This window comes from Enhydra lutris, unplaced genomic scaffold (genome assembly GCF_002288905.1).
Source record: "Enhydra lutris kenyoni isolate GAN:26980312 unplaced genomic scaffold, ASM228890v2 scaffoldscaffold91, whole genome shotgun sequence".
Classification (NCBI taxonomy): domain Eukaryota; kingdom Metazoa; phylum Chordata; class Mammalia; order Carnivora; family Mustelidae; genus Enhydra; species Enhydra lutris.
Genome location: NW_019154175.1, coordinates 1,579,622 through 1,722,295, shown reverse-complemented (window position 1 = coordinate 1,722,295; position 142,674 = coordinate 1,579,622). Strand labels below are relative to the sequence as shown.

The window sequence follows — 142,674 nt, the reverse complement described above, 5'->3', positions numbered from 1 at the left end:
TCTATCAGATCAATTGAAAATAAGAAAAATAAAAGATTTTATTTTACCTTCATGTGTTCCTTCTCTGATACTCATTCTTTCTTGTTATAGATTCAGTTTCTGACCTATCATTTTCCTTCTCTCTGAGAATATCTTTTAACATCTCTTTCAGAGCAAGTCACCAGCAATGATTACCCTCAGCTTTTGTCTAAGAAAGCCTTCGCTTCTCCTTCACTTGTGAAGGAGAATTTCACTGGATGTAGACTTCTAGCTTGGTGGGGTTCTTTTCTTTCAACATTTTAATTATTTCGCTGCTCATTTCTTCTTTGTGTGATTTCTGACATCTCCCTATTAATTCTTATCTTTGTTCTTCTACAAGAAGGTACTTCCACTCTTCTGGCATCTTTCAAGATTTTCTCTTTAGATTTTATTTTCTGAAGATTGAATGTAATATACACAGGTATACATTTTTTGATATTTATCCTACTTATGAGCTTCCTGGGTCTGTGGTTTGGTACCTGTCATTAATTTTAGAGAAAATTCCTTGTCGTTACTACTTTAAATATTTTTACTTTAAATATTTAAATATTTCTCTCTTTCTTCTTCTGACATTCAATCGTGCATGTTCCACTTTTTGTTCCACTGGATCAGTGTTTCTCAAAGTATATTCCCTAGACCAAGAGGTGTCAACCTCACTTGGAAATTTGTTAGAAATGCAATAATCAAGCCCCTCTCCAGCCCCGGCCCGCTGACTCAGAAACTCGGGGGTGGGGGGCCAGGAATGAAAGTTTAATCAAGGCCTCTGCATACTAAAGTTTGAGAATCACTATACCAAAGCAGGAAAATGAGTGCTAGGACATTCAAAAAGGCGTGATACAGAGAAAAGGAAAGTATAACAACTGGAAATATTTAGTGTGTCTCAGAATTGTGCCCTTAATATTCTGCTTTATCTGTCAGTGGTATTCCTACTGAAGTCTTTCATGGCTTAACTGAGGCCTAAAGGAAAACATGGGACTAACTCCAAATGAACTGCCAGCCACTTTGCCTCCTTTAACTCTGTTCCCAGCCAGTGGCTCCCAAATCAAGCTGCATAGCTCCCTGAGAGCTCAGTTAAAATGAACTCTAGGCTGACAGATCCAGAATGTCCAAGGTTTGAAGCCCATAGACTCTATTTTAACATGAGTCCCTGGGTATCCCGACTCAGCTAGTCCATGACCTGGCAGTAGGGGACCACTGCCAGAGCCCTGGAACTAGACCTATTGGCTGCTCTTCGTGAAAGCCCGGTGAGGCCCCCCTCTCCCAGCCAATCCTGATATACTGCGGCCATATTTAAACAGCCTGTGCTTCACCCTCTCTCCCTTCCTCTACACCTCCTTTCTTCAGGTTGACCTGGAGTCTTTCACAACCTCAGAGATGGGCTCCAGAGCCAAGAGCTGAGTGCTAGGTTTCATGTGACACACCCACTCTCCTTTGATACCATCTGATACAGGGTGTAGCACTCCCAGTGACATGGACTAAGTCACTGATCCCATTCCCACCAGGATGTAGCCCTTTCTTTTCCTTACACACACCCTCAACCACACTGAGGTCAGCCCATGGAAATGTGGCCCCACTCGTAAGTTCTAACTAGTTACCATACTACCACAAGTTCCATAAAACCTGATCTTGCCCTAGACCCCAGTCAACAGCTAGGTGCTCTGCTTTTACGAGCTCTATATCTTAAGGCTGTTATCTGGCTCCATGCTCCAGCCCACACACTGTTACCTTGTTCTTTTCAAGAGACTGTGTATGAGGGCTGTGCTTCTGCCTGTTTACAAAGTATTCCAAACATTGGTCTTTCCAGATCCTAAGACCCTCTCATCTGTTGGGACCCTGCCACTTTGCTGGTGCCAGTGGGCTCTGGGATTGTTCTGGGGGCCCTTGGGCATGGGCTGGGCTTGCTTGTCCAGATAGTTCCACATGTCAGTATGAGAGGAGAAACTGGACCTTGTGGACCCTGGCCTGTCCCTCCTGATGGACTCATTCTAAATCCCAAGACTCCAATCTTTCCTTCCTGCCAGGGCTGATGGTAAGGCAAGTGAGGCATCTAGGAGGTACTAACTCCCAGGGTCAAGCACAAGGTCAGCAACTGAGAGCAACTCACCTCACCCTGGTTCCAGCCCTGCTTCCTGCTCCAGCTTGCTGTGAATGAATGCTCCAGGTACCAATGCAAGACTAAGAGTGGGACACAATCCCAAAGCTTCCATAAAGTTATTCAGCCAAAATTCATTATATAGCCCTAGCTTATAGGCACAAAGAAGGCAGAATCCCTGCCTGTAAGGAACTCAGCATAATAGGGAAAGAAAACATGTCAATGAGAAACGGTAACACAAGGCTGGTCAGGACAAGTGCTAAACAGAGGTATAGATGGAAGAGCAGAGGAGGTGGGATTAATTACAATGAGAGACAGAAGAGAAGGCTTCAGGAAGGAAGTATTTTTCCAGGGCCCTGGAAAATGTGTAGACTACATCTAGGGAGAGAAAGTGGGAAGGTAAAAGCAGGTAGAAAACTGCACGAATCAAGGTGTGGTGTGCTCTGCACCTAGCAGGTGGCTGGCATCATCAGAGAGTTAGAGATTTGGAAAGAGCAATGGGAGACAAGGTCTGAAGGAAAGAGGACCAGGTGGTAGAGAGCCTTGAATAGCGTGTGAAAGAGTGCTGGCTTCCATCTCTGGGACATCCTGGAAGATTTTGGAGGCAGGGACAAAGTAATTAGAATCAGCATCACAAATCAAGAATCAGAAGTTGGGAGCAATGAACCAGATCCGCAGTGGGAGGGACACCTGGGTGGCTCAGTCAGTTAAGCATGGATGGAGCCCCACATCAGGTTCCTTGCTCAGTGGGGCGTCTGCTTCCTCCTCTCCATCTGCCTCTCTCCCCACTCATCTTGCTCTTTCTCTCTCTCAAATAAGTAAATAAAATCTTAAAAAAAAAAAAAAGATCAGCATGGGAGAAGCAGTTGGGAAACTGTTAAGGACAGCTGCCAAGCAGTGTCTAATTTTCTAAGTCAAGTGCATCAAATGCCAGAGGCTGGAAAAGTGGGCCGCACACGGGAGCCAGTCTTGACAGGCACCCATCAATTCCCAAGCATCAGCCAAACCACATAGCTCTGCAGAAAGGGAACCTAAAGCCACCAGCCCAGATATTCTGCAGCACAGAAACATCCAGAGCTTCCTTTAGGACGTGGCACACAAGATGGGCCCACTAGTCTTTCTGGCCTGCTTCCTGGGGTGCACTCAAGCTGCTGCTTTTTTAACTTGCTCCTGTAGGGAAGAAAATCTCCTCTTTCGGGTCAAGGAAGCAAAGCACCTACCTCATCTGGTTTGGGGGTTTGGGGATTAAGTGGCCCCATCTATCAGAACCCCTAAAGAAGAATGCCCAGGTAACCTGTAAGCTCCCTTCCTGCCCTGTCTGTCTGTGGTTTGGGGATTCCATGACTGTCAGAGGCAAACACTGCAGACTGGTTTTTGTAGGATTCCTTGCTGGAACAATTCCTGTGTGTCTACTACAAATGGACCCCTGTTGAAGGTTCACGTCTCTCAAACCCCCCCAGCACTCCCAAGCCCAGCCACTGTCTTCTCTCATCTGGACCACTGTTAGAATCTTCTGCCTGGTCTTCCTGGTCTTAGTTTTGCCTTCATTTCTCATTCCACATTCCACAAGGAAGCCAGAGGAGAATTTCTAATGCACATCAATCTGCTCAAACCACGTCCCTGCTTAAAATCCTTCCTGTGGCATCAGTGATGCTCTCCAAGGGCTCAGTGGGCCTTTCCTGCCGCTGCACCGCGACCTCTCCAGCTCCGGCTCTCGCCAGCCCTCCCTCAAACCCTAAGCTCAGCAATTCCCGTCCCCAAACACCCAAACTCGCGCCCACCTCTGGGCCTCTGCACAGACAGCTCTCAGCTGTCCTTGCCTCGGACAGCACCGGCCACTAGGAAATGGGCAGGAGAGTACAAGCCCACTTATGCCATCTCACGTTTTCTGGCAGCACACTGGAAAAAGTGGAAAGAAATGGGTAATCTTATCATTAACAATGTGTTTTATTTAACACGTTCTATCCAAAATGTTATCACTTCAGCACCTAATTAACAATTAAAATATTGAGATCGTTTACATTCTTTTTTCAGACAAAGTCTTCAAAATCTCGTGTGTATTTTAAACTTACAGCGTTGATCCATCTGGACTTGCCATCTCTTCAAGTGCTCAACAGCCACATACGGCGAGTGGCTGCCATATTGGATGGCACCGGCTAAGCACATTCTGCTTCAGCTCCACGCAGGACTCCATGCCCATTGTTCAGGCCCCAGTGGACAGAAAGGGCTCTACCTCTTGTCACCAGGTGCTCTCCTCAGTGCTCCCAGCCTCTGTTGTAACTCTCATCTCAGTTGCTAAAGCCTGTATTCCAATCTGAATCCAGACCGTAGGCTCCATGTGGGCAAGGACCATGTTGGTCTTGCCTGCCATTAAACTCCAACACTGATCCCAGTAGCAAACACAGGCAATGTATACCACACCAGTGTCTGCTGAAGGAAGAAGCATGATCTCATGTGTCCTCTCCCATCACTGGGAGATACTGAGATGCTTTCAACATTCCTTTGAAGATTCCTTCTTGCCTCACCCTCCCTTTCTCCACCATCCACATGTACACACATGTGCACACACAACACATGCTCAAACACCTTCACACTGAAAAACACTCTTGTTCTCTAACACATATACACTCAAACCCTCCCATGTGTGCGCTCACCGTACACTGGAACTCTCTCACACAGACTCACACTCACAACTGAGACATGCTCGTGCCTACATGCGTGCACACACTCACACGCATGTACACCTGCACACACTCAAGCATACACACGCACGCTCACACATAACTTGCATTCACACACATTGCAGAGGTTGATGGGAGGACCAGAGAGGTCTTTTATTTGCTTGAGGTCACACAGCACAACTGAGGAAGACCTGGAACTAATTCCCAAGGTGACCGTTCCCAGCAGGCAACCGTGCTGCCTTTCCCTGGGCAGACAGGACCACACAAGGAAAAAATGTGTCTGGGCACATGAGTAACGACTCCTGTCTGCTACCAGCCAGCAGCTGATGGCAGAACCAACAGTGAATTAAGTGTATTCCTGGGCTCGCATGCTGTTAGGACAGGTCTCCTCCGGCTGCCTTAGAGAGAGTCACTGCTAATTCCCAGGGCAGGCAGAGCTTTGCTGACACAGCAGCAGGGGAATTCGTGGGCACTAGCGAGGTCCCGGCACCTCATCGTCCCAGAAGAGCAGTGGGTGGGACATCTCCACAAGAAATCAGTTCACCCCTCGTCTCCTCTAAAAGAAGCAAGACACGCAGGCTGAGTGCGGGAAGCTATAGCTACTGCCCTAAAGCAGTGGTCTTAAAACTAAACACACACAGTTGTACTGTGTGACCCAAGCAAATAGAAATCATCTCTGAGCCTTCCACCAACCTCTGCAATGTGTGTGACTTAGTGACTGTAGGTGCGTACAGACGTGAGTACACGAGTGTGGGAGTGAGCATGGGGCTGTGTGGATGCCATGTACATTTCCGCAGGGAGATTTGCTGAGTGTATGTAAGGGTGAGGGGTGTGTGAAGGCGCATGCTGTGGGAGTCTCTGAGTGCATATATGCGTGTGAGTGCAAGAATACAAGTGTGAAGGTGTATGAGAGTGGGAGTACCTGGTGAGTGTGAGCTTGTGAGTGTGTGTGAGTGCGTGGGTGTGGGTGTGGGGTATAGATGGTGGACAGAGATGTTCCATACAGTAGAACTTTCCAAGGGGATTGCGGACGGGGCTAATTTAAGAAGTTCAGGCTCTCAAATCCCACCCAGGCTACTTCCTGGTGTCATATGGGTTTCCTTTTCTCCCTCTGCCCCCTCTTAACTGCCCTTGTCCCATGTTACAAGAGAAATATGTTTCCCTTCCTCTTTCCAACCTTACTATGGTGTACTCTCGTAGGATGTAAAACCCTTCAGGGCGCCAAACAAAAAGGACAATTAAAAATACTGTTTGGGGGCACTTAGGTGGCTCAGTCACTTAGGTGTCTGCCTTGGTTCAGGTCATGATCTCAGGGTCATGGGATTGAGCCCCATGTAGAGCTCCCTGCTCAGCGGAGGACCTGTTTTCCCCTCTCCCTCTGCCCCTTCTCCCCAACTCATGCAGGCTCTCTTTCTCCCTCTGTCTCTCAAATTAATAAATAAAACCACTATAAAAATTTTTTAAAATTATTTTGGGGTGAGTCTCCCTATTGATGACTTAGGGTGCAATTAGCCCACTTCGGGACTTCCACTCCTTTCCTGTTTTACCCCTTCTTTAGTTAGGAGAAAGCCACAACCTTAGTTAATTGGCTTTCATAGAATTGGTCTTTAATACATTACAGAGTACGGGCAGTGGGCCTGGTGGTAATTTTCTGGTAAGGATGTCATGTCTGCATTCCTCAAGTCCTGTCAAAGAATTCATTGCTTCTGACAGGGTCTGGGGAGAAGAGAGAAAAGAAAACACTGTAAGGAATAATAAAGACTAAAAACGCCTCCCCATGTTAAACATAAGCAATCCTTTTCAGCTCTTCTCAATATGCAACCCTAGAAGGAACAAAAAAAAAGAAAAAAAGAAAAAGAAAAATTTCAACAGTCAAACGAAGATGGGTTTGCTAATTCTTTTAAACACAACTGAAATGTTTTTAGGGGCTACTAAATTTGACAAGTTGTACCGAATAAAACCCATGGATAAAAATTTTATGTGATTACTTTTGAATGCAATATGCATTATTCAATAGGTAGTTAAAATCTATTTTATCAAATAATGAGGTATGTATTCCAATTACAATCAATCCTGCAACTATTTTATCTCAAGAAATGATTAAATTTTTTTCCTCCTACACCTCCTATTAATCAAAAAAGCAAACTAAATATTAGCTGCTAGACACATTTATTGTCAGCAGTATATACCTTTCTCTTTCATGAATATGTGGGAAAGCTTATCTCGATGTCTAATGAAATTAAAGGAGTTAGTTCTGTGTTTTCATACAAGGTTCTTATTTGATTATTCCCAAAAGTCAACTCCAAGATTTAGTACACACATGTGTGCACATTCGCCTAAAAATGACATATCTTTTATCATGTTTTTTGTTCCATAAACAGCTTACAATTCGGGCTATATGTAACATTGAATTATGGAAACTAAGTGATGAGAAACATAGATTTATTCTTGCTTTTGTAACTTGTCATAAAATAGATTAATTATATCTTTCATGATTTTAATCTTGACTGCTTCTAGTAATCTTTTTTATAAGATTAGAAGTAATCCTTCTTATGGTGGTTTTCATAATATTCCTCAAAATACACTGTCATGTTGATCTAAATTAAAAATTTAAGTCGGACTTTTTCGTCGAGAAGGCAGTCTGATTTGCAAACTGGTTCAACAAGGAAGACTGGCTTTGCTAAATGGATTATGCACAGACATTTTCCATAAATTGAATGAGCTAAATTTGAGTTCTAAGATTTGACAAAAAGATACTTAAGCATGTAATAAAATAAAAGCATTTTTTTAATGCCTTGGGAAAGTGGATTGAAATTAACACTATTTTAATTTTCCAACCCTTTTTTCATAAATTGGATTAGACAAGGTGAAAACATAAAAAATGCAATTAATGGTCTCCGAATACATTTTACAAAAGGCTTTTTGGATATTCCAGAAATTGAGAAAGTGGATGGTTCTAATGATGGATAACAGATCCTTTAGGAGATATTTTTCTCTTTCAACAAAATTGAAGGAAAAAAATCATTTTTGATGATGGGCCACTGTGTGATCTGGGGCACTGAACCCAAAGATAGTTCAAATAATTAGTAAAGTTATCACAATAGAACATTCTGTGTTCCTATCAATTTGTTCAGGTAAGATTGGTCACTGTTCACATCTATAAAAACAAAACAGGTAAGTTTTCCAAAAAGAATAGATGTGATGTTGGACCCTTCCTTATTCTATAGTAAGTGATATTTATTATCTAATTGGGAGGATCATCTTAATTTCTTGAGAAATATAGTCCCAATACATTTTTTCTATTTAATTTAGTATTTTAAAATGTTATATTTGTTATTTTGATTATTTATATACTTATAATAATTATAATAATCAACCATTCAAGAAGTAATTTTAACATCTGAACCATATGGAAATGTTTTAATATTAACATTTCTCATTATATACAACATTGTGTGTGTACATACACTACTGAATTACACACTTAGAAATAGTTAAGATGGAAGGGCATCTGAATGGCTATCAGTAGAACATGCAACTCTTGATCTCAGGGTGGTGAGTTCAAGCCCGACATTGGATATGGAGCCAAATGAAAAAAAAAATTGTTAGAATGATAAATTTTGTTATGTGTTTTTTTTACCATAGTTAAAAATATTTTTAAAAAATTTTCTGATATACAGACATTTAAGAAGAGTTAACACCTATTCTTTTTAAACTGTTTCATAAAATAGAAATGGCAGGAGGCTTCCAAACTCATTCTACGAAACCAGCATTACTTTGATTCCAAAACCAGACAATGATCTCACTAAAAAGGAGAATTACAGGCTAATATCCCAGATGAATACAGATGCAAAAATTCTCAATAAAATACCAGCAAACTGAATTCAATAGCACATTAAAGAATCATTCACCATGATCAAGTGAGATTCATTTCTGGGCTGCAGGGGTGGTTCAATATTCACAAATCATTCAATGTGATACACCACATTAATAAAAGAAAGGATAAGAACCATATGATCCTATCCATAGATGCAGAAAAAGCATTTGACAAAATACAGCATCCTTTCTTGATATAAACCCTCAACACAGTAGGGACAGATGAAACATACCTCAAGAGCATAAAGGCCATACATAAAAGCCTGACAGCTAATGTCATCCTCAGCAGGGAAACCTGAGACTCTTTTCCTTACAGTTAGGAATAAGACAAGGATATCCACTCTCACCATTACTATTCAATGTAGTACTGGAAGTCTTAGCCTCAGCAATCAGACAACAAAAAGAAATAAAAGGCATCCAAAACAGCAAGGAAGAAGTCAAACTTTCACTATTTGCAGACAACATGATACTCTGTGTAGAAAACCCAAAAGACTTCATCAAAATATGGTGAGAACTAATAGATGAATTCAGCAAAGTTGCAGGATATAAAATCAATGTGCAGAAATCTGTTGCATTTCTATACACCAATAATGAAGCAGCAGAATGAGAAAACAAGGAATCAATCCCATTTACAACTGAGTCAGAAACAGTAAGATATTTAGGAATTAAACTAAACAAAGGGGTAAAAGATCTATACTCTGAAAACTATTGAACACTTATGAAAGAAATTGAAAAGGACACAAAGAAATGGAAAAGCATTCAATGCTCGTGGATTAGAAGAACAATTATTGTTAAAATGTCTATATTACCCAAAGCAATCTACACATTTAATGTAATCCCTGTCACAAAATCACCAGCATTTTTCACAGAACTAGAACAAACAATCCTAAAATTTGTGTGGAACCACAAGATCCTAAATAGCCAAAGCAATTCTGAAAAAGAAAAACAAAACTGGAAGCATCACAATTCCAGACTTCAAGCTCTATTACAAAGCTGTAATCATCAAGACAGTATGGAACTGGCATAAAAACACACAGATCAATGGAACAGAATAAAGACTCAGAAATGGACCCTCAACTCTATGGTCAACTAATCTTCAACAAAGCAGGAAAAAATATCTAACAGAAAAAAGACTCTTGGGGCGCCTGGGTGGCTCAGTGGGTTAAGCCGCTGCCTTCGGCTCGGGTCATGATCTCAGGGTCCTGGGATCGAGCCCCGCGTCGGGCTCTCTGCTCAGCAGGGAGCCTGCTTCCTCCTCTCTCTCTACCTGCCTCTCTGCCTGCTTGTGATCTCTCTCTGTCAAATAAATAAATAAAATCTTTTTAAAAAAAAAAAAGAAAGAAAAAGAAAAAAGACTCTTCAACAAATGGTCCTGGGAAAATTGGACAGTGACATGCAAAAGAATGGAACTGGACCATGAATAAACACTTTCTAAAAGAAGACATCCAGACAAATTATAGACACATGAAATATGTTCAATATCACTCGGCATCAGGGAAATACCAATCAAAACTGTGATAAGACCACCTCACACCTGTCAGAATGGCTAAAATTAACATAAGAAATACCAGTTGTTGGCGAGGATATGGAGAAAGGGGAACCCTCTTGCACTGTTAGTGGGAATGCAAACTGGTGCAGCCACTCTGGAAAACATCTTGAAGTTTCCTCAAAAAATTAAAAATAGAACTATCCTACAATCCAGCAATTGTACTACTAGGTATTTACCCAAAGGATACAGAAATACAGATCTGAAGGGGTACACACACCCTGGAGCTTACAGCAGCATCATCAATGACAACCAAACTATGGACAGAGCCAAGTGTCCGCTGACTGATGAGCGGATGAAGATGTGGGGTGTGGGGTGTGTGTGTGTGTGTGTGTGTGTGTGTGTGTGTGTGTGTGTGTAATGGAATATTACTCAGCCATCAAAAGAACGAAATCTTGCCATTTGCAACAGTATGGATGAAGCTAAGTGTATTGTGCTAAGTGAAATAAGTCAGAGAAAGACAAATACCATAAGATTTCACTCATATGTGGAATTTAAGAAAGAAAACAGATGAACGTATGGGAAGGGGGGAAAGAAAAAAAAGGGAAGAGGGAAACAAGCCATAAGAGACTCTTAACCATAGAGAATAAACTGAGGGTTGATGGGGGAGCAGGCTAGATGGGTGATGGGTATGAAGGAGGGTGCTTACTGTGATGAGCACTGGGTGTTGTTTGTAAGTGATGAATCACTGAATTCTACTCTAGAAACCAATATTGCACTGTATGTTATCTAAAATTTAAATTAAAAAAAACTTCTGAGGGGCACCTGGGTGGCTCAGTGGTTTAAGCCGCTGCCTTCGGCTCAGGTCATGATCTCAGGGTCCTGGGATCGAGTCCCACATCGGGCTCTCTGCTCAAGCAGGGAGCCTGCTTCCCTCTCTCTCTCTGCCTGCCGCTCTGTCTACTTGTGATCTCTGTCTGTCAAATAAATAAAATCTTTAAAAAAAAAAAACTTCTGGGTATTTACATAATATTATATATTGCATACATAATATAATTTCATGCGTAATATTTAGAAAATGCATATTTGGTGACTTTCAAGAACTATCAAACATAAAAACATACAATATGAAAATAATGTAGTAGCATCTCTCTGTGAGAGATAGAAGAGAAAGATGAGTTTAAAAAAGAGAATGAAATAAAATCTCCTGATGTTAAAGAAAGAGTTTGCTCATACACTTTTTAACTGGATGATGATGGATATCAAATCACGGTGGTTTCTGGATTCCACCGAATACATTTAACAAAGGATAATGGTTTCACTTTAGAGAGTCAATATTTATAACACCCTGAAATTACATCTTGAAATGATTTCAACTTAGGGAGAAAACTGTAGATGTTAACTTAAGGGTGCTTGAGGGGCTGCCTAGATTTTAGGATATGGTGGGAGGCAAGTAAACACATCTGCAGAGCACTCACTGCCTTTGCCAAGGGTGGGGCGGGGGTGGGGGGAATGCCTTTGCCATGTGTTGGGCGAGGGGGCATCCTGACCTCAGCAGCCAACCTGGGGCTACCTGGGGCTTGTGTTCTTCTATGCTTGTTCTCCCCAGCTTGTTCCTGAAAGGGATTTCTTTCTCCTGGAGAAATCCGTGACCTTGTTGGCCAAAGTTTTCAAAGGCATGGGACCTTGTTTAGCTCTATCCACTCACTCTACGTTATAACAGCCTTTCTATTAAACAGGAAACACAGTTGGGTCAGTTTGGTTTTTTTTTTTAATGCATGGATTGGATTGTTCCATTAGGAAAGACAGGAGATGGGGCCTGTTTATATATTGGACATCTGCTATGTGCCAGACACTGTGCAGAGTGCTTTACAGACATCATCTCATTTTTTAATGAGAATAATTAAAGTTATCCTACATGGTGGTGATGGTTGTTGTGTTGTTCTCGTTGTTATTACTATTATTACTATTATACTGACCTCTAAGTAGCAGACACTGACCTGTAATCTTCACATTAGTGATGTTAATGAATTTTTACAATAACCCTATAAAGGCAGGAATTATGCTCATTCCCATCGTACAGATGAGAAAAATGAAATGCAAATAAATCTTGCAAAGTTAAACAGCCAGTAAGTAAGGTCTAATCATGATGCCAAAGTCCATACTTTTGACCTCAAGCCACACCCACTTAAAATGAAGCTCTCAGAGTTTAAACAACTGGGCGAGATCATAACTGGTACGTACCAGAGGAGTCTGATTCATTCATTCTCTATTTTGTTCCAGAAAGGAATCAAAGGACTGCCAGCTATCTACAAATATTCACATTTATCTAGAACTCTCCAAGTCCATTATTAGCCTTGCTTCTTTGCCAATCTTATAAAGTGGACAGAATTGATTTTTTATTATAATTATTTATTATAATTGATTTTATTATTATAATTACATAATTACTATCCCTCCCCCCTGTTTTTGTAAATGAGGAAACTAAAATGCTCAGAATCTCTTCTGACTTGCCCAGCCCCGTCAACGTTTTCCAAAGTCCTGATCCTCTAGAGTACTTATGACAGCTATGGGAAGGAAGCCAAGGCAGCTGGTGTGACACAAGGCCCCACAAAGCACACAGGGCTTCCACACCTGGGTCAGGGTAGGAAGCTCCTAACACTCTTTCTTTCACGCTCTTGGAAATCCCTGAAGGCAAGGGCTCATAACTGACATGCCCCATCAGGTGGGGACCTCTTTGGCCACAGTCTCATTCAGGGTTCTAAGCAGAAATCCTTTGGGCCTGGCCCCCAGCAGAGAGAAGGTGATGCCTGCAGGTCTTGAGGAAAAAGTGTACGGGGCTCACTCCTCACTGCCATTCCCTGAATAAGGCTACTTGTTGCTTCACAAAAGAAAGGTCTTCATCGCACTTAGCAAAAGGGGCTTTTCTTTTTTTACTGATTTTGCCCTGGGCAATGGTTGGGGGGGCACATTTGAACCTAATATAACACTTGTAAAAACTCAAACAGTGCTTTGACTCTGAAAGAAGCAGAGCTCTGAGGGATCCTGCTAACACTGAGAGAAAGGGGACAAGAGACAGGCCAGCTGGAGCTGGGCCTCCATCCACAGGGACCCTCCTCTCCAGTTTCCTGCTGGGACTCCCACAATTCCCCTGCTACTTCATTCCCCTGTCCCCTAAAATGGTATACTGCAGTGAGAAATAAATGGTCTCCTAGTGGTGGGGTTTGATATTTTTTAAAGGATTAGAGGGGAAGAAATAGCTTTTGTTTTCTTCTTTCCCAGTTGGCTAAACATGACATCCGACCCACAGGCTCAGGAAACAACCTGACTTGCTGTGTGAGCCGTTAGACAAGACAACAGCCTGGGGTATTCTCTCATGGAATGGGGGAAGCCCAGGCTGTCTTTTCTCCTAAAATCCGTGGCAATCATCAGAAAACAGCAGCTGTCAAAATCTCCTCCTGCCCCCAATGGGGTTGCGGAGCCGCTGCAATCTTTATTTAATTGGTTTATGACCCTTACAACACAATACCAGCCTCTGTCTCATTGTGCCTCACTAGCTAACCAGGCCTGGGTTTTGTAAATATGTTTAATTAAGCTCCAAAAGCCATGAGCATTCTGTCTTCTTGGTTACACTCTTCCACCAGGCCAGACACGAGCCAGAACTGAAATAAATACATGGCGGTGCTTCCCTGTCCATCTGCTCCCACTAGGGGGTGATGATGCTAGAGCAGGATGGTTCTGAGGGAAGAAACGTCCTCCAACTCATCAGAGGTTTTGTGCTCCCATGACTAGAGGGTGGCTTTCCTGTGAAGAAATGTGAATTAAGAGCTCTAGAGGGAGAAGAAATAAAAGGATATCATTCAAATTTTTATATACAAATCGTTCCTTCTTCCAGCCACCCACCTTGTCTGGAATGAGACCTGCCTAGCAAAAGGAGCAGCCCTTCTCTATGATTCTTTGAACTCCTAGACATAATGCCCCCAACCTTGGGGAGGAGGGAAACCTAAAGCCTGGAGAAGGTGGAAATGTCCAGGGGTAGCTCTAGGAAAGAAATGCACTCCTGTCTATTCTACAACATCATTCTAACAGCTGTGTGCACATCTGTCTCACCCAATAAACTCAGTGATAGCAGGCTGTGACTAGTATCTAGCTCAGTGCAGGGCAAATACTAGGCAATAAGTTTTTAAAGGTGCAAAGTAAGGTAGGCAGGCAGGAAGGAGAAAGGGAAGGAGAGAGGAAAGAAAGAAAAGAAGGATAGGAGGGAAGGAGGGGGCAAAACAGGGAGGAGAAGCAGGGGAGTAAATGAGGAACTGGGTGAGCAGATGGGTGGATGAATGGGTGGAGGGATGGACAGATGGATGGATGGATGGGTAGGTGGATGGGTAAATGGATGGATGGATGGATGATGGATGGATAATGTAATAGGGACTCCACTCACTATTACACAGACCCTATGGCTCCAGAAAACCAAGCCCTGGTTTTCTTTCTCAGGTTGTTCTTTCACTGAAAGAGTGTCTTTCCTGGGAGGGTCCCCAGAAAGCATGGTCAGGGACAGGTTCTGTGAAGTCTGCACAACACACCACCCAAACAATGTCAGCAGGAAGAAAAAAACTCCTAGTCTGTCTACCAGTTGTTTTGAAGACAAGATGCTAAACAACTCACTGCTTAGACTATAGAGGTCATCTTTATTTATTCAACTATTTTGTTTTTGTTGAATTGTGTCCACAGGGCACTAAGCACTCAGAGTAAACAAAACTGCAAAATTAAATCTACCATCTGGACATTTCTAAACATCTGGATATTTGGCATCATGGTGACCCCAACTCATTGTCTTATAACCATGTACTTATAGCCCAGAGCAGCAGTAGGGTGAAGGAAGAAGCATAAAGAAGGGTGTTTTGAATGATCATACATTCTAGAATGTGTAAGCATCCAGATTTCAGATACTCTGACCCACTGTCAGGCTGTATTCCAACTTTTAATTTGAAAAAATATGGTCATGCTAGATACAGGGGTAAAGGAGAGGGTACAAGGGGAAAGGAGGAGAAAGAGGAAGAAAAGACAGGGAAGGAAAGAGAGCAAGGGAGGAAGGGAGATGCTTGGGGACACGTCTCTGAACAGTGAGACAGGGGCAGCTAGAGACACGCAAGGTGCCACATGGCATTTCTGAGTGCCATGACCTCTAAGACCAGCTGGGGCTGTCCTCCTCACCCCAACCCAAGACCCAGATAGAAACAGCCCGAGCAACAGCTTCTCTGGCGGTTTATGTTACATCAGTTTTAGCAACGTCCTGCTTTTCCTCACTCCAGCGATGTGAACAGGAAAGGGAGAGTGAATCTCCCCATTCTACAGAGAAGGGAACTAAGACCTGGGAGGGAAGAGAAGCTATTCAGGGATGAATTTGAAGAGAGAAAGCCCTTGAAAGAGGAAGCTCCATGCTGCTGGGGACCCTTTCCCGAGGGAGAAGTGCAGAGAAGTCTTAATGAAAGTCATCATTTCCCGGGCGCCACATACACATCAAAGAATGAGGCGGGAGGACGGGGCAGGCTGGAGCTGCTTGGGAACCGGAGATTGGCACCACTGCAGACATGACCCCCAGCATACAGCCGCACAGCCACGCATATGCACACACATGCTATATGTCTTTAAGATTCGTTTTAAACCGTAAGGAGAAACCCATCCTCTCCGCAGGCCCTCCCCCACTGGCCTGCCAGCCTCGCAGCCCCTTTCCGCTGTTGCAGGCTTGCTGCTGTGTGTTTCTGTTTGCTGTACTGGGTGATTGATTATAGGAGAGCAAATTAGCTCCCACTGCTTTTAAGATGCATTTTCTCTCTTAAAGAGAAGATGGTGTAAGCAATACTTCTCTCTCCCCACTGCCTGCCCTGGCCCTGGGCTGCTGTCACTGCTGCTTTAGAAGGGCCCCCGCGGACGGGAGGAGGAGCACAGGCTCCCAGAGGCCTCGGCTGCTCCAGTGTGACTCAGTCCTGTACCCACTCTGCCCCAGCCCCCAGTCGCCTCTTCCTAGCCCCAGGTATCTCTCTGGTTACTCCAGGCTATTTTTACCTCTCTCTGTACCAATACATATGAATGCGGCTGCCTAGCACTGCTGGATGAATGAACATACCAATGATGAAGTATAAAGACTAAGGTCTCAACTTAATCAAATAAATTCTCTCTCTGTCTCTCTCTTCCCTCTCCTCCCCACCCCCAACCTCTAGCTATGGCTCTTGTCACTCAGTGTGTAGTCCCCAAATCAGGAGCATCAGCAATCACCTGGGAACAAGGTTCCCAGGTGAACTATACCCAGAATAAGCTTGGAGAGGCGCTGCTGTGGTCCCACGCAGAGGCAGGAAGGTAGACAAGATGACCCCATAAGGCCCCTCGCTGCTTTATATATGTTTTTCAAATCAAAGAGGTATCAGATTCATATGGTTATGGAAGGCTTAACTCAGGATCATTACAGACCCAGAGTGCTGGCCTGGGACAAGGAAGGTAGAATTCAACTCTTCCTTCCTCTCTGTCTGTCTCTTCCTGCTGTTCTGCTTCTCTCCAGAGGTCCCAGCTGACAGATCCAGAGCACAGCATGGCTTTGCTCTAACTAATTGCCAACAGTTGGCTGTAGCTACATTCGTTATTCAAAAAGCCTCATTAATCTCCTAATGCCAGTGTAGCCATGTCTGCTGATGGTGCCTCTCACCTCCCAGCACCTAGGTCCCAGCGGGGCACCCTGGGTCCCTCTGGCAGCACAGCAGTAGGAAACAGCTTCCTTCTCAGAAGGCTAAGCCAGTGTCTAGGAACACGGAGCCAGGCTGATTTAGAATCTGGTTAAGCCCTGCCCCTGGCTAGAGTGGTCGTAAGGAGCCTGACCCAATGATTCAGGTGAGTGCAAGAATGGGTTCTAGTTACCTGGGGGAGGGTTACCTGGGACCTCTTAGATGTGCAGAGCTGCCTTCTCTCAGCCAGATTCAGGAATCGGTCCCCTTTTTCTCTTGGGTATAGGAATGGGCTCTTGGAAAACCCTGCAGTGTGTTTGCAGCCATGGAAGAGATACATTCTAGAAAGCTCATGAGGAAGACATCCTGAAAAACTTTGGAACCTCTTGCTAAGGTCTGAGTTAGAGGCTCAAATGTGCACTTTTTCTATGGTTTGGAGAACATGATTTAAATGTTTTCCTGCCTTTCTCCTCTAAGTTCTGCTCCTGTGGACTTGTCCTTCCAAGACTATACATTCTTACGGGAAGGGATATATTGTGTCTTTCACACCTACCCCGTTTCCTAGTACCCGGCCCTGCGAAGCCATCAGCTACCCACTTAGACCCATGCCTTGATACAGGTAAAGAGAGAGTGAAGGAAGAGGGCGAGAAGGAAGAAAAATAGGGAAGGAAAGAGGGCACGTGAGAAGGGGAGCTGGTCGGGCACACATCTCCGAACAGCAACAGTATGATGAATAAGACCATTAATGAAGGCTGACGCCACTGCACACCCCTAGCTGCTCAGGGACTGGTCAGACAGGTGAGCGCCCCACTAGCCGGAGGGCAGAGGTGGCAGAGCTTCTAATAACCTTTTAATAAGGAATTTTCAGACAGAAAATCTCAAAGAATTATAGAGGAAACGCTAGTTGTCTAACACAGGTGGTGGGCATGTAGGCATCCATCTTTTTGCTGTTTTTGTTCTTCAAATGAACCGACCCTCTGGCCTTCTGTCATTTCCAACAGTATTGTCAAAGCCCATGTGAGCAGTCTTTTTCCAAAAGGAATCAGAGCGGTTGTTAAAGCAATACTGCCCTCTGCTGGCCACAGGCTACCACTTCTCTGGGACAGCTCTGCCTGGCAAAAGAGGAAGGCAGGATCAGACTTCGGGCCGGCCTTTGCTGTGTCCCTCCTGTGTCTACCCTTGGCCTAGGCGCCCAGGGATGGTGGTGGGACCCACCCCGACACAGCAGTGGGCACCAGGACTGACATCCAGCTAAGCTCAGACAACTAAACCTTGTATCAGGGCAAACAATGCCTTTGCGTCTTCATTTTTCTCTACGACCACTTCCTGAGTATGTGCTTATGTGAAGCCCTGAGCCAGGGCTGTGCGTGGGGCAAAGCTACCGAGCCCCAGGCTGTGGATACCTAACGTGGCTGTTCGGAGCCTCCTGTTCCTCCTTGGTGAAATAGGGATCATCAGTCTCTTTGTTTCCTGGGGGAAGGAAGGGCTCTAAAGCAGAGTGAGAAGGAGTGCAATAAACCCAGTGCTTTCAGACACACCTGAAAAGAACCAGAAGGCACTCACCTTCTTAAAGCAACAGGGAACCCATTTCCAGGTGATTTGTTGACCTCAAGCAGATACCCTAGGCCTTGACATGTTCGATGCTCACCATTCTGAGGTAGCTGGGGCTTAAGTATCTCGACCAATGGAAAGGCATAAAGCAGAACGGATCATCCCAAGCAGTGGCCGCCCATGGGGGCAAAGTCCCCGTGTGCCTGGGGGGGAAAAAGCATTCGGGATAGGTTAGAGCATGGCTCTCAAACTTGACCTGTGTCAGAATCTCCTGGGGAGCTGTTAAAACCCAGATTGCTAGCCCCACCCTCAGTCTCTGTCTCGCTGTGTGTGGTGCGGAGCCTGAGAATCTGCATTTCTAATAGTCCCCGAGCAAGGGGACCAGACCGAGAACGACTGGACTCAGCTGTGCTGTGGTGACAACTCCTGGATTTCGGGGGCTTCACACCACAAAAGTTCATTTCTTGTTCATGCCACGTATGGAGAGAGAGTCAGTGTGGTCGTGCTCCACACAGTCCCTGCAGGGCCCAGGCTAACCGGAGTCCCCGCCATCTTGTAGCTGCATCTTCGATAGCCTCCGACCTGCACAGCCATTGTGATAAAGGAAGAGAAAGTGAAGAATCATATTTGGGCTTTTAACTGCTCAGCCCCGAAGTGACAACAGAAATCATGTCCATTCACATTTTATCGACCATAACGCCTCACGAGGCCCTGTGCATGTTCCGGGTAGAAGGCCTCTGTGTCCCTATGAGGGCAGGTGAACTGGGTGTTGTTGACCCTTCGTGCTGACAGACGCACCACCCAAGCATCTCCCCTTCCACTCCTGAGAACACAGGCAGTCAAGTACAAAGACGGTGCTGGTTCCTGGGACATACTCTCCATCTGTTCCATGCAGTCGCAGAGTGATGATGGCGGTGGTGGGAGACAACTGCGGGGCCCTCCCAGGCACCAGGAACTCTTCTCAGTGCTTTTGTGTCTTAACTCACTTGTCCCTCAGGAGAATCCTCTACGGTGAACACCACTGATATTCCCACTCTACAAATAAGGAAACTGAGGCAAAGGGTGGTTATGAAGCTTTCCCAGATCATACAGGTAGTAAGAGACACCCCAGGTAGTAAGAGTCACCCGGCCAGCCCAACGAGAGTCCGTGCTTCTAATGACTGTCTGATCCATCACTGTGCAGTTCGCTTTATTTCTGAAGAGACAGTAGGGGAGGCTGCAGTGAGAAGACCTGGCTTCTGGATAAGTCTAGACCTAACTATTCTAATCTAAACAGCTCTGCAGAGACCATCCCCGCCCAAGCAGCTCTCCTGATACACGAAGGAGTTGGCTCGAGCCAATTATGTGGAAATGGGGTCCAGTTCCAACAGGGGGTGTTCAAAGGCCCTCGCTGGTGCCCCACAGCGGCTAGAAGACCAAGCAGGTTGTGGCTGGTCCCCTAAAGGAACACAATCTTCTCAGTAGTTGGCCAGAGAGCAGGAGGATGGAACAAGATGTTTTTCCACTTTTCTCTTAGAATTGCCTCCCAGATCATACACGTCCTCCTTAAACGGGACCCCGGGCCCTCCTTACCCTGCTTTCCTTTCCTCCCCCAACCCGCCGGCCGCTCCCCCTTGGCCCCGCTCTGTAGGGAGAGACACTTCAAGCTGCAGTGTCCCCACCCCAAGATCTGGGCATCTCTTCTCACTATACTCCGGTCGGCGAGGGCAGGTTCTCACTTGACAATCCTACGAGGAGGCTTTAAGTCTTAGCGTAACTGAGACACAGTGGCAATGAGTAATGACTGAATCCCTCCAGTTAGAGCATCTACATGGAAAGTAAGCCTTTCTACCACGGACAGTGAGGTGCTCAAATTGTTTGTGGGTTAATGCAAATAAAAACTATTTATTCTATCGTATCAAAGCTTCCCCCTCCCACCACTCCACAACAAACTGGGAAAGGAGGAGTTAGAAAAAAATATACTTGGAAGGGGGAAGAGAAAAGTCCTACCCGGAAACCTTGGATTCAATGAGTTTGGTTTTTAACTCATCGATGGAATTGGTAGGACTTAACTGCAGAAACGGCCCCTGGTTGAGCCAAGAGAGGCCAGCAGAGGGCGCTGGTCCAGGGTCTCAAAGAGTTTCAGATCCGTAGCTCCGGCTTGGCCCCTCTTGGTCACTCCATATTTCTGGGGGAATGTTAGGTCACCAAGAGGGATTGTTTAAACCAAAACACAGGATACGTAATGGTCCTTGTCAGTGCATCAAAGGGAGTTGGTCTTTGGCCTCAAAATGTCAAGATTTCTTCCCTGGGGTTTACAATCCTCTCATTTCCTGTTTTTCTGAATAGAAGGTCAAAATCTCTTTGGCAATGATTTTGAAACACAACAGTGTTCGAGGCAATCTGAAAAGTACTGGCTGTGTTGTTTACACAGCTATCAAAGATCAGCGGTCTGCTACTTCCATCCATCTCTGTCTCTGTCTCTCACACACACACTCCCATTCACTCAACCTTCACGTTTTCTCCTGAGAGCTCAAACCCGTGCCTGTAGCCAGGGATCTGACCCAGGAGGTGGACGGTTGGTACTTACTAACGGGGTGCTCAGATTAGATATTCTGCATTGAAGATCTGCACGGGGAAGGGTCTCCAACCTGCGCAGGGGTGTGCCTCCCACTCCCAAGGCGTAGTTCTGCCAAGTGGCAACTGCAGCAATTCTTTCTGACCAGTCACCAGGTGGGTAAAGGCACGGAAACGTATCTTTCCTTTCTCGCCAGACTCCCTGTCAGATGGACCAGCAATGGGAACTGTGCTTTGAAAAACAGGCGATAAATACTCACCTCTCAGCTAATTCTGACATGGAAAGTGTGTTGCATACACAGCTCCTGGTGGGCATCCCCTGGGCTCTGCCTCCAGATTGGAAGAGCAGAAACGGGATTGAGGGTCTCGCACTGTCAGCAAATGCATATCCTGAGGGGGCAGCAAAGGCTGACTTGGGGTCTTCTGTGGCTCTCATCCCAGCCTGCATGCAGGGGAGGCAGACTAACCCAGATGCTTCCTCACTGCTGCCCTGTCCCGGCGCACAAGGTTCCCACCCCTGGCCTTCACTCCTCACCATCCCTGTGGAGGTGTGTGAGTTTGCTAGAGCTGCTGTGACAAAAGTACCCAAGCTGATGACTTAAATCCCAAAGGGTACTGTGTCCCAGATCTGGAAGCTGGAAGTCCAAGATTGTGTTGGTCGAGTTGGTTCCTCCTGGGGGCTCTGAGGTTCTCGCCTCTTCTGCTGGTTTACCAGCAAGCTTCAGTATTCCTTGGCTTGTAGAAAGAAGCACCACCCCAATTTCTACCTTCATCCTACCATGGTATACTTCCCATGTGTAGGTCAGTATCCAAATTTCACTTTTCAGTAAGGGCACCAGTCATACTGGATTAATGCCCATCCTAGTGAATTCATCTGCACTAATTACAACTACAAGGACCCGACTTCCAAATAAGATCACACTCTGAGGTGCTTGGGTGTTAGGACTCCAACATATGAATTCAATGGGGACACAGTGCAACTCATAACAGCAAGGCATGCGCCCATCCAACCACCATCCCATCTGTCAGGCCAATGGGGGTGCTAATGCCCAGGGAACAAAGAGAAGAAGAAATCACTCATTAATTAGATTTTAGACCTAATTTCTTCAGCTTCCTCTCTTGTCGGCACAGCTTAGAAACCTCACCGAGTAATAATCCAAATGGCCCTATCTCTTCCACTCCACCCTTCCCATTCCACCATTCCTAAAGCCTTCTCCGAACTTGCCCCAAGGACTTCTGCAGGTCCTCAGTGGCTATTTCACATCTGCCCTTGAACAAGTTCAGCCTGTTGGTGGCCCCCACAGCTGTGCTGGGCTGGTAAGCCGTGCCAGGCTCTCGGACAGAGTCCCCAACCATTCATGCTACCAAGGCTCCTCCCTGAACCCCATTTCTAAACTGGATGCTTGGGCTGGGATCCCCGCATTACAGCTCTGCCCAGTGCTCAACTCCTCTGGGACAAGGACACTTTCCTGCTTTTGTTTCCACCCCCAACCCAGGTTTGGAGTCTCACCCTTGTATCTCCCACAAATCTCACCCCCATGCTGTCTTTCAGCCTACTTTCCTGAATCCTAATCCATACTTGTTGAATGAATGAATAAATTACTAGCTTCTATATGCATAAAAAGTACTGAAAGACAGTACTTACTCTAAGGGCCCCAAATTTAGTGAAATAAATTAATGTCATAATTATAAATGTTGAATATAGTAGAAGAAACAATAAGGTACTGCCAAATACCGTGGAAAGAGTGAGTTATTCTGGCATAGAGGATTTCACAGAGGAGTCCAATGTGAGCTGTTCTGGAAGGTTGGCTAGTAAGCTTCTCAGTAGAAAATGAGAGGACTCCCTAGGACGAGGAGGGAGCCCACGCAAGCCCCCGTGTGTAACAATCTCAGAACACTGGCTTCTCCTAGACCCTCCACCACGGGGGTCTCCACTCACTGGTGATGCCCCATGACCTCTCATGGGTACTCTGGGATGTGACAATTTGCTGCCATCCTAGCCATTGCTATTGCCAACCCTCTCCAGATACTGAGCCCCACCCAGCCCCTAATCCTTCCATTCTCATCTGGGTTCCAGGTTTCATGATAAGGCCAACCTCAGATTATAGAGAAATGTCCAAAATGACTGGCTTGGCTTGGTTTCAGAGGCTAATACTTCCAAAGCTTCTTAGGACAGTAAAAGGAATGCTGTCTCCCTTTAATGCTGATCTCTTCTTCAGTCCCTGGAATCTACAATGCTCTAGTCCAGATGAATGGAAGAAATGTCTTCCCCTTCTTTCTTTCACACCCCATCTTGCAAGCCTGGCCCCCAAACACGACCCTTTTAGTAGGCTAATGCAGGTCCTCTAGAGCCCCAGATCAATCAGTACTTTTCTAGTGCTACAGAGCCCACTGGCCTTGCCACCATGGCAAAAAGATAAGCCCTTGTCCTCTTTGAAATCCTTCAGTGTGGTTGCTTTCTCCAAGGTTTTGGCAGACCACTTTCTCTTGGCAGACCGCTTTCTCTCTGCCTCCTCCCACCAGCTGGGGGGAGATCACACCGATCCCTTATGCCGAGTGTCAGTAGCAGCCTGCTCCCATCCGCATGCTGCCGCCTCGCCTCCCGCAGAAGTGCAGGACGCAGCCTTGGCTCGGGAGCATATCGTGTCTGTTCCCAATGCACTGCGCGGAGCTGGAGCCAGCCATTGTTCTCAGCCCACGGACCTTGCCCTGGAGACACTGTGCCTGCATCTCTCCCTCCACCAGGTTCTGCCAATCCATTCTGAAGGTCAAATTTGGACCACAGAGCTGAGAAGAGTCAAACAAGAGATCTAGTGTCTAAATCAAGCAATTTTTCTTTCCTCAGAAGCAAATCATTTCTGCTAAATTTTGCTTATCATCAGTTCCATTATTTAAATGTTCCATCTCAGGAACAACAGTGGATGAGGACATCTGAGTAGTGATGTTGCTGGCAGCCTCGGGAGCCTTCCTCCCCCTGAAAGCCTGGACTGGGGCGGAGGCTGAGAGGAGGGAGGAAAGGGGTTCACAGGCCTTTGGTAGGTGTCCAGGGAGAGGAGGAAAAAGGATTTTCTTGCAGCTACTTTCCCCAGGAACACTGGGGGTAAATATGACCCCAGAATGCTGTCTAGCTCCCAGGTCCTAGCATCCCAGTTGTCCAAGAGTCCCAGTGACAACCCTCCCATTATTAAGGAAAGGTTTTGTCTTTTGCTGCCTCCCCACTTATGACTAAATCCATAACTAGCACACATTTTGGACTTCCCTGGGTGCTAGAGTGCTCAGGACCACTCCTCTTCCTGGAAAAGACAGTTACACCAAGAGGGGAGAGGACCTGTCACCTCTACACCCTAAGCTCTTAAGCCAAGACCTCACTGTACATGGAAACCTTCTGTCTCAGACACCTGGCTTACAGGGGTGCACTCGCAGGGACACACACCTGCCCATCGCTGCAGACACTGCCTCTCCCTTGGCTCAGTGTGCCACCTCTACTCTAGACTCCCGTATGGGTCCCTGCAGTGTCTCAAACTGAGTCATGCACCCAAAAGGGCCTCTCCCCGAGTGCTTATTGCTTTCCAAACACTCCACGTGCGTTCTGTCATTTAAGTCTCATGACCCTCTTGTTGAGGAAAGTATTCCTTTATGCCCATCTGACTCATGACAGACAGGCTCAGAAATCCTAAGAAACTTGTCTGGGATCACCCTACCAGTGATAAAGCACCCTAAACTCAACCCCAAGTCTGCTCTCCTGTCTGATTCTTAGCCTCTTCACTGTAGCTCTCAAAGATGTTTACAAATTGTAGAATTTTGGGATCCAACCAGGAGTCAGTTCTGAAGGTCAACTATTCATTCCGCAGACAAATTCTTCAATAGGTAAATCCTTCCAGAATGGCTGCTCTGCACTAGGCACCATGAGGACAGAGGAGATTAGTAGGTAGTGTCCTTAGTCCATTGGGTCCTTCCCATTGGAAGAAGGGGGAGGAGGCTCAGTCATCATCTCTGGAATGTTTCCAGAAGGCTGACGTCCTGGGCATGACTGGTCTGAGACATCCCCCTCCTAAGGGAGACTGGGTGGCAAAGGGAGGTGGGAGGAGGGGAACGATGTCACCTCAGTGCTGGCATACTGCCCATCCCCCATAGCAGACACGTGAAAAATACCTGTTAGTTCTTAGAATAATATAGAAAAGGGCAGAAATCACCAACCAAAAAAAAAAAAATGGAGAAGTCTGAGGGCGGGCTTTTTTTTTTTTTTTTTTTTTTGGGAAAAGGTTGGTCAGAAAGGTTCCTGCCAATCTGTTTTCCACCATTAGCCATCAGGGTGGCCACAGGGACCAGGTCTGGGCAGATGCTGTCACTAGAGGTCAGTAGCAGCTTGCTCTTGGGAGTGAAGGAGCCCGGATCCCCATCTCCCTGGAGGCCAAGAGCAATCGGGCAGCATTCGAACTCTGTCCAACGTGGGGGCCAGACCTAGAGGTAGACGTATGATTTTCAAAGGGGAATAAATGCAACCTTATTTCTCATGGTTCATACAAATCCTTTCCTTACATGTGACCCCCACAGTTGGGGAAGGCTGACATCATTAGCCCAATTTGACAGATCAGAGAAGGAAAATCACGAGGTTTAGACTTAGCCCCAGGTTGCCTGGCTAATAAAGATTGTGCGGGAACAAATGCTAGATTCCCCAGACCCCAATTCGGGGCCAATTCCAAGGCCTCACTACTAGAACAGAATAATGTGGGCTAAGTTCTTTATTGAAATTCTTACCATAATTTTTCCTTTGTATGCCCATTTCTTTTGTTATTTGTTCATTCCCTGGAGGCTTAGGAAGAAACAGAAAAAGGAAATTAAAATCAAATTGGACAATCAGGCACTTTGTAAGTAGCCTTGATAAAAGTTTGGATGAAGCAAATGATACTCATGACCACCCACTCACTGCACTTGACCCCTTCCCACCCCTACTGTCTTTCAAGATCACATGCTGGTGACCAAGGAGAGTCAGGACTGATTCTTCCAGCTGTGGATAGAGAAATACATACAAATAATGATGGACACAGAAGGGAAAGGTTCTCCAGTCTCTGCCGGGGACCAGAACCAGGTTCTCACAAGGGAACAGACGAGGTCATCAGCCTAAAATCTGAAGCCCAGGGTGGTGGGCTTTGTCCTGTCCCCTACTTATTTCTGGAATACGCCACACACTAAGGCTGGGCTTATTTGGGAAAGTGACTCAGGGCAATGGAGGTGATAGATTCTTTTAGCACAGAGACACACAGCAAACCCATGACAAGAGGAGCTGGTAAAAAATCTATTCACCTTGTAGACATCTCACCTGCATGATCCAATGCCAACACCCACCCCCTACCCCCCACCCAAGCCCAAGGCAGAAATAGATATAGCTGAATGTTTACTGAACATTGGCAGGGGCTAAGAGAAGGATAAAAAGAGCTAAGGGCAGGGTATATACAACAAAGAAGCTATGGAAAAAGAGGAGAAGATAGAGAAAGTCCAGATGGAATGAGCTGATCCCTCCCTCCCTAGATAGAGGGGTCATGTGGAATTAGCCAGAGGTCCTCACTGACCAGCCAGCCAATGCCCGATGCTCAGCACCCTCTAAAGAAATTGGAGGCTACAGCATGAACCCAAAGAAATGGCTGTTTTAATCTTTTCTTTTGGATTCTGCATGTGTCAGGGCAGCCCATGGTAAACCCGTTACTAATGCACTGATCTCCTCCCTTGGCTATGAAAAGTGTCATACTTCAGACACACCAGAAAACTCTTCTTTTAGGGTTTTTTCTGTTCCTTCAATTTCTCAGAACTTTGTGGAACATGCTTTCTGTCAGGTGATATGATAGCATAGGGGTCACGGAAGCATGGTTTCTATGCTTAGAGCGCTCGTCACTAACGGGCACCCTGCACATGCGGCAGACCAATTTCCAGCCAGCAGAGCAGGGTCCCATTTCGCCTGTGGACCCGGCTGAGAAGTGGACAGGGTTTGAGGAGAGACTCAAACAGCTCAAACAAAAAGATGAGCACATCGCAGCCTACAGGAACAATGCAGACCAAGACATAGTGGTGTCTCTTCCTGGAAGTACTAGAAATCTGGTGTCTTATTTTTAAAACAAATAAACACTAAAGTAGCAAGTATTACACAGATTCATGCCTACATGCCTGCCTGTCTCTACTGTCCTATAATTTCCATTTCCTCCTTCTCGCCCTCACTTTCGGTGCCCGTTCATTCTCTCTTACCCAACTCCAGACTGGAAATGAAATAAGAGGTGTTTGTTCTTTGGTGGCCCCTCCCCCCACACAAGACACTGACTGTGACACTTGCAAGGCCTTGAACAATGTTCCTTCGCCTGCTTCACCAGCTGCATTCAGGACTTCTCTCCCTCTTGCTCTTAACTGCCCAGGGACTATGCACTTCTCTCTGTCTTTCCAAGCGGTATGGCTCCTTTCTACTGCAGGGCCTTTACACATTCTGTTCTTTTGTTTCTCTAACTTTTCACATAGCTAGTTCTTCTTGTCTCTGATTCCAGTTTGAAAATCACTTTCTCAGGGCTGCCTAAGGTCCCCTAACACATATTTTCACAGTGCCCTAAACCATTCATAGTACTTATCACAACTGTAATTATCCGTATTTGTTTAAAATCTGACTTCCCTGCTAGAATGCAAGACCTATTCGGGAAGAAACTGTGCTTATCTTATTTTTTACTGTATGTTCAGAGCCTAACATACTGCCCCTAACAGAGTAGTGCTTTGTTAATACTTGTTATATGGATGGATGGATGGATGTGTGGGTGCACAGAGATCATTCTCCCTTCCCTTTTCCACCCTGGCACCTCATTAGGTCTTGCTGTCAGGTAGTTCTCCAAAAAGCTCAATCTGGAAGCTAATCAAATATAAAAGACAATGCTCTTTGAAAGAGAAAGACTGTTTTGCTCTCATGAGCACACCTCCCTTGTCTCCTCCTTTCCTCAAACCATAAGAGAGAGGCCCCCTTATCTTGTTCAGTTGAGGGGTAGGCAGGACCACATGGGAGCCATGGAGCTGAGCACCCGGTGAGTACACCTTCTCCCTGGGCCAACATCACCTGTGAAGGGCTCAGATGCACAGGTGGTTTTAAGTGAGAGAAGGATGCTCTCTGATGGGCAGGGATGGGCTCTCTCCTGTCCTGTACCCCCTTAGTTCACACTTTCATCCCCTCGGGTCTCGGTGACAGCAGAGCCTCCCTGCCGCCATTCTAGCCTCTAATTTCTCCCCGCTTCAGGCACTCTGCCACTGCTTTCCCACAAACACCCGTGCTGGGGAACCTGCCGTGCCTCTACTTCCTTCACAGCCCAGTCCGAAGCCCTGCCCGGCCAGACCTGTCCCCCACCGCACCGCAGGGCCGCCTCCTCACGTCCAACACGCATCTTAGCTATTCCCACCTCTGTGTTTCCCTAATCCCACCTCACCTACCACATAAATCTGGTCCTAGATCACCCGTAAGGCCAAGGCTGACTTCCACGAGCCTTCCATGTTCCACTCCTGATGCTTCCAACCCACAGTTTCCTGCTAGGGCCCCGTCTCTGGTGACAATGTGGGTTAACAGTACCTGATTTCATTATTGATTCATCTCCACTTGCTTTCCGTGTTTTGCCTCCACTACTGGGCACATAGTTGATGTTGAATAAATATTCAGTTGATTATTGATTGGGGAAATCATAGCAATAAAGCCATTAAAAGAACCCGAACCAGGAAAAACGCACACACATGTGTAAATGTGCGCATGCATGCGTCTAGGCTCAAGTGCACATGTGTGTCTCTATGTACAAGTGCGCATGTGTGGTCATACTAAAAGCTCTCTTCCAGCTCCCTGGGGCATGTTCTAGAACGCCTGCCCAGTTCTCTAAACACCCATGCTACTACTCCAACGATGGACGCTCTGTCCCTACTCCGGCCCCTGACGTCCAGCATATGGCCTCGTTAGTACCTGTGAGGGCATCTGCCTTTGGAACTCAGCAGAAAGAGGTAACATTTTCTCCCATGGCACCCAACATGGAACTTATTCTGTTTCCACAGCTGAGAAGTCATCCCTGGCTCAGCGACTCAACCAAGGCCAACAGCGTATAGGTGGATGGAAGGAAAGGGGGAGGGGCGGGAGAGGGTTCCAGTGGGCTGGTGCTGACCGACAGTTCATTGTCCAGTTCAAACTTGTATTAGGGCACATTACAGAGAAGAATCTTGGCTGATTTATGGACGTGGACAGCAGTTCTATGAATGTAGAATCTGGGTCTGGTTTTGTGTCCCCACTACCTTGATAAATATTTAAGGAACGAGTGCGTGTACGTGTGTGTGCTGGCGGCATTCAGCTCCCTATGGAAATAAACTTTCTGACATACCTTTTGCCTGTGGGCACCACTTGACTGTCTCAGGCCGTGATAAACTCCCCAGTTCCAGTGTTCAAACAGGAAGAGGACAGCGGCTAGTCGGGGATGCTGTACCAGGGAATCTAAGCACTGGCAACACAGGCTGAAATTCAAGAAAGAAAAACATAAAGAACCTAGGAGAGCTGTAGACAAAGCGTTTGGGGAACACCACAGAGGAAAGAGTGACTAGTAATAAAGAAGTCGGGAAATCATGAAGGTTTCATGGATGAGATAGTATTTGATGAGGATTTTTCCAATCTGTAGCATTTCCATAGGCAGAGAATGAAAAAACGGCATTCTGTATTGGTAGACCAGCACAAGCAAAGGTCAGGAGCTCTGAGAAAAGTGGCGTGTTAGAAATCCTTGTCTCAGATGGTATGGCTGGAGTGTCAGCTCCCATGGAGTCCCAATGGAGGGACTCAGGGGAGAGGGGATAGTTTTGTGCCAGGTGCTGGAATGCTTCCAGTGATGGGCTAAGGTGTTTGGCCTTTATTCTGTAAGTAACAGATCCTTTTTTGAGGTGGGAGCAATCAATATGTTTTATTGAGATCATTCTAACAAGAACTAAAGCTGGATTGGAGAAAAAAAAAAACAGTAATATTGACTGCCTACCAGATACTAGTCGCTGTTCTAAACAACTAGCATTCTGTCTCATTCCTCCCTTTTAGTTATGACATATGTTCAGGAATTATCCTATTTCACAGATAGGAAAATGAGGCGCAGAGACATTAAGTCACTTGTCCAAGGCCACAGCTCCAGTCATCCAGGAGTCTAACCTAGAAAACTTCTCCAGAGCCACTTTTAGCTATCCCAATGGACCACCTCCCCTGGGGACCAATTAGAGCCTAGTCATCACAATAGTACCAGAGAGAGGAGGAGGAGGGCCTGAATTAAAATTGTAGAGATGAAAATATAAAAGAGGCAGCATTTACTTACTGCCTTTTGTGTAAAAAAAGGATGGCAGGGAATATCTATATATATCTATCGATAGCTATCTGTATCTGTGTATCTGTATCTATTCTTCCCCTCGCTTCCATGTAAACTACTAGAGGGTTACACAAGAAACTAATAAGAATGGCCACCTATAGGGGCAGGGCAGGGAGGGTAAGGGGTGGATGGGAAGTGGAGTGGGGTGAGACACCTCAGTGTATGTCTTTCAATATAGTTCTGATTTCTGGCCCATGTGAACATGCTATTTATTCAAAAAACACAAATGATTTTTTAAAAATTGAAAAGGCACAATTTAAAAGCCAATTCAAAGAAACAACTGAAAGTGCACAACAGCTGATTGGATTTGGAAGGCAGTGAAAGAGACAACACAGTTAAAGAAAGTGCCTGGTTCTCTAACTTGAGTGTTTGGGAAGATGGTAGCTCGGCAGCCTAGCTGAGAAAACAGGAGAAGAGTGGTTTGAAGGAAGCTATTACATGTTCAGGATTATTTGTGGATGGAAGCAGACATTTGGATGTTAAGGTTAAGGTCAACAACCCAGATGGGAGTTTGATTTGGGGCATTCACATGATGACAGTAACAGACCCTGTGTGTGGATGTTGAGATTAAGGAAAGAGTAACAAAAGTGAAAGCAAGGGGACATAAAACAGAAGTTCAAGGAACCTATACCGAAGGAACAGCCAAGAGGAGGCTGAGATGATCAAGGGTGGGATAGAGAGGTGAGTACAGGGGAGCAGAGTCAGCAAGAGCTTCCAGAAGAAGGGGAGTGATCTCCTAAGGTCTAATGGGTTAGGACTGACAAGAGGATGGTAAATTTTGGGATCAGGATGCTATGCTTCTAGACACAGGGGAGAGGAGACATATTAGAGATGTAGGGAGGAACCACCCAACAGAGAGTCCCCCTGCTTCTCTTCCCATTGTATAAGAGACAACTGGACACAGAAGGGTCTTCAATCCCTTCATTTCAACCAATGTAGATAGCCTCTTGCCCCAGAAGGTGTTTTTACACAATACACTCCAACAACTGAGTGGTTAAAAGAGAAACTGAGGCAGGGAGTCCTAGAAAGCTTCTCTGATTTTCTGTTATCACCCCATTCAGGCCAATGGAATCTTGTAATATGAGACTTTATTTTTGTTTTTTATTCTTCCTCCCTCTCTTTTCCATTACACACATCAGTGCAAACACAATCACACACACACACACACACACACATACACACGGCATAAAAGGGACCTTTGCAAAAGCAGTTTTCTGGACCAGACTTAATGCTGCTTGGAGGGAGGGAAAGCAAAGCAGAGGAAAAGGCAGGAGATGCAATTCCTCCCCTTTAAGACTGCCTGGTTACGGTCCTGGGAAAGAAAACCCCTGCATTCCTCCCCTTTAATTCGGTTTATTGTTAAGGCACTGGAGCAGCTAGTCCTCACAGACCTGTGGGAGCTGGAGTAGGAGCACCAGGAGCACCATCCCTTCTGAGTGTCCGGGTAAGATGAGTCTCCTTCTTTTCTTGCTTTGGGGAGGTTTCCTGGCTCAGTGGGAGGCACGCGGCACCTAGAGACGTGTGTGAAGAAACACTTTTGCAAGGAACTTGGGTATTTTGTTCATTTCAACCCCATTTCCAGTCTTGCCTGACTCTTGTGGTATCAAGGGTAAGTTGTAGCCGCCTTGGAAAATAAGTCTGAATGGGGGCCCGGTGGCACCTCTACCTAAGAGCCATCTGCCGTCACTTCAAGGCTGGCGTGAGTGGGGACCGTTTGCACTTCTGAGCAGGGAGAGGGGAGCGAAATACCGGTAGCTGTCCCTCCTGCGATGCCTGCCTGAAGGCTGAATTCTAGGGGGCAATCCTCAGGACTCCGAGGCTGGGAGGGGCTGTCCATCTCCAGAGCGGCAGGACCTCCCTCGTGCCTGCACCCCTAACTCCCTCTCATCCTTCATCTCTTAACCTCTCTGACCCATTCTGGCAAGGATCAATGCCCTTCTGCCTACCTGTCTGGGTTATTGGGAGGATTAAGAGAGCCAGTGGGCAAAAAGGGCAGTTTGTAAACAGCCTGTGGCTCTGTAACCCCCAGGAGAACGGACCAGTCTCGGTCCCTCCCGGCAAGGGTCCCTGGACAGGCTCCAGCTCCAGGGCCCCGCCTGGGCTGCGTGAGGATGCAGGACTCTTGCCGTCAGTCACAAGACCGCTCCTTCACCTTCCCCGGGCGCGTCCAGCTCCCTCCTGTCTTTAAACTTCCCCAGTTCTGCTGGCCGGTAAAGATGGCAAAGGAGGTCTGGATTCTGCACCACCCCCATCAGCGCTGTGGCCCCTTCTCTCCACGTAACTTTGACGCACAAGCATTAACCCCGAGGCTCCCAGAGGCAGCTGCCAGGGCTTGCGATGGTCTGGCAGTAGTGCACGGCTGGCCAGCTGCTCGCTCTGGAGCCGGATAAATTGATCATGAGGAAAGTCTCTGAGAAGGGTCAAAGAGTCAGGCAGGTTTCTCCTGGGGAAAGAGATGATCTTTCCCAGAGCAGAAGCCGGAAACAGCCCCGCTCCTGGTAGTCCTTTTGACCCAGGCTTAACCAGGGCCGAAGATGAGATCCAATAGGTCCATAACACAAAGTGCTTAGTAATACCTGATATGGGGACCGCAGTTACAGTTTTTAATGTGCCTTCAACTGGTTAAAGTATTTCTCCCCTCGTATAGATGAGACCACAGTTACTCAAAGAGTCTCCCCGAGGGTTGCAGACCTGGATATGCTGGTCTCTATGAGCATTTGAACGGTTGCAGACCTGGATATGCTGGTCTCTATGAGCATTTGAACGGTTGCAGACCTGGATATGCTGGTCTCTATGAGCATTTGAACCCAGACTTCTGACATCTGGCATCATCAGTGATGACACTACAGAGAGCTAGAGGGTGTCGGGAGGGATGAGTTGGATGCGGGTGTGTAGGAACAGCTCTGTGGAGAAAATCAGGGCAAAACTTTGGGAAAGAAGCCTGAGGTCGGAGCCAGGAGAAGCAGTGGTTGGCCGGGTCTCAGGGCCTTTCTCTGAGCATCCAAGTCACGTGTTCCAGGGGGACTCGGGCAGGTGCTGGGGTTGCAGGAAAGCCTCCTAAAGATGAAGCAAGGTAAGTGAAATCAAATAATCACCTCCAGGAAGGAGGCAACAGGTTTTGTGGTAGCGCTGGTAGACTGGGGTTTCCCAGTCCGGCTCTGCGATTAACTCCCTGATTTGGGGCATTTTTCTTACTGCTTCTGCCCATCAGTACCGCAGCCATGAAACGGTCCCCTGAAGGCGGCAGTCAGGCACGAGGGAGGATGATGCAGGTGAAGCGCCCGCAGGATGCCCTGCCCAGCGCTCAGCCCGAACCGCTCTCCCCCCACCCCCCAGCAAGGCCTGGGAGCCCTGGGGCCCTGAGAGGAGAGATCCCCGCGGGCAGCGGAGAGCGGTGCCCCGGCACCCTCTCCTCGCTCACAAGCGCGCGCACGGCCAGAATTAACTGCCCCGCACAGCGCGTGCTGTGCGGGACCGCCCGGTGAATGAGCTGCGGCATGAATGAGACGGGAGCGGCAGCGCGCGCCACTACAACCTCGGGCGCGTCCCCCTGGTCACCGCCTGCGGGGCTGGGGCCGGGTGCCGCTGTCCACGCGGGTCAGGCCAGCGTCCGGGGAGGCAGGGCTGGTTACGCAGGGCTTCGTGCGCGCTGCCCGCCTTCTGCGCCCCTGCCCGGATGAGCGTGCCTGGCGGGGCCCTCCAGTCAGGAGCCCTGCATCTGCACAAAGGAGGCACCTCTTGCAGGGTCTGGCTTAAGGGCAGCCTGTGGCAGGCACACAGTCAACAGTTTTACCCTTGAAAACTCCTTAGAAGGGTGCCCCAGGGAGACCAGCATGACGCCGATGAAGAAATGCTGGCAGGCGGTGTTTCCCAGGCTGGCGGCGGTGGAGCTCGCTCTCTTGGTTCAGTACCAGATGAAGTAGTTGGTTTGCATTTCAAGACCGTGATGCATGAAAAAGTAGATATTTTTAAACATTTTAAAATCACAGTGAGATGCGATGCCCACACTGTGAGGCGTACTTGGGAGCTGTGACCGGTTAGGGAGCAGTGGTTTCACGTCCCCTGTTGCGTGTTGAGGTCTATTTAAAGTCTTATTTGTTTCCCTCTCTTTCTCCCCAGCACATGGGGTTTAATTCGTGTGCCTGTGATGTGGATGCACTACATAGCATCATAGCAGTTGATTCTGTGCCCCCTGATGCCCCAGGAATGTGGGGGGGGGGTGGGAATAGAGCAGGGATCCCATTCAGCAAAGGAGGAAACTGAGGTCCCCTGGGGTTAGGAGCACAGCAGGAATCAGCAGCACACCCTGCTCTCTCCAGGGACTCCTGTGTGTTGACCTCCCTGCCACTAAATGAAGCCCTAGAGGATGTTCATTTCTTTTATAACAGGCACACAATAAATCTTAAGCAACATGTGAATTCTGGCTTGTCACTGTAGCAGGAGGGATTTGCTTAAACTTAAATGTGGGTTTGAACCTGAAATAAACTGCAGGAGTCCATTGTAAAACCTCCTTCCTCAGTGATTTTGTGAACTGAAACGGGCATGCAGTGCTGGCCTTTGAGACACAGGCCTGGTGGGGGTGCTGGAGTTGGAGGCCCTATTCTGGGGAGGTTCTGTCCATCCAGAAGTCTCCAGGAGGCTTTAAGATCCAAGGCCTCGGCTTGAGCTACAGCTGGTGAGATGGGAATGGGTTGTAACGGCTCACACAGGCCCAGCTACGTGCCTCTGACACCATGAGGAGAGCAGTGCTGTGACGGAGGGCAGCACACTGCTGGAAATTTCATGGGTTGCTCAAACCCATGGAGAATCACTAAGTATCAGTGATGGCCAGTCTCTCTGTTTTCCACAGTAGGCTCTGGGCTACCCTAGATCCCCTGGATGCTGGTGGGTGTTACCCAAGGAAAGAGCTCCACAGTCCAGTAAGTTGGGGGGATGCCAGGTTAAACAGCACTAACCAAGTGTCTTTAAGAGTTGTCGTGGGCCATGAATCTCTAAGAAGGAGTAGCAAATCCGCTTTGCACACGGACAGTCTTCTGGGACTAAGATTTTGAAAAACAAACTTCAAGGAACCTTAATCTATTCCAATCTCCTCTTTTCACTAAGGAGAAATGTGGCAGACCAGAGATGGACAGTGATCTGCCTGGGGCTGCACAGCTCCTCAGTACCAAGTCAAAACCGGGACAAGAACTTGAGCTCTTTCTAATGTCCCTGTCAATCCAAAGGATGACACCAAGTCCAATATAGGCCGGAGTCCAGGAAACTGGAGCTCAGGGCAAGAAAACATCCCAGCATTAGCCTTTTACCCCCTTATAACCAAGTGATTTATATATTGCCGTGACTCCGTGCGCTCCAGCCTGGAGGCACAGAGCACATTCTTATGAAAGAAGATCCAACTGATAACCTCCCTCCCAAGACCCACAAGCCTCTCTGAGTCATGCTCCCAAGAAATGGAGAAGCCTGGAAGCAGACCACAAAGCAGTCTTAGGGTGGGCTGATTCTACTAAGATCAGTCAGAGAGCCAGACATGGTCCCTCAAGAAGGCTCGGAGGCCTGATTACCATGCCCTGAGTGATTTATACCTGCTTGCCCAGAAGCCCCAAGGGACGGCATAAACCAAGGCACAGTGGCTCTTCCCATAGGTAGAATTGAGAGCCATTATCTGTGGGCTGAAAGTGCTCCTCCAAGTTTTCCCCTTCTCTCCATCTCCTCTGGGTTGTTCCTGTCCAGTTTAGGAACCTGCTGCGGATTTGGGAAACACACATTGAATGGAATGGAATGGAATGGAATGGAATGGAATGGAATGGAATGGAACAGAATTCCTGGATTAAAACATGGTGCACCCAAGGCTCTCAGATATATTATCAGGAAGGGTGACTTTGAAGCTGCTAGTCCAGCTGATTCTTCTAATTAGCACTTCAGAGCAGCTGGGACTCCACAAAGGAAACTTTCGGTGAAGAGGCCGTGTGGAGCATGGTGGGCAGGAGTGAGGGGCCGGAATGAGGCTCCAGGGCAGTGTGGGGTCCCGAGGTGACCTGGCATGTTTGGGGCATGGTGATGACAGTGAGGAGGACACTGAAGGTAGGCGTCATCTGCCTGAGAGTTCTGTGTGTTACTAGTGCTGTTCCTGTAACCAAATGGAGCCCGGCAAGGAGAGAAGGACAGGGATCCGCCATGGAAGAAGCATGAGAAGGGCACCTGCCTCCTGGGCTCGGGGCCTAAGCATCTGTCAGCAACACCTCATAAACAGCCAGACTGGATGCCACCGCACACCACACAGCCTGTCCCCAGAAGCACAGAGAGGGTGGCGCTCAGAGACTGTGTCCCCCTCAGGGCTACCTGGCCTGCCCTTTAGGAATAACTTTCCCTCCACAGTCTCCTCCCCAGCTGTGGAACTGTCCCCCAACAGAGCAGGAAGACCACCCCGAAAACTATGACTGAGCACCGCCTGGGAGTCAGGTGCTGCACTAGGCCCCAGGGAGACAAGAAGACAGGCAAGGTTTGGTCCGCTTGGTGTTACTTTCTCCTGAGGACGTGACCTCAAACAAATAAACAGGAGCATCTCAGATTGTCACTGGCTTTACAGAAGCAAGGGGCAGGCTCACGTGGTAGAGTGACTTGGGTGGGTAGAGGGGCTGACTCCAGATAGAATGGTCAGGGAAGGCCTCTTCGAGTGTCCCTGGGAAGTGCTGTTGACCAAGAACCAGGCCCAGGCCCTGAGTGGTGATGTTGGCAATGGAGCCAAGGTGGTTTGGCTCTCTGTGGCCATTCTGCCCTGTCCTGCTGCAGTGGTCTAAACAGAGTCTGACCTTGAGAACTTGAGAGAGGAGGCCCCAAGGCCTGCTCTTCCTAGGCTAGGGGTCTTCTTGCTAGAGGTCTCTCTCTAGAGCAAAGTAAAGAGTCCATCCTTCACCATGTCCCTATTTTAAGTCCAACTCTCTGATCAACCCACCCTCATCCCTGGCCTCTCCTCCTCACTGAATCATTTAACACAGGCAGGCTGAACTCTCTGGGCTCAATACTAGGCACTAGGGATTCCGGGTGAGTAGCACAGGGTGCCTGCAACAATCCACAAGGAAGGGAAACTCAGACATCCGCCGACAACCTACCACTGACCTCTGCACGGCTTTGGCCCCAGGCAGAGAGCCGCGTGCACGTTCTGTTGGGAAATGTCCGCGTTTTGTCCAGTGGGGAACAAAGGAGTGTTATCTCCACACCTCAAAGATGGCCCCATGAATAAAGTCGTCTCCTTGGCTGAGAGTCATTTCTGCAGAATGTCCTCGAGGGCCTTGCCCTGTTGAGGAGTGGAGGTCACAGGTGCCAACGCCCACGGCGTCTCCTGAGCTACACCTGTGAAATCAGCGGTAACTCGGCTCTTCCTGAGCCTTGAAGCCCAGTGGAAGTGGAGGCCGGAAGGAGAGAGGTGGGAGTACTTTGGGAACAATGACAGCAATCTTGGGGCTGCAAGCTGCTCAGAATGTGTTTTCTTTTCCTCTGAAAGAACCTAGATTACAGGAGTCATGGGAGCAGGGGGAGGACTTTGACAGAAAGAAACAGGATGCAGAAACACTGTGGGCTGCCCCTCTGAGAGCTCATGGTTAGAGCTCCACCATGCTGGGCTGGGGCCTGGGGACCTCTCTGAGGTCAGGGAGGGGCGGGAGTGACTGGGGGTTTCAGATCCGGGCCCCTGAGTTCTCCACGTTGTTCTGAAGATAGAGCTAAATTGTTGGTACTGAGTGTATGGGAGGAGGGGTGGGCGGGAAAGATGTTTTCTTATAGCCTAGCTTAGCTAAGAATACTATGTTTTTAAGCTATTTAAGAGAGATGGGAGAGAAGGAACAGTGAGTACAGAGCTGCTAATGAGGTGGTCGTGCCTTCAGGAGAGCAGCCCATCATTCCATGGGGCTCCAGCAGGGGGAGTAATGAACACCCAGCTGACGGTCCCCAAGCTGGAAAGAAGAGACTTGGTTGGGTCCTTACCTGGAAAAGCGTCATCTGCAGCCCTGCCAGTCTGTGGGGGGGTGGAGAGAGACAGAGTGGAAGAAACAGTGGGACACAGACTGACCCTGTTGATTTGACTTCTTTTAATGTCCACCCCTATGCCCCCATCCCCTACATTCTTCAAGACTTCCAGCTGCAGTGTGTACGCTAACAAGCACTTGGTCCAAGCGCAGATGCCAGCCGCACTGATAAGTGGAAGTTGCCAGATTTGGGGCTAAGAATCTGCAGAATGGTATCTGGCTAAAGATAGCCCTTGATTCTAGTATTTCGTCTTCCCCAAAGCAGTCTGCCAGTCATGGTTCATTTATCTGTGCCTTGTGGACTACGCCCTCCAAATCAGGGCTCAGGTTGCTGTGGCCTTGCTGGCAGGTCCTCCTCTGGCTAGTGCCTGGCACTGTCCCTCTGGGCCGCCACCATCCCAGGGGAGCAAATTCCACAAACGGGCCTGAAAAGACAAGCACACAATGCCGGGGCTGCACTGGAACATACCAAATGCTAAGGAATTTGTAACTTTTCTCACGTTTTTCATAATATCCACCACCAGTTAGTATACAGTGAGGTTGCGAGTTTACACGCAATACGGAAGTGAACAAAGAGAATAGAGCATCTTCATGTCCTATAAAATCTTTCTCATTAAGTCCTACCCTCACCAGGCAGCAGAAAAGGGAAATGGAGAACTTTAAATTTGAACTTGATCATTATAGCACCTCAGGTTCCACAGAGTCTCATTGAGCTACTTCAGTTTCTTCCAGGAAAACACACAGCCTTGAGATGGCTTCTCCTCTTCTTATTCTACTTCAAGGGGGCATTTTATGTTATAAGATGCTTACTCGACTTGGTTGTAGATAGAGGAGAAGGGGGCCTCAGACCCCTCAGGGACCTCAGATCCCTATTGTCTGGGAGCTCATCCAAGGATGACTGCTGGCCTCAGGTGGGCTGCGGTACATCCTGCTGACACCCTCCACTGAAAGCCCAGCTCCCAGCCACTTACTTTCTCCTGAGAAGCCCTGATCAATGCTGTCTTCTTCTGGACCCCAGGGAATAGACCCTCTAGCAGCTCTGTGTCCCCTCACCAGGGCCCTGGGCAGAAGTGAGATGATAAATGTTTAAGGACAGAGTTTAAGGATGAGTGGGACAGAAGCCTGATTGTGGCATTTACTCCCACTGTAGCCAATTTCAAGCTGACAGCATGAGACCACTCAGCACAGAGCTGGGGGGACCCACACACTGAGCTACCGTGTTCTGGAACCAGCAGGCTCCAGCTCTCCACAGGCCCTGGGGAACTTCCAGAATCTTGCAGGTCAAGCCACCCCCTCTCACTCACCTCCTCCCTCTAGGCCTGCCCCATGATTACGTCCTGCCCGTTCAGTGTGGTTGCAATCCGAGTTGCTTATGGCTTCTCCCTAGCAGGGTCCTGAGAAGCCACCCATCTGTGTCACCAACCTCCCCCATTCCTGGATGGGTGCAACCAAAGATGTGTGCACCCATCTCCCCCATCTCCTTCCCAGGATCCACTCAGACCAAAACTGTCAGTCTGTCGCCACCTGTTCCTGCCCAGCAAGGCCCTCCCTCAAGTCATGTTCCTTTTATGCACAGGGGCTTACGCCTCACACTTGTGTCTGAATGCAGAAGCGGTTTCCCTCTATCCCTTAGAACCTACTTATGCCATGAGTCCTCCAGACGGGGGTTACATAGACTCTGTATCCCCCATATATTATCTCTATCACAACTGTACAGTACACGGGAGGCAATGTGCTGAGTCTCTATGTCCACTATTTCATTTACCCTGCACCATGACCATAGAGGGCTCTGTCCCCATTTTACAGATGAGTTAATAGACTCGAAAAGGTCAATAACTCGCCTACGGCCATTCAAGTGGCAACTAGCCACAGCAGAGTTTGAACTCCGGTTGAATCTGCTCTTTACCCAATGCTAAATTGTGGAGGCACAAACCTCTTTGTGTTGAGGCTATCAGAAGACCATGGATTCTACAAGTGTTTTTTTGTTCGTTTTTTGTTTGTTTGTTTGTTTGTTTGTTTGATGGGGAAGGAAGGGCATTGCCTAAGAGATGCATCCGTTGGACATATTTTCCTACTTCTTAGGTCCAAGGAGAATGGGGAAAAGGGTGTTGGCAGAAATGTTCCCCCACCCCTACCAGACACTCAGTGTCAGCCTGTAGTAGAGACTATTAGGGCAGAGAGGGCCCAAAGGGACAGAGATTCCCCCCAACCTACCCAACCACCCCCAAGAACATGTTTCTGTTGAGTATTCACTGACTCACTAAGGGCAACACCCCCCCATCCTCCTACCAGAAACAGGACAGCTAGCCTAGACCTCTCTCACCCTCTGTGGGCACATCGCCTGACCTCGTATAATCAGAACCCCAGAACGTAACCTGAGCCCCCTTCTCTCCCTCACTGCCAGCATGATCTAAGCCACCCCCATTTCTCTCCTGCACATCTGTCCCCCACCCATTTTCCATGTACCAAGTCTTACCCCCGCCCCATTCTCCTCAGAGCAGCTGGAGTGAGCTCTGAAACGTCAGGGGTGTACCTGCTCTGCTAAAAATCCTTCCGTGTTTTGTGGTCTCCTTAGAAGAAAATCCAGTATCTTTAGCAGAGCCGATAAGGCCTTCTGTGGTTGGTCCCCTACCTCCTTTCCTTGCCCACTCACTGCCCCGAGTCTTGCAGAGCACACCTGGCTCCAGCCACACTGTTCCTCCCATCCCCTCAGGCTCTGTTCCTGCCCCGCCTCCACGTTGACCTCCTGTATTTCACTCCGTCTGCCAAAATGCTCCCTCACACACACTCCGTCCTTGGCAGGCTCCTGCACACACTTCCGATCCCAGATTAAACATGACCAACTATAGGCCCTTCCGTGACTTTCTCTAAAGGTGACCATCCCCATTTTTCCCTCTTACAAACCTAGCTTTTATTCTTCCACGGTTTTCCCACACTCCGTCACTGCACGTGGGGTACTTCCCTTGCTCATTGCATGCCTTCTGGAGCCTGCCGGTCCCAAGACAGAACCATCATTGGTACGCGGCCGGCACCAGGCACATCACAGCTGCTGACTCGGGTGAATGAATATGGCGATTCTGGAACCCCGATACAAAGAGGACAAGATTCAGTTCAGACTTGAATGAGTAACTGTTTCTTCAGCCCTGTACGAATGTTGTGGGAGTTTGGGAGGAAACGATGCTCGTTCATCGAATGATGCCTTTCATTTAGCCCAGAACAGATAGGAGAGAGGTAGCAGTAAGCATCACTGGGGAGGTGGGAGAATGGATACAACAGGTGGTAACCGACAGGACGTCGGGCTGATTCCGGGGTTTGAATCAACACTCTGGCCATCTCCTGCAAACAAAGGAAACAGCTCAGCTCAGATCCCCCCAGGGTGGATGTTCGTGTACTAATCCATACATGTGTGCGTTACTGCCCTTAAATACATACGTACAAAGTGGACTTTGCACCACTAGACTCTCAACTCCTTGAGTGTTCAGCAAGTACAGTGGGTAGGTAATAGACGTGCAACACATTTGTTTTGGTAATTTTAGATTTTTTTTTTTTTTAAGAGAGCGCACCCAGTGTGGGGTTGGGGGCAACTTGGGGCTCAATCCCAGGACCCTGAGATCATGACCCGAGCCAAAGGCAGACATGTAACCCACTGAGCCACCCAGGCGCCCCTGTTGTAGTAATTTTAAAAAGCAACTGGAGAGAAAGTGTTATTTTTGCCCATTATCCAGGTTTTGCTCCTAATCCTTCGTTCTAGTTATTACGTAAAAGATGTGTTTTCTATTCTTTTTGCCATGTTCTCATCCTGTCTGAGACATTAGTTGATCAGACCTTTTCTCCCCTTCCTCAAAGCTTCCCCCAAAGCTTCAACTCTGGAGGCGATGGGTCGAAAGGAAGACGATGACTGCAGCTCCTGGAAGAAACAGACCACGAACATCCGGAAAACCTTCATCTTCATGGAAGTGCTGGGATCGTGAGTCCCGGGGTTGAGAGATGGGGCAGTGGGGCTGTGTGCTGGGTGGGGGTGGGGGGAGCCTGGAAAGAATTGTTCTGGGCCAGCAGCAGCTGACAAGTTGGGACTGAGGCTTCTGGGACATCATCTCAGCAGCTCGAAGGGACTAGGTAGGTAGAGTAGAGGAAGCTACCATGGTTTCATACGCTGGGGCCTGCAGGGATACCAGCTCTTTCCCTAGGCTCTCCACCCTGGCCCACCTCCAGGGACCCTGCTTCTAGGTCTGGGACAACCTGTGGCTTCTTGCCCTAGTGGCAGGAAAGAGGCATTCTGGAGCCCTTCCAGAGATTCAGTGGCCCTAGAACTTTCATGGGCCTCCTCCTCCAGCTTCTTTATTTCCCCTGGCAGCGAGCAGGTCAGCCAACTCCATTATCTGCTGTAGACAGAGGAGAAGGGGCTTCTGGAGCCCAGAGAGCTGACGGGACACACGCCGGAGTCCGCTCCCCACCACCATCCTCTCTGCTCTGTATTTAAGTGCCATGTTGGAAAAATAAAGTCACGCCGTAGTCCAAACTCCTACCAGCCTCTGGAGTGTCTGCGCCTGCCCCTTGACAACGATTACACGGCTGGAGGAACAGAGACAGCCTGTCTGGAGCTGACTGTCCGCTCAGTCCTGCCTCTCCTCTGGGGGGGCGCAGGCTCTGACGCAGGCTGCCAACGGCTCCAAGGCCCCCGGCTCCGTAGCCTCAGGACCCCAGCTGGCCAGCTAATTAGTCTGGGCTAATTGGGCCCCAGGAAGTGAGGGGCAGTGAGTAGGCTGTCCATTCAAGCAAGCTTACCCTTGAGCCAATTCGGGCTAAGTTTAGCTCCCTCTGCCTTGGCCAGGAGTCAGTGACCTCGGACAGTGACAGCTGCCCACACTCTCACTGTAGACGCAGAGGAGCCAGGCCCGGCCCCAAGACAAGACCCCCCCCCCCAGAGCTCTCCCTGCTCAGGCAAGTGTCGGGGTCTGAGCCCCCCAGGAGGAGCTCGGCACTGGTGCTGGTCATCACAGTGTTGGCCCTCCATCAAGGACCCCTGCCAAAACGGGGGTGGCTAGAGGGGATTTTTGGCAGGAGAGAGGGATAAGACTCATGCGTGTATCAGAAATGATTTGCTAAGAATCCCAAAAACCAAGAGAAGGAAGGGAGGACGCCCAGGTTGACAGGCGCTTATTCATGGTCTGCTCAGACGCGGGCTGTGGGACTGGCAAAAGCCAGACACTTGCTGCTCTCGTGGAGCTCGGCCCAGAGGTCCTAAATCTGGAGGGACATCAGAGTCACCGGGGGAGCTTAGCTCTCTAACTTGCAACTGTGAAAATATCTAAGTTTAAAAAAAGAATAAGTGAAATAATAGTACCTGAACCACCAATATACTCGCCACCTCGATTCAACAATCGTTGACATTTCACTGTATTTGTTTTACATACACACGTCACACACACACACACACACATGCGCGCGTGCGACTTCCCTGAACAACTTGTAAACAGTTGCAAACATCATGACATGTCACCTTGGAATCCTTCTGTCTGCATCTCCTAAAAATAAAGGCATTTTCTTCTATATGCACTCAAGAGACATTGGCATTGCCACACTCAAGAGAGTTAATAATAATTCCCTAATAGCATTTTAGCCTATGTAGGTCCTCCCAACCCACAAAAAAATATAGATTCCCAGTCCCAGACCTGCCGCCCTGGAATTTGAGGAAGGGGACAGGGTCAGGACTGGGCAGCCAGGAATCTCTATTTTACATGCTTTCAGTTTCTCTAACCTACCCAGCCCCGCCCTGATATGGGGAACTGAGGAGACAAGACAGGGGGGCAGGTGACAGCTGTTGCAACAGCTGAACAAAAGCTAAAGAGTAGGCACCCCTGCAGTGCCCAGGAGTGGGCCAGGCCACCCCAGGCTGCAGACCCCATGTCGTTACTAAGGGGAGGTGCTGAATGGAAGGGAGCAGTGGGCAGAGCAGACTCCCCTGAGCACGATGCCCCAGAATCTCAGGACAAAGCCTCCTTCTCTGTAGCCCTCAGCTCTTCTGGAACAACCCACCAGGGAGAGAAGGCTTTTACTGACTCTGCCTGGAGGTCACCCACAGTTCCAGGGCCCTAAGGGAGGGAGACTGGGCAGAGCTAGTTTATAGCAGGGAGAATGTCACCAGCTGCCAGCCCTCCTCCTTCCACTGGCAGGAAGAGGATTTTCTCCTCGAACCTCCGTCACCTCTCCCAGCAAGAGGGGAGAGCTCCTCAGAGCAGGAAAGGCAGACCAAGTTCTATGGCAGTAAAGCACTCCTGGCTCTAGAGGTTCTACCTGTCTTGCCTTCTGACCCCAGCAACCTTAACTGCTCAAAACTAGCTCTCCGCTCCCTCTGCTCCCCAGTCTGACCAACAGCACAAGTAAGTCTTATAATTGCTCTCCCTTACCCCACCACATGTGCCACATGCAACACACACACTCGCACACACTCGCACTTGATACAAAGCAGCCTGAGGCAGAAGGGCAATAGCACCATTTTGAATTGCCACAACATTGCACAACTCCAGGCGGCGCCGTTCACACACACTGCAATATAAATGACACCCCCAGGAAGGCCTCAATTTGATCTCATTCCACAAGAGGACCCAGGGTGGGTGTCAGCTTTGAAATGGGGGGGCCACCTGTGTGTAGAAAGTGGGGACTCTGAAAGTGGGTCCCGGAAAGTCACAGCCGGCAGGAACCTTGAAGGCTGTGTGGTTCACCTCTCTCCTTTCACACTAGGGAAAGTGGGATCTGCAGATGAATAGAACACACAGCTAATCCCAGGCCAGACTTCTCTCACATCCAGCCTTCCAGGCTTCCATCCAGCCATCCACCACACATCTCTTTAGCATTTTTCGTAGGTGATCAGGCAGAGGACCCGGTTCTCCTGCACATTCATGACTCTCCCCCTTGTTCCCTGTCTCATAGTTCACAAATGGTGCTGGGCCCCAGTAGCCCCATCCCGCCCTGCTCTCCTGTGCCTCCGTGCTAGTCCCTCTCACCCCCACCTGGGACAGCCGTTCCAGCTCTTCACTGGGCTGACTCCCATTCACCCCTTAAAACTGGGTTCAGGGTGCTCTGAAGCCCGAAGGCCGGGAATTAATTACGTGCTTCTTAGCTACTCCAAGCGACCACATTGTACACACTAGGAAAAAAGCGCCCTTGTTTCCAGCTTGCTATCTGCTGGGGAGAAGTGTTGTGATAATTATTGGATGAAGATGTGCGGTGGCTCCAAGGTGACGGGCATCTGCTGATAGCAGAGCCAAGCAGAGACCCTGTCTGCAGCATTCATTGTCTGTGGTCTCCCAACACCCCCTGCTTCTCCGTCTGTGTCCATCTCACACACAGACTCTGCGCTAGACTGATACTCAGCCGAGGGCTAGCGCAGAGGGTCTGTCAGCTGAACAAGCATTCACTGAGTGCTTAATAACAACTTTCACATCAAATGTTAATGGCTCATTTGTCTGTGTTGCTCACTTGTCTACAGGCCTCTTAAGACCAGAAACACTTACCTTTTTATCTCCAGTGTCTGACTCAGTAGGTGCTCAATAAATCTTGATTGAAGGGATGAGTGAAGGAATGAATGACTGGATAGAGGAAGCTCTGAAGGCTCTGATTAACTCAGTTGAGTGCAGCTGGGGGAAACAGGAAGCTCAGACCCAGGAAACACCAAGTATTTTCTAATGCAGATTCTCAAAGTCCTTGCACAAGCTTCACTGCTATTGGGCCTCCATTCTAGAATCCCCAGATGGCCTGGGAGAGGATGGTTCAGCTGTTTCCTCCCTTACACGCTATGGCCTCTTGTCACTACCAGGTGTCCTCCCTAATGGTATTCAAATAATAATAGTAATAACAATAACAGTGTCTGACACGTGCAGTATAACAGATGTCAGCAATGCTTTTAAGCACTTGACATATGTTAATTCATTTAGTCTTCTAAATAAACAACCCTGTGAATCAGCTACTACTGACACTCCCCCTTTTCAGATCAAGAAACTGGGTTTATAGAAGTTCAGTGACTTGTCACCCGCAAAGCTGAGGTCCTCACTTACAGGCACTTGGGCTCCAGCAACCACTGCTAGCTAACTACGGCTCCAGCTCCAGCCTGGTCTCAGAGGTCCCTTTAAAAAACAAAACAAAACAAAACAAAACAAAAACGCTGTTCTTTGGAATCCTACCCTATGTTTCCATTGGATTCCAGCTTCCCCATCTTCAGGAAACCTTCCCAGAGCTGCTGGGGTCCTGTCTTTCTTTCTCACAGATCCTACTGAATGAGAGGGTGCTCAGCTCCCCTTAGGATCTGATAATGAGTTCAGGGTAATTATCACCATCGAAAACAGAGATTGGAGTTTTTTTCCATCCCTGCCTAAGCCCTGTCCCCAGTGCTACCTCCAGCTGCCTTTCCAGTGTGCCACACTCCACCGTGCTGGAACAAGCAAAGTAAATTGGCTCTGCAGTGGCCCCTCTTTAATGGTTCGGCCAGATGGAAATTTCTCCATAACCAAAGCCAAGTCCCTGGGAGTCCTTCGCAAATTATAGGATCAGGAAATAGCACCTGGCTAGTCTCTGTGTCTGTATAGAAACTTTTCCTTCTAGAAAGAAAGGACCCAGGGCTTGTCAGATAGGCTCTGCCCTCGATACAGCTCCTCAGGTCCCCACAGTAACAACGGAAACTAATTACCAGCCACGCCATCCTTCATCTACCCCTTGGTTTTGCTTCCGACAGTGTTCCCGAGCCAGCCAGTACTAATTGTTATTTCTTGGTGTCTTCTACTTAGAGGAGCTTTTTCAGAAGTTTTCCTGGTGAAGCAAAGGCTGACGGGGAAGCTCTTTGCCCTGAAGTGCATCAAGAAGTCACCTGCCTTCCGGGACAGCAGTCTGGAGAACGAGATTGCCGTGTTGAAAAAGTGAGTGGGTCCTAGTATTGGCCAGGTACAACTGTGGGATCACAACATTTCCTTCACAAATTACATTTGAGAAGGACTTAAGCTGATTTCCACACCTAAAGGCGTTGCTTTCTTTCATCGCTTTGATGGGTCCGTTTGATCAGTCGGCTAAGTTTAGCCAGACAGGTGTCTTGGCTGATTTTGGTGGGGAGGGGTGGGCACGGTGGGAAAGGCATACAGCAAATTGATTAGCAAACCAGCTGGCGCCAGACCTGGTTTGTGCATGTACACCAGAGAGTAATTAGCCAGAAGGCACAAAAATCAACTGAGGGCCAATACCAGGAAGAATCAGTAATTAAGGAAGCAGAATAAGATTTGGAAATTAGCCTGGATTGTACCAAAGCAAATGTAGGTTCAGCACCCGACCATCATGACAGAGGCTAACAAACCATCAAATGGTAACAGCAGGACCCATATAATAAAGCCTTGTGGTACCCCAGGGTATGCCAAAAGTGTCTTGGGCATCAGGAGCACAAGAATGAGGCTGCTAAAATCCCTTACCTTCAGAAGCTCACATTTTCTGGGCATGAACAGAAGTGCCCATAACAAACTCTAATCCCACTGAGCATGAGCCAGCGGTAGCAGAAGGCAAAGTCTAGAGAAGACAGAGATTTATTTTGCCTACATTTTTTCTTAATGAGTATGGGGTATTAGGTACATTTTCAAAGAAAAGAAACCTTGATAGATGAGTAGAATTTGATGGACACAGAAGAGGCAATGCAGAAAGGGAATTCAGGCTGAGGGTAACATAAACTTTAACATAGAACTGTGAAAGTACAGAGGATGTTAGGGAAGAGTCAGTGTTGGGACCCCCTGAGCTTAGAGTGAGGACCATCAAGGGGCAGGAGATGGAATCAAATGAGACCTGATGATGAAGGGTCTTGGATACCATGATAAAGAGTGCTGACTCTATTCTGTGGGCAAAAAAAAAGTCATCAAAGGATTTTAAGGAAAGGCTCACATGATCAGATTTCTATTTTAGAGCCATTCCTCTTAAGGATGGTGGAACATGGATTTGATGAGCGCCTAGAGGATGGGAGACCAATTCTAACACTTCCTCAATAAGCTCAGCAAAGGATGAGGATACAAGCGAAGGTAATAGCAAGATCATGTGGTAGCAGGAAGACTGGATTCAAGAAAGAGAAGCGACTGGGTTCAGGTAGACCAGTAAGAGTATAAAAGAGAAAAGTATTAAATTCTTTACTGGGTTGGGGGGTTACTCTGTGTGCATTTTAAGATGTTTACCAGCATTCCCACCTCTACCCACGAGATGCTAGTTAGCGCCTCCCTCCTCCCCAGTCACAACCACAAAAATGTCTCTAGATATTGCCAAATGTCTCCCAGGGGATAAAAGAGGCCCTGGTTGAGAATTACTGATCCACAACATCCCACAGAACTGACCCCAGAAATCAGCACCTTCCTTGCTCCTCACAATATTCTGGAATAATAATTTTGCAGAACTCCTTCCATGGTCACCCATGAGGAGGCTTAGCTAACCTGATTCTCTTCTGTTGCAGTCCGCTTTCTTCAAGGATGTTTCTGAAGGAGATCCAATACCCATTTTGTAAAATAATTTCGTTTGGGGTGTGTTCGTAGCCTTCTTCGGTTCTTTTAACTTTCTCTTGTGGTAAAGTCTAAAGAGTTTTCTGGGGAAGTGACAAAATGTTGGTTCCCTGAAGGCAGGATGATCAATTATCCATTCAAAAATATGGATTGAATACAACCCTGGGATCTTTTCTCTAGGATTTCTTTGTGACTGCTTTTTTATTGAGAAGGCTTCACAAGGATCTGCTCTTCCTAAACGTTGTCATCAGAAGTCTCCAACAGAAATAAAAGTCTGGTGGGCTGGGTGTCCATTCCTTGTCTGACCCACCTACACCACATACTACTCACCATGAGCCTTACATGTCCCCCCAGGATCAAGCATGAAAACATCGTGACCCTAGAGGACATCTACGAGAGCACCACTCACTACTACCTGGTCATGCAGCTGTAAGTGAAAGGTGACCCACTTCCTCCACAGGTGTCTTGGGGGCCTGGGAGGCCTAGAGGTGGTGAGGGGAGTATGGGGATTCAAAAGATAAGATCAAAAATTAGCTAAAGAAGCTCTCAAATGCCAAAAGTTCCCTCAGGCTAAGTATGCTTCTGGTCACAAACATGTTCTGTGTGGACTGAGGGGTAAATCTAGGACTGATGATTGAAATGGTCTGTACCAGTACAGCCTTACCAGTTGTTAAAAAATATTTTCTACAAGTCAGTGAGTAGCTGTGACTCCAACTCATTCATTTACCCCTGCTGTCCCAGCCGCCCCCTTCAGACTTTCTGGACCTTCCCACAATCCCACAGCTAAAGGGATAATGCCTGGCATGGCAAGGCACCTCCAGAACCCTTCTCTGGCACCATGGCCCGAGTCCTTTTTGACCAGTCTGTGTCCATCACACTGAATATTAAGTGTCTTAATGCCGGGGCACCTGGGTGGCTCAGTCGGCTAAGTGGGCGACTCTTAATTTCTGCTCAGGTCATGTTCTCGGGGTCCTGGGATCAGGCCCCTCACTGGGTTTCATGCTCAGCAGAGAGTTTGAGGATTCTCTCTCTACCTCTCCCTCTGCTACTCCCCCTGCTTGCTCATGCTCTCTCTCTCTCTCCCTAATAAATAAATCTTTAAAAAAGAAAGAAAAATAAATGTCTTAATGCCACTCCAGGGTAAAATTACTGTGGGATTAGAAACCATAGGTACCTAGATTTCAATTTGATATTTAAAGAAAAGACCTTCTCGAAAGAGATCCATCCAATGTTAAAACAAGCTGTGACCGTGTGTGTGCCCATCTGTGGGACAGAGATGGCACTTCACTAGAAAAGTCTGCACATCCCCGTCACGTATAAATAGGAGTTCTGCCTGGGAGTGAATGCTGTAGGCATTGGTTGGTGCTTCTGAGGGCTCAGCCTTGGACTCAGAGAAACTTCTATTTATAAAGTACACACACACACACACACACACACACACACACACACACCCCACTCTGCAATCTCTGTAGCTAGATGCAGTATTTTTGACCAACAGGCTGATTCCTCAGATACTCAGATGAGCTAACTCAGGTCTAAGCAGCCTTTTAACTCCTCAGCTCACCTGAGGCGCAGTGACTAGAGGGAGCAGGTGGTCAAGGGAGTGATGTGGTGGGGGGAGGAGCGCGGGGAGGCAGAACAGCACTAACAAGTGAGCAGGGATCATGTGGCACCTTAATGAGGCCAGTTCAACAGGATTAGCCCACATTGAGACAGTAGGGGAGGCAGGGAAGCAGGCAGATTGAGCTGTCCCCAAAGAGTGGCAAAGCCGATGAGAGTACCAGCGCTAGGACCCAAGATGCTCCAAGTCAGGAATTCCTCCTTGTGCATAAGGACTATCTTTCCCCTGGGCCTCTAGCTCCTGTGGCAGGGCCCAGAGCTTTCAACAGAAACAAAGGAGTAGGGTGGTATGCATTTTGATTAGAGAAATTCTCCTTCCTCTTAACCACATGGTCCTATCACACACGCATGTCCGTAGCCAGTGTCCTGGGACAGTGAGAAGGGGTCCAGGCCTGTGACAGAACTGGAAGCCCTGGTTCATGGTTGACATAGGCTGAAATGTTTGCCTGGAGAGGGCCTCAGCTGAGCCTTTCGCTGCCTTCACATACTGGAAACGATTCACGTGAAAGGATGGTATTCTTGTTCTGTGTGGCCCCATGGGTGGATGTGGTGTCCTCAGGCAGAACTGCAAGGAGTAGGTTCCATCATAATATAGAGAAATACTGAGAAGGTGGTGAAAGATAAAGCAGTCTTTCTTAGGAGGTAGTGAGTGGTCTCCCTCTGTGGTGTTCCACTATGGACTATAGAACTTTTTGGCAAAAGTAGTGTAGATGGCATTCAAGAGACAGGGGCAGACTGGATCTTAAAGCCCCTGAGTCCTAAGATGCTATACCACTAGAGTCTCCAAATACGGCTATAGCTCCGTCCATGATTCCAGCTTTAGGTAGCCCAGCTTTCCACGATGAGGAAAGAAATGCCAACACAAGCACAGTTGGTCTCCTTTGTACACCATCTCTGTCCTGCGTTGGCCTGATTTCAGTCTCATCTTTCCTTTTCATTATGATTCCCTGGGTCCTAGGGCCAGGAATGTAGGCAGCTAAGAATGTGTTCACAAAGGGATTATGGGCTACTTGCTTGACTCTAACCAGGAGCATTTTGCATTTTAAGGGAGGGTCCAGGGAGAGGGCAATGGTTGGCTCAAAGAAATGACTCCCTCCTGATATTACTCCAGCACCCAAAGGAGTTATTCTCAGACTAAAGTAGACCTCCCTGCCCAGGCCATGGGCACCTGCCTCTTCCACCACAGCTGTGTCTTCATGGCTACAGAGCAACACACTTATGTCCCTTTGACCTGAAATAAGACCTGGATTCCTGCGCTTGCCCCTATGCCCACAGTGTTTCTGGCGGGGAACTCTTTGACCGGATCCTGGAGCGGGGTGTCTACACAGAGAAGGATGCCAGCCTGGTGATCCAGCAGGTCTTGTCAGCAGTGAAATACCTCCACGAGAATGGCATCGTCCACAGAGACTTAAAGGTGCCAAAGTGGGAGCCCTCAGTGGGACACAGAGAATGACCCTTTAGGAAGCTTGCCTAGGTCATGGGCAGCCTAAGCCTTGTAAAATGAGAGGGTAGGAGCAGTAGAATCCTAAGGTCCCCTCTGCCCTCGGATTCCTTAAACAAAACTTAAATGACTGAACAATCATTGCTAATTTTCATCTCAGCCTTTTCCTGAACTTTCCATGGGGCCTCACCCTAGTAGGATACCAAGATAATCCACATGTTTCTCGAACCAAACCACAGTCAAATCAAATGTAAGAAATACTTAATGGGGGGGTGTCAATGTTGCACCAAGCATGTACTAGACTTTAGAGAATTCAGAGACAATTAACCATGGTTTGATCCCCTCAAGTAACAGTCTTAGGGTAGTTGGGGATGTGGGGAGGGTGGGTGTAGTACCTTAATGGCTATAAAGCTGACCAACATGAGGGCCATGAGCAAAATACGGAGCGATTGGATATGGAGTAGGGGGCTGTAGGTAGGAGGAAGGAAGAAAGAACTGGGGGAGATGAGCCTGACCTTGAAGTCAGGAGCCCAGAGCACAGCTTCCTAAGAAATTATATATCAGGAGAGGAAAAAAAATCTGTATTTCAGATGATTATATCCTACATTACATGATATCGCTCTTCTCCCACAGCCTGAAAACTTGCTGTACCTAACCCCTGAAGAGAACTCTAAGATCATGATCACAGACTTTGGTCTGTCCAAGATGGAACAGAGTGGAGTCATGTCCACTGCTTGTGGGACCCCAGGCTATGTGGGTGAGTCTGGGAGGAGGAGGAAGGTTGACCAGTTGGCTGTGTTCAACCTCATGGATATTATTTCATGGGGAGGGGTGGTTATCGGGATAGAGGGTTCAACTTCAAAGGCAACCCAAGTAGAGCATTAACTATGAGGTTTAGGGTAGATCATGTATCTCTGGAACTACCCCTCCTGCTCCCAAACCCTGCATCTTTAGACACAGCCTACCCCTGAGCCATCCCACAGCCCCTGCCTATACTTAGCTATCATTTTTGCAGACAGACATCCTGCTTTGTCTTTCTGGCTAGCTGAGGGGCAGAGACAAGAGCATAAAACCAGAGATGGTTAGATTGCTAAGAGGTTGACACTAGGCACCCCTTTTCCTTTCTCCCATGCCCAGAAGAGACCTCAGTGCCCCAGTTGTTAGTATCCTGGAGGAATAGTGTTGAGTTTGAAGCTGAGGAACCCAGGTGTTCTCCCCCAAATATATTCCCTAAGAAACTGGTAGAGATGGAGCCTCCTCCCTAAACAGGAGGCTTTGAAGGTCCCCCAAAAAGTAAAAGCCAGCAAGTTACCAGGTGAAAACATTCCTGAGATCCATGGAGAGAAAACTAATACTCAGAGCATCTCCTCCTGCCCACTTCCCTCTTAGCCACTCATCACCTGGTTGAGGATGGCACACAGAAAGGTGACCTCTAGCATAATAGAGGAAATACCTACTCTCACCCTCAAAAAGAGGTCAGTCAGTAGGTGTTGAGTCCTACCGAGTACAAAGCCCTGGTATCTGGGATGAATTCAGAAGATAACTCTCTACTCTCCCAGTCAGGGGAAGACATGGCTTGTTTTCTCATGGAGCTCTTGATCTGATACAGCAGAAGTTACCTGAGATGGATAGGACAGTTATCACTTCCCTCTAAGAGCTCCTCATTTGATGTGGAAGACTCTGTCTCTTCCCTTAGGGAGATCCCAGTCTAGCGGGAGAGACTGCCTCTACTTCACATATGTCCCTGTCTGAACAGAGACACACAGCCCCAGCCCTGGGACACACTATCTGCATGGGGAGACAAAGACCTGCCTTCAGAGAGTACTCAGTCTGATGGGAGAGATGTAGCCCTGGTCTGATGTAAGAGTCATAGGCTCTGTCATGGGAACCTTCCAGGCTGACGGAGGAAGATTCAGGATTATGGGAGAGCCCCAGTCCCTGCCCTGGGAAAGTTTTCATTCTTACAGAAACACTACCATCCCAGGAGCTTCCTAGTCTGCTTCTCTAATCCTCTTCCTGACCTTTGACCCCCCACCTCTCAGCCTTCTCTTCTTGTTCCATCCCTGACTCTACCTTTCATTTGCTGCAGCTCCGGAAGTGTTGGCCCAGAAACCCTACAGCAAGGCTGTGGATTGCTGGTCCATTGGCGTCATCACTTACATATTGTGAGTAGAAGCCTGCATTGGCTCAATTTCTGGGAAATCTCAGAACAGCTCATCCTTTTTCTCCCCTCCCTTATCTTAGCTCCTCAAGCAACAACCACCTTCAAAGCATGTGCGTGTACACATGTGCATCCACATACACACACACACACACACACACTCATACTTACCAGGCACACAGCTCCAAAGGTTTCCGTCCTGGTCTCCACCAGGTTATTACAATAGAGCTCAGTGTGAACCCACTGTTCAGCCATATGGTTCTGTCTCTTCCTGCACCCCACCCCCATTTAGTCTCTATAACTGTGTTGAGTCCTGCTCTATGGAACGAGCAGTGAAGAAAGGAAAGGCCAAGCCAAGCTTAGAAGCCAAGTGGGCACAATGTTCCCATCTCAGATTGGGCAAGTCTGCCCAAGGCAAAGTGATGGCCTGAATGAACCAGGTCATAGTTCCTGTTCACATCGTCTTGGCCTCTCCTTTCCAGACCTATTCATCACCCTCCCCCACCATCCCTCCTCACCTCCAGATGACTCTGCTCTTAGGAAAATACCATATCTATCCCTTAGCAGGGACTCAACTTTTTATTTACTAACCTTATGTTGAATAACTACTCTCATTTATTCGTGTACTCAACAAAAATTCATTGACCGTCTCTTCTGCGCTAATCACTGGTGTAGGTACTAAAGAATAAAGAACAAAATAACCTTAAAAATCCCTCACGAAACGTATTCAAGCAGATGTTCTGTTATCTCTCTTAAAGGTATTTTATACATCCTCTAAGTGTCGGGGAGGTATAGCAGGGGCAGTGTGGCTTTGGGGGGAATAACGCACAAAGGGGCCCTCCAGAGTTGCTTGATGGGGCCTGCATCATTCCAGAATGAGGCAGATCCTGTTCCTACTGCTGGTTGGGGTTCCTGTTTCCTGCCTGTGATCTGCAGTGGAGGCCGGGCAGAGGGGAGAGACTGGGGTTGTTAGCAGCATAACTCCTTCCTGTTTCACTGCAGGTTGTGTGGGTATCCCCCCTTCTATGAAGAAACGGAGTCAAAGCTCTTCGAGAAGATCAAGGAGGGCTACTATGAATTTGAGTCTCCATTCTGGGATGACATTTCTGAGTCAGGTAAGGCTAGCAGGTGTGAAGGACAAGACAACAGGCTCAAGGCAAAGGCTTCCAAGAGAAAAAGAGCTTAACAGCGGATGACAGTCCTGGCTCTTGAAAGTCCCCTGGGAATCTTCTAGAACAGGCTGCCAAGGAGAGTGGAGAAATCTTCATCTGGCTCAAAGGCCAAATAAATTATTCGCATCTCAGGTTCATGCTTTTGTTTTCCTGGAGACAGAACCACAGGATGCAAGAAGAGGGGGGCGGAGTGCAGGGGAGTTTAGATGAGGAGCCAGGAGGGCAGAGCCTGCCCAAGGGAGTGTTCCAGGCACGAGTGGCAAAACCAAGGCCAAGTTTTGCCTTTATTATATAACCAGACTGAGAGCCTGCAACGTCTGCGTGTGTGAGAGGAGGCAGTCGTTACAAGTCATTGGGTCCATTAAGTGGAGATCCATGGAGAGCTGAGGCTGCACTCACGTGTGCCCACTCGTGGCTGCCGGCGCCTGGGTGGTGCAAAGGCAGACCCCCGAGACCTGCAGGCACGGCGGGGCCTCGTGAGAAGAGCTGTATCTGCAGTGCTGTGTGGGGGAGGCCATGGAGAGTCTCTCTTTGGTGGTTTATGGTGGGCTGCTGTTAGGTGGTTTGGATTTTTTTTTTTTTTCTCTTTTAAGAGTCTTAAAATTGCCTCTTTGGAAGATTAGCTAAGGATGCATTCGCTGCCACCCACCAGCCCGGAAGTGAGTTTCCATCAGTCATGAAACCTGGTCCCTATTGTGTCTTTGATTGCTCCCCTTAGCTAAGGATTTTATTTGCCACCTGCTGGAGAAGGACCCGAATGAACGGTATACCTGCGAGAAGGCCTTGAGGCACCCGTGGTGAGTGAGGGGGGGCTGAGCTCCGGCCCCTAGCCTGGTGGTTCCCCAGAGACCATGACGACTCATTCAAGCGGTGTTTCCCAAGAGTCGGCTTCCCTGAGCTCTCTGCCCTTCAGCACGCAAGGAGCGCGGACGCCTGTGTCCGGTCCAGCTAGAGGTGCAGACAGCATTTAAGGAAGTGGGTTCCGACTCCAGAGTGGCTACTGTGTCACTAGTCAAGGCCAGGAGACAGACGCGGCCGGGCACTGTTACCAGTACTAGGACGCAGTACTCAGTACTAGCTACTCAAGAGGCCCCGGGAGTAGGCAGCTCTGCCCTGTCCTGAAGAGCATCGTTTCACTGTGGGGTCAAAACCTGCTCTAAGTGAGGCGATTGGCAAAGAATCACAAAGGAACCGGTCAGTAAAGTGAACATGCTCTACCCCTTGTTCATGCTTCACCCCTGCTCAGGATTCGTAATAGTGCCCCACCTGCTACCACAGCAGGCCTAGGTTCCTCTGCCTCTTCACGTGTTCCCTAATCTGGCCTGACCCTTTACCTCCACCTGCATTTCCCCAAAGTCCCAACATACCTTCTCTGTTCCAGAAAGGCCTCAAAGCTCTCTTTCTCTTCCTGCCCTCTCCTACTCCCTATCCCAAACTCTTTCCAACCTACACCTTGGGTCACACCATTTTCACCACCTAGAATGTCCTGCCTCTTGCCTTCTATGCAGCATCCATCAGGATCCAGAGCAGTTTCTGCCCTGCCTGAAGCCCTGGGTCCTGCAGGCCAGGCTCACCTCCTTACCTCCCTCTAGCAATTACACAGCTTACCATGAATTACTCAAGTTCATGGCATGGAACAAGGTTCCACAGCTCCACTGGAAGACCTCAGAGATGAGGGTCCCATCTGTTACTACTCTGTGTCCCTAGTACCTAGAAAGTCCTGGGCCATGTAATGGCAAGTATCTGAGGAGCACGTAGAGATGGATGACCAGGAAGAAGGCGGCCTGTATCGGGAGGCCTCACTGAGGAAGTCTTCCTGGAGGAGGTGTGTTCTGAGGAAAGTTTTGAGCTAAAGGATAGTGATAACCCAAGCACCCTCTGACACAGGGCCCAGAAAGCCTATTCTCTAAGAAGCCAGAAAATAAGTATTTTAGGCTTAGCTGGCCATACGGTCTATAAGGCAACGACTCAGTCTGCCCTTGTCACATGGAAGCAGCCACAGCTCCTACTTGAATGAACGGGCGTGTCTGGGTCCCAGGGAGACCTCGTTACAGGCCATGGGTAGATCTGCCCCACAGGTCATAGTTTGCCCACCTACTATAAAATAAGACTTCGGTTTTGCCAAAGCATGGAACCCATAATGAGCTGCCCAAGGGGACAGAGGAGCCCTGGTTCCAGCCCATTCCTGCCATGGGCCACCCTTCCTCTGAGGCACGGCACTCAGCTTAACCTGGTCCTGCACGCACGGCCCCCAGTGAGCCAGGCTTCTCTTCTACACCCACAGGATTGATGGGAACACAGCCCTCCACCGGGACATCTACCCATCAGTCAGTCTCCAGATCCAGAAGAACTTTGCCAAGAGCAAGTGGAGGGTAAGTGGCCCTTTGCAGGAGGCAGGCGGGCTGCTCTGGGCCCCTGGAGGCTGAGCTGGGGCGAGGCTGGCCAGGGGCTTTCCCTGGGGCTTCCTGGCAGCCACTGGGCCTCCCTGGACCCTCTCTGAAGTGAGATGTGAGCACATCAGTTTCAAGAGGCGAAAGCCACCAGACGGAGGGAAAGCCTGAGCCCCGTGGCCCTGCGAGAATGCAGAGGGTCAGAGGCGGGTCTCATGTCTCCTCAGCAAGCCTTCAACGCGGCCGCTGTGGTCCACCACATGAGGAAGCTGCACATGAACCTGCACAGCCCAGGCCTCCGCCCGGAGGTGGAAAACAGGCCACCCAGCACCCCAGTCTCAGAAGCCTCGAGATCCGGCTCCTCCGAGATCACCGTCCCCGAGGCCCCGGCCCTGGATCAGAGTGCGGCCCTTCCCGCCCTGACACGGCTGCCCTGCCAGCTCGGCGCCCGGCCGGCGGCCCCCGGGGGCCGGTCCCTCAACTGCCTGGTCAACGGCTCGCTCCGCATCAGCAGCAGCCTGGTGCCCATGCAGCAGGGGCCCCTGGCCGCCGGGCCCTGCGGCTGCTGCTCCAGCTGCCTGAGCATCGGGGGCAAAGGGAAGTCCTCCTACAGCTCCGAGCCCGCGCTGCTCAAAAAAGCCAACAAGAAACAGTACGTATCCTCTGCCAGAGACAGAGGCCTCGCCCTGCTCGGGTGCTGGGGCTGAAGGGAGCTGGCTCCGCAGGGCAGGAAGAGCTCTGGGCCGGGGGTGAGGTCAGTGCCCGCAGTCCTGTCCCTGCCCCTAGCTGAGTGGCTGCTGTCGGATCAGTGGATGTCCCCGTCTCTGGTTTGCTCATCTGTGAGAGCACGCTCGCCTGCTCAGCCCACCTCACAGAGCTACCTAAAAGCTTAGTGAAGCAACAGGAATTACAAAATGTCTGCAGAAAACTGTGTACGTGTCCGTGGTGGGCAGTCGATTTCTCAAGTTTCTAGAACCATTGTGTTTTGGGTGGCGGGGGGAAGTGGGGCTCCATTGTCATCTCCATCCTCTCTGCAAGGGCTTGTACTTTGTGAACCTGAGGGAGGGAGGGCCAAGTGGAGGCCACAGGCGCGGAGAGCTCCCGCAGCTCTTGTCCCTTCCCCGAACACGTCACAGCCCCCACCGCGCTTGCTTTCCAGGAACTACAAATCAGAGGTCATGGTGCCAGTTAAAGCGGGTGGCGGTTCCCACTGCCGGGCGGGGCAGACTGGAGTCTGTCTCATTATGTGATCCCTGGAGCCCGCGTCTGGGTCGATTTTCAGGTGAGGCAACACAGGTGGGAGGGCCAAGGCAGGGGGCTCAGGGAGAGCTGCTGTCCCAGAAGGCCAGCCCCATCACCGGCTGAATGAATGGGTCTGAGGGCCCCTGGGAGCCGCAGGCCCACAGCCACCCTGAACCCCTTTCCTCGGCAGGAGAGGCACGCGACTCTTCTCTGCCTTCCCAGCCCGGCGTCCACCCTGCAACGGGAGGAAGGCGAGGCGGGCAGAGCAGGGCCTGGCGGGAGTGGGTGACGGTGTGGAGCAGCAGGTGGCTGCCGCCTGGGCAGACCCTTCCAGAAGGCCCAGGAGCGAGCCCCCAAGGCGCGGAGGCCTCGTTGAAGCTGTGGGCAGGAGGAGCCGGCGGCCACCCACCCCCGGGGTCTCCCTGGCCTGCCTGCTCTGTGCCCCCAACACCCTACGTGCCGTGGCTCTGTGCAGTGAACTAGGTAGCTCTCGCCCGGGTCTGTGTCGTTTGTGATGAAAAGCTTCCTGGGCTGGCCAGGCTGTGTCACCTTCTCTGAGCAAAGCCATATGGAGCCTCAACCCCCGACTCCTGCTCAGCACATGCTCCTGCCTCGAGGCCTTGATGCCCGTGGCCAGCACGGGCTCATTAATGTAGCCGCCTGCCCATCTGCATGAATGGCCGGGGGCTCCTGCTCTGCCTGTGAGCTCTCAAGTTCCAGTCCTTGACTCCATGATCAGCTCCAACTGGCCCAGCACACCTCCCTCCCTGCCCCAGGCCAAAAGCAGTACCACAGCCTTCCAGATGGAAAAGAAAGAAATCAGTGATTAGGGGCTGTAAGGAATTCTCATCCTGGCGGGATGCCTCACCCACACACGATTAAGTAAGAGTTGGAAGTTGACTGTTCCCATTTCAGCTGGTAATTCTCATCCTGCTTCTGCTCTTCTCTCCCAGAAAATCAGAAACATTCTTGTCCCTCCCTCGTTTTCCTGTACCCCCGTCCCCTCCAGCTTCACGTTCGGTGTTGTGCTCAATAAAATGGACATATTTTTCTCTATGAGACTTCATTTGGTTATTCATAAAGTCAGATGTGGCTCTGGGACTTCGGCGCCTGTGCGGAGTGGAGAGTGTGCTGGGCCCTTGGGGTCTGGAGGAACCTGGCAGTGTAGAGGCAGACACAGACTGAGTGCATAGTGTGTGCCTGCTAGTAGCTGACATGAGATACCGCTGGTGACTCATTCCCTCCTCACCGCCGCTCCTGGGGTAGCTCTGTCAGAGCTCACACAGTCCAGTCTCCTAACAACGATATTAGATGCTCTAGATGATGGTGATTTGAAGCCCTGCCCTGCCTTGGCCCTGCCACATCTGTGACCTTCGGGGAGTGACACAACCATCTGTGCCTTGGCTTCCTCACTTGTCAAATGGAACCAGCATCATGAGATAATGCAGACAGTGCTTGCACAGTGCTCAGTAAATAATCAACATGGTTAATAATGTCAAGAAAGTGTAGGTGAAATGCCTAGCATGGGGTTCCTGGGGGTCTCCGTTGGTTAAGCGCCTGCCTTCCGCTCAGGTCATGATCCCAGGGTCCTGGGATCGAGTTCCACAATAGGCTCCCGGCTCAGCAGGGAGTCTGCTTCTTCCTCTCTGTCTCTCCACCTGTTTTTGTTTTGTTTCTCTGTCTCTGTCCCTCTCTCTCTCAAATAAATAAGTAAAACCTTTAAGACAAATTTTTTTTTTAATTTTGAAAACGCCTAGCACATGGCACAGGCCGTGGTTAGCACACACACCCGTGCTGTTTCCCTACCTGCTGCACACACAAACGCACATCCATCTGCAGCTTCTCTTTGAGATCCCAAGAGACACAGATTCTGCCTCTGGAGCTGTGGGAATGTGGACACAAGCCCTCCTTTCTCTGGATTTCTATTTCCTCATCTGTGAAGGAACAACTGGGTCACTGCTCAAAGATGAAAATCATCGGGTCTCTCAAGGATGGGTTACATTAGGTCCTGGGACAAAGGGGTCCAGTCCCTCTAAGTTTGGGTGACAAGCAAGCTGTACTGAGCCACGTGGGGCAGCCTGTGCTCCCTACACCACTGGGCTTTGGGCTTGAGCAGAGGAGCGCCCCGGAACCCTAGGTGGGAGACAGGAACAAGTGACAAAGGTTTACTTATGGGACACAGACCAATTTCTCTCTTTCAACCTCCAGACTTCTTGCCAAAGGTTTTTATTGGGCTTTTCATTTGCATGTCATTTTTTGGTTCAGTTTTTGTGTTCATCCAGGCTTCAGCCTCCATGAAAGCTGAAGGGCAAGGACGCTGGCCAGCCAAGTGCACCTCCACTTAGAGCTCCTTGTCCCAAGGCCACGGCCCGCCTCCACCCTCTCTGTCTCTCGAATACAGTTTCCCATCAGCTCAGGCTCAGCAGCAGCCCAGAAAGATCTTACTAGCTGCACACAGGGGGGTTCGGGCTGTGCTTCAAGGCTGTAGAAAAGTCTCCTGGAGCCGGGATGGAATCCAGCCCAAGTAAAGAGGGCAGATGAGCGGGGGCCAGGGGCTGGAGGCTGGCACGTCACTTACAGGTGGCATAGTAGAGCACACGCCCATTGATGTAGTCTCGGATCTGCTCCACATGCTTCTCCAGCCCCGTCAGGTCTGACGAGCGGAGCTTGATGGTCTGGCTCCCCCGAAGCAGCTCGGACTCCATGTCTGAGGGCAGATGGAGGGCAAGGCGGGTGGGTGGAGGAGCTGGTGAGACACCCAGAGCCTCCCCACCCTTCCTTCTTCTCCCACCCACCCAGAGGCAGCACCTGCAGGAGAAATCACCTGCTTGGGGGGGAGAGGGGGCAGCTGGACACTGAGGCAGCTCTTGGCTCTCCACCCCTATGCCACTCTTACAGAAACCAGACCCAGGAAGCCCCTACCCTTCCCTCTGCTCTATGCTCTCTCAGTTGTCCTAGACTGACGAAGCAAACCACTAGCATCAAGATTAGCAACCTATGACTGCTAGACTCAGCTGCCGTCCCACCAGGGATCCTCCAGCAGGCACCACGACCACAGAGCCAGCTGGAGCACCAGAATTCCCCTGCACTTTCCCTTCCCTAATTACCCCTCCAGATAAATCTAGTCCCCCCCGCCCCCACTCTGGTCCATTCCGTATGCCACCACTAGATTATGCACGGGGGATGTGGGGGACTCCAAAGTGACTGAGTGCAGCCGGACCCTCCTGTCAGCCTAGGCGAGAGGCCTCTCTGCCACACTCACGGGGACTGGTACCAGCCTCAGCCCGAACTCCCCCAGGAATAGGGAGGGAGTGTGCGGCCTCACAAGGCTCCAACTTTAGGCAGCTCTAGCTGCTCAGAGTCTCATGAAGCCAGAATCTGACCACTTCCGCTTCCACTCAGTTGTCTCAGGTCCGTCTCCTAGGAGTAAATGGGGAATATAGCTCTTCTGTCTCCCACGTGGAAGTCTTAGAGATGTCTGAGGCCACACCTTCTCAGATGAAATCTCCCTAGTTCCTTCACCCATTCTTCACCTGATGTCACTACGAAGTCTCTCGACCTCCCAGCCCTGGTGGCGCTCCCCCGATAGGCACAGACTTATCAGTGCCCCCGCTAAACACCACCCGCCAGGTGAGATCCCACAGGCACTGGGAACAGTGGTGCTGCTGGCCAGACATTCAGCCCCTGGCCATCAGTCCGGGCCTGCAGGCTGATCAAATATTGAAATTTTCACAGCTACTGTTGTGTTCCCTGGTCCCCATCCCCAGGACCCCCAACCCCCACACATGGTCTTCCCCAAAATCCTACAATGAAAGGTAAACTCCTGCCAACAGGTAAATGCCTGTTCCATTGCTAGAATCTGAGCCTTTTCTGATTCATAAGCCTGTGACACACCAGTTACTAAAGATTTCACAAGCTTTGTATGTGTCTGCCCTTTGGGCGGTAGCAAGACACCCCCAACTTCCATGGAGCTTAAAATCACTCGGAACCCCTGGGTTTTTTCCAGGTGACTAACAATTCATATTTCCTTCTCACTCACCAATTTTGAAACGTTTTATCATTTGAGCGCTTATAAAATGTTTTCAGGTACGTGAGCCACTAAGAAGCCATGCCTCACCCGAGCTGTACTTGTGAGCCTGGGCCCAAATAAGGCCAGAGTGGAAGGTAACACTTCTCTTTCATGTTACCCTGCTCAGTTCAGTGCATCCTCTCAGCCTTCTGAGATAGCCTTAGAATGACTGGTTCTCTTACCTAAAGGATTAACGACCTGTTGTCCACAGGTTTGATAAACAAATTCTTTATCTTCGCATAAAACACTGATGGACGAGGGCAGGGCGGGCACTGATGCAAGCCTCGGCAACCCCGTCAGGCTCAGCAGCTCACCCTTCTGGGACGGCTGGCCACAGCCTCCAGCCTACCTCGTCAACTCACCCACCCAACCTTCCCCAGGGTGTCCACCTGCCGGCCAAACAGATTCTTGTCTGTTTTCTCTGAAATTCAGAGAAATTCTGTTTGTGGCATTCGCTGGGCACACCAGGGCAGTGACCTGTCATCACATCTTAGAGACTGAGCCCAGTTCCTGGAAATCCCTGCTCTCACATTGGAAGAACCTCAGAACGCTTTTGACAACAATTTTTTATTGTCTCTGCTGTATTCAAAACCTTTGGATGGTTCTCTGCTCTCTCCCCTCTCGTGCTGGCCCTGAGGCCAGCCCTGTGGAGCCGGCCACACTGACCCCATGCTGCTTCTCTCCCAACCATTCTGACCCTCTTCACCCCTCCTCTCCTGCTGGGTGCTCCTGCCCCTCAGCCCTACAACATGTCTTGTTGCGTCCCCCTCACCCTGTCTTAAAGTCCCTACTTTTCCTCACAGCCTCCCCCAGGCCTACGTCAAGTCTTATTTCTTCTGAATATTACTTTCACCGAGCATTTCTCTTGGACAGAAACGTCCGTCCACAGAATGCTTATCATGCGGGCTCCCGTCACAGACCCCCTTGTGCTGCTGGGTAGTTCCAGGCATCTTGCAGGGGACCAGGAAAATGGCCCCATCTAGACCGCAAGCTCCTGAGGGCAGCACGAATCTTACGAGCATCTCCTCAGTCCCCACAGCCCCATCATCGTGCCTCCTACTCCCTGGGCACTTGGGGAAGCCCCACTGCTCTCGCCCCCTCAGCACGGCCAGCTCTGACAAGGCCGGGCCTCAGAAGCCCTGGGCTGGGACCTGCCTCCCGGGATGCCAGGAGTCCAAGCCCCAGCAGCGTCCCTTCACCTTTCATCCTGTCCATCATCTCCATGGTCTCCCCAAACAGCTCCTCAGCCTCCGTCTTGACGCTCAGGATCCGGCTGCCCTGCGCCCCCAGCGTGGGGCTTCGACCCAACTGGTCCTTCAACTCAGCATATTTTTGCTTTAGTCTGTCAAATCCCTGAAAAACGGAAAACCATCTCAGGGCCATAAACAGCAGCACCCAAAGTCCTAAAGACCTTTGGCTAAAGCACTCTACAGCACTCAAATCTACATGACGGGGTGGCTCTGGCCTGTGAAAACCCCGAGACCCCACGCCGTATCTTACTTCATCTGCACGTCCGTCCCTCCATCTGCTCCTGTCCTTTCCCACCCAGCGCCGGGCACCTAGTGGTCACTCAGCAGTGTACTCGGCAGCCAGGTCGCTACTGGCACTGACCATGAATGCCGAAGTTCCTGGTACACTGGAGACCTAGAGGAGGGCCCTCTGATCGCCTCTCTGACACAATTCTGACAATGGTGGGGCCCAGGTTAGGTTAAGTCATGACTGCCTCTGGGCTGGGAAGCCACGGCAGGGGACAGGCTCTGGACTGGATGTCAAGGGACCTGCTTTGTAGGTGAGTTTGGGGGCAGACAACGTGACCCCTCCCTCTGTAAACAGAGAGGGACTGGACTAGATCATTTGCAACACCACTGAACTGACTCCCCAGAGGTGGCCCGAGGTGGGGTCCAGATGCCAGGCCAGGTCAGGGTGAGTCCTGAAGCCCTTTCTGATGATTCTAGAATAACATGGTCCAATGGCTTTTGAGCCCAGTGTCTCAGATAGCATACTGCTGCTCAGGACCCTCACCCTCGCTGGTTCTGCCCAGGATGACCTCCACCCGCCCTCACCTCCTGGGCGCTCAGTGCCCGCTGCTCAGCACCCTCCGTGAGCTGCTGGGCCCTCGCTGCCTTCTCCCGCTGCTGCCTGGCCCTGCGGCTGAGCTCCTCCATCCGTGCCCGGAAGTCTCCCAGCTGCGACGTCATTCTAGCCACCAGTCCTTCGGCCGGCCCCAGGACCTGCTGAACCTTGGTGGGGAGAGAGACCTGGCTTGTGGCAGATCTCCTAAGCAGGGGTCTTGTCCTTCTCTGGCCCAGCTCATCGGGTGGCAAAAACTCTCTCCAAGCAGGATACCACTATTGTCCCCTTGCTGATCCCCTCTCTCTCTGTCCCCTGGCATCCAGGCAGCCCCCTCCCTCCCAGCTCAGCCAATCCTTACACACACACACACACACACACACACACACACACACACACACCCCGCTGCAGCCCAGAGCCCACCCATGGCCTTTTCCATCAAGCCTCACAACCAGAAAACCAAGGGCTCAAAGCCACACCCATAGGCCCATAGCTCATAGTCTTCCCTCTTTAGGTCCCCTTCCAGGTCACTTTCTGGCATTTTCTGTATCTTGGGCCTGAATCTGTCTGCTCATCCCCAAATCCAGTGGAAGGAAGCCACACCCCCTCACCTCCGCAACCCTCTCCTGAATAAGCCGAAGGGAACGGCTGGTGCCTTGCATGGTGTCCTGAGCTTCCTGGAGTGCCACCGTGCCCTGCCGGAGGTTCCCCACCACATCCTCCACCTGGCCTTCCACCGCGTGGGCTCGGCTCCTGTGGCAGCAGGGGGAGGGGAGCGGAGATGAGGGAATGAGAGACCAGTGAATGAAGAGATGTGCGGCTCCACTCACCAATGAGCTCAAGAGACTATCCTTCCCAGCCAAGACTAAAAAGGGAGCCCTAACACAGTAGATTTTCCATCCCAGGATCTCACCAAGCAGACCTGGGCAGTGGGAGCGTTATGTCAGAGACACCCTTTGGTGTCACCAATATGGAAGACAGGGTGACCCTGGACACCGTTTCTCACTTCACCACCCCCACCATGGTAAGCAACCCTCCTGTCCCCCAGCCCTCCACACCCCTCTGACGTTACAGATTCTTTACCCTCTGCCAGCAACCCAAGGAGTTGGGGAGCAAAACCCCAGTCCAGCCCCGGGCAGGGAGAAACACAGGCCCAGGGCCCCGGGCCATACCTGGCCTGCTCGGCCTTCATCTGGAGCCTCTGGGCCCGAGCAATGTCCTGCTTGGTCTGAGACAGCACCAGGTCCACGTTGGGTAGCCTGGCGGCAATGGCCTGGATCTCATTCATCTTGCGCAGGACCGTGGCCGAGTCTGTGGGTAGCCACAGAGCCAACACGGCCTCGCTGACCTCCTGGATGGTGGCCGCATCAGTGTCCGAGTCTGGAAGACAGCCGTCCATCAGATCCCGGAGCCTCGCCACCTCCCCAAAGATCAGAGGCTTCTCCGAGCTGAGCAGCTCCATGGGAAGCACCTGCGTGCCTCTCTGCCCCCGGCCACCCGAGGAGCCGCTGCACCCTTGCAGGGACACTCAGGGGCCTGTTCTCAGAACTTTCTGGAACGCTGTGGAGGCGGCGGGGGTTGGGGGGGGAGGGTCTGTGGGCACAGCTGTGGCAGCTAAGTGTCTGACGCCACAGGAAACTGCTGGCTGGAGAGAAGGAGGAGCTGCCAGGCAGCTGGGACTGAACAATGCCTACAGCGCAAACAGCAGCAGCCCTACGCTGGGGAGAGCGGCCAGAGCCGAACTGCTTCCTTGGCAAGAAGACTCCTTCCACACACCCCTCCCCAGGCCAGTGTGCTCCTTTTTGCAAAGGCAGAGAAAGAACACCAGGTCTTTGCTCCAGTGTCACCTCTCAGAGAGGCCAAGCCTGGCCACGCGATCTAGAATCACAGCCTTCCCCATGCCGATACCCCTTACTCTCCTGTCTTCTCCCTAGCAGTTGTCGCCTCCCACATGCCGAACCCTTGCTCGCATATCTGTCTGTTACCCCGCCAGAAGCCCTGTGATGGCAGGGACTGGGTGTCCTCCATATCCTCGGCCCCGGCCTCAGTGCCTGACCCTCAGAGGCACTTGGTGTTTGTAGAGCGAATGAATGATTCAAAGACCTCCACACCCAGGCTTCCCCTCTACTCTTCAAGCAAACTGGCTTCAGGTCAAATGGCTCCTCTGAGCTCACTTTTCAGACCTATGAAATGGGTAATGGTCCTCAACCCGAAAGGACAAGATCAAACAACCGGTCAGCAAGGATTTTATAAGCCAAATCTGGCTCAGAGAGCAAGGTCAGAAGTACAGATGTGGCATCTCCTCCCTATCTCTCCCGTTCACTTTTACAGATCAAGGGACTGATGTGGTAGGGGAAGGGGGCACCTGACCAACTGGATGGTTTGTCCTGGGACTTGAGGCCAGCACGCGGGGAACTGAGACTGAAAATCAAAACAGACTCAATCCCTGTCCTCACAGAGCTCAAAACAGACAGGCACATAACCAAAGACGGCCAGCCTGAGTGCCAACGGCGAGCACAGGGGCTCAGAGGACTACTAGAGGGGTGCCCTAACCCAGTCTGATGGGAGGGTTGGGGGGGTTTCTGGAGAATGGGTCATCTAGAAGATTCTTAGAGGGGGAATAGGACTTAGGCAGGTCTGGAGAAGTGAGGCAGGGAAGCAATCCAGAGAGAGGGAAAACTTAAGCAAAAATTGTGTGTGTGTGTGTGTGTGTGTATCCATCTAATAGTATAATCATCTAGAGTGTGGACAGCAGAGTGAGAAGACTCCTACCCGTATTCCCTCCAAGCTGGATGCCCTTCGGCAGGTTCCTTAACCTCCCTGTGCCTGAAGCCCTCCTCTGCAAAGTGGTAGGCAACCAGGACTACGTCATGTAATACCCGTAAAGCACTTAGAGTGGTGCTGGGCACTTAGGGAGAACTCAATGAGCCTGAGTGATGATTCTGTGAACTCCATTTGAGGACCTGGGAAAGACCACGTGTCCTCCTTCCCCCACAGTCCTCCCACATATACCCCCACACTGACCCTGTGCACGGCAGCATCTGGTTAGTACCTGTGCCCCTGAACAGTTCTCTGCACACCAAAACCCACTGCCGTGGAGACTGCCGGAACTGTCCTGGGCCCTTCACAGGCATCAGGCCTCTCTCAGACCCTGCTCCTTCTCCCTGACCCTGGCCCCGTCAAAGGACATGACCTGAGACACACGTATAGTTTAGAGGACAAGAGGGACTCCCCGCCGATCCACGTGAGCCCAGAGACTTCCTAACCTGCCTCCCACCCCCTGATCAACGATGATGCCATTCAGCATCACTAGGCTCTGCATCGGGGAGGATTTCCTTATCTGCGAGTCCAAGCCCCAGACTTGGGCCTGTCCCTTCATCCTTGTTTCTGGAGCACCATCTCCCTGCATCCAGTCTCCCCCATTCTGGGGCTCACCGGGAGGCTGACTCCAGCCTGGCCTTGGACAAGCCACTGCTGCAGACCCTCCCCACCCCTCTCCAACCTGCCCCCCACACCCAGGCAGGAGCTGGGGCTTGCTGGGAGCAAAGGCACCACAATGGTAGCAAGAAGAGCCCTGTTGTCACACCAAGGCCTCGGCTCCTAGGAACTGGGCTCCTGGCCAAGTAAATTCCCGGGCAGGGACCAGAAATCTAATAATATCAGCTCATATTCCTGAGGAAACTTTAATTTTTCAAAACACACTTTACATCAGTTACTAGGTCCCCAGAAGAACCGTGAAATACTACCATCCCAGTTTGCAGAAGCGAAAGATGAGGCCAAGAGGAAAGCAACCCACCCTGAGTCCTGTCCAGGGAGCTTTCCGCTCCTGGGCCAGCAAGAGAGGGGATCTGCTTCATTCATCCCTTCAACAAGATGGGGTGCTTTTCTGTGTCTGGCTTATGCTGGGTGCCAGGGACACAGTGAACCAGGCAGACAGCCATCCCTTTCCCCTTGGACTTTAGAATCTAGTGCAGAGACTAATGATACACTTGTACACAAACCAATTCAACAACCACAGGCTTGGAGCAGCGTGACGAAGGTTAGACCATGCGGGTCAGATGCTGGGAGGGCGGAGGGGAGGAGGAGGACCAGATGGGGTGGTCGGGAAAGGCCTCTCTGGGGAGATGGCCTTCCAATGGAGCCATGAGGGTAAGAAATCAGCATCCTTGGAACGAGGATTCCAGGCCGAGAAAGTACGCGTCCTGTCTCTGAGGCTGGTAAGAGTCAGCTCGGTCAAGAATGGGCCGGAAGACACAAGGCCACACCCAGGAGGGGCACAGAGGCCACAGTAACTCCACGAATGAGGGAAAGGCAAGGAGGGGTTCGGGATGAGGAACGAGAACACCTGAAGGGCTCTGGCAGCCAACCAGGGGAGCGGGCGGTGGCGGGGGGGGCGGTGCTGGCCAGGTGGCCTGGAGGCGACGGGAGGAGGCAGCGAGCTCAATGGAGGGACCGGAGGGTCCAGCACCAGGCAGGAGTCCAGACATCAGGCCAAAGGAGGGTAAGGGCCAGGCTCACCTGACAGGAAGTCCCGGACCTGCTGGATGAGGAGCCGCAGGCGCCTGACGTCCTCCTCCATCTGGGAGCGGCTGGCGCTGACCTGGGTCTCCAGGTGCTGAGCGTCTGACTGCACCTTCGAGGCAGCTATCTCAGTGGCCTTGATCTGCCAGCACACGCCATAGGTCAGCCGCGGTCAAGGCCCCGAAAGCGCCTCCCGGCAGCCCTCAGGGATTCTGTGGACACCCGCTACCCGCGATCTACCTGGGAAACACTGGGCGCTAACCTGGTTTGGCTCTGGAAGCAATGATGTGGAGTCAGGTTCAAAAGCCCAAATCACTGGCCCCCCTCCTCGACCTCTCACTTGCTGTGGGGCCTCAGACAAGTTACTTAACCTCTCTGGACTTCAGTCTCCTGACTTGTGAAATAAAAACTGACTTGCCCTGGGGGCTCTATCGCCTTAACCTTGACCGACGTGTGCCTGCCCTGCCGTGGCTTCACCCACCATGCGCCGGGTCTGCTGGAGCTGGGCGTTGAAACCCTGCAGTTGCTGGGCCACCTGCCCCGCCATCCGGAAGGCCCCACCCGCTCTGGGGAGGGCACCTCTGCAGTGAGGGCCACATGCTGTGCCATTGTCTTGAGGACACAGCTCTCCAGGGCACGCTCCTGGGGTACAGGCCGCCTGCCTGGAGCCCCCGCAGAGCTGTGGAGAGAAGGCGGCGTCAAAGAGGGTACCCAAGGCTCTTCAACAACCACTTCCAGCCCACACCCAGGGAACAAACAGCCAGACGTCTCCATGGCAACCAGGCACCAAAAAACGTGTTTCCTTAGCAACCACTGAGCACACCGTGAGGGGCCAAAGATCAGGATGGGTGGGGGCGTGGGGCAGGTTCACACTGCCCCAGGAAGAGGCACGGCAGCAGCTGACTTGTGACAAGCTGGAGCAGGGAGACCAGGACGTGGGGTTCCACGCTTTGAGTCACCTTGTTGATGGTGGGTGTCAGATCAGGCAAGGAAGCCATCTCCAGCCTCAGGGCCACAAGTTGGGAACCGCTGACTCCGGCTCCTCCTCCCAACTGACCCTCCAGCCTCTCTGCCTCTCTCCAGCTGTCCCTGAGCTGTAAGAGCAGCTGGAAGCTGTCGGAGACCTGCTGGTCAGCCTGGGAGGACCGCTGGTAGGCTGCACTCAGCATCCGGAAGGCCCCTGGAGGAAGACAAGAAGGGAACTGAGCCGCCCTGGCCCCCCAGGCCTGGAGATGGAGAAGCAGCAGGTGCAGGGCTGAGGCGGGGCTCAGCCTCCCGGGCACCTGGGCAGCCCTCCTCACCCAAAGGATTCGCGCCGCTTATCCTCTCAAACTGGTCCTTCTTGCTCTGATAAGTAATAAGGAGACGATTGAAGCTTCTGTCCAGATTCTTCACGTCTTCTGAGAGGGACAAGGCCTCCTCTTCTCGAGATAGATCAGGCTGCAGGCCCTGGAGAGTCTGCCTGTGATAGGAGAAGAGATTTCACGAAAATTTGGGAGAGGGGCTGCTTCCCCAGAACCTGCCAGCCCCTGGAGAAAGCTCTCTGAGTCAGGAAAGAGAGAAGTCTTCAGCAAAGGCCACAGAGCGTAGACTCCACAGGCTGAGGAGGATTCTGCCAGACAAAGGCCAAGAGAGCTGGCCCAGGTTCCCTCCAGCCCTCGGTGGGCAGATCACAAAAACCTCTCCCTCCCTGACTTGTGTGACTCGACCATCCCGAGCCTGCCGCACCTTCCCAGAGCTGGCTTCCATGAGCCCCTCCTCCTTGAGTCGCTGCAGCCTGACATCGGCTTTCCCCCCATACCACCTGCTTGCCAGGCTCCTAGGTCTCTCCTCTGCAGCCCACACCTCCCCATGAGCACCCACAGCTGTTGGGGGGCTCTCCACCCAAACGGGGTCAGGATCCACCAGCCCTGGCCCACAACCATTCAGTTCTCCTCTCTCCCCATCCCCTTTGCTGGTCTACCAACCGCCAACTCCCTCCCACAAGCTTTGCATTCTTTATCCACAGGCTTTGCTCTGGCACAGAATGTCCCTCCATGGACACCCTTCCATGCCTGCTTTTTCAGCCTACCAAACACCAACTCAGTTCTAAGACTTAGGTCAATCCCACACCTGGATGGTTCTGGGCACTGAAAAATCAGCTAATGTGTGGGGAATGCAAACTAATTATAGAAACTTCCAGAACCAAACCTAAGAAGGCGCCTCTGCTGGTAGGAAGGAGGCGTGGGTGGGACCGCTCCCATTCCAAAGGCAAATACAAGTTATTTTTAGAGCCCCTGCCTCTCAGATGCCCTACGCCAGGGTGACTAATCCCAAGCTGACTCTCTCCCACGGGCAGCACCGGGCACTTGAAAGAACACTGGGGCTCCCGCCTGCACTCCGAGTCTCAGCTCTGCCCCTTAGTGACCGAGTGACTGTCCCACACCTGTCTGTGCCTGTTTCCCCACCCGCAAAACGGAAGTAATGACACCCAGCACACCAACCTCACAGGACTGCTGTGATAGTTCAAAGAGAGCGTGCATGTGACAATGTTCTGTAAACCGTAAAGGGCTATGCCAGGGAATGAAGGACCAGTATGCACCACTTATGTGAACCCGCATGACGGAATTCTTCTGGATGCTGGGCAGGGAAGGGGAAATTTACCTGATAGAGAAAATGGTGTTGGCCACCTGGGACACCTCCTGCTCGGTGACCGAGGGACGGGAGAGGATGGCTTGGATCCGCTCCATCTGGCTCTTCGCATCCGTGATCCAGGAGGTGAGGCCAAGATCCTCCAGGCCCTGCCCCGGCCACAGGCCGGCGGTGGCATTGCGGATGCCACTGAGGCGCAGGGCCTGGCCCCGGAGGTTGGCATCGTAGATCTGGAAGCAAGGGTGGCAGACCACGCACACCGGGTAGCGGTCACAGTAGCCTCGCTGGCACTGGTCACAGCGGGGTCCAGTCAAGCCAGGGCGGCAGAGGCAGCGGCCCGAGGCCTTATCACAGCCTGGGCCCTCGGTTCCCCGGAAGTCACAGTCACAGGCTAAAGCGGGTAAAGATGGTGGTCAGGGTGGGGGGGTCAGGAGCCAAAGGCATGTGGTGGGGAGAGCCTGAAGCAAGGTCTGACCTCAGGGCCCATCGACAGGACTTGGAACAGCAGACAGTCAAGGCCAGAGCAAAATCACGGCAAAGGCAGCAATGAAAGCATGCCCTCACTTAGCACCTACTGTGTGCCAGGCACCGCCCTCAGCTAGACACCCGCCCGCTCGCACAGCCGCTCTGTGACAGTCAACCACGCTCCTTCCCCAACACGTGTAGACGGCAACAGGCACAGGGATATTAAGTGCTACGGACCCTCAGGAACCCGAGGCCATGGGGACAGCTGCTGGCCCCAGCCACTTGGCAAGACAGAGGCCACGCTAATACCAGACCGGGTCTGCACGCTCCAGGTCCCACGCTCCTGCGGCTGCTTGTCAAACAGACTCTGGGGAACCACACCTCTCCCCTCAGGACTCACTTTCTCCATCTAGGAGGAAACTCCTCCCCTCTCTGCTGCTGCCCCAGAGATGGCTTCTGGGAAGTGCTCTCTCAGGGAAACAGGGAGTAAAGCCACCCCCCACCCTCCAGTCAGGAGGACAGGGTTTGGCCTGACGCCAGGGGGCCCTAAGGCTGGCTGGAGCAGTGGCGGGGAGCACACGCTCTCAGGGGGCTGCCAGGGCCCACCCCACACACTCCAATACAGGATGTCCTCCCATACCACAGACCCTGCCACACGCGCTCTACGCACTGCCCACCCACGCGCTCGCCCCCCGAGCCCCCGCGTCCCCCCACTCAGTAAGGCACCCACCACGGCACATTGTGCCAGCATCTCCGTACGTCCGGTCGGGACACTGGCGTATGGCTGCAGCGCTGCACGTCAGGCCACCAAACCCTTCTCGACAGGGGCACTGCCCTGTGAACTGTGGGGGAAAGCACCGTGAGGGAGCATCCCTTGCAGGCCCGGCCGTGTCCTGGTATCGGGGCCTGGGTCCCAGATCCCTGGTCAGCACACAGGGTCCAGGACGCGCTGACCGCCCTCAGAGAAGGTGTGCCCCCAAAACAAGGACACCTATTCAGGGATGGGCTGGGATGTCAAAGCCCCGAATGGCTCGAGGAAGGCTCAGACCCACACCAGGAGGGAAATCCAGTGGCCTCCCCAAGGAGAATGGGGCAGAAGCAGCCCAGTCTGACTCTGGGCAGCATGCACGGGAGACAGAGGCAGGTGGGCAGGCCCCCTTTCCCATGGAGGGACCTAGGGGACCACCCCCTCTTGTACCTGGTTGCACTGGGGGCTGAGGGAGTTGTGAGGGTCACAGGCACACGGCTCACAGCCCCGACCGCTGGCCAGCTTCCAGTGGTAGGGAGCACACTGGTCACATTTGGGGCCCACCACGTGGGGCAGACACAGGCACTGCCCACTCTCCTCATCGCATGGCATGTCCCGACGAGACCCCAGGACGCTGCAGTCACAGCCTGCAGGACAGAGGGTTACTCAGCTCACAAGACCACCAAAGCATACCCCTAGGGGACACACATCAGGGAGAGGACCCAGCCTGGAAAGAACCAGGCAGGGTTGTTCTTTCCAGATAACCTGACTGACTCAGGAGGCCTGCCTGGCACCTGACCACCAGCCCTCCCTCCCTCCCTCCAGCTGACTCAGTGCCACCTTCCAAACCGGTCCTGCGCTGCCACCTGCTGGACGTCCAGGACACGGCACCCAGCCCCCAGCATACAGCCTTGTGAGCTAAGACTGGTGGCTGGGGGCCCACCTCACCCTCCCCTTGCTATCGAAGGCTGGGTCCCCCTACTCACGGTGACAGCCCTGCGGGTTGGCATAGGTGAGTCCTGTAAATCCTGGCTTGCACAGGTCACAACGCTCCCCCTGCACATGCTCCTTGCACACGCACTGCCCGGTCCCTGGGTCACAGGGAGCTCCCGGCACCGCCCCATCGGGGTCACACTCACAGGCTGAGAGACAAAAGCAGCCACCACAGTGAACATAAAGAGGAAAAGCAGAATGTGAAGAGCAGACTGTAGAAGCCAAACTACCTGATTCAGATCTTTATTGCACCACTTACAAGCTTACAACCTTGGTCAGGTTACTTAACGCCTCTGGGCCTCAGTTACCACATCTCTAAAATGGGCACAATGATACAACTCTCAGAGATTCCCTCTGAGGAATAAATGAGTAAATGAAAAGCAGGTAGAACAGTGTTTGGCGCATGTTAAATACTATTGAAGTTCTTTCCCAAATGACTGCTGTGTGCCAAGCGCTGAGCTGGGCACGCTTGCCTGTTGCTCTGTGTAACCCTTATGACAGCCCGGAAAGGTGGGGACAAGTCACACAGCAAGTAACTGAGGGAAACAGAAGTCAGCCTGCCTTTCTCACTCTTTCCATACCCCGGCGACGGCAATGGAAGCGAGCCAGCGCTCTTCCTCCCCCACACCCAGACCTCTTGCAGGCCTTTCAAAATGCAGATTCTTCTTCTATCAAAAAAGTCCTTTGTGATTAACCTCGCCTCATTCCGATCAGTTCGGTCTATTCTGCTCTCTGTGTGAACACACCGGCCTTGTGGACATGCTAAGTCACTCCTGGCTGTTCCACGTTCCTTCGGGAAACATTTCTTCAGCATCCGCTATGTGACTGTCATGGTGCTAGAGCCTGAGGATAGAGGACGTAATCCCTGCCTCAGAGGAGTTCTCAATATTGGGGGGAGGTGGGGAGAAAACTACAGAGCAAACCACACTACCGTACGGCAAAAGCAGTCACATAAATGCGGACAAAGGGCTTCGTCTGCCTTTGTCGTATGTGGTTTCCATTGCCAAACAGTGTGTGTGTTTCCTGACAGCAGGAACTATCTCTTCTATTTACTTTTGTCTCTCCTATGTCCAAGATAAGAGCTACCTAATTATCAACGGACTGACTGACTGACGACCCAGAGAGGCTAAGTGATTTGCTTAGAAGTGCGCAGCTAGGTCAAAACAACTGTCCCCAAGTCCTGACAAACAAGCAAGGCTTCTTGCTTCCTGAGGGCTCATGTGTTCCCAGGGAGAGTGTGGATGGACAATACCTGGGTCCCCAGAGCCCCAACTCACGGATGCAGGCCTCCTGAATGGGCGCGCCAGGACGCCGGTTGCGGAAATAGTGCAGCTGACAACGCTCGCAGTTCTTGCCCTCAGTGTGGTCCCGGCAGTTGTCACACACACCTCCATGTGTCCCCTGGCTCGCGGCAAACACAGCTGGGTCGAAGTGACAGGTCTCCGAGTGCCCGTTGCAGTCACACCCTGAAAAAGGAGATTTCCGGGGCTGACGCACAGAGCAGCTCTGCTTCCGTCCACAAAGCACGTTCCGCACTAATTCTGCAAGATGTTCAGGTCTAGAAAATGGGGAAACTGAGGCCTAGGGAGGCTTGTGTAACTCATTTAAGATTATATGCCCAGTAAAAAAGCAGACTAGAGTAAAAACCCAGGCCTCCTAACTCCCAGTGTGGGGACTAACCCAAGAATAACACCCAGGTGGGGCCAAAAAGGGAGCTCTTTGAATGATTCATCCCAACCCCCAACCACAACTGCCACCACGGATCTCCTGCTGGGTCACAGCCTCTCTCTGGGCTAGGGACCCTTATTTCTCCCAATTGAGCAGAGAAAGGCCCTGACTCCAGGAGGCCCTCTGAAGTAAGGAACCAGATATGTCCTACACAGGCCAAGGCAAGTGGAGGGGACAGAAGAGGGAGGATCTGGGGATACCATGAAGGCCGTGTGGCATCGGGAGCACGGACCAGCCGTGGTCCCTCTGGGCCTGGCTGAGAAGAAGGTTTGGGGAGGCAGAGAGTGGCTGCAACCCAAACTCTCCATCCCCACAGAAGAAGGAGAGCTTCCCTACAGGCGTGTGATCAAGGTTAGATTTAAATAGTAAAGAACAGTTTCTCCCAGTGTCCGGGTGAGATCACTGAGGCCCAGAGGGGCCAGCACCCGCCCCCCAGCCACTACAGGGGCAGGGGTGAGTCCGGGACCCTACGCTGGCATTCATGGGGGTCCTGGTCATCTGCGGGTCTCCAGGGCTGATCGTTGTAGAAGGGTGCACAGCGTTCGCAGTTGGGGCCGGCAGTGTTGTGCTGGCAGACACAGACATCATGGACCTGGGAAAGGGGCCACCAGTTAGCAAGAATCATTCTCAAAGGAATGTCCCAGCCATGGGACATGGGAATGTCCCAACCAGCTCCCCTCCCCCTCTACCCCCCACCACTCAGGGTCCAGACTCCCCACCTCCTCCAGTCTTCACTCAGCTCCAAGAACACTCCCAGCTGCCTTCCTGTGTGCTGTTGTGTATGTGTGGCTGTGTGTGTGTGTGCACACATATGTACATGCATGTGCCTGCCCTTGTACTTTAACTAGGCTTTTTTTTTTTTTTAAGATTTTATTTATTTATTTGACAGACAGAGATCACAAGTAGGCAGAGAGGCAGGCAGAGAGAGAGGAGGAAGCAGGCTCCATGCTGAGCAGAGAGCCCGATGCGGCGCTCGATCCCAGGACCCTGGGATCATGACCTGAGCCGAAGGCAGAGGCTCAACCCACTGAGCCACCCAGGTGCCCCTCTAACTAGGCTTTTTAAAGCTCATTCCTGGGGCACCTGGAGAGTGCAGTCAGTTGAGCCTCTGACTCTTGGTTTTGGCTCAGGTCCTGATCTCAAGGTCGTGGGATCAGCTCCACATTGGGCTCCGCACTCCGGGCGGAGTCTGCCTGGGAATCTCTCCCCTTCTCCCTCTGCCCCTCCCCCTGTGCTCATTCTCTCTCTCTCTCTCAAATAAATAAATACATCTTTAAAAAAATAACTAAACAAAAGCTCACTCCTTGCCTTTGGACGTCCCCCTGATGCCCAGTCCAAAGCAGCACCTGGAAGGTGCCCAGACACCCTTATTGGCAAACTCTGATTCCAGAACTTTGTGGGCCCTCTGGAGATTTATGTTCTAACAATCTTTGACCACGGCTGCTTGGCTAATGGGTCTGTTATGATCAATTGTTACTAGACTCATTAAGATATAAAGACAGAACAGCTATTACGTGCTCACTGTCTTCTGAATTAAGCCCAACACCCTCAGCCTGGCAGGAAGGACTTGGATGGCGTCTGCCCCATCGTCACTTGCCCTTGGAACAGCAGGGCCGAGTTGCACCTCCAGCTGTACCCCGCGCAAGCCATGTTTCCCCACCTCTTGGCCTTTACTGATGTTTTTCTTCCCACCCGAAATTCCCTTCTTCCTCCCCTCACCAGTGAGATCCTGCCAGCTGGAAGGGCACCTTCTCTACCGGGCCTCCCTGGTTCCTCCACTTCCGTGGATCTCAACCCTGGATGTAACTCCAGAGTCATAGGGGAAGCTTTTGAAAAAATACCATTGTCAGGCCCAATTCAGATCCACATCTCAGGGACAAGGCCCAGACATCCGAACACTTTAAAGCGGTGATTCAAGGGATGGGGGTGCGGCCAGATTCGAGAGCCCCTGGGGCTGGGCGTGCCCCGTCCCGCCTCCTGCAGCCCCCGGGACACTGTATTCCTCCTCCGTCAGCACTGAGTCCTCTGCCGCCTGTGTTCTGCTCCTTCCTCTCCAGGCCCTAACGGATGACACATTCCTGGAGCTAGTCCCCTTCTGGCCTCCTCTGCAGCCCTGAGCAGGGGCTGGCCCAGCCATGGGAAGGACGAAGTTGCCCAGGGCTCCCAGCACCTGTGTTTCCCTCGCAGGCCATTTTACTATGACTGCCTTGTGCCCCACTACCCCCCAGTGCAAATGAGCTCTCCATCTTAACTGAAGAACGAAGACCCATGCTCCAGAAAAGCGAAAAGACAGCTTCCTCTGCCTTGGGGCCCAAGGTTCTCTCCCCTCTCCTGACGGTTCTCACATTTCCTTTCCTAGCAAAAGCACCAGGGTTGCTGGTGAAGCTAGAGCTTCCCTTCCCATCGCCACCGCATCTGAGTCAGCGGCTCTGGGGTAGACTTAGCAAGATGGGAGACTCTTCTCTCACCCAGCCCCGGACCTCGCCACTAGGTGGGACTAGAGTCCCCAAATCAGTGCCTCTCCACCCTGGCAGCACTGAGAATCCCCTGGAAGCTTTAAAAAACAATAAAAAATAATAATAATAATAAAAAGGAATATCTAAGGACAGAGGCTCCCCAGGAAATTATAGCGTGTAGCCAGGACTAAGCAGCATCCCCTTAAGCTCCCCACGAGACCCACAGATGTGTTTACAGGTGACTGAAAATCAAACCGTCCCAAGCCAGACGGAAGGCTTTGGAAAAGCTACAAAACTCTGCTCTTTGAAGGAATCATTACTTAGACTCTTTTCCACTCTCACTAAAATGTTAAAGACCCACGTCTTAAATTGAGCACCCTCCCCCCTTTTATAGGGGCCCCCAGAATGTCCACTGTGGTTTGGCTCTCTTCCCTCAGCCCTTCCCATCAGGGGCTATCACCTGCTCTGCAGCGGAGGGGCCAGAGGAGGCTCCAGGCTGAGGGGCGCAGCGGTCGGCGTGGCCATGGCAGAAGCAGCTGCCTAGCAGACGCAGCTGGGACACGGCGTAGTAGGCGCTGGGGGGATAGTAGCCTCTCTGGGGCACAGGGGCCAGCCTGGTGAAGTTGACTCTCAAGTTGGTGATCTCCCCCAGCTCTGAGAGGGGGCAAACAGTGGAGGGGGAGGGGGTTGGGCAAGGGAAAGTAAAGAAAGGAAGTTAGATGCAAAATCAAGTCTCCTAGGGCAGGATGGATAAGGAAAGGAATTCTGATTTCACGGCCCCATCTGCTCAATGGAATAAGCCGGGTGAGTATTACATCCAACCATGTGACAGAAATAAGAAAGACCAGGGAATTTCTGCGATCCAAGGTCCAACCAACCAACCGTTTCAAGTCCCAAGTTTCAAGTTTTGCTCCCTACCCTTAGTCCCACCACAAGCAGGAGGAGTAATCACACTGACCTTGAATTTTTTGACTCTGAGTGGCTGGAATCCCAGATGCTAAATCCATAATGTTAAGTTGAACCTACAGAGAAAGGGGGAGGGAAGATCTGGGGAAGAGGTAACCTTGGGATACCCCAAGCTCAGAGAGAGGCTCCCTTCCCACCAATACTCCATCCCTGTCTCATGGCTCAAAGATCCTTCTCGCCTGGAACCCTGAACAGACCATGGATGTGAGGCCTGCCGAGTACCCTGAGGGAATGAGATGGTCACTGGGCCCTAAATATGTGTGTGTGTGCATGTGTGCATGCACACAAGTGTAGATAACTTCTCTCCACTGGAAAAAAGGGATATCCCAAGAATTTCCTGATTTCCTTGGGTCAGAAATAATAGTAAGATGTACAGTGTACACATGAGGGTCTAGGGGATACTAATTTTGCAAACACCTCGGATGAATGAGAAGGCCCAGGGCCCAAGGATTCATGGATGTGGTCACCACCACTCTCCAGACAACCCCGAATTCCATGATGCTTTCCCTTTTTCATAAAAACAGCTCATTCTGTGGGACTCCAGAGTCTTCATGACAGCCCTCCACGAATCAGGAAAAAGTCCTGTGGAGTCTGGAGTCTAGGGAATGTGGTTAGTTAACATGGGTGTGGGCTTTAACTCAGGAGGCACCGTCCACAGGGAGCTGAGCACTGGGTACAGGGAGAGAGCCTGAACCAGAGAAGGCAGGACAGAACCTGCAGCCTCCCTCAGGGGCTGGGGAGGGGAAAGGCAGCTAGGAAAGAATCCTACCCCAGGTGCGAGGCGTCAGGGAGAGATTTCTGAGCTGCTTCTAGAGGCAAGTTCTCTCTTTCTCACTCGGGGCTTAAGTTCCAGTGACCCGGACCTATGGCTTGTACCTGAATTTCCCCAAGGGCCAGATGGAGGGATTAAACTGAGAAAGCGCCTTCTTATGTTCAGCCCTATCCAGGTGAAATCAGAGCTCGAACTCAATTTGGGTAATTTGCTCACCTGAATCTAACTAACCATCTCAAAGTCCTCCCACTGCAGCAGAATGGATTTTACCCTTTCCACGATGGGCCGTGCCAAGGAGCTGGGGGCAGCGGCTAAGGAAGAGGGCAGGGTTGGGTGACGCAGTGCCCTCGACATGTTTTTGAAATATTCCTCCTGAGCACCAAAGGGGACAAACAGCAAATATTCTGGGAGTGGCCAGGAAACACAGGAGACAGCAAGGCGCCCCGAGGGGCCGTCTCTTCTCCAGGGGCTGGGGGACTGTGGGAGCAACGTGGTGTCTGGGACACCCCCACCCCCTCCACACACACAACCATGTGCCTGTTTTTCAGAGTCCTCTCTACCTACCTTCCCCCCATCTGGGCGCCCGCTGGGCCTCTGGGGCAGGGACTGGCACCGGACATCGTGCCAGCTCTGGGGTTGGCCCTGGCGGACCCGGGGGAAGGTGGAGGTGCAGTCGGCCGCCAGGTACTGGTACACCTTCCAGGTGTTTCCGAAGTCCGAGGAGCGCTCGATCAGCATCCCAGCGGGCATGGGCCCCTGCGGAGACAAAGACCAGGTAGGGGCCTTGCGGACTGGCCGGAAGGGGCCACCAGAGAGACACGTCACCAAAACGGGCAGGGAAATGCACAGGTGGTTCCCCCAAAAGAATCACAGTGAGGGAGGGAGAAGGGACGCGAGAGGGGCAAGTGGGTTTCAGGGCGTCTGGGTCCAATTCTCCTGACAAACACTGGCCCCCTCTGATTTCCCCCATGGGAACCGTGGACACCAAGAGAAAGGTGATCTACACTCCACAAGAATGTGATCCTTGCTCAGCCCACCACCCAGTGGTCAGGCCAGAAAATTATCCCACAGCCAAATGTCCGGGCCCTCCAACCCTCTCTGCCCATCTCAACTGACAGGGTTTCCTAGCTGACTGTCTGGCCCCCCGCCCCCCTGGGTCTGCATTACCTAAAGATGAAGGACAAGCCTCTCAACAAGACGCATGGGGTCCTTCCTCCCCCGGGGGAGACCACCCATGTCTTGGGCTCTCAATGCTGTCTCTACGTTGATGGCTCCCAGGTTCGGAAACCCAGCCTCCAAACAGATCCCACACCAGGCCCTGTCTCCAGCTTCACGGCCCATCCCCCTCACCTCTCTCTGGCAGGTGCCCCCCCAACCTCCCTGGTGTTCACTCTCACCTTGGTCACACCCACCGCCACACACCACATGGACGGCGTCACCCCTCTGAGAAAAAACCTAGACCAGCTTCCCACTGCTCTCCTTTCTCTAGCTTTATTGAGAGAGTATTGACATATATGTAAGTTTCAGAGGTACAGTGTGATGATTTGCTCCATGTACATACTGCAAAATGATTATTGTCATAGTTACACATCCATCCCCTCTCGTAATTCCCATTTTGGCTGTGTGATGCTAACATGTAAGATTTCCAGTTTTCTAAGACACTGTTCAGTACAGTCCCCACGCTATACACTAGATCTCCAGGACTTACTCATGTTACAGCTGGCAGTTCGTACCCTTTGACCAACATCTCCCCATCCCCTGCCCCCTGCCCCCCAGCCCCTGGCACCCACCCTTCTAGTCTCTGTGTGGGTTCAGTTTCTTTAGATCCCACATATAAGTGAGAACACCTAATGTTTGTCTTTCTTTGACTTATTTCTCTTAGCAGGATACCCTCAAAGTCCACGTATGTTGCCACAGAAGCCAGGATTTCCTTCTTTTTTATAGTTGACTATCCCATTGTGGACAGACGTATGGATAGGGCTTACATTTTCTTTGTCCGTTCATCTGCTGGTGGACACTTAGCTTGTTGCCATGTCTTGGGCTATTGTGAATGGTGTGACAATAAACAGGAGGGTACAGATACCTCCTCGAGACAGGGATTTCATTTCCTTCTGACATATACCCAGGTGGAATTGTCAGATTATAGGTTTGTGGAGAAACCTCTGTATTATTTCATTATTTTCATTGGTGGCTACATCAATTTACGTTCCCACCCATAGTACGCAAGGGCTCCTTTTTCCCCACATCCTCACCAACACATACTTGTGTCTTTTGGATCGTAACCATTCTAACAAGGATGAGGTGATAGACCCATGCAGTTTTTGATTTGCATTTTTCTGATGATTAATGGTGTTGAGCATCTTTTCATCGGCCTGCTGGCCATCGGTATGCCTTCTTAGGCGAGATGTCTATTCAAATCCCCTGCCCGTTCTTGAATAAGTCTGAACTCCTGACCAGGTCCTGTGCTATGTGGGCCTGTCTCCCCAGCAAACCTCAGGCCCTTTGCACCTCCACCTTTCCAAGCCCTCAGCTGCACCATGCTCCTTCCCTCCTCAGAGACTTCATTCAGGTTGTTTCTTCTGCCTGGAATGCTCTTCCCCCTTATGGGCTCCTTCTCATTTTCTGTTCTCAGCTTAAATGTCGCCTCCTCCCAAGATTTTTCATACCGACCTAGCACACATTCTTCTGCCCACACTCTGCCCACCTTACCCCATTCCAGCATTTTGTTTGTTTCCTTCATAAATGTCACCACAATTTGCAATCATCTGGCTTGCTGCTTCTGATTCCTCTCCCCCTAGACCAGGATTTCCCAGCCTTTGGCTCTGTCAATATTTGGGGCTGGCTAATTCCTGTGGGGCCGTCCCAATCATCACAGGACAATTAGCAGCAACCCTGACCTCTACACAGGAGATGTCAATAGCATACCCATAGTTGTGACAACCAAGAATATTTCCAGAAATTGCCAAATACCCTGTTTGAGAGCCACTATAGTAAATCACAGGTCCCCCTGTCTGTCTTGCTCCAGGTGCACCCCAACATCTGGCACACACGAGGCACTCAGTCATACATTGAATGAAGGCACGAAGCTTTAGCCCACTTCCCTCCTCCCCATTTATGTCTGTAAACTCATCTCTCACCAGCCTGCAGCTTTCCACGTCCCTACTTCTCACCACCATATACACATTTCCTCCTCCAGACCCTATATATGCATTCCTTTGACCAAGCCCACCCCCCCTACCATTACATACCTTCTTGCCTCTTACTTCTCCCCTCCAGGTCTTTGCTCTTTATGGGTGGTCCTCTTTTGCCAAGAATGAACTTCACCCTTTGCCTGACTATCAGTGTCCTACAAAGGCTCACCTTTTCCTGGGCATTCTGCGACTCCCCCCGCTAAAGACAGACCAAGTTGGACACCCCTCTGTGTTCCCAGCACCATTTCCTACCAATATCAGAGCACCTGTCATACTTCCTCATCAGTCCTGTCTTCCCAATATAAACTAGAGCAATGTGAGAACCATGACTTAGCTTTGTTCTTCTTTCCACCCCTGGCATCTGTCCCCCGACCTAACATACAACCAGTGCTCAGTGTATGCGTAGCAAGAACGGACAAGTAAATGAATGAGTGAGTAATGCACACACAGTGTAACTAACAATATCCATCCAGATGAATGCTGCCCTTCAAAGGTGTCCCCTTTAGACATGGCATTTATTCAAGTGATACTCCCATTTCTCAAAATACTTTTGACCTTTTCTTGAAGAGAGGATCTCAGCACTAACTTTCGGAGCCAAGGAAGAAATCAGATCCTATTGCTTTTTATGCACAGCTCATTTTAGCTCCTGAAAATGATATCACCCTTTGTGCTCACCCAATCTTATTAACTGAGCTTGATCCTTAAAGATTTGACTATTTCTGGAGAAAGAATAAAATCAAATCTTCTCAAAAAAGAAGGGGGGGGCTATGACAAATGAACAAAAATGTTCCCTCCCAAAGGAGTATCTCCGGAGGTTGGTCTAAAAGCAGAATCCGAAAGTTACTCTGAGATGTGACAGCAGTGAATGGCCCACCAAGGGTGCTGCTCCCAAAGCACATCTTTCACAAGGATGGGCCAGTCATTGGCTGTTTGTTAAACTCAATCTCATCAGCAAAAGCATTAAACATACCAAGAATATATGTATACGACTGCATGATAACTGACCAGGCCCAGTGGAACTCGTACTTGGCAGAGCTGAATGAATCAGATGGGCTGAGGATGGAGGATACAGAGAGGGAACAGATCCATAACCATGGCACGGCCAGGACAGGAGGCCTGGAGGTGCCACTGTGCTCCCAGCAGTGGGCCTCTTCTGTCACCTCGACCCAGACTCAGGGTTAAGTGTCCCCTCAGCCTGGAGAAGTGGAGCCCACCTCCTCATCACCCAAGCCTGGGGAGACAAGGACACTGTGCTCTCCCTAAGCCTAAGCCCACATGCCCCAGGGTCCCCCCTCTCCTACCCACTGCCATCCCCAGGAAGCAAACCTTAAAATCCATCATGATGTCTTGAAGCTGGAACCTCCTGTCCAGGTCCAACTGCAGAGAGACAGGGTTCACATCTGGAAGGACCAAAAGTAGAAACTTTAGACCAGAGAAATTCTACCTTCCCAGCCCAAAAAAGGCTCTGGACTCTACTAGCTCTGGGAAGTCAGAAATGCTAACATCCATCCTCTGGTTTCCCTCTCGAGAGGAGTGGTACCAACGTGTTCCTCCCTGTATTTCCTACTCAAGATCCCACCTGTCCTTGGCCAAATTTCCTTCCCATCATCTCTTGATGACCCTAACACACTAAAGGATTTCAACGTGTCTGTTCTATAAGCTCAACTCCTACAACAAGCTCACTGCAACTAAGTGGGGGGAAATAAAGGCATTCTTCACTCTTCTTACCCTTTCCTCAACTTCTAGCAAATTCTTCTACCTACAACATCTGAGAGACCTCAAATATAGAGGCAGAAGGTCTGTCAACCACACATGTCCTACCACCGTAAGAAATGTCTGGGACACCCAAAAGGGCTCCCGGGTACCCCCCAACCACCTCCCACACTGTGGGACCTCCCACAAGTTTAGGCCCCTGGAGGTGGCCAGAGCTCACCATTCTGTGACTGCCACCAGCGCATGGGGCCAGAGGACGAAACCACATTCTCCACTCGGTGACCGTTGTAATTATGAGGCAACCTAGAGTCACACTTGCAGCATTTCATCTGCCACTGTGGGAGAGGGAGTCGACAGAGTCTTGTAAGAGGGGTCCAGACAGGAATCCCCCCTGCATCCTGAGAGCCTAGAACTTCCCCTACGTGAAAATCCGACCCCCAGGGATCCACAGGTTTCATTCACACCATTGGAAGGATTAGCATCTTAAAACAAGGCTACTGGTCATCTTTGAATATAATTCTTTTGTGTCCCTCCTAACATATAGATAAGTGAATAATGAATAGGCATTATTGTCAGGAAAGAGGTGTTGGGTGGCAGAAAAACATTGGTACCAAACATTGCCTCAAAGAGAAACTTGAGGGGTGCCTGGGCCTGGGTGGCTCAGTCAGTTAAGAATCTGACTCTTGGGGGTGCCTGGGTGGTTCAGTGGGTTAAAGCCTCTGCCTTCAGCTCAAGTCATGATCTCAGAGTCCTGGGATCGAGCCCCACATCGAGCTCTCTGCTCAGCAGGGAGTCTGCTTCCCTTCCTCTCTCTCTGCCTGCCTCTCTGCCTACCTGTGATCTCTGTCTGTCAAATAAATAAATTCTTAAAAAAAAAAAAAAAAAAGAATCTGACCCTTGGTTTTGGCTCAGGTCATGATCTCAGGGTTGGGAGATCAAGCCCCACATCAGGCTCCACACTCAGCACAGAGTCTGCTTGGTAGTCTCTCTCTCCCTCTCCTTCTGCCCCTCCCCTCGCTTGCTCTCGCTCTCTAAACGAACAAACAAATAAATGAATAAACAAAATCTTTTAAAAAAGAGAAACCTGAAAAGGGTATCAAGAGCCAAAAGAAGAAAAGATGAGGAACTCACTTTAATTTAGCATCTGCTGTGTGCTAGGTAAATGTTAGAGAGCTTTGTATTTCATCTCACCTCATCCTGGCCACTCCAGGATAAACTGAGCTTCTGAGCATCAAGGAGATGGGGCACAGAAAAAAAAAGACAAGAGAATTTGGGGTTCCAGTTCTAGCTCTGTGTTACCCCATTTTCTAGGCTCAGTTTTCTCCTCTGTAGATTAGGTGGAGGTTGGACTAGAGTCATTCATTCAAACATTCGACAAATATTTGTGGAGTGTGTACTATGTGCCAGGCCCTGCTCTGGGCTCCGGAGTTATAACAGAGAACAAAATAAAGACCCTGCCTTTAGGGAGTCAACATTACAGTAACATCTGGATGATCTCAAAGGCCTTCCAGCACCAATGTCTGGGACTTGAGGACGCTTCCCAGGTTTAGCATTCCCTACCCACAGGAAAGAATCTGAGGATCCTCCACCAAATGAAACTTTGTGGTTAAGGAGTCCCAAGGCCAGGAATGCATGGGACAGAGGAAATCTGCAGCCCTGGGGCTGATAGCAAGAGTTCCTTCACGAAGATCAAGGCCAGGGTAGGCAGCCGAAAAGGAAACAACCTCACTGGGGAGCTCCCCCCAAAACCACAGCTCCCCTGCCCATGCCCTGGAGTGAGACAAGAGACAGAACTGAACCCCATGGTCCCCACACCAGGCAGAGATCCCCAAGCAAAAGAACAGTGCCTCAGTACATGGCCCTTGTTCTCTTAGTTTGTATGTGTGTGTGCCCACACCCCCCACAGGGACGGCATGACCTTGCCTCAGCTCCCCCATGCAACACAAACAAATTCTGTTTTCTCTGAGTTACCATGCTACCAGATCTTGTGCCCAGAGTCAAGAACACTGTTCAGAGGGCTCCACAGTCCCCCGCAAGTAGAAGCCTGGACAAGAACCTCACTGGCCCCCGGCTCCTTCAGGGTGGGGACAACCGTACTCCAAATACCCAAGCCTCTGCCTCCCTCTAAGGCCTCCACTCACCAGAACCAGGGGAGAGCTCGGCCTCTCCAAGGCCTTCCAGCTCCTGAACCTCTGCCCTGTCCCGGGAAGGTGATAAGCTAGTAAGGCTTATGTCTTAGAAAGGGTAGTGTCTGCGGAACTGATCAACAGACAGGTTTGTCCCAAAGGGATTGAGTTGGTATGCTGAGCCTGAGCCTGGGGTGATGAAAATTCCTTGCCCAACACCCATCGTGCCTCTCCACGGCTGACAAAGCTTGGGGCAGTGCAGAAGCAGGAGCAGAATCCAGAGTCCTGGCCATTTGAGCCTCTGCTTCCCACGCCACTTTCCAGCTTTTACCCCCAAAATAAGAGAATCGTCACCCTTCCTGCTGCTTGGAGGTTTCCTCATCAGGTCCAAAGTGCTTTATTAAACAATAATTGTATGATATTTAATGTTCAAATAATGGCCAGCACACGTGCCCTGTAAGGAACACTCGCTTCCTCCCTTCCCTTCCACTGTCTCTCCCTCCCCTTCACTGTCCCTCTCTCTGCCCCTCCCACCCTGCTCATCCATTCTTTGCCCTGCTACATTTTTATTCATAGTACATATCTCCACTTGAAATACCATGCGTTTATTGTCTATGTATTTGCTTATATTATCTGTTTACTGTCTGCTACAAAATTATACTCCACGACGGCTTCCTTTCCTGTATCTTCAGTGCTTAGAAAAGTCCCTTGCACAGAGTAGGCCCTTAATACTTATTGAATGAATTGCAAATACTCAGTAAATGCTAACATTTTAATTATCCCTAGACTTTCTCTTCCTGCAGTCAGGGAGTTTAAAAGGAGGGATTGGGGAGGGAGGTAACAAAACAGGACAGAGAGCCCATTATGGGCCAGGTACTGCACTAGGAATTTGAATATGAAAACCTATTTAAGCCTCACAACAGCCCTGTGTGGTAAGGAATATTATTCCCATTTTATATATGTGAACTCAAATCAAAAAAGATGGGGCTCAAAAGGTTAGTGACTCTACTGACTGACAGCCATGTCAGCCCCAGCACCAACCAACACTAGAGAGGGTCCCTTATCACCTCCGCCTTCTCTCTCCCTCTCCCTCCCTCTGTGTCATCCTCTCACTTCTGCTAGGAAACCAGGTGGGTGCACAGACATCACAGGAAGCACGGTAAAGGGTGACAATGTCTGTCTCACTCAAAGGGCTTGGCCTGACCCTGCTGCTGACCATGGGGAGCCTGAGGTGGAGAGAGCACGTTGGGAAAAAAGCTGGCTTCTCAGGCTGACCCAGCTCAGTTAACACAGAAACTGTGGATGTGTCAGTGCTGGAATAAATACCTGAGCACATAAAATAATCCTTTCTGGGCAAGAGAAGCCTTTGCTGGAATCTGACTCTCCTCCAGAATCCTATTTTGGTCCCTGGCAGGGAGCGTGCCCTTCTCCCCACCCTGCACAGCCTCTCGGGGGCAAACTTTTCCACTGCCAGCCTCTGTATGCACTCAGCACATGTCCCGCCGAGAGACAAGGGCCAGCTGCCTTCCGGCCGCCTGTCACCAGAGCTCTCTCCCCAGCTCTGCTGGGACCTGATCCCGGCCTGTTCCCTGGCCAAGACAGCGCCAGAAACAAGGCTCTTTCTTTCCTCGGGCCTGGGGCACTGGACCTAGAACGCCTCAACCTGGAACTGGAAATGACCTTGATGGTCCACAAAGGATGAAATATTATGTAACTATTAAAAAGACTGCTCACAGAAAGCCTTTCATTACTTGGGGAAAATGCTGACATTCTAGTGTTTTATGAAGAACAAAGAAAGGCTGGGCATAAACATGTATCTGTCATGTTCTCAAATACGTAAATTGAAAGAAACAGAAAGTGTTTGGAAAGAAACACCCCAAAAGATTAGGTTGAACCATATGAAATGGTTGCTATTCAGCCAATCTGACCTACAAAAATGACCGCCACAAGCAGCTGACCCTGATATCTCTGGGTAATAGGATGACAAGGAGCTTTTTTTCCTTATTCTTTAATAATATTCAACTTTAATACCATGGATATATACTCGCTTTTATACTCAGGAAAACAGACATTATTATAAAGAAAAGAAAACTAAAAAATGTCCATATGGGCTTTTCACCCTGCCTCTGGGTCAGGCTTCCCAGTGAGCCCAGGGGTGCCCCGCACCTGCCCCACCTTCCTTCCACGTGTGCAGGCACTGATGGACGATCAGATGCCCTCGTGGGCTTAAAACCTACGTGCTGCTTATCATAGAAACACAGCTGAAGGAGGGATTTACTGCCATCCTTAGAGACAGGCTGAGCCCACAGGCTGGGAACAGGTATTTTAAGTGGCTCTGCTTGTCAGCCAGCCAGCTGGCTGGACACCTGAAGCAGAGAGGCTTACGGCAGGCGCCCATGGGAAGAAAAGCTGCTAACTTTCTCTTTCCTTCTGGGCCTCAGTTTCCCTTTCTATTTACTCTCGTTTGCCTGCGTGAGGATGTGTATCAATGCGTGTGCGGGACTCTCCACACGAGGCTCTTGCCCTCCCGCGGGCTTCGTGCCTCTGTCCTTCCCAGAGGTGGAAGCCCTCGGCGGCGGCAGTCCCCGTCTCTGGGGTCCACTGGCCAACAGTTCTCCCGGCCGTGCTACCTCAGAGACGTGGCCTTATTATCAATTCAGCCTGTCAGGCCTCCAGCCAGTTTGGCTCCTACTTGCTCTCCATCTGGAAAGGCTGGGCCTCTTCCCTTATCCTGGAGCCTTCTAGAAGCTCGGCAGTCTGGCCGGAAGACAAACCCTCCCAGAGAGCTGGGGGAGGGCAAAGAAGAGAGCGAGAGCGAGCAGGAACCTGAATCACAGTGGGAATCGGTGGGAAAAGGTAGGTAAATGCGAATCGAAGCTCTGTGCCTTTGTAGAACACGGAGCTAACTCAAGGGGGAAGTGGAAACAGCCTCTGGTTTTCACGGCCCAGTTCCCTCCCATGAGCAAGCCAGAGACTGTGTCTATCTAAGGAGATAGCATCAGGGTCATGGCCACCAGCCAGGGCCTAAGGAAAGGAAGCCAGGACCAAAAAAAAAAAAAAAAAAAAAATCCAGCTGCCTGCAAGAAAAGGCATCCTCTCCACTTTAGCTCCCTCACTGGTAATATGCAGGCGTGGAATAAGATAATGAAGTTCCTTCTTGCTCTAACACGCTATTCGAATTCTCCCCTACTCCAGCTTATCTGCTCAGAAGTTTAAAACACTCCAAACAAGAATGCAAAGGAAGGAAGAAAAAAACCCAAAAGAACATTACCCAGATGCCGTACTGGAAAAATGCGCCTCTCAGCTAAGTGAGCAGAAGAAGGAGCCCTTACGGCCCTCGGTCAGCAAGACCTCCACTGGCTCCCACTGGGATTCACAAGCCTCAGCCCTTCTAGATCAGTGGATATGGGCTGCAAAGGTCAAAAGTCGGGTTCCGCTGGGGTGCTGAGGAGGAAAGCCCCAGGGCTATCAGGCACTTTCAACTTCATCTTCTCTCTTGTCGTGAAGTGACACCTTCACCAAAGCCTTCGCTCCGTGCTGCCCTCTCGCATCCAAACTAAGCTCAGGAGGCTGACTCTGAAGCTGGTCGGAGACGATGGGCACCACACACCCAGAAATGACACTGCACCAGGCTCTCTCCTGGGCACTGTGCGTACATTATCTCACTGCCTCCTCCCCAAATCTCTGAGGTCGGTATTTTCCATTAAAATATGCATATACTCATTTGACAAATAGGAAAGCAAGTCTTAGAGAAGTTAAGGAACGTGTCCAAGTCCATAAAGCTGGGAAGAGACAAAGCAGGGATTTCTGTCCCAGGATGTCTGCACCTAAACCTTCTTGGCCGGTTCTAATTCAAGGGACACAGAGGTCACTTGGCAGCCCCTGGCAGAGACCGGAGCCGGTTATCAGGATGCTCCCTCCCTTCTTCTCTGAGAAGGACAGCCTCCGCCCCAGCCTGGACCTCTCCAGAAACAGAGATATATCCCTAGACCTGAGTGCAGAGAATTGCTTTGCTTGTCTGGACCTCTGCAGGCTCTGCCGATGACAATGGTTCCTACAGCTCCCGAGGACAAAGAAGCAAAGAATGTCTGCAAAATGTTGCCAGGACTTCTGGAGACCTGAACCCTAAAAGCAATGGGCCAGCAAAGTTTGAGGCCACTTGGGTCTGTCTAGGCCTTCCCATACAGCTTTCTCCCCTCTTCGATCCTTTTAGCCCCATGAGCTGTATCCCCCAGCCCATAACAACCAGGGCCCAAGACTCTCACATGCCACCAACCCAAGTTTTGCTTCCTTTTGATGGTAACACTTTCCCCCAATGTCCCTCTCCATGTCCTTCTATCCCTCAAAACTTACCCATCTTGGCCTTTACTTTCTTGGAACCCTTCACAAAAGCCACAGCTAGTTTCTTTTTTAAGATTTTATTTATTTATTTATTTAACAGAGAGAGAGAAGAGGGAGATCACAAGCGGGCAGAAAGGCAGGCAGAGAGAGAGAGGGGGAAGCAGGCTCCCTGCTGAACAGAGAGCCCAATGCAGGGCTCGATCCCAGGACCCTGGGACCATGACCTGAGCCAAAGGCAGAGGCTTAACCCACTGAGCCACCCAGGCGCCCCAACACAGCTAGTTTTCTGATAAGCAAACCCTGGCTGAGATATAGTGGTCTATGATAGATTGATATGGTTTCTTTCTCAAGAGTGTATTTCAAACAAAGAACACAACAATGTTTCATCCAAAAGAGTGGCCCGCCAATGGCAGGAGCTTTGGAAGTTTCAGAACTGCTGAGAAATTCTGGGGAAACAGGGGGACAGACAATTTAGTCAGAGGCAGTCTCAAAGTACAAAGACATAAGGAGCTCACACATCTCTGCCTCCGTATTAGCCCTGCCAAAGGTCCAGAAAACAGATAACCGTCGAACAAAGAAAGACAGTGGTTGTTGGGGGATGTACATGTGGGTGCACTGACATGCGTGTGTGTGTCTGTCTGTCTGTCTGTCTCTGTGTGTGTGTGTTGGAGTGGAGGGCATAGCAACTGGCTACTGCTCCTCAGCTTGTTTCCAAGAGATAAAAATGACAGCTGTTGGATTTACACAGCTAATTAACCTGAGGAATGCACTGTGTAAAACTATTATTAAGACAGCTGGGTAATTAAGTTTTCCCCCAGAAAGGGAGGGAGTGGGCGATAAATAAAGCATTTAGGGGAGCAAACACAACATTGGAGGACACATTGTCAGAAGCAGAAGTCAGGACTGGAAAGCTTCCAGGCAAAACGCACTGCTTCTTGGGGAGCCTGAAGCAGCCCAGAGATGACCAGAAGGGCACAGCTCAGCCCCTGCCAGTGGAGAAGCCCCTGCCTGACAGAGACCATGCTGAACCCATGGGGTCACGCACAGCCCAGCCATCTCTGAGAGGCAGGCAGAGATGCTAGAACTGAGCAAACGCAAGGGCCCACTGACCCAACTCCTTCATTTCATACATGGAGACACGGTGGTCTAGAGAGAACCCAGGAGCTAGCCAGGTCACATCCCTCATCTAAGGGTCAGACCAGGATCAGACCCAGAGAGTCCCTACCCCCAGGCAGGACAACCTCACTGACCGGGATTGCCTCCAGATTCTGCAACAGTCCACTGCAGACCAGACTTGCAGCGGCCACCTTGAGAGCAGAGTGGGCTGGCCCAAGGATGGGTTGATTTCGATAAGTGTGCAAGTGTGTGTCCTAATCAGGGGAGAAATGCTCAGGAGTGTGATTCACAGATGGGATGGCCTCTGCAAGCAGACACCGGTGCCAGGAGGTGGCTGTGTAAGGGGAGGGGATGGAACGTTCAGTGTCTTGCAGACACCAGCCATGGTCACTCTGCTCATTCTTTTACATGCTCCTCACAACCACTCACTAGGCTGGGTGCTGTCATGACTCAGTTTTCAAATAAGAAGCCAACACTGAGAGAAAATACAGAAGACGATGAGGCCAAGGGGGCAACACAGACATGCCTCAAGCTCTAGGGAACAGTGAGTCTACCCAGATGTTAGTTAGGGACTAAAGGAAGGAGGACAAGGAGACAGGGCCATTTTGGTAAAGAACAGCCTGGGCCCAAGCTTGGATAGTTAAAGGGCAGTCAAGGCCGCAGTCCTACGAAGGGCAAAGTTGGGGGTGGGGTATGCCAAGGCAAAGCTGACCAAGTCCTACGTCATTGCAAGGGCTGCAACCTGGACCCCAAAACCACAGAAGCAAGTCCTCGAGGCTGATAGGACTTAGCCACTGAGACCAAATTAGGCAGAGGAGATAGCAAGTGAACAGGAGCCGCACTCTGACACCGGGAGCTGGGAGAGACAATTTTGGAACTGGAAGGAGTCCCCATGGCTCCTGCAACTCCCATTCCACTGAGTCCTGCTGGGGTTAAGAGTGGAGGAATGAGCGGTGCAGAACGTCCAAGAGTTGAAAATCTCTGGTGCACTTGCATTCGCGCCACGTCCGTGGGCAAACAGCAGGTGCAGGATGAAGTCGTGCTGGGCTCAGTGCTCACCATGTCACAGAAATAGAACAGAGGCACTAACCAGAAGCTTCAACTTAAAGAAGGTGTGTATATGGGGCCAGGAGCTGGTAGGAAGGGGTGAGGGGAGACGAGAGAGGGGCAGGCACCAGGAATGTAGTTCTGCCTCATGCCTCATCTCTGCCTGGGGCTCCCCGCTACACCCACCCTCCATCTCTAACTCCTTGGAAAACTCCACACCTGTGTTTCCATCAGAAGTATGGGGTTCCTGGCACACACCCAAACCCTCCCAAAGGCACACAGAGGTAACAAGCACCCCCACAGGAAGCACTGTGCAAATTAATTGACATAATTTCTGTGAAACTCTTGAGTATGAGGCCTGGGACACATAACATGTGCCTAATAAATTCTAGCTGCTATGCCTATCATTTGATAACAGAATACATTAAACTCAAAAACTGAAACTGGAAGCCAGCAGAGTTAAAATATTGATTCCCAATTGTCATCACACAGCCACCACTGCAGCCTGCGAGGGTGTAGCCCTGCGCCTTGGGGGTGAGTCTTCCTTGCTGTCAACCAATAGCCTCTAGGAAGTAGAAAGGGAAAAGAGGGAGAAAGGGCAAAGGAACAAGGGAGAGGTGGAAGGTGGGGGGCTCTCAGCAGTCGGCTCATTCCCAGAGAAACCTGAGACCAAGAGCAAACCTTCAGATCCTTTCATCGAACACTCATGGAAGAGGAAGTTAAGGTTTAAAGAGGGGGACTGTGTTGCCCAAGATCACATGCATTCAAGATGCCCCACCTTCTACTCTCAAGAAGAGGCTGCCTGGCTTTCTTCTCCCTCATAAAAAAGAGGGGGAAAAGCCAATGTGTCCCAAGTTTCAGAACAGCCAAAATAGCTGGGATGTCTCCATCCCCAGGGTTGCAAAAGTCTAGACTTCTCTTTTGCAAGCACCGTTCTGTCCTCAGGGGGCTGCTTACAAGCGAGGAAGGGAGGCGGTGGGCTGCGGCCTCTGACAGAGGCAGAGGGCAGGCCAAGGTGAAGTCAAAAGGCCAAAGCTTTGGGGAAAGAGGCTGTCCAGACAGAGCAGGGCCTGAGGGGACATCCCAGCACTGGAGCTCTGAATTTCTCCTGCTTCCCCTCCCAGAAGGCAAGTCGCTCAAGGAAGGAAATCAGCAGAAGCCTCCCTGCAAGGTTTAGACATGGCTCAGTGGCACCAGATATAGGGCATGTGTGGGAAGGGAGCAGTGAACACCAGTCCATTGCCCAGAAAGCTCAATACGGCCAGGCCCCCTGATGCCTGTGGAGAAATCTGGGTCCACAGGGAGGCCTGGCCTAACACTGGCCATCTGACCCAACACTGTCAGACTGGCTTTCCCACATCCAGCTGGGTGAGAGGCAGGAACCACAGCCATCTCTGCTCTGCACCTCCGAAGCCACTACTCAGCTCCATCTTTGGCTATTACAAGTAGCCAAGGAACACTGGATTAGAAGGGCAGTGGGGCCCAGCAGCAGTAGCCGATGCCACCTCCATTGTCCCAACGGCAAAGACAGTTTGAAAAGAGGACCACGGAGGACCCAAATCTCCTTCATGCAGTCAGTCTCTCTTACTCCCCCTTTTTTTCTGTATTTCTCTCTTTCTTTCTTTTTCTGAAAAGACTAGACGACTTGGGGAACACGCCTCCCTCACACATTCCTTTGTTCAAACCTTTGGTTTCAGGGCAGAAAAATGGCCAAATGAGACATGCAGTTGGAAAACAAGTTAACACTAAGTGGTTTCAACTTTGGTAAACACAAGGCACCAATAATGACCCCCACCTTGTTGAAGAGAAAAGAAAGGAAGTCAACGTTCCTCCAAAATAGGTCCAGAGGCGTGTAGAAGAAAAATCACAACAGCTCTTTGAAGAACTCAATTGCCTAAACAGGGAATGTTAACTGACCTAGGTCAAAGTGTTTGGGTTTCTGGATTGTTCAGCTCAAGTTCTTACTTATCAGCTGAGTCACTGAACCCCCTCTCTGGCCTCATCACTTCCGCATCTATCTTGTTGATTTATGTCCTCTAACAGCAGTTGGGCTGTTTCCCACTTGCCCAAGGGGACCAACGAGGCTGAGAGGTAAGTAAGTTGGCTCTTCATACTCCAGTCGACAATCAAATATTCTGCCACTAACTCTGTCTACACTCACTTCCCAACACTGGCCAAAGAGATGGTAGCCAACAGTGACCATGGCACCACTCAGTTCATCTCATGGCAAGAACACAACCCAGTGTACCCATCCCACCACCTGTGCTCTGTCAGCCTTGACTTCGTCCCCCACAGACGACACGCCAGCTCTCAGTTCTAAAAGATCAACATTCATCTGATTGTCTGTTCCCAAGACTTGAAAAACCATCCTGCCCATACCCGAGGACTGAGGAAAGACTCCAGCTTTATCGAGCCATTCAGCTGATTCTGAAGATGTTTTCTCTCGCCCAGTGAAGGAGAAAATATTTTGGAGGCAGAGATCTGGACTTAGGCTTTTCTTGCACTCTCTACAGCACATGGAGCTGTGGCTATCCCAAACACACTTCAGGCATTCTGTGAACAAAGGGCGCCCTCACCCCACCCCACCTCATCTTCTCCACCCTGGAGGCCATGGTGCTAGGACCTACCTCGCCATACTGGGTGCAGTAGGTCTCAGGTTTGGTCAATCCGCAGGTGGATGAAGCTTGGAGAAACCGGGTTCTTCCAATGAGCAGGTCCCCAACAGGTGGATAGCAGGCCCCACGGGAGCAGGTTTGCTGGGCACACAGGAGGCCGGGCCAGACTGAAATCATAGGGGTGCTGGGGAATAGCCTAGCGAGAGGAGGGCCCCCCAGGCCACCCCAGTATCCCCCACAGGGAAGCATAAATCAGCAAATCAGCAAGCCTAGACCCTTTCCCTAATGCTCCCACCCAGTGGTGGCTCTAAGGACTGGAATCCTGATGCTGTTTGGTTAAAAAAAAAAGAAGCTGATTTCATGTTCAGTAACCTGTAATTTAAAAAGGAAAGGAGGAGAAGCACTGGCTACCGGAACCCCTGGATGATCCTGAAATGTGGTCTCCATATGTGGCTTTGAGGATCATGTCGCAGGCCCATGCTCGGCCACTGGGACACATTCCTCTGTCCCTTCACCCGCAGTTGACTCGGTCAGCGGCCAGAGCGGGGCTGGCTGCTCACCACTCGTGCACCGCCGGGAGATGCTGGCACTCCTGCTGCTCCTTTATCCACCAAGGGGACCCAGCCACACTTTGTGAATACCCAGGGACAGTCCCCTGTAAAACCCAGCCGTGATGGCTCTGAAACCCACGAGAGAGTGAAAGGCTGGGCAATCAGCTATGCAGGGCACCTGGGGAACCACAGCCACCCTCACACAGGAATAAGAAGATATTTGGGAGCCTCTCAAGAGAGGCCATCATCTTTCCCAAAGGCCCAAAGAGCGGGGAAACGCCACGGGGGCCCCAGGAGACAAGTGTTCCAAACTGAAGGATGACGGGGTGACCAAGGGATGATACCCAAACTTTGGTATACTCTCCTTCCCCACATAGCTGTCCCCTCCCTGCCATACAACAGGGCCTGGAAGGATGGGAAGGGAGACTTACCAAAGCACAGAAGAAGGAGTGGCCTCATCTTCAGCCAACAGAGGACTCCCCTCAGAGGACCTCACCCGGAACACAGCAAAGCAGCCTGGATAAAACAATACAAACCCTAAGGGACAGCAACCCCCTTTACTTAGGGCCTTGACCTAGGATACTTATAAGCAGCAGGTTCATTTGTCACCAAAAGCTTGCAAAATGCCAGAGTCGTGGACCCCTGTACCCTGGGAAAATGCCATCCCCTCCCAGACTTCATCTTCCCCCATGGAGATGGAAGGGAAAGAGGCTTTGGCCCTCTCTGGCCCACACATTTGCAAGGACAATGTAGGGAGCAGAAAAGGGCTGGGCCCTTTGCAGGAGAGGAGCTATTAAGGTGTCCAAGGACTTGTTGCTCCCCCCACCCCCAGAATTGGCCTTTCTCAGGCCTGCAGGCCCAAAGGTGAGTGGGTCAGAGTGGCTGAGGGCCTGGAGGCGAAGACTCTTGGCCACTGGCATGGTCTCCAGTACCACCTGGGGCCTCCCTAAGGGAGAGGCTCTGGTGACCACAACTCAGAGCTAAGCAGGCCACTGGGACACAATGGGGAGAAAGATGAGCCTGGCAGAATTTAAGAAGTGAGTGAGGATTTCGTAGGAACTGGAAGCATCTCAAAATGTCTCCCATTATGGCCTGGGGCTATGCAGACCTGGGATTCTGGAAGCTGAGGCTGGATACTAGACTGCGGAGGCAGGCCCCACCCCTGCTCTGCGGGGCCCACCTCTGCCTTGGTTGGCATGCAGGCTCTGCTCCAGAGACAGCCACAGAGCCCTCTGGCTGCAGGGGGAGAAGGGAGAGGGTGGCAAGGCAGGAGCAGAGAGGGAGCTGGGGCCCTCCCAGCATCTACACTCCACAGGCTAGTGCCTGGAAATCATGCCTTCCAAACCTCTCCTGGAAGAGTCATGGGCCTGGGGAAGAGACAGGTGGCTGAGGTTGCACAGCTAATCTTGGCCCAGGAGGAAGACCCACTTTTTGGTTTTCATCCTGTGCTATCTCTGCACTCCTGCCCCCAGACTGCAATCCCGCACAACCAGGAACCGGGTGGCCCTGGGAAGAGCTCTAGCCCGGCCAGCCCACACTTTCCCACTTCTCTTTGTGCTCAGCCCAGATCTGAAGCTGCTTCCTCCCCAGTCACTGAAACATTTACCAGATGTGAAAAAGCAACCCAAACAATGGCAGACATTTAACCTAGCCTTTGCAGGTGAGTGCGCTTGCTCAGCGCCCTCCCGGGAGGAGGAAGGAATCAGGAATGAATCGGGCCCCTGCAGCCAGGCCCCAGACACCCCAGACGCAGATAGCCCTGCTCCCGCACCTGGCCCCCACCGCGCAGGGGAAGGCCGCCCCGTACCTTGCTCCTTGCTGCTGCTCTTCGTTCTCCAAGTGGGCTCTAAGAGCACCCCTTGAATGTGGGGTCTCTTCTCCTGGCTCCCAGTTTTTAAAGAAAGGCCTCACCTCTGGAGACTCCCCGGCTGGGCGTCACCCACTGCAGGGCGAGTCTCAGGAATCCAGCGTCTGGCACGCCCATGTGCCGTCACTGCACCCCCGTCCCCCGCCCCCCAGGACAGGACTGGGCAGGTGGGTCCGTCTCAGAGGCCTCACAGCAAGCTCTTCAGTCCCAGCGGCCTGTGGGTGCCTGCGGGGGTGGGCAGAGGTGGGGGTAGGGGTAAAGGGAGCCACTGCAAACTGAAAGCCCCAGGCATTGAATGTCAGTGACTCCCAGGGGCCAGGGAAGGGCACCCACTTTTGCCACAGGCACTGCACTTGGCACTTCCCCAAGGCCCACAGGGGTCAGCTTCGTCCTATGTCCTGGGCAGCCCTGGACAGAAGACTAAGCAGAGGACACAAAGCTCGTATGTAGGCTGTTACTGCCCAGACCTGTCACTGGGCTGCTCCAAACCTGTCACTGGGCTGCAAAGTCTTGGAAAGCACCAGACCCCCTCCAGAGGGAAGACTAAAAAAGTGGAAAATCCCTGCTTTGGGGGAATTTGCAGGAGCTTTAGGTTCATGGGGAAGGGGTCAAAGCCCAACTCACCCAAGGAAAGCTTAAGAGGAATAAACAGGAGTAAACTCTAAATGTCTCCCCTCCGGATCCCTCCGTAAGTTGGCAGGGAGCCCTGGGACAGGTAACTACCTGTGAGTCATGCCCCCAGCTTCCTAAAGGCTGGTCTCCCAGCCCCGCCCTCCCCTGGCAGGAATGCTAGCCCAGAGGGCCAGAAAACAGACCTGACCTGAAGCATAACCAAACCAACTTCCTCTGCCCACCCCCACCAGGCCTGAGAACACAGCTCCCTATGTGGGGCTCTCGGGGCACAGCTGCCTGAGGGCCACCGGACAGCGCGGCAACAGGCCTAGAACAAGAGGCTGGTCTCAGAGGACACTCGTCCCCAGGTTAGGATCAGGGGGCTTTTAGAGGTGGAAGGTCCCCCAGTCCCTGTCTTGGCCCTGCAGAGCAGAAGAGCCTGCATGGCATGGTTTTGAAACACCACTGCCTCCAAGTTTCTATTTAAGGGAGACTCTTAACTACCCAGTCCAGGCTTCAGTGGCTCCCAAGCAGAAAGTTCTCTATGGTTTGAGGGTTAAGTCCAAGAAATGGTTTGAGAACCCTTAAGAGGAAAATGGAGGATTTTTGTGGATTCAACTGGGCATTTCTAATCCTTAGGTTCTAATTTAGTCCCCTAAGTTTGGATGGGCAGAGGAAGTAGTGTAATTAGCAAATGGGCATTAAGTTGTTTATATGCAGAAAGGACAAGCCACTAAATGTTAGTGTCTAGACCCCCTGTAAGAATTCCAACAAAATATGGCTGAACTCGGCCAGCCCCAATCAGCACAAGCAGCTTTCCTTCATCGGCCAGCCGCTGCAACAAGACCCCAGAGAGACCCCCATCACAGCCTCCAGAGAGACCCCCATCACAGCCTCCAGAGAAAGAGCACTGCTGCCAAACCCACTCCCCACCCCGGCGTTCTGAGCCCACGAGTCTGGTTTATTTCTCTCCACGTCTCCAGGTCCCTGAACTCAAGGTTTCCAGGAAGCCTTCCCCCTCCTGGAACTGCCCCCTCCCCAGCCCACTACCAGGAAAGAGGATGTGACAAAGAACTCATTAATAGTTAACCAGCAGAAGGAGCAGGTGTGGCGATCCCAGATCCACAGACCAGGCGGGGCCTGGTGTGTGGTGGGCCGCACACTGACTGGCTGGAGCCCTTCAAATCCCCCTCCTTCTCCTCTCTCAGGAGGCCAGGAGCCCAGGTAAATAAGCCTATAGTGTCTCAGACTTCACAGGCCAAGGCAGATCCCAGCAGGGGTCTGGCTTCACAGAGGAAAGTGGCAATTGCTGTGTCTGGGCCTCACACACACACCCTGGGCCCAATCCGGAACAGTGACAGCAGACCCCAAGGCTAGCCCAGTCAGCCCCCTTCCGCAGGGACACTGAGCACTCCCCAGGAGGGGAGGGAGAGATCTAGACACATCCCACACCCCCCAGGGATGGCATGGCCCCAGACACAGGCTTTGAACCTCAGAACCTAATTTGTTCAGAGACAAGAAGCCTAAAACAGAGCCAGAGGCTGGGTCAGGACCTGGCCAGGGCTAAAGAGCAGGTGGAGGCACCACGACAGTGCCCACCCCCCACTCTGGTCTTCCCATCACCCCATTGTGGAGCCCTCAGCCTCAGCGCCACCACTGCCAGCCCCCAGACCTGGCTCATCAGAACTTGTGCTCAGGGAAGTGGCTAGTCAAGTTATCCCTGACTCCTGCTTCTCTCGCACCCCCTCATGCTACAGGAAATGTTAGTTCCCTTCCCAAGGCAGCTTCCACCCTCTGGACCTAAGTCCCTCTTCCCCGGACCTCTGCAACAGCCTCCAACTGGTCTCCAGCAGACCCCACACAATAGGTCATATCTTTCCCCTGCTTGGAACCCTGCACATGTTCCCCGTTACTGTCAGGGTCAATGCCAGAGCCCTCGGAGAGAGTCCGTGAGGCCCTGTATGACCCAAGTACCCCCATTACTTCTCTGTCTCTGCCCCTTGCTCCCTTCACCCCAGATGCACGACCTCCAAATCACCAGGCTGCTTCTGTCCTCGGGCTTTGGCCCCAGATACCTCGGAACACTGTATCCCTGGGCCCGGAGTGGGCCTGGGCATCTGCTTCTGCAAGGCTAACTATCTTACCTCTTCCAAGTCTTTGTCCAAATGCTACTTTCTCAATGACTCTGACCCACTTCCCTGCCAGATCCCACTCCCAACTCCATCTACCCTCATTCTGGGTAGGCTGGATCTTTTTTGCTGTTGTTTGCAACACGTAACCACCTGTAAACCAACTGTATAACTTACCTATTTATCCTGTTTACTTTCTGACTCCTCCCTCCAGAATCTAACGCCCAAGAAGGTAGAGACTCTTGTCCATTTTGTTCACTGCTGTTTTCCAAGGCTGGGAGTAGCACTGGGCACAGAGTAGGTGCTCCCGCTTCATGCAGCGAAGAGGTTCACACTGTGGGGTAAATAACTGAGGTAGTTTTAGGAATCCCCATGCACTGCGGGGGGAGCTTGTGTTCTCAGAGGAGACGGGCTGCGCGTCCCGTCCCCAGAACAGGTGGCTGAGAGCGGCATTTCTAGCAGCCAGCCGCAGAGAGGGGTCGTTTTGGGAGACACCTACCCTCGGATTGCAGCCACCATGCTGCTAGAGGCAGAATGCCATACGCTTCTCAGTCATTCCTGGCAACGCGTGACAGGGTGTGGGAGTGGCATCAGAAGCTCCTGTCTCCATCATCCATCTGCCCATTTGCCGGGGAGATCAGCCAAGATCCGATCAATGAGATCAAGGGGTAGAGAACAAGGAAAGGAGGGAAGGGGAGAGGAACAGAGAGGAGAGTTTAAGGAGGCCAGGAGAGCCAGGTCCAGGCTAGACCGCAGGTGCTGGAGGAAGGGGCACCAGGTGACTCAGGCCCAGGCACCACCTGCGTACTGTGAGTCATGCCTGAGTCTGCGTCTGTGGGACAGGGTAGGCTCCAGGAACATCCCCAGGAATTCGCCACCTGACTCAAGCTGGCGTGGCCCTCCACACCCCCACAACAGCTCAGCAGCCCAGACACTGGCCCCTCTTCCGCACTCCTCTCCAAAAACCAGAGGGGGAAAGTGCATCTGTTGTGTGACTGAGCACAGACAGGAACCCAGCCTAGGGCAGAAGCCACCAGAACGGGAGCCTGGGGAGCATGGCCTGCCATCATTGGGGGACTCCATTCGGTGCCCTTCTCTGTCCCCCCACCCTTCCCTCCTCAACCTGAACATCCGCCCAGCAGACAAAGGCACACATCAGCTCAGGCCTGAGGTCTGGGAGGAATGAGGCAGGCAGCCTGGATGAACTACAGCTAACATTTTACCTGGTGCTCCGGGGTGTGCCCAGCACCATTCCACCACTGTGTATGTACTGACTCGATCAATATTCACTACATCCCTGGGGGTAACATTTAAATACCCTCACTTTCCAACTGAAGAAAATAAGGCACATTTTCGGTAACTCGGTTCCAGCTACAAAGGGGTCACCTGAACCCAAACCAGTTTGCTCCAGCATTCATATTTTTAACCACCACTTAGATACTAACGTTGCCTCCAGGTCCCCTTTTCTCCCTTTGCTAATCCTTGACCCGAACCCACCAGACTCTGAACTTCATGTTCCCCAAACCTAACCAAGGCCCAATCCCTGAAAAGGCCTCTTCGAGCTCTTGCTCCAACTCTTGGAGGACTGGTGTCAGCTGGGGACTCCTGTGGAGACATCAATGCTGTAGGAACATCCAGAAGACACCATTAGGTGTCTTCTTGTTTGTTTTTCAAATTGACAGTCTCTCTTGTGTGGGCAGAAATGGGGGAGGGGCTGGCCTCCAAATTCCCCACCTCAGAGGCACAGGAACCTACAGGCAGGGGTTCCCCATCACGCTGACTAGAGCTGCTCTAAGGACATGACTGCCTCATAAGGAATGGAAAGAGAAGGTAGCCAGACAAACGTCACAGTGACCTAGTAAGATTAAACAAAGCGTCTATGACAGGATGACACAACTTCTGCCTCACCACAGGAAGGGGGAATCCCCTCCCAAGGTCACCCTCCCAGGTCACCTCAGGAACCTCAGCTCCTTCTGTTCTACCTCCCACGGCACACCCCCAAATGCCCCAGCCCCTCCCTCCCAAGGGGTGCAGCCCAGGGTACCCTGTGGCTTGCTGGAGGAGAACGCTGGCCCATGGTTGGCCCATTGTTGGCTGGCTTCCCAGAGCAGAGTGAAGAATATGCTGACATTTCTACCACCTTTACTGCCCTCCCAGATTCCTGACCTTCCTCCAGCAGACAGGCCAGCTCATTCTCATGCACCCTCCTCCAGCCCTGACCCCCTCTGCCTCTCTCCCCTCAGGACCCAAGTCCAACCACTGAGACCTTTGGACACAGAGTTGCCATGTGAGGCTGGCCTTGTGGCCCTGGCCCAGCCTGAGAGGTGAGAGAGAGGTGCCTGAAGGGGGCAACCTACAGCCACACGGCAGGCCAGAAGCATCCGGAGAAGACAGAGGAATGGCTGTGAGGGACGTGGGCACTTGCACCAGGAGATCCCTGAAAGGGCCAGTCGAATGACCAACTATCCGAATGCTCAAATCAGCGTCTGTTGTCGGAGTCTGGGGCAACGAACACCTTGCGGTTTGAGAGGAAAGGGAGCGTGGGTGTATCTGGCTTCATGTCTGGAATCAGCCCCCCCTCACGGCTTTTAATCAGCACCTTCCTACAGTGCTCACGGTCACACGGGGTCCGCGTATGGACTTGGACCTCCTGGAAATCCTAGACCTAGCTCCAGGCCTGCTATTCAATAAAAGCATCAACAAGCCCCTCACTGGGTTGCATTTTCATCATTTATAAATAAAGGTGTTGGATTTTACTGATTCTTAATGCAGGCTGCCTCTGAGAATTACTTGCAGAACCTCCAAAATTGTATGCTTAAGCCAGGCCCGCTTCAAAAATGTAACTGGCATATAGAGTGGCTGGGAGATTCAATGTTTTTGAATCTCCTCTGAAGCCTTTTCCAGCTCCAGAACGTTCTGCTCTCCGAGATGGACAGTGGTTAAAGCCTGGACCTCAGAGTGAGCGTGGTCAAGATGAAGGTCTTGGTTCTCTACCCACCGGCTGCATGCCTTTGAACAACCAAAGCTACTTGCCTCCATGGGGGATACAAGCCATCTACGTCATGGATCCTTGTAAAGATTAAGGGAAACAATGCAAACTTCTGGCCCGGCTAGGTGTGTCCTCCATAAAGGGTGTCTGTACCCACGTGTGCATCACACACAGGTGTCAAGGACTCTGATCAGCAGAATCTGCAGTTGTTCTTATCAAAACACAAATATCACCCGCACCCCAATATTCCATAGCTCACTTACCAGGAAGTGATCCATCCGTGGAGGCTCCAGGGCCCAATCAAGAATGCTTTGGGCACTCCCCTCTATTCCTTAGGGGCCGCAAACCCCTCAGGAGCCATGACCTGGACCAGAAGGGATGAGGGGACACTCTGGGAGCCAACAAAGCTAAGCTCCCGAGAGCAGGGCGATGCTCCCAGCATTCCTGGAGAGGGAAGGACAGACGGTAGGGGGTGGGGAGTATTTACAAACAGAGGATAGATTGCAGAGGAAAGGCATAAGCAAAACAGACTTACTATTTTATGGCCATCAAGATTTAGTAAAATCAGAGTCCAACACTTGATAAAGATAGGACTCTACACAAATCTGGACAGAAGTTTTGTTCTTAACTTGCCCTGCAAGTCTGAGGGCTCTCGATAAAAGACACCTACTTTTCCTGGGGTCTTGCTTCAATATCTGGTCCATATCCTAGAAGACAAGGGTGATGAGTCGTTATCCAATCTCATTCCTTCCCCTGAAAACTGAGTCAAAACCGGCCCTCTGCTCACCTAAAATATCGAGAAGAGACCTAATACCAATAAAGAGGGACATGTTTATGGGATACTGTTAAGTGGGAGGCAAAAATTAGAAAATAAATGCACATAAAATCTTCTTAACTGTAAAGAAAACTAATACTCAGAGACAGGGAGAAAATATCTAACACACTAATAGTTCCTGTCTCCTTCTATTTCTCTTCATGCCCTTGTCTTCCATAATGAGAATTTTTTCCTAGAATAATCAGTAAACATGAAGTTAAAAGTGTCGGGGTAAGGGTGGTAATTTCCTCTACAAGTTGTGAATCATCCTCTCTTTGCTCCCTCCTGTGCCCTGAACCCCTTCCACTAGACCCACAGTCTGCCAGGGAGTTCACTAAAAGTTGTCTAAATCATTGTCGATTTTGTAAGATACGGTTTCCCCTTCTTAAGAAATACTGCCTCTTGGGGCTATTAGATTTCTTCTGTCAAGAAAGCCCTTAGCAGGGGCACCTGTGTGGCTCAGTGGGTTAAGCCTCTGCCTTAGGCTCAGGTCATGGTCTTGGGGTCCTGGGATTGGGCCCTGCGTCAGGCTCTCTGCTCAGTGGGGAGCCTGCCTCCCCCTCTCTCTCTGCCTACTGTTCTGCCTACTTGTGATCTCTCTCTCTCTCTGTCAAATAAATAAATAAAATATTTAAAAAAAAAAAGAAAGAAAGCCTTTAGCATACTTCCTAGGTAAATGCATGTACTAATAAATGTGTAAGGAAGGACAGACCAAAAGGGGGGGTGGGCAGAAGTACTAAGTAACTATCAGCACCTTATCTTCCCGTTTGTATATCTTAGGGCAAATCAAAAGCAAGAGTCAGTATCTATCTATATTTTGAGGGGAAGGAAGAAGTGGTGATGACCAAAATTCCTACCCTCACCCAGATTTGCCTCTCCCATGCAGCTCTCCCAGAATAGAACACCCAATTCTGAACTTCCCCCTTGCTGGCTCAGAAATCTGCATACCCAGCAGCTCCCGGTAGCCAAGTATAAATACACATTTGTGTTCCTAAGTATGATGTTGCATCCCTGTCTGATGTGTGTGCACTGTCCTCAACAATCCTTGCAGCTAGCACTGCCAGATAAAACACAGGGATCCCAGTTAAACTGGAATCTCAGATAAACAAGGGATACCTTGTTCGTATAAGGAGACCCCCAAGATTGCATGACGCCACTTATATACTGAAATGGGACCCACTGTTTATCTAAAATTCTAATGCTACTGGGTTTCTCATACTTCATTTGCTAAATCTGACAACCTTACTTGTAGTAGGTGGTCCACCCATCCCCATGGCTTCCAGGCTTTTCCGAACCTGTTCCCCTTCTTCTAGAAGTTCCCCACCTATCAACAATTTCCCCAAAATATGATGCTTAGAATTGAAACGGGGAGGGAGGTGGACACCTGGGTGGCTCAGTCGGTTAAGCAGCTACCGAAGGCTCAGGTCATGATCCCAGGGCCCTGGGACTGAGGCCCTTGCTCAGCGGGAAGCCTGCTTCTCCCTCTGCCTGTTCTCCCTGCTGCTCGCTCCCCCTACTTGTGCTGACAAATAAATAAATAAAACCTTAAAGAAAAAAAAGTGAACAGAGGGGAGTCCTGGTGTCCAATGTCCGACATCATGGTGGCATGTTCTGGGCATGGGTCCCTTGATCAAAGACCACTCCAGGTGAAAGACCGAGAGCCGAACACCAGTACAGAGAAGGGCCTACCTGCGTCATCTGGAGACTATGTGTGCTTCCCCGGACAGGAGAGATTGTCTTCACTCCTGTGGTTAAGTATTACTCCGGAAAGAAGCACCTGTATATTTTGCTAAAAGAAAAGAAGGGAACAAAATATTTTTCTGCTCTTGGTATGCAGGAGGAACCATTCTAAACACATCTAAAGTATCTCATTTATGCAGCCCTATAAGATGACTCTTTTTTTCTTTTTTTTTTTTTAAGATTTTATTTATTTGAGAGAGTGAGCGAATGAGAGAGCACGAGCAGGGGGATGAGCAGAGGGAGAAGCAGACTTCCCACTGAGCAGGGAGCCTGAGGCGGGCTATGTCCCAGGACCCCGGGATCATGACCTGAGCAGAAGGCAGAGGTTTAACCGACTAAGCCCCCAGGCACCCCAAGATGGTTCTTTGAAGGAGATATTATTTCCCTTTTTTATAACCTCAGCATTATTAGGTAGCTTGACAAGCTTACAAGGTGTTAGGGACTGAATATGTCCTCCCCAGATTCATATGTTGAAACCCTTCCCCAAGTGTGATGTTAGGAGATGGGGCATTTGGGAGGTAGTTAGGTTTAGATGAGGTCATGCAGGTGGAGTCCTCATAATGGGATTACTGCCCTTAGAAGAAGAGGAGGAGACACCCGGGCTCTGCCTCCACAGAGAGCAAGGAGCTACATGTCTGAAGCAAGGAGGCCAGCTCTCACCAGCACCTTGATCTTGGCCTTCCGGCCCCCTAGAACCGTGAGAAATAAATGTCCGTTGCTTAAACCACCCAATCCATGGTATTTTATTAGGGTAACCCAAGGGGAGGAAGACACGGAACTAGTGTTCAAGTCAGGTTATGCTTCAGTAATAAACTAACAACCACAAAATTTCATCAGCTTTAACACAACAAACACTCATTTGTTGCTGGCACAGAGTAAGATGGGTGACAACGATGAGGCGAGAGGTCCTCTGTTCTACACTCAGTGACTTCTGCCATCTTGTAGCCCCACCAACAAGGACACATGGGCTTCATGACAGCAAGGATAGAGGAGCATGGAGACGCTCTCTCATATTCCATGCTTCAGCTCTAAAATGACACAGTCATTCAGCTTACAACCTATTGGCCAGAACTGTTCAAGGGCGCCTAAGTGATCTTCCTATGTACCCAGAAGAGGAAAACACAGTAGAACGTGTGAACACACAGCACTGTCTACCACAACTAGTATATGGTAAAACCAGAATCCTCCAGAAGATCTTCAAGACCAAAAATCCATAGTCTTTCCATTGCAATATCTGGTCTTCCCAAGATTAAGGGAATCTGTTTCTCACAAAAAGTGAAAGTCATATGGCACAGTTTGTAGAATATGACACCTCAAGGAAATGGACAGGAAAAATGGCCTTGGTGAATATTTTAGCTTTGCAAACCTAAAGCATCACAAGATTGTCTCCTTAGAAAACCTGAGAAACACAGACCATGAGCTCTCTGTGAGTTGTACCTAGAGAATAAGTATCTATGAGGCAGGGTGTTGCTCCAGTTTCTGAGAGAATAACCACTGGGTGTGGGGGCGAATCTTCAAGAAGTTTCTGGTATGTTGTAGGGTGACCAACCATTGTAGTTTTCCAGGATTCTCCCTGTTTTAGCTCTAGAAGTTCCACATCTCAGAGAACCATTTCGTCCCACACAAATGCTTGCTCACCAGATTCTATGTTGATCCTTTTTCTCCCAGAAGGGTGTGAATGTGTCACCTCAGGTGGCCCAGTGAACTCTGCATGATGAGGCACAGTGGTCTGAGGAGTCAGGTTGGCTCTGAGTCGTAGAGAAACCTGAGTAGAAATAGCACATGAGAATAAGACTCTCCCCCAGGAGAGAACTCAGGAAGCTCCTCTATAAATATCGGCCGCCTTATCAAAGTAGTCCTCTTCAAGGACTTGGGGAAAGAAAATAGCACGTCTGTATGACTTTGGTTCTGGAGATTCTACTCCTGCTGCTGAAGTCCAAAGTGCAGGAGGCTTTTCCTGGCCAGATCACACCAAGGACCCAAACAGAGCTGACAGAGACATCAGCTAGAGATAGAGAGAGACATAGAGAGAGACACCTCTATCTGTTTCAAGTCAAATACTATTAAAACAGGCTGTCCCCGTCTCAAATTTGTGCCCTTCTTCAGAGGTGTATGCACGTACACACACATACACACACACATGCACACACACGCCTTTGCACTTCTTCCAAGGTACATTTCATCCTGTTAGCATTGGCCTAGTGCTTCATTTGCTGAGTCGGATTTGGTAATGCACTTTGACCTGTATGCTTTCCATCATCCAGATTAAAATCCCAAGTCCACAGCCAGGCTAGGCTCTCGGGGTCCTATTTAAAAAGAGGCACATTTGACCTCATCTCACACAGCCCCCCTTCACACAGTACTCTGATCCAGCCATTCCTTTCCCTTGACCACACTTAGGCTCAATTCATCCAGCTCTGTCTGTCTCCACTGATGTCTCCACCTCTCGTGCACTTGGATAAGTTCAAAATCCAAGACTCGGATCAGGTTCCTGGATCAGTGATGACTTCTCTGTTATTCTTTATAGATTCTTCCCAAATTCCAGCAGCAGACCTTATGCAACTCAAGTACCAATCAGTTCTGTTCTGTTTGTAAGTCCCTCCCATGTCAAATTTACATATTTATGGTTATTCAACTTTTTAGTTATTTTGTGATTTGTCCCCAAACCCAGATTATAAACTCCTGGAGAAGAGGAACAACCTTTGAAAATTCTTTTTACCCCCGGATGAGCATATAGCCCAGTGTTTGCACATAGTAGCTGCTCAATAAACAAATATTGATTTATTAGTATGGATCCATGGGGCAAGGGAACACCTAACAAAAAGTGTTGAAAAATATGATCCTATGAATATCACTGCATAACTCTCAAGACAACATACAGAGAAAATCCTACAGAAAAATAAACGTTTTTTTTTTTTTTTTCTCTTGAGATCTAGAACCTGGGAAAATTCATGACGAATCAATCCACTGATCAACAGGCTCCCAAGGTTAGGCCTCCTATTCCGTCTACCATGGCTGGTCCTTGGGGACAGAAAGGCCAGGAATTAAAATCACAGTAGTTTTAGTGTTTTGGTTTGGGGAACTGAAATACTTCTGTGGTCAGGCCATCGACCTAGGCACTCTAAGCATACAAGACCCAGCTTTAGAACCTGCAGAGGTGATGGAAGTAGGGTCAGGGGAGAGGAGGGCACAAATGGAGAGAGGGTCTTAGGACACAAGAACTCCTCGACATCTTTAAGTGTTCTCTGTCACTCTCAGAGAATCAGGGAACACGTGCAGCCCAAAGTCTGCCAGTTCCTGCCTATCCTTGTGCCGTCTAAGATAATGTGTCCCACCAGTCATTTTAGGCCCATCCCAACCCTGGGCCAATGAGCACCAAGCCTAAGACATTAAGAAACCCCTTCCCACAACCCAGCAGGATCTCAGAATACCTGGTTCTCAAGTCCACTGACTAGGGATCAATAGTGTCCTATTCTCCCTCCAGCCACCCAGGGGGCCTGAGCTTGGATCTGAATCCTCCCAACAAACCAGTCCATACAGAACACCCCCACCCCCCACCCCCAACTTCTACCCAGTCCTCATTCTCAGAGCCTGGGCTTTTCTTTCAGTTCTCCTCATCATGTGTCAGCAGACCCTTCTGACTTTTGACCCAGAAACACAGAAACATCCAGAACCATTCATTTGCAAAACAAATATTTACTGAGCACCCATCAAGCCAAGGCATCCAGTGACTAGGAGTAAACAAGTCAAACAGAATCACTGCCCAGAGGCAAGCCATTGTCTCACAGGACACAGGCACTGAACACAGAATTACCAAATAATTTATTAATTATGTAACCAGAGTGACCTCAACTTTTTAGCTATCCAAATCACCCTTTTGTCTATTATTCAAATAACCATAATGCTGACAACTCTAGGGAGATGCTAGCAGTTAATACAAATTCATTCCTGTTGCTGTTTGTCTTCAGACACTCCTAGTTCCCTTTTAAGCATCTTGCCAGCCTATTTTGACCCCAAACATGAACACATAGTCCTTCCTCCATTCCCCTAAGAACAAAACACATAGCTCCAGTTGAAGAAATTTTCCTGAAAATTTGGAGGTGACACAGAGAAATTACATCCTAAAAATAAATACTAGCTGGCATCCATCAACATCATGGCATGTGCCTGCTACTCTAAGCCTTGACCAGGTTGCTGGAAACAAGGACCTCCCTTCATGAACTCACTTCTCCCATCCCACCCCATGAAGAGAGTCTTTTACAGGGTGACAACCCAAGGTGGCCTACCTGCCTTGGGATTCCTCTACTCACTGCTGTTTGCCATACATCAGGTGCATTCACTCATTCATTCTGGAAATATACATTGAACACTTACTTTGTACCAGGCATTGTGCTAGATGAACAGCAAAAAAGATAAGACCCTGCCTTCGTGGAGGTAACAAACAATAAGCAAGCAAGCCAAAAAATAAATCTAACAATTATAAATGTCAATACTTTCTATGAGATATTTTTTAAGGGGATGACCCATAAAGTGCCACTTTAAGAAAAGATGGATAAGGGGCACCTGGGTGGCTCAGTCAGTTAAGTGTCTGCCTTTAGCTCAGGTCACAATCCCAGGGTCCAGGATGGAGCCCCACATCCACTGGGCTCCCTGCTCAGCGGGGAGTCTGCTCCCCCCTTTCCCTCTGTCTCTTCCCCTTCTTGTGCTCTCTTGCGTGCTCTGTCTGTCAAATAAATAAATAAAATCTTAAAAAAAAAAAAAAGTAATGGGTAAGAGAAGTCTCTCCTAGGAGGTGACCTTGGGATGAGATTTGGGGCCGGACTTCCTAGGGCAGGCTAAACATATATTTAAGGTGCCAGCAAGGTAGAAGTACCAACATTTTTTTGGAAAATTTTTATATCTAATATTTTTTAAGACATGGAAGTAAACACCTAATGCAAAATTAGAAGGCTGCACATCTGCCCTATATATATTTTTAAGATTTAATAATGTTGTTATTTTGATTTCTATGGGAGGGGTAGAAAACTCAATCTTTTCAGGGCTTAGGACCTCTAAAGTCTTTCTCCAGCCCCAGGAGATATAATCATCCCCAGGAATTCAGAGTTGATCCATCTTGGGAACTCCCCAGCAATGATGGCTTTTAAAACCCTCAAGGATGATTCTAAAGTGGAGCCAGGATTGAGAACTACTGACCTAGGGAAATAATGTAGCTGTAGAAGAGGGATCATAGTAAGACCCTAGAATACCCCCAACCTTAAGAGCAATAATTCACTACCGTGGCAGAATCACCTTTACAGCTTTAAACATTACTGATCTTTGGGACCTACTTGGAGAGATTTCTGATATAATTGATCTAGCAAAAAGAAAAGCAGGGGCGCCTGGGTGGCTCAGTGGGTTGAGGCCTCTGCCTTCGGCTCAGGTCATGATCTCAGAGTCCTGGGATCGAGCCCCACATCGGGCTCTCTGCTCAGCAGGGAGCCTGCTTCCTCCTCTCTCTCTGCCTGCCTCTCTGCCTACTTGTAATCTCTGTCTGTCAAATAAATAAATAAAATCTTAAAAAAAAAAAAAAAAGAAAGAAAGAAAAGCAAAGAGAAAAGGTGTTTCCAGAAGGAAGAAAGAGTTATTATCTGTTGAATGATAAAATCCAGTTCATTCAATAAACATCCCATTAGCTTTTGGTGGGGGTGGTGATAATGGAAGCCAGATGGACGTAGGCAAAAGAGGAAATGGTTGATGAAGAAATGGATACAGTGATTGTAGACAACTGTTAATGAACAGTTTTAGATATGAAGAGGAACAAAGAATTCAGGCAGCATCTATAGCCAGAATTGAGAACCACTTCCCAGATGTTTCCTACAGTTCCATGGATTAAGACCCAGTGCGCTCCTATAGAACTTTCTGCAACAATGGAAATGTTCTGTGTCTGCACTGTCCAATATGGTAGCCACTAACTACTCGTGGCTGTTGAGTGCTCAAAATGTGGTTCAAGTGACTGATGAACTGAATTTTTAATTTTATTAAATCAGCTGTCCATATAATATAACCTAATCATGGGAGTGACTATCCCATCATATTTGCAAATCCTGGGGGGCTTTATAGGGCTTGTACATCAGGGGCCATCTTAAAATTCTGCCTACTACATTAAAAATGAGTCCTTTAGTCCAAGAGGGCTCCTGGCCTAGATTCTTGATGTGAAAGAAGAAAATCAGATTTTATGATTAAATACTCTTAGAACTGAACTACTCTGCAAGCTGATTCAGGAAATAAGACCTATTGCTCTGCTTCACCACCAGCCTGAGGCAAGCATCAGTGATTCCTTGGTTCCCATATTTCCATCCTTCTTTCCTCTCTCTATTCCCTCATGGGTTATCTCCCCCATTCCCAAGATCTCTGCCAGCCCCAACTCACTGAAACCTCTCAAATCCTCAACTCACAACCCAATCTCTCTCCAGAGCTCCAGATTCATGATTCATATACAACTCCTTAATGACTACCTTTGTCTCATAAACAGCCCAAACTCCATATACCCAAAATGGAACTCATTTTCTTCTTCTCTAAATGTGTTCCTTCTTCCTTCTCTAAACCTGGGAGTCATCTCTGACTCCTTTTCTCCTCTACAGCACTAAGCCTTCCAGTTTTACCTACAGTGCATCACTCAAATCTGTCTCCCTCTATCCCCATTACTTGTGTCTTAGCCCAGTCCCTCACTGCCTGAATTACCCTAACAACATCCTATTCATTGCCTCTACTCTCAATCCACTCATGCATTCTTCACTCTGCCAATAGTGATCTCCTTAAAACTCAGTCTTATTGAACCATTCTGCTGCCTGAAATTCATCAATTTTTCCAACTGCCTAGAGCATAAGCAATTCAATATAAGACAAAGTGATAGATGTGATTAGATAATTCAATAGACGATGCATGGTGCTAGCTCTGAGAACACTGCACAAGACAGAGATAGTCCCCACCCTCACAGAGCTTACAGTCTGGTGATGGAGACACACAATAGAGTCATGAAAGGGAAAGTGAGATGGCTGTGGGAAAATGCAGCACAGGGAGCTTCCTTCACCTAAGCATCAAGGAAGGCCTCCCTGAGGCAGTGAGAGGACAGTGACACTTGAAGGATGAGTATAAGTTCATAAGATCAAGGGAAATGATAAGTGTTCCAGGTAAAGAGAACAACATGTGGAAGGATCTTGTGAAAGATCCAAAACAGTGTGGCTGGCATCAAGAGAGCATGGGTTGAGGGACATACAATGAAACTGGAAAAACAGACAAGGAGAAAACCATGGGTGAACTTATACACCGTGCTAAGAATCCAGGCCATGAACCAAAGGGCAACATGGGGATCCACTGAAAGGTTTTAAAGAGAAGAATGACATGACAAGGTTTGCTTTTTTTCTTTCTTTCTTTTTTTTTTTTTTAAGTTTACATTGGATTGGATTGGATAGTTCAAGACCCAAGGCAGAGAGACCAATTGTGAGACCACAGCAATAGTCCAGGAAGATGAAGAGGGCCTAGACTAGGAGGGTGGCAAGGGGGATAGAAAGCAAATAAAGTCAAGAGATATTTAAGATGCAGAATGACAAGTCTTGGTGATTGTATATGAGAGGTGACAGAGAAAGGAGAAAAGGATGGCTCCGAGGCTTAGGACCTGGTCTACCAGATAGATGATGAAGTCTAGATGAAGCAAGATGGTGGTGCAAATTTGGGGGGTGGAAATACTGACTTTGGCTTCGGACATGGAAAGTTTGATAGCTTTCTAAGTCAAGATGTAGGAAGATACCTTCCTGGGCAGGAAGATACAGAGGTCTAGAGCTCTGACATGTGCGTCATCTGCACAGAGGCATAATGGAAGCCTCACAAGTAAACTAAATCACCTAAAGAGACTATGTAAAGTTTAAAAAGAGGTTCCAGGACTGAGTCCTGAGAACTGCTGATATTTAGAGGTCATATACAAGGCAAAAGGATGAGGAACCTGGGTAGCTCAGTTAAGTGTCTGATTCTTTTTTTTTTTAAATTTATTTATTTGACACACAGAGATCACAAGCAGGCAGAGAGGCAGGCATAGAGAGAGGGAAGCAGGCTCCCCGCTGAGCAGAGAGCCCAATGTGGGGCTCGATCCCAGGACCCTGGGACCATGACCTGAGCCGAAAGCAGAGGCTTTAACCCACCGAGCCACCCAGGTGCCCCAAGTGTCTAATTCTTGATCTCAACTCAGTTCTTGACCTCAGGGTCATGAGTTCAAGCCCCACACTGGGCTCCATGCTAGGCACAGAGTCTACTTAAAAAAATTTTTAAAGGCAAAAGTGAGGGGAAAAAAAAAAAGCTAAGGGGTGTCCAGAATAGAACAGGAGGAAAATTAGCATAAGATGACATAGAAGCCAAGGAGAATGTCTTCTAGAAGAAGGGAGTGGTCAATAGTTCCTAGACACCACATATGTGGGCAATCATTTAGGTAATTGTTCATTATGGCTCCTGCCCATTACTTCCTCCTGATTTCCTGCCATTTCCCAAAATCCATCCTTTATGCTCTGACTCCAGTCTTGCCTAACTTCTCTTGGACCATGCAACGTATTCTCATGCATCCTATCCTTTTTATATGCAGTCCTCTTTCACTCCAGGCCTCCCCTAACCCTGAACCCCCACCCCTCCCAGAGTCACCTGGTAAACATTATCCATCCTTTAATACCCTCAGGTGCTCAGACATCACCCACTTTTAGGCCTTCCTTGGTCAAGGAATCCCCAAACTAAATCAGTGAATATTTTTCTCATTCTATTCTATTTGTTTACCTGGTGTCTATTTCTATTATTGTGCTTATCTCAGTATACTGTAATAACTTACTTAATGTCTGAGACCTATACTTGACTATGAGCCTCAGTAGGGCAAAAACAGTGTTGTATTCTGCTTTCTGTAACTAAATACAGTATCAGATATATGGCGGACTTTAACAAATATTTTTGGACCTTATCCCTGCCTGTATGTCACCTAGGGAATGTGAATGGCCTGGGCCCGGGGATAAAAGACCACAGGAATGGCTGACCTGAGCAAGAGACAAAGACAACAGAATAATGACTGAATCATTCAACAGAATAATGTCAATCAACAATCAACAGAATAATGATTGCTTTCATTCGTGTCAGCCTGCTAAGCCCTTTCCAGTGCTCAAGTTCGTTCAGGCTTCCCCACACCTCATTTAATAGGTGTGATCATCACCCTCACTTTACAGAGGATGAACAAGACTAGAGAAGCTAAGTCACTTGTCCAAGGTCAGACGCTGGTAAGAGGAGCCAGGTCTTGAACGAACCCAAATCTATCTGACTCCAGAGCCCTATCCTCTTAAGCTGCACTGGCATTTGAGCTTCGGGAAAATTCTCTGCTGATTCTAACTTGCCGAGTAGAGTAGTGAGATTCAGAAGTGGGACGGGGGTTGTAGGGTGCTACTGTTCCAGGCACACGCCACATGGTTCAGCAGATGGTGGCTCTGCTCGGCCAGAAGCCATGAGGGACTAAAGCAAACTGTCTACAAGGGGTCTGTTCACCAGCGTGGATTTGTCAAGGCCCCAGGGTCCCAGGAGCAGGCTGGAGGAGCACCCCAGAGTAAGCCAATCGCTGCAATGTCAGACACTAAGCTGGGAATGCAAGTGAAAGGTGAGGAAGCCAGAGTGGAAGGAACTAAGCCAAGCTATGAGGTCTTGGGCAATCTTCACCCCCAGGCTCCGTGCCAAGGACAAGCCACTGTGCCTAAAATAACCTCCCCAGAGAATCTGAGCATTTTGCAATCTCTATCTCAATAGTGACTTTCAGGTCAATGGAACTAGTATTGATTAAGCCCCTATTATACGCTACACCATGAAAGGTACAAAGATCTGGTCTTCCATGGAGGCAGGGCAAGCCCACAGGGAACAGTGAGAGAGCTGTATAAACAGCACACAACACAGTGCCAACCTGTGCAGGAAAAGCCATAAAGGCGGCTGAAATTCACAGAAAGGAGAGATCAGGGTGTGCTGCTGGCTTCCTGGAGCACATGAATGGAAGAGAGGAAGACAGAGTGGAATGAGAACAGCATTTCAGGTAGGAAGAAGATTATGAGCAAAGGTGAGGCAGCTGAAATGAGAATGGACTATTTCTCTGGCCATGAGAAACCCACCTGTGGAGCAAAGGATTCTTGTTGGAGAAGAACGGAATATAAAGTCAGATGAGTAGAGAAGAGCAGATCATAGAAGTCTCAGATTCCAAGAATACCAATCAAGTAAATCCAATCTGCAGAATCCGGGAGTCCATGAAGGCAATAAAAAATGATCCAGGGGCACCTGGGAGGCTCAATGGGTTAGGCCGCTGCCTTCAGCTCAGGTCGTGATCTCAGGGTCCTGGGATCGAGTCCCACATCGGGCTCTCTGCTCAGCGAGAAGCCTGCTTCCCTCTCTCTCTCTCTCTGCCTGCCTCTCTGCCTACTTGTGAACTGTCCCTGTCAAATAAATAAATAAAATCTTAAAAAAAAAAAATGATCCAGGCTTGGGGTGCCTGGGTGGCTCAGTGGATTAAAGCCTCTGCCTTCAGCTCAGGTCATGATCCCAGGGTCCTGGGATTGAGCCCCACATTGGACTCTCTGCTCAGCAGGGAGCCTGCTTCCCCCCTCTCTCTCTGCCTGTGTCTCTGCCTACTTGTGATCTCTCTCTCTCTCAAATAAATAAATACAAAATAAAATCTTTTAAAAAATGATCCAGGCTTTAAGCAGGCAATCAAGATAAAAATTTAGGCATCCCAGGAGAATTCTACTGAGCATTTAAAGGAGAATTAATTCCTATTCTCCTGAAACCGTTCCAAAAAGTAGAAATGGAAGGAAAACTTCCAAACTCATTTTATGAGGCCAGCATTACCTTGATCCCAGAGCCAAAGACTCCATGAAAAAAGAGAACTACAGACCAATATCCTTGATGAACACAGATGTGAAAATTCTCATCAAAATACTAGCCAATAGGATCCAACAGTACATTAAAAGGATTATTCGCCACGACCAAGTAGGATTTATTCCAGGGCTTCAAGGTTGGTTCAACATCTACAAATCAAACATTGTGATACAATACATTAATAAAAGAAAGAACAAGACCCATATGATACTCTCAATAGATGCTGAAAAAGCATTTGACAAGGTACGACATCCTTTCTTCATCAAAACTCTTCAAAGTGTAGGGATAGAGGGTACTTACCTCAATATCATCAAAGCCATCTATGAAAAACCCACAGCAAATATCATTCTCAATGGAGAAAAACTGAGAGCTTTTCTGCTAAGGTCAGGAACACGGCAGGGATGTCCACTATCACCACTGCTATTCAACCATAGTACTAGAAGTCCTAGCCTCAGCAATCAGACAACAAAGAGAAATAAAAGGCATCTGAATCGGCAAAGAAGAAGTCAAACTATCACTTTTTGCAGATGATATGATACTTATGTGGAAAACCCAAAAGACTCCACTCCAAATCTTCTAGAACTTGTATGGAAATTCAGAAAAGTGTCAGGATATAAAATCAATGCACAGAAATCAGTTGCATTTCTATACACCAACAACAAGACAGAGGAAAGAGAAATTAAGGAATCAATCCCATTTATAATTGCACCCAAAACCATAAGATACCTAGGAGCAAACCTAACCAAAGAGGCAAAGAGTCTGTACTCAGAAAACTATAAAATACTCACAAAAGAAATGGAGGAAGACACAAAGAAATGGAAAAATGTTCCATACTTATGGATTGGAAGAACGAATATTGTGAAAATGTCTATGCTACCTAAAGCAATCTACATGCTTAATGCAATCCCTATCAAAATACTACCCATTTTTTCCAAAGAAATAGAACAAATAATCCTAAAATTTATATGGAACCAGAAAAGACCTCGAATAGCCAGAGGAATGTTGAAAAAGAAAGCCAAAGTTGGTGGCATCACAGTTCCAGACTTCAAGCTCTATTACAAAGCTGTCATCATCAAGACAGTATGGTACTGGCACAAAAACAGACACATGGATCAGTGGAACAGAATAGAGAGCCCAGAAATAGACCCTCAACTCTATGGTCAACTAATCTTTGACAAAGTGGGAAAGAATGTCCAATGGAAAAAAGACAGTCTCTTCAACAAACGGTGCTGGGAAAATTGGACAGCCACATGCAGAAAAATGAAACTGGACTATTTCCTTACACTACACACAAAAATAGACTCCAAATGGATGAAAGACCTCAATGTGAGAAAGGAAGCCATCAAAATCCTTGAGGAGAACACAGGCAGCAACGTCTTTGACCTCAACCACAGCAATTTCTTCTTAGAAACATCGCCAGCCAACAGCAAGGGAAGCAAGGGGAAAAATGAACTATTGGGACTTCATCAAGATCAAAAGTTTTGCACAGCAAAGGAAACAGTCAACAAAACCAAAAGACAAATGACAGAATGGGAGAAGATATTTGCAAATGACATATCAGATAAAGGGGTAATATCCAAAATCTATAAAGAACTTATCAAACTCAACACCCAAAGAACAAATAATCCAATCAAGAAATGGGCAGAGGACATGAACAGACATTTCTGCAAAGAAGACATCCAGATGGCCAACAGACACATGAAAAAGTGCTCCACATCACTCGGCATCAGGGCAATGCAAATCAAAACCACAACGAGATACCACCTCACACCAGTCAGAATAGCTAAAATTAACAAGTCAGGAAACGACAGATGCTGGTGAGGATGCGGAGAAAGGGGAACCCTCCTACAACGTTGGTGGGAATGCAAGCTGGTGCAGCCACTCTGGAGAACAGCATGGAGGTTCCTCAAAAAGTTGAAAATAGAGCTTATCCTACGACCCAGCAATTGCACTACTGGGTATTTACCCTAAAGATACAAACGTAGTGATCCGAAGGGGCACGTGCATCCGAATGTTTATAGCAGCAATGTCCACAATAGCCAAACTATGGAAAGAACCTAGATGTCCATCAACAGATGAATGGATAAAGAAGATGGAATATTATGCAGCCATCAAAAGAAATGAAATCTTGCCATTTGCAACGACGTGGATGGAATTAGAGTGTATTAAGCTAATCAAAATAAGTCAATCAGAGAAAGACAATTATCATATAATCTCCCTGATATGAGGAATTTGTAAGGCAACATGGGGGGGTTTGGGGAGTAGGGAAGGAAAAAAAATGAAACGAGATGGGATCAGGAGGGAGACAAATCATAAGAGACTCTTAATCTCACAAAACAAACTGAGGGTTGCAGAGGGGAGGAGGGTGGGGAGTGGTTGGTTGGGTTATGGACACTGGGGAGGGTATGTGCTTTGGTGAGTGCTGGGAAGTGTGTAAGCCTGATGATTCACAGACCTGTACCCCTGGGGCTAATAATACATTACATGTTAATAAGAAATTTTTTTAAAAAAACAAAGAAAAAGAATAAAAATTTAATTTTAAGATTTATTTGGTTGTAGTGTCAGAAATAGAATACAGAGAAGAGGACTAAAGGCAAAAGAAGAAGAAGAAGAAGAAGAAGAAGAAGAAGAAGAAGAAGAAGAACAGCAACAACAACCACGACAACAACAAAAGAGAAAAGAAAACTATCGAAAAACAAAAACAATGGAACTCCTGGCTGGCTCAGTTGGTAGAGCATGCAACTCTTGATCTCACGATTGTTGAGTTCAATCCCCATGCTGGACACAGAGCCTACTTAAGAAGAAAAAATGAAAAAGAAAAAACCTGAATGCTTCTTTGAGCATCTGCTAAATGTCTGCATGCAAATCCAATAAACACGGTCCCTTCCTGCCAGTCCAATGGGGAAGACATTCGTTAATCCCATAGATACCTCTTAAGGACCTACCATATGCCAAGGATCATAGGAGGTTCTGGAGACACAGTGAAAAGCAAAATACAGTTCCAGCCCTCATGAAGCTTGGCGGCCCTCACTGGTGGCTCCAATGAGCATGGAAAAGAAATAAAAGCAAAGCAACAGTTCTATCCATATAAAGTCAGGTACTAAGTGCTATGAAGAAAAATAAAGCAGGGCACTGGGTAGGGCACAGTGAGACAGAATGGTCAGGAAAGGCCAAAAAAATGCCACAGTATTTCAAGCCCAGAGAACAGGTACAGTGGAGATGCCCCTGCTAGCAATAAGGATACATGAGAAGATGAGTTAGTTTGTAAGAGTACAGAGAATATGGGGCATCTTAGAGTGTGTTAAGTTTGTGATAAAAGCAACAGATCCGGGGCGCCTGGGTGGCTCAGTGGGTTAAGCCGCTGCCTTCGGCTCAGGTCGTGATCTCGGGGTCCTGGGATCGAGTCCCACATCGGGCTCTCTGCTCGGCAGGAAGCCTGCTTCCCTCTCTCTCTCTGCCTGCCTCTCCGCCTATTTGTGATCTCTCTCTGTCAAATGAATAAATAACATCTTAAAAAAAAAAAAAAGCAACAGATCCACACAGAAATGTCTAGACTCTGGAACTCTAATCCAGAAGCAGACAAAAGTTGGACATGTAGATTCAAAAATCATCCACTGATATTTGAGAGATAAGAAACCTCTCCAAAAGTAGTGTACATGAAATGAAAGCAATTCGAGAAAAAAAAAAATGAGGAGTTTAAGATTTACAAATGATTTTATCTTGTCTCTATAATGGATGATCCTCTCCCTCCAGCCTCCTATTATACCCGGGTGGGCAGTGACTTTGATAGGCGGCAAAGAGCTGGTAACAAAGTAATGCTACTACTAGTTGAGGCTGATAGACAACCAATCAACCAAAAGGCCTCTGTCTCCTGTTCCTTCAATCCCCAAGGCACAGCTGTGGGGCAGCTCTCTCTCTCTCTTCTGCACTCACTGCTAGGACCACCTGCTGCCCCTCTGCTCCTCTACAGATGGCTCTGGGTGTTTGTTTTAATGTTTGGGAGAAAGGGATTTGGAAAGCAAAATAAATTTTAAACTGGCCTTTCCTACCTTCCTAGAAATGGCACAACTAAATGTTAGGATAGACTCAAGGGTCGGATGACCAGCTACCCCAATTAGCCCAGAGCTGTCCCAGTTTCAACCCTGTGAGTCCTGCACTCAGGGAAACCCCTCAGCCCTAGACACCCTGAAATGGTTGATTACCCTACAGCTGGTCTGACCTGATGATGCAACATAAGGCTTTCCATCTCTAAAGTGACATCAGCACTGTTAAAGCACGTGCTTAGTTTCCCAAGCCCTACATAACCCTCTACCCTAGAAGCTGGGTTCTCTTTCCCCACCTAGACAGAGGAGCCATCAGAAATTCCTAAATGCAAATTGATCCTGGATTCCTCAGCCTTCTATTCCCACCACCTCCTCCTCAGCTCCAGCTACCACCTAAACCAGAAACACCAAATGCCCTGGCACCCCCAATCTGTACCACCTGCTGCTCTGTCTGCGCAGCCCTGGCCAGCGAGCTGGTGGGGTTGGGGGTCAAGGTCAAAGTCAGATTATCAAAGAGGGAAAGAGGGGAACTCATCCAGGTAGTAACGTGCTCTACCACAGTAAATCACAAAAAAGGGGAACCCCGGATAAATTGCAATCTGCTGACGGTGGAAGGCACGTGGATTTCCTCTTTGAGTTATAGAAATACCGGAAATGCTTATGATAGAGTCAATTTCAGGTCAACTTTGGAGTTTTGCAACCAATGCTGGGCTAACTCACCTTCAGAGAAGGAACCAAGTGAAAGCCCCGATAATAAGGTATATATTATATACGCTTCCAGAAGCCAGTGTTTGGCACACTCATTGAGGTTTGCATATCATTTCTGCCAGGTTATTAGAGACTTCTTCAAAATTTTAAGAAAGATTCAAAGAAATGCCAAGACTGGGGCACCTGGGTGGCTCAGTCAGTTAAGTTTCTGCCTTCAGTTCAGGTCATGATCCAGGGTCCTGGAATCGAGCCCCTCATCAGGATCCTGTTCAGCAGGGAGTCTGCTTCTCCCTCTCCTTTTGCCCCTCTCCCCTTCTTGTATGAGCTCTCTATCAAATAAATAAATAAAATCTTAAAAAAAAAAAGAAAGAAAATTCCAAGATTGATATTAATCTCAACTTGGTCCTTTGTTGCAGAAATTTCCTGTCTGACAACATTAAAAGAACAATAAGCAGTGTTCACCAACCTGTAGGAATAACCCCTATTTGGCCCCATGTCACCTTGACTGCTTAGGTGCAGACTAAAAGGCAAAATTTTACAAAAGCTGCTTAACTAACCTTGCCCACAAAAATCTTACTACCTTAAATGCTAATAGCCAAGGCAAAGGGTAGCTGACAAGGTTGTCTTTTTTAACTAAATTGTCGGGGAAATTGCCTCAGCCCCCACCCCAAAAAAAGATTACTGTTAAAATATGCAAGGACTCCAACACTGGATCTTTGAAACAGCCCTGAAACCTGGTTCTGCTCCTTCCAGGATCCCTCCCCCTTGCCTTCTCCCCTCCGGTCCCCATACCTGTGGGAAAATGACAACACTTAGGAATAAAAACCAAAGAACTTCCGGTTAGGTAGAAGGCCCCCCCTTCCCGCGATGTCCTCATTAGGGGTCCCTCACAGGCCACCCAGGGCAAGGAAAGCTGGGCCACCCACCCACACCACTAAGGAAGAGTCACATGGGGTGTGTCCGCGCTACCTCCCAGGGCTCCGGGTCCTCACCGGGGTGCGCACCCGGAGGGGGACCTCCTGCGTCCCGGCAGCCCCCATCCCCGCACGCCCGCCGCGGTCTCCCCTGCTTGGGACTCCCAGCTTCAAGACCCAGGCGTGCACAGCTCCTGGCCGCCCCCACCTAGGTCCTTCCCCGCCCCCTACTTCCCCCTCCTTCCTCTGGCGCTAGCGGCGCTGGCCCCGGGCCAGGGGAGCTCGGGAGGCGGGTCTCGGAGGAAAAGATATAAGCGTCCCCCGGGCACCGCCGAGGTGCCAGCTGCGGAGTCTCCACCTGGAAGAGCCGCGGCTGCGTCGGAGGAGAACGCAGAGGCCGCCCAGACCCCCGCACGCGCTGACCGCTCGCGCTGCCTCCTGATTGCGCTGCGCCCCCAAGGTGAACCCCGCGGGAGAGAGCGCGGCGGGGCGGGGTCCGGGGCGGGCCCCCGTTCCTGCGGGACAGCCGAGTGAGGGAAGCTCGGGCAGGCTGGAGCCATCCTTCCGTGGCTGACGGTCCCCTTTCCTGCGTCGCCCCTTCCGCAGGTCACCCCAGCCCCGAGATGGAAACGGTGCAGGAGCTGATCCCGCTGGCCAGGGAGCTGATGGCCCAGAGGCCCAATCGGAAGGTGCTGAAGCTGTACGTGCTGGGCGGCGTGCTGGCCTTCGTCGGCTTGGTGATCGGCCTGGTGGAGACTGTGTGCAGCCCCTTCACCGCCGCTAGCCGCCTGCGGGACGAGGAGGCGGCGGTGGCCGAGCTCCAGGCGGCTCAAGAGCGGAAGAGCCTCGCGACCCAGACCCTGCGGGAGAAAAGCAAGCAGCAGGAGGCCTTCCTCTGCAGCCGGACGCTCTCCATCCGGCAGTACGCCTCGTAGGACCCCTGGGAACCCGCGGACGGAGGGGAGAGAAAGCCTGAGTGCGAGAAAGAGGGCGCGTGTAGGGTCGGGCTCAAGGGGGAGAGAGCAGGAGTCCTGTGCTGTTTGGACTTAGATCTGAGAAGCCACCCGCTTCCAGACCTGAACTACCACCTGGATCCACCAAAAGGAGTTTGGGATTAAGTGTTGCTGCTGTGCAGCATTGCAGGATAACGTGTCCAAAATTACGTGTCTTCGAGCTATCTGAGTGCATCTACCATTTTGCACTAAGGTGGAAGGCGGGGAATGCTTTTTATATTCTTGTTATTATTATTAATTATTACAGTGACCACCATTTTGCATTTTGAAATAAAACTCGTTTTATACTATGTCTCAGTATCTGATTCCTGAGGGGGATGTTTCCCTGGGGCGGACAGCAGAGAGGGTGAGGATGCTGGCAGAGGGAGTCTTAGCTGAGCCCTGCGCGGGGAGCAGTACCTGAGCCGGAAGGCAGCATTTGCTTCACTGTCAGGGACTCTGATCCTCCTATTGCGTGCTTCTAAGTATATGGAGGATTCGTTTTTGTTTCATGTTAGGGGAGGCAGAAAAAGTTTTATTAAGTCCCACCAGGCTTAGCATTTTAGGATCAGAAGATAAATCAGCTTGTGAGCTACAGTATACTAATAGCAGATACTGATTAATTCGAGGCAAAAAACCTATTTGCCATCTCACACCTGACCAGAGAGGCTCCTTTGACTGATACCTCTTTCTTCCTGTTTGTTTGTTTTTTTTTAAAGATTTTATTTATTTATTTGACAGAGATCACAAGTAGGCTGGGGAGCGGGGGTTGTGGAAAGCAGGCTCCCTGCTGAGCAGAGAACCTGATGTGAGGCTTGATCCCAGGACTCTGAGATCATCACCTGAGCAGAAAGCAGAGGCTTAACCCACTGAGCCACCCCGATGCCCCTCTTCCTAACTGTATTTTAACAGAGAGAGAGAGGAAAGAAAAAGAAAACTAGCTAGCTGGTCAGAAGACAGAAGGCAAGGTCCCAAGAATGCCCAAAATGGATCTCTGGCTCTACCCAGCCTTCCTCCTCCTCAACTCAAATCATAGTAAGAAGCTCTAGGTTAGAAGGAGAAAAGACAGGTTATCTCCCATCTGAGTCCTCTTCCTCCAGGAATAGAGTATAATCTTGTGATCAAGTTCCTTGTCCTCCTCTTCCTCTTTAATGTTCACAGAAATTATTAAGTCCCAGGCAAATAATCGGTTCTTAGTAAATACTTGATGGCTCAGGTAATCTGTTTATGAAGTCAGAGACTGATTCTCAGAGGAGGAGCAATTTTGTCCCCCCAGGAGACATTTGTAAACGTCTGGAGACGTTTCTAGTTGTCTGGTAGGGGGAGAGGGGCACTGTTACTAGCACCTAGGGAGTAGAAGCCAGGGATGCTGCGAAACATCTTCTAATACACAGGACACCCACCCACAACACAGCACTCCCCAGTCCAAATGGCAATCAGTAGGGCAGAGGTCGAGAAGCCGTGGGTTAAAGGAAAGGAAGGAAAAAGGTTTCTTTAACAGTTTCAGAATCAAGGTTTTGAGGCGGTCTCCAGAGACTGTAGTAGTTATCAATAGCAGTCCCTCTCCTTGCACAGGGACAAAAATGGCCCTATCCTGCTTGGCAATTTTATCATCAACCTAGGAGAAGTGACAGAAGGTATACATATCTTTTCTGTTGCTGAGGTTGTAGAGTCAGGATTCAAAATGACTCAACAGATTGGAAGCATAGTTGAAACTGAACGCAGAAGAAGATACAGTACAGAATTAGTTCCAAAAATCCACTTGCATGGCCCCAGAATTATGAACGCTTGTTCTAGCAGCGGATCGTATGAAAAAGACCTAGCTGTTTCCCCTGATTACAAGCTCAATATAAGCTAACAAGGGTCTTCCAAAAAACAAAAACAAAAACAAAAACTCCTAACATGTATTAGGAGGAGTGGTATGTCCAGAAAAGGGGACAAGGAGGTAGTTTTATTTTACTTTACAGTCTGGCAGGTGGAAAACCAAAAAAGTTAAGAGAACCCGTGCATTCTGACTCCTCCATTTGCTCTCTTTAAGACCTTGGACAAGTTACTTATAAACTCTCTGCCTCAGGTTAATTAAGTTAAGCACCATCTATAAAATAGTGCCTCCCTAGTGATTATTTTTGCAAATTAACTGAGACAATGCATGTAAACTGCTTATGCAGGTACCTAACAAACAGTAAGCTTTTGGTCAATGATAGTTGTTGTATTTCAAGAGAGACCTTGACAAACAAAAACTACTTGGATCAGAGGGACTTGGGCATATAAAAATCCAAGAACCCTGTCACATTCAGAACAACTGAATAGAGGAGTAGAGAAATTACAATATAATCCTGCCACACCCTTACCTCCAAATAGTTGAAAGGCAGCCATATTGATCCAATAAATTCCAATAAATAGACATATTTTATGTGGCTTGAAAACGCAAAAGAAGTACAAGGAAGCAGTTCTTAGGTCATTAAGAAATCAGAGTCATTCAAAAGCTAAGGAGTTTCCTTATGATGTACAGTAAACTCATTACTAAAAGCATGCAAGCAGAAGTTGGAAATAAACTGGAAAGGAGATTTCTGAACTTGGAAAGGAGATTGGGCTAATGACCTCTGAGGTCCCACCCAATTATAAGATGCTGGGATTCTATTTGGTACAACAACCAAAGAGGGGGTGTATTTCCTATTCCAGCCTGCTTCCCTGAACCCTTCCCTCCGCCCCCAACACACACACCCGCTCTGTGTTTCCAACGCCATTTTGTTCTTTTTCTCAGCATGTTGACAAATATTTTCCTTCTTACTAAATGATTATTAAAAATAATGAATTTATATGTTAACTAACTATAATGTAAATAATAATAACAATAATGAATTTAATTCCAAAAAAACCTATTTCCCAATTAAGTTCATCCTACAAAGGCTTTTGCCTCTTAGAAAATACCTTAACCTGGGGACATCTGGATGGCTCAGTGAATTAAACCTCTGCCTTTGGCTCAAATTATAATCTCAGGGTCCTGGGATCGAGCCCCGTGTTGGAGCCCCACATCGGGCTCCCTGCTCAGCTGGGAGCCTGCTTCCCCGCCTCTCTGCCTGACTCTCTGCCTCCTTGTGATCTCTCTCTCTCTCTGTAAAATAAATAAATAAAATATTTTTTAAAAAATACCTTAACCTGGTGGTTGAACCTAATGGTTCTCAAACTTTGTCATCGTGCAACACTTAGAAGTCACCTTGTTCCTTATAAAACTCTAATCTATTAATATAGATAAATATGTAATTTTGTGTTATATCAGATTCCACCTTGTACTATGTTTTAATGAAAGCATATAGTTGGTATCAACTGTGAGAACACTAAAAAGTTGCCACATCTTTAGGACAAATCTGATTGTTCTGTACCATGATCTCCAGAACTAGTTTAAACCCAATGGCTCCATCAATGGCAACTCATCTCAGCGGACACACTCTTACAAGCCAACCAACCAGTGACAGACCATCACGACTGAGGGCCAACCAACCGGGAACTGAAACACCCCATAAATACATTCCAGAGTGCCAAGCAGTCAAATAATAAGTATGCATCTACAGGTAATGTCAGCCCACTTAAGCCTGGGAAAGTATGCCAATCTCTGAATTTTGTGTTTCCCAAAAACCAACAAGTATGGTTCCGAGGTTCCTTGTGCCAAACTCTATTTGCCCTTCATACCTGCTGCCAGCTAAGTCAGTCCCAAGGACAGTCTGAACTCCAGTGGTTTCAACTGAGTTCTCACCACTTCTGTGATTTGTTGTAACCAAGTAGGCCTCTGTATAAAACCATCAGTCTTTGTACACAGTAACTAGATATTTTAGTAGATAGGTGTAGATGCTGGTAAATAAGCATACCTAGCCCTTTGTATAAGGTCATTAGACATTTTGTTTAGGGGGTCTATCACTGAGTAATTAGACATCGGTCTCATATATGTCATTAGACCCTTTGTGTGGAAGTATACCATTTGATAACTATTTGTGTCATTAAACTGCTTATTCCCCTGCTGCTCACTTTACTTTTGTTTTTGTTTGTCTATATGGTAATGTCTTGTCTTCTGTGTTTTTGTTTTGTTCTGGAATACCTTATTTCTGATATATGTATAAGGGAGTGTTCCAAAGGGAATGGCCCAATAAATCACTAATCCAATCCAAGTTGACCTAGGGGATCATAGCTGGAGATCCATTAGACTGGTGCCCAATTCAGGAAAAGGTAATTGGCCAAACTTAGCTTTGGATCTCCTACAAAACTTTCAGGAAAGCAAGCTCTGTCTTGTCAATGTGTGAAGGAATACACTTTCAGTCTGTATTCCGGGGTCAAACATTGTCAGGTCATTGGATTGCATGGCCCTTTCCTAACCTCTGCTTAGAAAGGGCATGCAAGATACCACTTGCAGGCACACACTGTTGCTAAACAGCCTCTTCTGTCTTTCTGGGTTCTTCTATGTCAAAACTGCAACCTCCTCTTAGAAGAACTCCTCCTTCCCATGTAAAGCTGCACTATAATCCTAACTCTTGTGCTTACTTTGATAAAGGACAAAACCTTTGAGTTAGAACAACAATGGCCATCATGGAGGAACTTCAACATGTCAAAATCAGTAAATTAATTCATTTAAGAGAAACCCCAGAATAAACTAATACAGGTTAAGCAAGACTCCAGAAATCTAAAGAATCAATAGTTTGCTTCTTTAATTCATATGCTGAGGCCTAAAAAGCAAAATTCTAATTCCACTATGGTCTCTCTCAAGGACTCATGCCTTCTGAAACCCACCCTTATTTCATTTTGCTCTCTTTCTACTCATCTTTGCTTCATCTTTTAGATGAGCCATCCTTTCATCAGAATTTTCTCTGGAAAAAAAGCAATCACATTGCAACCTTGCTAAACCAGAAAGCAGTTGTAGAGAAGCTGAGTGAACTGTTTTGAGGGATTTTTGTTTGTTTCATTTCTCAACTTAAATAAATTGAATTTTTTTTTAAAAGACCTAATTTAAGCCCTGGTCTAGAGCCATATTAAGAGTTATAATTAAAGATTTTTCTAGACCTAAAGAAGTTGGGTAGACATTTGTTAAATAGGATTTTATTAGGTACTTATTGCTCTGGGCTACAGACTTGTACCAAGTAGTTCAATTAATTGTTAGTACTACAGCTGGAAAAAAAAATACATAAAAGCAGCAGGGAAGAAGGGAGAAATTTAAATCACTCAGCCATGTAAAATGAAAGAAAAAAGTGCCTTAAGAGAGCAAGAAAAGGGGCACCTGGGTGGCTCAGTGGGTTAAAGCCTCTGCCTTTGGCTCAGGTCATGATCCCAGGGTCCTGGGATCGAGCCCCGCATCGGGCTCTCTGCTTGGCCAGGAGCCTGCTTCCTCCTCTCTCTCTGCCTGCCTCTGCCTACTTGTGATCTCTGTCTGTCAAATAAATAAATAAAATTAAAAAAAAAGAGAGAGAGCAAGAAAAAATAGAAAATACAGCACAAAAGATAATTCCAGAAGCCTTTCTTTTAAAGGGACAGTGGACAAGGATTCAAAATTATAAATTAAATAAAAATGAAAACAGACTTCAGGAAATTTTCAAAGAGTATGCTGGAGTAGACCCAACAGTTGAAGTAAAGGAGACTAGTCTTTTTCAGTTCTCTTTTCTTTCTTTTAATGGGCTCAAATATAAATTAGGAGATTTAATGAGAGGAAAAAAATAATTGAAATCCCGAATGTCCGGGCGCCTGGGTGGCTCAGTGGGTTAAGCCTCTGCCTTCGGCTCAGGTCATGATCTCAGGGTCCTGGGATCGAGGCCCGCATCGGGCTCTCTGCTCAGCGGGGAGCCTGCTTTCTCCTCTCTCTCTATGCCTGCCTCTCTGCCTACTTGTGATCTCTCTCTCTCTGTTTCAAATAAATAAATAAAATCTTTAAAAAAAAAAAAAAAAAAAAGAATGTATTCTCCTATTAAAAAAAAAAAAAGAAATCCCGAATGTCCGATTTGTGGCCAGGCATTTTCAGAGAGACTTAGAAAGTAAATAAGCTAGAAATCAATAGGAATTATGGTTCTCTAGATAAAACAACTGTCCCCTGAAAGAAAAACAGAACTAAAAAGTCTATTGTCAAAGAATTGGGAGCCTCTAGAGAGGGATACATACAGTTAGTTATTGCAAGGACAAACACTGTTGAAAGAAACAATGTCCCATTTGACTAAGAAAGAGAAAGATGATGAACCAAAATCTACCCAGTGATGCAGTTTCAAGGGAGACATTAGCACCCAACAATTCCAGCCCTTCCTCTAAATTTCTGTCCCCAAATCTCAGACACCACTGTGGGACCATGTCAATTATATCCGTCCTCAGGGTGGGCCTATGTCTAGCTTGGCTAACCCTCTATTCCCAGCTTCTACCCTAGGGCCCGGCATGGAGTAAGCGCTCATTAAATATCTGTTGAATGGTGAATAAATAAATGGATAAAGACAGTGAACATTGTATGGGCACACTGTTGTCCATGCCTTAGTCCAAAAGAACGAAACCTCTAAACTGAGGAATGAGCTTCCATCATTAATTGGTGTGAATCAGGCTGGAATTACTGGGAGCCCCTACCCCACCTGGATCTCGTGGCAGGCTCCTGTCTTCCCCTCCACTGTCTACTCCCTGCTCCTGTTGATGTGATCACCGTAATGTTTTTGTCACTTAGATGACTCCCTGAGGAGTTCATAATTGAAATATGTGCAGATACACATGTCTCACAGAGTACACTGGATCCTAAAGTCTCTTCCGGTGGGGAAGGAGAATCTGCTCAAACCCAGTTCTTGTTTCAGTATCTCCCCCTGAGCCAAAGCCAGGGATCTGAGCTGGAGCAAAGAGCTTTTGCTGAGGATGGGACAGGGGCTCTGCCTTTGTGCCTCTGGCCTGTGTAGAGCTAACAACAGTAATGGCTAAGTCTCTAGGGCAACCAGGACCCCTTTCAATACTTCCAGCCCTGGGGTGCTCTGTCCCTTGGGGAGAGACCCTGGGCCCGCTTGCCAGGACTGACCCACTGGTCCGCTCTGGCTTCCCTTTGGGGCGCCTCTCTCAGCAGCTCCTGGCCGCAAGTCTGTCCTAGCAGAAGGCCCTTCTTCCTTGGCCTGGGTTTCACCTCCTTGTGTCAGGTGGCAGACCAGCTGGTTCCAGGCCCAAAGCAGGTCTTCTGGCTCCTCCCAGAAACCAACCAACTTCGGAGCAGGAAATCCTGTCCCTCCCCAAAGAGTGGGAAACCGCAGGGAAAGAGAGAGGATGAAACAGAAGGGAAGGCAGAGGAGGAGGGAAAGGGAGAAAAGAAGCAAAAGGAAACAGGAGAGCAATAAAAGGAAGTCAAATTTGGTTGAAACCTCAAGGTAAGACTTTTTAAAATCACATTATATATAACAGCATCACTATTTGTTCCGGGGCCTAGTACACAGTAGGCCCCCAGAAAACCGCTATTGAAATAATGCATCTCTTGGAATAAACTGGAGGTCTGGGCTGAAGAGAGATTTCAATGTCAATGCTGGTCAAAAAAAAAAAAAAAAAATGCCCGATGAGATTTGCAGTGTGTAGGAGGGAAGATATGATAAGACGCAGATGGAACGAGATGTCTGTTACTGGCACTGGGAGCATTCTGATCATTTTGGGACAGAAAGTAAAGTTGGAACAAAAAGTTGCAAAAATAGTTCTAAAAGGTCTGCCTGTTCTTTTAAAATCGTACAAAGACTGCAGGTCGTAAGCATTTTTTAAAAAATTGGCTTTAAACCGATGACCGAGCACAAACACCAGGCTGTGTGTTGGGAATTGCTGAGAACGCCGATATCTGCAGGCTACAGCCGGTCATCGGCCCCGCCAATTTATTAGTATTGAAACCTGGAGCCTCGAGGAAGGCTCCATGTTATCACAAGAAGTCTTGTTCAATAGACCAAGGGAGGCCAAAAGGTGTCAATCAAAATTCTGCATGTGCTGTTCGCCTTTCCTTACCCCCAGTCCAGGCTGACTGCTCAGGATACTGACCCTCTGAGCCTTAAAAAGGGCCCGTTCAGGGAGAATTCCAAGGCACTTCCTTCTGGTCAGTTAGAGAAAGCCGAGGGGAACAGGAAATGCCATTCCCCACCCCCACCATTTACCCAAACCCTCACTTGCCATCCATAGACCAGAAGGTTGTCGTTGGCCGATGCGGTCACTTGGGGCGATTAAAACAGCTGGACTCATGCTTTGGACCGTGACTGTACACGATGATGATGTGTTTTCACAACAGTTGGCTTTTAAGAGTCCCGGCTCCCTCAACTTTCCCAACAGTGCAGAACAATTCAGAAGGACACATTTGAAGTTTTTTTTTTTGGTTTTTGTGTTTTTGTTTTGTTTTGTTTTGTTTTTTTAGTGCCAGCATTTCTTTTTGGGGTTTGTGTGAGTAAATCCGTCAGAAGCTGAAAGGGTGGGAGGGTAGGAGAGGTAAGGAGTGAGGAATCCCACTTCTGCCTGCTTGCCAAGACTGGAAAAGAATTGCCTTTCCCTCTTCATGATATATGAAAATATCATATGATATGAAAAATAGATGATATGAAAGTAAAAATCCAAAAATCCTACCTCGCTCTTTATATTAGTATCGGTACAACTAAAAGCTCCCCGCATCCAATTACTGAGCTGGAATAAACCTTAAAGGTAATCTAATTTAATTCCTCTCGTTTGCCAGCTGAGGGGATCAGAGCCAGGACAGAGAAAGGGCCTTGCCCAAGGTCACATATATGTTAGTGGTGGAGAGGAGACTGGAATTCATTTCTCCAGGTCTCACCCTAGGGCCCTTAAAAAGACACCCAGACACCCAAGAACTCATAAACACTGCATCTGCTGATTAAAAAAATATTCAGCTAAAAGATGCTTAAGTAATCCCCTGCTTAGCAGAATGGGAGAGAAGGAAAGATTTTCCTAATAGTTAAGCTTTTCCAGAATCTGTTTTATAACTGTTAGGGGACTAGAGAGAGAGAGAGAGAGAGAGAGAGAGGAAAGATTTAAGGCAGGTTTGTCAGAAGACAACTAGAATATTTTAAATTCCTGCCACTGACCCAGCATTTTGTGTAATTTCTTTATGTAATTTCATAGTATCCTCATTTTACAAATAACATTTTTTAAATTGGCTCAAATTCACAGAGGGAATAAGATATTATTATTTCTGTATCTCTCATCAGTCGGCCCAGGCTCACGCTCTGGACTAATATAGATATTTATAGTTCAGTGACCGTTAGGCTCTTACTCAGGCCACTCCCCAGCAGGGACCCTTCTCCAGCCATTTCAACCTACTTGAGGTTCCTCTACCATGTCATGCTATTTCTAGACTCCTTGCCTGAACACACACAGTCCCCACTACTGGGGTTGCCCTTTGCCCATCTTCCTCATCTCGGTTAGTTGTATTTCTCCTTCAAAACTTAGCTTCAGGGCCACCTTCTCCCAGGAGCCTTTCCCAGCATCTTGGACTGATTTGGATACCCTACTCTGTATTCCCACAGCACCCTTTGCAAACACCCCTATGATAGCATATTATTATGTTATTGTGACCTTTGATTTACCTGCCTACCTTCCCTATAATTAACTATAATTTCTTTGAAGGAAGATACCAAATATTGCTCAGATTTTATTTTCTGGCACCTAGCACCAGTCTGGGTATATGCTCGTACTCGGTAAATGTTTGGGGGGGCGGAATGGATGAATGAACAAATGAAATATTTCCCCTCATTTTCTTCCATTAAAATGATTTAATGAACATCTCATTTCCATGTGCCTGAGTCTCGAATAACTCGGGGGAAACAGATGTGACTATTATAAGCTTCTCATCATGTCAAGCCTGACCGGCTACTCAAAAAAGCTATCTAGGATTAAATGTGGCAGTTGAACAAACATTAATTCCTGCTTCCTGATAAAATGCACTGAGCACAGTAGAAGAATTTACATGCTATAAACCACAAGGACAAGGAGAACTGGAATAGAAACAACGGCAGATGAGAGATGTCAACACTGTTTGGAAGATGAAAAGTGAATGGATGAGTGATAAATGGCTTTGCAAAGCTGAGACTGCTTTGCAAAGAGACTGCTGAAGCCCAAGGGCCCATGATGGGAAGCCCACGAGAGGCCAAAGAGTGCAGGAGAGTGTCACGGATCAGGGTATCAGGCATCTCAGCACACAGCCCCAGAGATGGGGGGGGGGGGCTAGGGGAAATAGGAGACATCCCAGAGTCCCTCTCTTGCCCCCCAGTGAAAAAGGGAAATCGATTTTCTGGAAATACTCGCCAAAGAGGCACCAGGCTCAAGGACACCGGGCACAGCACGGGGCGGGGTAGGCACAAAGCGAGAAACAGAGGGATTAGAGAAAGATTCAGTTCTGAAAGATGAGATTCCCCAGCCCCTTGTCCTGGCTCAGCTCCCCGACCAGGAACAGCGCAGCTTGTCCTTCATCCTACTCAAGCCTGCACTAGGGCAGAAGAATCCAAGATGCTTCCTTGTAGAAAGTGCCCTGTAGAAAGGAAGACCACAGACACTGATATTTGGGGGTCCCTCGATGACACTGCCAAGCACTCTCTGGATTACCCTCCGGCAGAATCCAGCAATTGACAAGCCCTGCTCTCACACCCAAATCTTCCAGCCAAGGAATGAGCGCTGAGGGTCACCAAGCATGGAATGAAAGTCTCTGGCATTGAAGATGGAGACTCCAACACAAGTAATCCAGAGAGCAGAGGAAATCACTAACAACAAAAGCCAACGCAACATTAAAATTTTCCCAGAGGTAAGAGAAGACAGTGCAACCATGCATAGAGATCAGGAAGCCACTGTTCAAAAAAAAAAAAAAAAAAAAAAAAAATTACTGGAGAACAAGAAAGAGCTTTATTTTATTTTATTTTATTTTTAAGATTCAGTTATTTATTTAAGAGAGAGTGGGAGGGGAGGGGTAGAGAAGAGAGGGAGAACATCATAAGCAAACTCTGTGCTGAGTGGGAAGCCCTATGCTGGGCTTGATCCCACAATCCTGAGAGCAGGACCTGAGCAAAAAACAAGAGGCAGACACTTGAACCAACTATGTCATCCAGGCATCCCAAGAAAGAGCTTATTTTTTTTTAAAGATTTTATTTATTTATTTGACAGAGAGAGATCACAAGTAGGCAGAGAGGCAGGCAGAGAGAGAGGCAGAAGCAGCCTCCCCACTGAGCAGAGAGCCCGATGCCGATGCCGAGGCTTGATCCCAGGACCCTGAGATTACAACCTGAGCTGAAGGCAGAGGCTTAACCCACTGAGCCACCCAGGCACCCCAAGAAAGAGCTTTTTAAAATAAAAATACAACAAGAAATTTCAAAATTAAAATGAAGCACTGGAAGATAAAATTGACAGAATCTCCTGGAAAGTAGGACAAAAAGGGAGATGAAAGACAGGACAAAAACAATAAAACCCTACAGGATCAGTCCAAGATCCCTGACATCTTCTAATAAGAATTCCAAGAAGAGAACAAGAGAAGGGGGAGGGGAATACATTAATAAAAAGATAATTTCTCCAAAATTTCCCATAATGAAAGACTTGAATTTCCACATTGAAAAGATCCACTGGGTGCCCAAAACAATGAATGGAAGAAAAAAGCACGCCTCTCCACAAAGTACATTATTAGAAATGCTAGAACCCCAGGAATAAAGGGATCCCTGAAGTTCTAAAGAGAAGAAAAACACTTCACAAATCAAGGATTAGGAATCCAGAGAGCAATTGGACTTCTCAGTTAACAATACTGGAGCTAGAAACTGAAACGCAGTACAGCCCAGTCTTCCAATTCCAAGAGAAAATCACCTTCAGTCTGAAATCCTTACCCAGACAAACTGAGTGGAGGGGACTATAAACTAAACAAGCAGACAGAGCTGCCTCACTGGGGTTTACTTGGCCAACGTCTGATGGATTCATGCCACATAAAGATGTTCAATGTGAAATATCACTCCTGCTTCCAAGGTGTCAAAAACATTTCTCTACCATTCATAAGGAAGTGAGCCAAGAGAGAAAAAAGGCTGAGTTCCCAGGTGGTCAGCAAAGGGAAAGTCCTAGATAACAGCCTGTCAAGCTCCCAGTTCATACTGGAACAGAACAACTTGGGGCTCCAGGAGGGATGTCTCCAAAGAAAAAAATTAGATTATTCAATGAAATTGACCAATTTATTTGAGTTGTAGAGCTCTTATCCGAGCATTTGGAAAACATGGATGACTCACTAAGAAAACAAAAATGAGGGGATTATTAACTCCCGGGAGGAAAGGGGAGAGAAAAAAAGAAATGCAATCACGGTACATTATTCTGCTGTGCTGTAAACAATTGATCATAATAATATAAACACCGACTATTGATTTAATTAAAAAGTGTGCTATTATGGTTCTAGGAATCTAAAAGGCAAGAAATGAGCATCTGTGAGCCTTGTAAGAAAAAGCAAAGTCCTAATATTCCTTAGTAGGTAATCAAATGCACAATTTCTAAAATTGCAAAATCAAGAAACAGCAATGGCAGGATATTGTTTAAAAATATGGAGTTGATTCCCAGAGGGAGGAAAAAAATAAGATTTAAACCAGTGATTGCCTTTGAATGAGACTAGGGCACGGGGAAGGGAGGAACAAGGATCGCTGTTATTCATTATAACCCATTTGGTGCCATGTGACTTTTTAAACCCTCCTCTTGTATTATATTAATAAACAAAAATTATTTAAAAAAGAAAATAAGAGCGAAAATGGCTCAGTCCTAATAGCGGTCTCCCTCGGATTCCATTCTAGCTAGCAGTCAACATGTTGATGCCTGGAGCCATTAAATTAAGTCTCGAACAAGCTATAGTTAAAGTATTTACCTAATTACCCAGAGCAGCTCACCAGTCTCTCCACATTCACTTCAGAATCGCCTGAGGAGCTTTGTAAAAATACAGATGCCTAGGTCCTGCCCTTGCTGGATTTGATTCCACCGGCCTTGAGGGGGCCTGGAAACCTGCCCCTAGTTCCCCCAGATGATTCAGTTGCACAGCAAAGGTGCAGCAACCACTGGACTGGAAGCCGAAATTGTGAGTGCGTCTAGGGAGGGGTCAGGGGGCGGGAAATGTGATGTGAGTGTGTGTGTGTGTGTGTGTGTGTGTGTGTGTGCGCGCGCGCGCGCGCGCTTCTGTGTACATGTCAATGTATTATGAGGCTCTCTTCCTCCCTCCCTCCCTCTTTCATTCCCTGTTATCTGAACTTAACCCATAAATACCTCTGGACTGCTAAAAACATCGCCCGAAACGAGCCCCCATCGCATTTTATACCCTGCGGTCGGATCTTTCTCTCCCAACCCTGGGGCTCCCTCTGCTGGCAGAAGCCTGTTAAATCTCTTAGCTTCCCAAACCTAAAAACTCATTCCATTCCTATGAGGTCATTTTTCCCCTGGGATGGTTTCCAAGCCCTTCCAGAACTTCCTGAACCCTCCGGGTCAGATCGGCAAAGGAAAAGTCAACCAACGGGGGAAAGACTTTCTTCCCTTACGTGTGTGAATATATAAAGATCAGGAGGGAGCAGGACGAGGCAGAAATGACAGTGAGAGGTACATACTGTAGTCAAGCCTGAGGAAAAGGAAACCTTAAGGAGTTTTTCCTCCCCTCCTTCCTCCCGCTCCGCCAAGAGATATGGATGAACGGGAGCTGCACATCCATCTGCCTCCCAAAACTCAAAGGAAAGGAACACCTTAGGCTGAGGAGCTCCCTGAATTTGGAAGTGGAAGACAAAGGGTTCAATATCCATGCTCTCTGTACCCTCTGGAGTTCCCTTTTCCAGAGCTTGTACATCATACCTGTCTGTGGACTCTTGGATCTTTCCCAGGAGCTGAACATAATGCTCAGCCTAGCATGGGGTCTGGCACAGAAAAGATGCTCAAAAACATTTGAATGGAAGCTTAACTCATTGCTCTTCATGTGCCTTTATTCTCCACCCCCATAGCATTCTGGCTTTAGCTCCTCAGAACCTTCTGACACAGTCTCTAGGGACTCCTGTATGCAAGACCCAACCTATCCTTGGCACTTTATCATCCTCCTCCACCTTCCAAAACTTCAAGGCTGTGCTTCTCCCATCTCACTGAGAGTCTCTTCCCCCCCAGATTCCCTGTCCTCTCATCCTGCTTCCTGCTCCTTCTTGCCCTCCTTCGCTGGCTCTCCTCTTCTGCCTGACCCATAAATGTTAGTGTACTATACCCACTTTGTACCCTTCACCCTGTCCCCAGCAGTCTCATTTATTCCTACAGTTTTCATTTTACTGACAAGATTTAATTCTCCCAAATCGGTATCTCTAGCCTAGATCTTTCTCTTGAGCTCCAAATATCTACCAGCCATCTTTATCTGGATATATGGAAATCACTTTCCTTTAAATACTCAAAAAATGCTCTCTGGGTACCTACTGTGTGCCAAGCACTGTGCAAAACCTTGGAGATACAATGGCAAGACAGACCAGGCCTCTGTGTCCCAGAGCTAGGTGTTGGGAAAAACAGACAAATGAGCAACTGTGAATGCCAAGTGATGGGAGCTGTGATATGAAAAATGCCCAGTGGTCCAAGGGAGGGCAGGGAGGATGATTTTGAATGGTAGAATCTGAAAGAAAAGAATGGCGTGGGTAGATAATTAGTCCCTGGGAAAGGATTTCAAAACTTATGAAGAACTTACAAAGCTAAAATAGCAAGTCTGGACTTTATCCTAAGAACAATAAGGAGCCACTGAAGAAGAATTGGGTGGAGTAGAGCTCACGGGGCACATCTGCAGTGTTGGCAACGGTCAAGTGTTAGCAATGGTTATGCTGGATGGTAGTAGACCCATAGGGCTTTCACTCTATTGTTATGCTTTATAAATTATTTATGGTTCAGATTTTTTTGCACACATCAAATGTTTCACAGCTTTTTTTTTTTTTTTTTTTTTAATGACTGGATTATAGAAGGTGAGATAGGCAGAAGAATGAGGAGATTCCTAAAGCAGAAAATAACAGTGGCGTGAGTTAGGACAGTCATAGCGAAGGCAAAGATTAGGAGATGGGTCTAGAGATAGAATTGGGGAGTTTATTTTAGAATAAATTTATTTAGAAGATTAGGAGATGGGTCTAGAGATAGAATTGGGAAGTAGAATTGACTAGACTTGATAAGTAATGGAATTTGGGGATAAGGAGAAGGAGGAATAAAAAAGGCGTTCCAAGGTTCTGGAGTATTCATTGGATGAATGGTGTAGCCATTAATTGAAATAGAAATCCCTAGGAGATGATGAGTAGAAATAGCAAGGTCACTGGAGAACAGTTTGGCTGTTTCTTAACAGAAGCTTTGGCTGTTTCTCTAAAAAGTTAAACATAAATGTTCCATATGACCTAGCAATGCACTCCTATATATAACCCAAGAGATTAAAAACATGTAGACAAAGGCTGTCCACACATTGTGTGGATAGCAACACTGTTCATAGCAAATAGCAACACTGTTCATAATAGCCAAAAAGTGGAAATTCCAAATGTGTGTGTATTGGTGAATGGGTAAACAAAATATGGTATATCCATACAATGAAATATGATTTGGCAATGAAAAGGAACAAAGTACCAATACATGCTACGATATGGGTGAAGCTCAAAAGCATTAGGTTACAGTCAAAGAAGTCAGGCACAAAAGATCATATATTAGTGATTCCACTAATATGCAAGACAGAAAGTAGATTATTGGCTGCCTGGGGCTGGGGATGGGAACGGGGAATATTTATAAATGGGTAAGAGATCTTTTGAGGATGAGGGAAATGTCCTGAAATTCTCTTGTGGAATGGTTTCCCAACTTTGTAATTTATTAAAAGCTATTGAATCGGACACTTACAACAAAATAATTTTCTAGTATATAAATTATACTTCAAAAAAGCTGTTTTTAAAAAATCAGGTTAGTTTCAGCATGTTGAGTTTAAGGTTAAGTTTAGAAGGAGCTTCCCTATGACCCTGCAATTGCACTATTGGGTATTTACTGCAAGGATACAGATGTAGTGAAAAGAAGGGCCATCTGTATCCCAATGTTCATAGCAGCAATGGCCACAGTCACCAAACTGTGGAAAGAACCAAGATGCCCTTCAATGGACAAATGGATAAAGAAGATGTGGTCCATATATACTGGACTTTGGTCCAGTATATATGGAGTATTATGTCTCCATCAGAAAGGATGAGTACCCAACTTTTGTATCAACATGGATGAGACTGAAACAGATTATGCTAAGTGAAATAAGTCAAGCAGAGAGAGTCAATTATCATATGGTTTCACTCATTTGTGGAGCATAAGGAATAATATGGAGGACATGGGGAGATGGAGAGAAGTGACTTGGGGGAAATTGGAGGGGGAGACGAACCATGAGAGACTGTGGACTCTGAGAAACAAACTGAGGGTTTTGGAGGGGGTAGGTTGGGGGGTTGGGTGAGCCTGATGGTGGGTATTAAGGAGGGCACGTATTGCATGGAGCACTGGGTGTGGTGCATAAACAATGAATTCTGGAACACTGAAATTTTTAAAAAATAAACTAAATTTTAAAAATTGAATGGATAAAAATTTTTGTAAAAAAATTTTTGTAAATATTTTGTAAATATTTACAATATTTTGTAAAAAAAATAATAAAATAATGCAACAGATGTCTACCATAAAAAAAAAGGCATTAAAAAGGTGAGGTTGAGTAAGCAAATGGTTACACCATCTGACACTTAGGAGACAATGTTGCACAGGAGATAGAGATTTTTAAGTTTCATCAACACAAAAATAGTAATTGGAGCCATTGGAGTGAGGGAAATCCCATAGGGAAGAGAAAGAAGAAAGGAGTGAGAACAGAATCAGGGCCAACTCCAGCATCCAAGGAATCCAAAAGGGAAGGGAAACCTATAAAGAACACTGAGAAGAAGCAATCCGAGAATTAGGAAAAAAGCCCAGAGAATATAAATGGACAGAATCCAAGGGAAGAAGATGCTTTGGGACAGGAAAGAGAGCCCAGTAACACTGTTGAGCATAGCTCCAGGAGGCCGGAAGCCTCCAGAGGCTCGGGCATAGCATACAGAAGGAATGAAATGTTGATGGAGAGAGTGAGGCTGGATTGATGAGCCTGAGGAGTACCAGAGACCCAGAATTTCTGATACAAGGCAAGAAGGAAGACAAAAGGTCAAAACAGGCAGAGTTGTGGAATAGGGATGGAGACCCCAGAGGGCAGAGGTTCCAAGTCTGGAAGTGAATGGCCACAACTGCAGATTGCAGCCTTGGATATACAAGGCCCTTAAAGATGCGATTCCTGATTACTTCTCTAAGCAGATTACTAACGATGTAACCCCACCCCTTAAATTCAGTGATCCTGCCATATGGAATTGTTTGCAGTTTCCCAAACATGCCATTCTCTTTCACACCTCCTTCTATTTTCTCACACAGCTTCCTCTGCATGGAATGTTCTACAAACCAGCCCTCCCCTCTCCCATACACACTCCTGGAACCCAACTCAGTGCTCACTCTTACCCTTCTTCATTTCATTCCTGCTCTTGTTTCAATATGGATCAAGGTTAACCTTGCCTCTAAGGCCCTGCCTACTTGCCCCTCCCCCACATAGAACAGCCTGTTTCCTTCATTACACCTGGGGAGGTCAATCTAAGATAGGCTACCTTGGCATGAATATTATTTTGAGTTAAAAGCAATCCAAACCCAGCACATTCAGGAAAAGCTCTTTATCTCCCCCCAACTGCCTTCTTGTACCAGGAAGAGAGCTATAAAGGAGACTCCTCTTTACCTTATCTGCATAACAGGGCAATCCTTGTTTTCCAAATATCTCCTTTCACCTTCCTGCTAATGGTCTTTCTCCCCTTTGTTTCTTCAGAACTCTATCCTTCTCCTTAGCTCTTATTAAGTCTCATGTTGCCGCACTGTCTTTGGAATTTTGTGTCTGTGTGGATT

The 142,674-nt window shown here is 49.0% G+C and overlaps 3 protein-coding genes across 4 annotated transcripts; 2 read left to right on the top strand and 1 right to left on the bottom strand.

Annotated features, from left to right (window-relative positions):
- Positions 1-31,717: 31,717 nt before the first annotated feature.
- LOC111162368 (calcium/calmodulin dependent protein kinase IG) lies at positions 31,718-58,922 on the top strand. The gene is made up of 12 exons (XM_022526744.1): positions 31,718-31,803; positions 42,224-42,344; positions 47,158-47,286; positions 49,243-49,317; positions 51,784-51,922; positions 52,583-52,706; positions 54,039-54,114; positions 55,113-55,225; positions 56,001-56,079; positions 57,567-57,654; positions 57,900-58,324; positions 58,832-58,922. Exons 2-12 carry the CDS (start codon positions 42,253-42,255, stop codon positions 58,920-58,922), a joined length of 1,431 nt encoding a protein of 476 aa, XP_022382452.1. The 5' UTR covers positions 31,718-31,803; positions 42,224-42,252.
- A 2,216-nt stretch (positions 58,923-61,138) lies between these two features.
- Positions 61,139-101,865, bottom strand: LOC111162354 (laminin subunit beta 3). 2 transcript variants are annotated; one of them, XM_022526716.1, is made up of 24 exons: positions 101,819-101,865; positions 98,841-99,125; positions 97,465-97,549; positions 96,495-96,649; positions 85,458-85,572; positions 84,851-84,924; positions 80,898-81,089; positions 79,554-79,617; positions 79,056-79,249; positions 76,611-76,731; positions 75,689-75,877; positions 74,405-74,560; positions 73,869-74,065; positions 73,401-73,512; positions 72,218-72,596; positions 70,876-71,036; positions 70,534-70,754; positions 70,056-70,253; positions 69,572-69,716; positions 66,226-66,433; positions 65,665-65,806; positions 65,047-65,223; positions 64,183-64,336; positions 61,139-61,621 (listed from the first exon to the last, which is right to left on the bottom strand). In XM_022526716.1, exons 3-24 carry the CDS (start codon positions 97,490-97,492, stop codon positions 61,485-61,487), a joined length of 3,519 nt encoding a protein of 1,172 aa, XP_022382424.1. In that variant the 5' UTR covers positions 97,493-97,549; positions 98,841-99,125; positions 101,819-101,865; the 3' UTR covers positions 61,139-61,484. The 2 variants fall into 2 exon arrangements, with proteins under 2 accessions (XP_022382424.1, XP_022382423.1); XM_022526715.1 differs by lacking the exon at positions 101,819-101,865 and adding an exon at positions 99,234-99,246.
- A 22,259-nt stretch (positions 101,866-124,124) lies between these two features.
- On the top strand, positions 124,125-125,052 carry LOC111162371 (G0/G1 switch 2). The gene is made up of 2 exons (XM_022526749.1): positions 124,125-124,220; positions 124,367-125,052. The coding sequence occupies exon 2, from the start codon at positions 124,384-124,386 to the stop codon at positions 124,693-124,695; it is 312 nt and encodes a 103-aa protein (XP_022382457.1). The 5' UTR covers positions 124,125-124,220; positions 124,367-124,383; the 3' UTR covers positions 124,696-125,052.
- Positions 125,053-142,674: the final 17,622 nt, after the last annotated feature.

Excerpts from the sequence above, each read along its gene's own strand:
- LOC111162354 (XM_022526716.1), bottom strand. The coding sequence starts at position 97,492 with ATGAGGCCACTCCTTCTTCTGTGCTTTG. Across the intron at positions 69,717-70,055 it reads TCCAGCAGACCCGGCGCATG|ATCAAGGCCACTGAGATAGC; the intron begins GTGGGTGAAGCC and ends GTGTGCTGGCAG. Across the intron at positions 65,807-66,225 it reads ATGAAGGCCGAGCAGGCCAG|GAGCCGAGCCCACGCGGTGG; the intron begins GTATGGCCCGGG and ends CTGCTGCCACAG.
- LOC111162371 (XM_022526749.1), top strand. The coding sequence starts at position 124,384 with ATGGAAACGGTGCAGGAGCTGATCCCGCTGGCCAGGGAGCTGATGGCC.
- LOC111162368 (XM_022526744.1), top strand. The coding sequence starts at position 42,253 with ATGGGTCGAAAGGAAGACGATGACTGCAGCTCCTGGAAGAAACAGACC. Across the intron at positions 49,318-51,783 it reads TACTACCTGGTCATGCAGCT|TGTTTCTGGCGGGGAACTCT; the intron begins GTAAGTGAAAGG and ends CTATGCCCACAG. Across the intron at positions 51,923-52,582 it reads TCGTCCACAGAGACTTAAAG|CCTGAAAACTTGCTGTACCT; the intron begins GTGCCAAAGTGG and ends CTTCTCCCACAG.